Source organism: Eschrichtius robustus, chromosome 2 (genome assembly GCF_028021215.1).
Source record: "Eschrichtius robustus isolate mEscRob2 chromosome 2, mEscRob2.pri, whole genome shotgun sequence".
Lineage (NCBI taxonomy): Eukaryota > Metazoa > Chordata > Mammalia > Artiodactyla > Eschrichtiidae > Eschrichtius > Eschrichtius robustus.
The window spans coordinates 159,180,040-159,320,885 of NC_090825.1; the positions used below are offsets into that span (position 1 = coordinate 159,180,040).

Sequence of the window (140,846 nt, forward strand, 5' to 3'; positions counted from 1 at the left end):
CCGGGGCCGGCCCCGGGCCCAACGCCTCGCGTCCCGCAGGCCCCCGCCACCTTCCCAGCCGAGTCCGAGGCTGTCTGTGCGGGGCCTACGAGACTGCAAACTCGGGTACGGACTACAAATCCCAGGAGCCCCCGCGCGGACTCGCGTTGCGGAGGGGCCACGCGAGCTCCCACCGCACTAGTGAGGCGCTGTTCCGCGCTTTCCTTGCCCCACCTCGCTTAATGCGCGCAGAAACCCAAGGAGGCGGGTGCTCTTAGTCCCATCTTGCTGATGTGGTAACAGCCTCAGAGAGAAGAAGGAAGGGACTAGCCCTCTGAAACTTGCAGAGCGGCTGCCTGAGATGGGTGTTGAGAGTGTGGGCAGGTCCAGGCATGACCTGGACCTGAACCTCGAGGAGGTTAGAAGTGATGGTGAGACAGAATGAGAACTGCAGAGAAGCCCTGTGGGGTTCAGAGGCTGACGTAGTAGTTCAGGAAAGGAACGGAGAGATGTCCCTTTTATGGAAGGGGTAAGTTTGACTCAAGCTCTGAAGGATGGTTAAAATCTCCCTGAGCAGCGAGGGAGCAAGAACAATTTAGGTGGAGAGACCTAGAATTGCCTAACAGCAGCAGGCCAGTTAAGGGACTAGGGGAAGAAAGTTTATGGTCACATGGAGGGAGGAGGTAAGTTGGGCCGAATCACTGAGGGGGCAGGAGCTGCCAGGCCCACTTGCACAGGTGGGACTCTTCATCCAGTGGGACCAAAAGAAAAGACTGTGAGTGAGCCTGGCGGGTGAAAGAAGTCGGCAGGAATGCAACTGGAAAAGGAAAGGGAATACACAACTGAAAGGTGTGGGAGGGTGGGGCCAACATGACAAGACAGGGACCCAGGAATAGCAAATCTCAGGAATTCCGAAGCTCACGATGCTCTGAGTAGGGCAGTGTATACTCAAATGTCAATATAAAGCAGTAGCCCTCCCCAGGTGGTGGGATGAAGTCCTCCACCATCTAGTGCCTGATGATAATAGATGCTCATTGGTTTATTCAGTAATATAAAATGATGATGAAAATAACAATACTTTTTATTCTTCTGTGCCAGCCACTGTTCTAAGCACTTTTAAACGTACTAACTAAATTAATATTTTAAAAACTCTATAAGGTAGACTCTAATAGGATTCCAGTTTAACAGTTGGGGAAGCAGTGGCAAAGAGAGGTTGAGTAATAACTTGCCCAAGGTCATCCAGTGATAAGCGGCAGGCATTTGCTCACACAAACTCTGGGCAAGACTTTACGATACATGTTGGACATGAATATGAGTAAAACCTGTCTCCTGTCCTCTAAGAGCCCACTGAAAAGCAAAGGAGCAATGTCAATACAGTGTTTTAAGATTAATAATATGGGGGCTTCCCTGGTGGCGCAGTGGTTGAGAATCCACCTGCCAATGCAGGGGACACAGGTTCAAGCCCTGGTCTGGGAAGATCCCACATGCCACGGAGCAACTAGGCCCGTGAGCCACATTTACTGAGCCTGCGCGTCTGGAGCCTGTGCTCCACAACAAGAGAGGCCGCGATAGTGAGAGGCCCGCGCACCGCGACGAAGAGTGGCCCCCGCTTGCCACAACTAGAGAAAAAGCCCTCGCACAGAAACAAAGACCCAACACAGCCAAAAATAAAAAATAAATTAATTAATTAATTAAAAAAAAAGGTATCTCTAAAAAAAAAAAAATTTAAAAAGATTAATAATATGTTTTAGCTACCAGAAATTGTCCCCTCACTTTATCAGTGTGGCCCATTGATAATTCTAGGGGAACGTTTTTATTCCTTCCCTGGGAATGATCTTTAAACGAAAATGACAGATGCAGGTGTTAACAAAGGCAGACACTTTAGAAAGGTCAATTAAGACAACAGCTGAAAAGCATCTGTTGGATTTGGGAACTAGCTGTTCATCAAGGGCATTCACCAGGAGCTGGGAGCAGGGGTGATGACTCAGGGTTTGGGAGGCAGGATGAGGTGCTGTCCACGGTCCTGAATCGTGATTGCCAGTACCATCGCCTGAAGTAAGGGACTGGTTTTTGGTTTTGGTTTTTTTTTTGTTTTGTTTTTTGTTTTATGATAGCTATGATTATCCTTATCAATTAATTAATTAATTAATGGCTGTGTTGGGTCTTTGTTGCTGCGCACGGGCTTTCTCTAGTTGCGGCGAGCGGGGGCTACTCTTCATTGCGGTGCGCGGGGTTCTCATTGCGGTGGCTTCTCTTGTTGCGGAGCATGGGCTCTAGGCACGTGGGCTTCAGTAGTTGTGGCACGCGTGCTCAGTAGTTGTGGCTCACGGGCTCTAGAGCGCAGGCTCAGTAGTTGTGGCACACGGGCTTAGTTGCTCCATGGCATGTGGGATCTTCCCGGACCAGGGCTCGAACCCATGTGCCCTGCATTGGCAGGTGGATTCTTAACCACTGCGCCACCAGGGAAGTCCCAATTTGTTGTTGTTTTATATATACATTTTCCAATCCCTCATGAACCAATACTTCTGTTAAAAAAAAAAAAAAAAAGAAACTGATTATGTGCTTGAATGTCACATCAATGTTAAATTTCTATAAAAGTTTCTAAGCACTCAATTTCTGTGCTTATCTCATTGCAGACCTATAACAAACACTCATGGACCAGCACTGGCCCGCAGTGAGTAGCACTGTTTCATAGCCAGTGATCAGACTGCCCACAGAAATCCCCTAAAGGGACAAAAGTGGGAAATTATTAGGGCCTGCAGTGACATGCATGTAAGGAGATAGTGCACCAGTGACTTTACAGCAAGATTTCAAAGCCAAGAACCCAGATGTTGGGAAGGATGAGATGGTTCCCAAGTAGAAAAAGTACTGTGTTGATGATAACACCTGTTTCTGAGTGATGACAGGGCTGAGAATATAAGAGCAGAGAGCCCACCATTCTGGGATTCTCCCACTTGACAGTGATCTCATTCCACACTGTCTGCCAAAACCACTGAACCTGGGTGCCATTTGTGAGATTTAAAGGAGACATTGGGGAACTGCATCTACTTGCCCTATCTGTGGTTCCCCTAAGATCGAAGACCCTGGCAGGCCTCTACTACATGCTGTTCCCTTTTTAAGGGATGTCCTGAGCCCCCATTGCTGCCCTCTTTTCTGCTTGCCTAGTTCCTATTCACCCTTGCAAGACTCAAGTGCAGCATCACTCTTTTAGGTGTTTCCTGCCCTGGGCTCCTTGGGACCTTGCATTAACCATGTTGAATTATAATTGTCCATTCACATGCAATTCCCTTGGGGCTGATACCTGGAAGAGATTAAGACAGGTTTCTGCCGAATATTATCTCTTTGCTCCCCAAAGCCTAGCGAAAATCTAGGAATAGCATGATTGTGCAGTGGATGTTTGGTTAGAGAAAGGGAAGAGAGAGGAAGGAGAGAAAGTAGAAGGGAAGTATGGAGGGAAAGAGGGGGATAGAGAGAGGAAAAAGAGAAGTTGGAGGAAGAAAGAGAGAGAAAGAAGAAAGCAAGGATGAAGGAGGTTGGAGAGAAAGAAGGAAGAAGAGTAATGGTGAGTCATAAACCAAAATTTCCATACCTTATTCCTGGCCTTTCTTATGATGTCCCCTCCTCATTATTCCCATTAGGCATCTTGAGCTAGGGATGGTGGGGGTGGAGATACATCAGGGTTAGAATGTTCTTGCACATAAAATCAGAGCTTCCATGTGCAATTCTGCTCTGGTGCTGGGTGGATTCTGTTGGTTTGCTGGTGACCTCCACATCATCCCCAGGACACCACCATGCCACTGTTCCTTCCTCTGGTCCACTGGTCTCTGCATTCTTCTTTCTCCCTGGCATGTAGAAAAATATTCCTTTTGACCATCTCCACAAAAGAATTTCCTCTGAAAGTTCTTTTCCCTGTGCTTTCTTTCCCAGAACACCTGGGCACTGAAGGGTGTGTGTGTGCTGAATCCAGGGATATCAAGAACAGTTATCACACTGGACCTGGAACCAACCACTGTTCCTGCTTCATGCACCACCCCCACCCCCCACCCCCACACAGGCTCACACTTATCCCTCTGACAGAATTCTTCCACTCCTGGTGAGTTTTCTCAGAGTTTTCTCACTGTCTCCCTTTCCGGTCCATCTCTCTTCAGGGCTTCGGGCAGTCCATCCCACAGGTCTGTGCCTGGCTTGGTCCTCCAACCCTCCTGCACTGGAGGGGTTCCCATAAGGAGGGCAAATCAAAGGGAGTGGCTGGGCTGTTCCTCAGTCCTTGAGAATCAGGAAGCCATTGGTCCCAGGACGCAGAGGACTTCTAGGGATAATGTGGCCAAATGCAACATAGCAGTGCACTTAAGCCTCAGCTCTACTCCAGCCAAAATACCGTTATACTTTCCCACAGTAAAATGTTTGCAGCATCCTCAAAGGTCTCCACTGTCTTCCAAACATCTTTTCTGGATGAGTAAAGAAATGCACAGACTTGGTTGAGGCACCAGGACTCCTCTCTGGGCTCAGTTTTCACCAAAGGCGAATCCTCTCCCCTCATGCCTGAGGTTTTATAGATGAACCTGGACAAGGGATGCAGCTTTCTCAGACATCTTCTATTTATCATCACCCTTTCCATCAAGTTCCCGAACTGGTAACCACTTCTGCCCTTGAATGAAGACTTTCTCTCCAGTCTTCCATGCAAATGGGAAACCTTATTCTTTTGGTTCAAAGATCATTCATTGTCTAGAATGAAATAGAAACCAGGGAAAAAGGAGGGTAGGGGACATGATGGGGAGACCAAGGTGGAGGGAGGAGAGAAGAGGAAGATGGCAAATCCAGACAGTGACACTTCCTTACTTCCCCTTTCTTCCCCTTTCCTCTCCACTATTTCCTCCCTTCTTTTCCATAACACCTCCCTCCTCCCTCTTTTCTCTCTGTTTTTAAAAGGTAAGTTTTACTATTATTCAGGCATGGTGAGGCCAACAGATCAGGAGATGATTACTATTGAAAAGATAGTTTGGGGACTTCCCCGGTGGTCCAGTGGTTAATACTCTGCACTTCCACTGCAGGGGGTGCAGGTTTGATCCCTGGTTGGGGAACTAAGATCCCACATGCCACAGGGCATGGCCAAAAAAGAAAGAAAGAAAAGATAGTTTGTTACTCACGGTTCCCAAGCAGACTGGGTACACCAAGTCATGCAGGGCCACATGGGGAAACACCAGGGTTGGTCAGGAGGCAGAAGGAGTGAGGGGAAAGCGTGGATAAAAGCTTTTATTATGGTGTTCATGGGAAGGAGTGGGTGATTGGTTAGTTTGAATAATTTCAGCAGGCTCTGTGGTGTCGGGGCTGTCATGGGTTTTCTGGTACCTGACCCTGAGGTGATTAGGGCATGAGGAATATTGGCTTGGTGCGTGAGAGTTCAATAAAGATGGTGGTTGGGGGCCAGGGGGTATGGGCTTCGGATTGGTTGGTTTACATATGAAAGGTACCCCCTCAGGTGAGTCCTTTGCTATCTCTAAGAACTAACCCCAGGAGGGGTAGTGAGGCCCCAGATGCCAGAGCATCAGGAACACAGAATATAAGAAAATATAGTTAATACACTTCCCAACCAGAGTCTGCACCACTGGGTCTCCAAAAGATCATGGCAGCATTCTCATCCCACCTACGTTGAGGGCTTTACAGGTCAGGAGATGGGGAACAGGGTGGAGTGGGTGAAGAGAAAGGTGGGTCACAGCCCTGCCTTCTCTTGGACTGGGGCGGAGCAGACTGCGGCCAAGGTTAAGAGGAAAGTAAGACAATTGGGTTTCTACTGCTGCCACTGCCAGGATCCTGCTGCACCCAATCTGGCAAGTCCCAGCCATGTTTCTGGCTTTGAAGAACAGGTTCAAATGACCTAAGGTGTGTCCTGGTCTCCATCCTTCCCCATCCCCATCCCCAAAACTAAGATTCAGGATTCTGTACTGGCTCTGTCATTAGTTGACTGTATGACCTTTTACCTTACTTCCCTTCTCCGGTCTTCATGTTTTCCTGCCCCTACAGCTGCTCCAGACGAGGGCTCAGCCCCCTTGCTGCTGGTCCATGTTGCTGAACTCTCTGCCTGTCAGGGGGTTGTGTCAATCACTCCAGCTTACAGGTGCCAACTGTGTGAATACTTGTCTGTTGAACGGGCACTGCCACCACTGGAGAGGAGGAAGAGAACACCAGGACTGCTCCCTGAACGTGGGAGAGGTGGCGCTGGTGTTTGCTTCCTGAGATTGGAGTCTCTTCATGAGGGAGCTTCTGACTTAAGGATATGTGGATGGAATCAAAGTGAAGTAAGTTCTTCAGTTACCATCAACACTGTGATGTTATTTGATCTCCAATTTCCCTGTTCCCCTGAATGTATGTCAAGAATAAACTCCAGGGCTTCCCTGGTGGCACGGTGGTTGAGAATCTGCCTGCCAATGCAGGGGACACGGGTTCGAGCCCTGGTCTGGGAAGATCCCACATGCCACGGAGCAACTAGGCCCGTGAGCCACAACTACTGAGCCTGCGCGTCTGGAGCCTGTGCTCCCCAACTAGAGAGGCCGCGATAGTGAGAGACCCACGCACCGTGATGAAGAGTGGCCCCCACTTGCCGCAACTAGAGAAAGCCCTTGCACAGAAACGAAGACCCAACACAGCCAAAAATAAATATAAAAATAAATAAATAAATTTTAAAAAAAAAGAATAAACTCCATACCTGTGTCCCTAATTACACACACACACACACACACACACACATTGGGTATACATTCATATTCTCCTACTGCTGCCTTCTTTACTTTCCCTGTATTATTTAATCCCTCATGAACTTTTCCCCTGTTACTGTTCAGACTCCCATCTCTGAGTGTTCTCAAAGCTGTGGCCCTGGATTTAGGAAAACTGTTTGGGACATGGAACCCATCTTCTGCTTTGACTATGTCCAATGCTCAGTGGGGGAGATTTCCAACAAGACTGGTAAATGTCTGGATAGAAACGATTCTCTTTTTCTCCACTGCCACAGAAACAGAATGGGCCAAGAGTTGTCTACTTCTTACCAGTGCAGTTCTCAATGTGAAGATTCTGACTTAAAGAACTCAGAGGAAACCAATGGAACAGACAAGACAGTGTGTCAGACAAAAAGCACACAGCCTGGTGTCAGCATAGCTTGAGAAATATGACATGTGTGAGATGTAGAGATATCCCTTTCCTCATCTCACAAGATATAGGAAATCAAGGAACTTCCTGTAAAACTGCTTTAGCAAAACTCAAATTTTAAGGCAATGACACCATTTAAAAACATCTAACCATGGAAAAAGACTGAAAGCTTTCTTTCTAAAATCAGGAACGGGACTTCCCTGGTGGTCCAGTGGCTAAGACTCTGCTCCCAATGCAGGGGGCCCGGGTTTGATCCCTGGTCAGGGAACTAGATCCCACATGCCGCAAGTAAGAGTTCACATGCTGCAACTAAGAGTTCGCATGCCGCAACGAAAAGATCCCACACGCGGCAACAAAGATCCTGCATGCCGCAGCTAAGACCCAATGCAGCCAAATAAATAAATACTAAAAAAAAAAAACAAGAACAAGGCAAAACCTTGTTTTGTCTATTCTCACCACTCCTATTCAACAGCGTACCAGAAGATGTAACAACTGCAATAAGGCTGGAAGAAGAAATAAAAAGCATGCAATTGGAAAGGAAAAAAGTAAAACTGTCCCTATTTGTAGATGACATGATTGTCTATATAGAAAATTTCAAGGAATCTACAAAAACCTCCTAGAACTAATAAATGAGTTTAGCAATTTGCAGGATATATGAGCAACACATATAAATCAAGCACATTTCTATGTATTAATAATAAACATAAAGAAACCAAAATTTAAAATGTAATACCATTTACAGTCATGCCAAAGAAAATGAATTACTCAGGTAAGATCTAAACAAAGCATGTACAGAATCTGTTTGCCAAAAACTACAAATCCTGATGAAAGAAATCAAAGACGACCCAAATAAATGTAGGGACATACTGTGTTTATGTATTGGAACACTCAACATAGTAAAGATGGCAATTCTCTCCAAATTAATATTCAGGTTTAACACAATTCCTATAAATATCCAAGCAAGAATTTTTATAAATATAGGCAAGATTATTCTAAAACTTATATGGAGAGGCAAAGGAACTAGCATAACTAAAACACTTTTGAAGAAGAAGAATGAAGTGGCAGAAAACAGTCTACCCAATTTCAAGACATTATACATAGTAATCGAGTAATCAAGATTATAGTAATCAAGGCTGTGTGGTATTGGTAAAAGGATAGACAAATAGCTCAGTGGGGCAGAATAAAGAACCCAGAAATAGACCAACACAAGCCAATCTGATTTTCGACAAAGATGCAAAGCAATTCGATGGAAGAAAGATATCTTTTTTTTTAAAAAAGCACATTATTTTTAGAGCAGTTTTAGGTTCACAGCAAAATTGAACTGAAAGTACAGAGAGTTCCTGTATACCTCTTGCCCAGCACATGCACAGTCTCCCTACTACCAACATCCTGCACAAAAGTAGTACATTTGTTACAATCAACTAACCTACATTGATACACCATTATCACCTACAGTCCATAGTTTACATTATGCATCACTATTGGTGTTATACATTCTATAGTTTTGGACAAATGTATGATGACATGTATCCACCATTATAGTATCATGCAGAATAGTTTCAATGCCCCAAGAATCCTCTGTGCTTTGCCTATTTATCCCTCCCTCCCCCACTCCCCCAACCTCACTCCTAGCAACCATTGATCTTTTCATTGTCTCCACAGTTTTCCCTTTTCCAGAATGGCAAATAGTTGGCATCATACAGTGTGTGGCCTTTTCAGTTTGGCTTCTTTCACTTGGTAATATGCATTTAAGTTCCTTCATGTCTTTTCATGGCTTGATAGCTCATTTTCTTTTAGTGCTGAATAATATTCTATTGTCTGCATGTACCACACTTTATCCATTTATCTACTGAAGGACAACTTGGTTGCTTCCAAGTTTGGGCAATTATGAATAAAGCCACTATAAACATCTGTGTGCATGTTTTGTGTGGACATGAGTTTTCACCTCCTTTGGGTAAATACCAAGGAACATGATTGCTGGATCATATGGTAAGAGTATGTATAGTTTTGTAAGGCACTGCCAAGCTGTATTCCAAAGTGGCTGTACTACTTTGCATTCCTATCAGCAGTGAATGAGAGTTCCTGTTGCACAACATCCTCATCTGCATTTGGTGTTGTCGGTGTTCTAGATTTTGGCCATTCTAATAGGTGTGTGGTGGTATTTCATTGCTGTTTTAATTTGAAATTCCCTAATGACTTATGACAATGAGTATGTTTTCATGTGCTTATTTGCCATCTGTATATCTTCTTTGTCAAAGTGTCTGTCCAGGTCTTTTGCCCATTTTTAAATAGGGTGGTTCATTTTCTTATTGTTGGATTTCAAGAGTTTTGTGTTTATTTTGGATAACAGCCCTTTCTCAGATGTCTTTGGCAAAGATTTTCTCCCAATATGTGGCTTGATTTCTCATTCTCTTGAAGATAGCCTGTTCAACAAGTGATGCTACAGCAATTTGCCACCCATAGACAAAAAAGAAAAAAGAAAGAAAAGAAAAGAAAAAGGCCTTGACCTGTCTCACACCTTATACAAAAATTAACTTAAAATAGGACTTCCCTGTTGACGCAGTGGTTAGGAATCTGCCTGCCAATGCAAGGGACATGGGTTCGATCCCTGGCCCAGGAAGATCCCACATGCAGCAGAGCAACTGAGCCCGTGTGTTACAAATACTGAGCCTGCGCTCTAGAGCCCAAGAGCCACAACTACTGAAGCCCGCACACCTAGAGACCGTGCTCTGCAACAAGAGAAACCACCACAATGAGAAGCCCGTGCACCACAACGTGCTCGCTGCAACTAGAGGAAGCCCACACACAGCAACGAAGACCCAACACAGCCAAAAATAAAAACAAATAAATAAATAAATTTATTTTAAAAATTAACTTAAAATAGACCACAGATTTAAATATAAAATGTAAAACCATAGACTTTTTAGAAAAAAAAATAGAAAATCTTTGGGGTCTAGTGTTAGGGGTAAAGAGTTCTTAGACTTGACACCAAACCCATAAAAGAAAAAACTGATAACTTGAACTTCATCAAAATTTTGAAATTTTGCTCTGTAAAAAACCTTGTTAATAGAATGAAAAGACAAGCTACAAACTGGCAGAAAATATTTGCAAACCACATATTTGACAAAGGTCTACTATATAGAATATGTAAAGATCTTCCATCACTCAAAAGTAAAAATTCAAACAGAAAATAGGCAAAAGACATGAAGAGACATCTAATTAAAGAGGATATAAAGATGCAAATGAATGCATGGAAAGATTTTCAACATCAGCCATTAGGGAAATGCAAATTAAAACCACAATGAAGTTGAAACCACATTCCTCAGATGAGACTCGAACCCAGCTGCACCTCAGATTGGGACTTGAACCCACAATCACTGACTTAGGAGGGGACTCAAACCCACTGTCTTTAAATGAAACCACACATCTAGTCTCAGGACTTATTGAAGCTCAGGTTGTTTTGTCTCGGCACAGAAAGAATTCAGCAGGAGGCAAAGAAACAGGCAAAGAGTGAGTTTATTAGTATAGGACGCTTGTGAGAGCTACAAGCCGGCAGGCAAGGGAGCGCAGCCCTGAGAACAAAGAGGGCTACATTTTTATAATGAAAGAAAAAGTGGGGAGGGGAGAAGACCACTTTCTTCCTCATTTTTGGGTAGACGTCAAGGCTTACATCATTAGTTCCTCCTTTAACCCTGTATCGTCTAACTGGGACTGTCATGGTGCTATTTAAATCATATGTATATTAGCAAAAGGGTGGTGACGTACTAAAATATGGTAATTCATCTCAGGTTTCGGCATAACGTTCCCTTTCCCCTAGTTTTTTCACCTCTCACCTATACTGCTGTAGTAGCTATGTGCAGAAATGCTACTCTTCAAGGACCATTAACTCCCTGACTTCATGTAACAAGATTCAGACTCCATAACTATTGTCTTGTATTTTAACTATGAGTATCTGTGGCTTGAGTGGGTCTGGGGCTTGAATGCACCTGGTCTTCCTTCAAGGTAGAGTAGATTATTACTAGGTTACTTGATTCTTTTCTTGAGTGCTCATTAGCTTACAACAGTCTCCCAAACTCCCTTAAAATTCCTTTTCTGTCTTTAATCCCCCAGTGGAATTTCTAAACTATTTCATTATCCTACTCTATCCTTATCAAAGTGTCATTACAAACATATCAGAATGGCTAAAGTAAAAAATAGTGACAACAACAAATGCTGGTGACAATATGGAAAAACTGGATCACTTATACATTGCTGGTGGGAATGTAAAATAGTAGTCACTCTGGAAAAGAGTTTATCAGTTTCTTTAAAAACTTAGCATTCAACTACCATATGACCCAGCAATTGCTCGCCTAGGCGTTTGTTCCAGAGAAATGAAGCCTACGTTCATACAAAAACCTGTACATCAGATTTCCCTGGTGGTGCAGTGGTTAAGAATCCGCCTGCCAATGCAAGGGACACGGGTTTGAGCCCTGGTCCGGGAAGATCCCACATGCCGTGGAGCAACTAAGCCAGTGCGCCACAACTACTGAGCCTGCGTTCTGGAGCCCACGAGCCACAACTATTGAGGTCATGTGCTGCAACTACTGAAGCCCTCGAGGCCTAGAGCCTGTGCTCTGCAACAAGAGAAGCTGCTGCACTGAGTAGCCCGCTCACCGCAATGAAGAGTAGCCCCCGCTCGCCCAACTAGAGAAACCCGCCTGCAGCAACGAAGTCCTGACACAGCCAAAAATAAAACATAAACAAATAAATAAAGTTAGAAAAAAAAACTGTACATAAATGTTTATTGAATCTTTATTTGTAATGGAAATAAAAATAAGCTGGAAACAACCCAAATGTTCGTCAGTGGCTAAACTGTGGAGCATCATAGGATGGCTACTACTTAATGGTTACTTTCTCCTTCCCTTTTTTTTTTTTAAATTTATTATTTTTAATTAACAGTCAAATTGGGGTATAATTGACATATAACATGACATTATGCTATTTTTAAAATAATGAAATGAGAATACTTTTCATACATTCATGTAATAAATACTTATTGATCATCTATTAGATACTAGACATTGTTTTGTAGCAGGATACACAGCACTAAGAAGACAAACTCTGTTCCCATGGACTTATATTTTACCTCTACAGTGGGGGAAGATAACTGATAAACAAGTACATGAATAAAATAAGAAAATATCAGGGGTAATATTTGCTTTAGTAAAAATAAAACAGAATGTTGTGACTGAGAGTGACTGGCATGGGGGGTTATAGTACTCTGGGTTAGGAAAGCCTCTCTGAGATGGCATTTAAGCTGAGCTTTGAACATCAGGAAGAATTCACCACGTCAGGATCTGGGAAAAGGACATTCCAGAAGAAAGACAACCTACGTTGTGTATCAAAGTTAGGAAATTGGATGCAGCCAATTCAAAAATTGATAACTTTTAAATTTCCTCATTATTGAAGAAAGAATGAAAATAATTGCATTATTGATTCAATTCAAGAAGTTAGAATAAGGATAAAATATCCTTTTAAAAGGAGAAAGGAAAAATAAAGATAACAACCAAAATAATTAATGCAAAAACAAAAATAAAAAAAGCAGCATTGATTTGTTTTTTCATTCTTCTTTTTTTAAATTTTTGAATATTTTATTATTATTTTTATAGAGCAGGTTCTTATTACTCATCAATTTTATACACATCAGTGTATACATGTCAATCCCAATCACCCAATTCATCACACCACCACCCCAACCCCTCCACCGCTTTCCCCCCTTGGTGTCCATACGTTTGTTCTCTACATCTGTGTCTCAATTTCTGCCCTGCAAACCGGTTCATCTGTACCATTTTTCTAGGTTCCACATATATGTGCTAATATGCGATATTTGTTTTTCTCTTTCTGACTTACTTCATTCTGTATGACAGTCTCTAGATCCATCCACGTCTCAACAAATGACCCAATTTTGTTCCTTTTTATGGCTGAGTAATATTCCATTGTATATATGTACCACTTCTTCTTTATCCATTCATCTGTCGATGGGCATTTAGGTTGCTTCCATGACCTGGCTATTGTGAATAGTGCTGCAATGAACATTGGGGTGCATGTGTCTTTTTGAATTATGGGTTTCTCTGGGTATGTGCCCAGTAGTGGGATTGCTGGATCATATGGTAATTCTATTTTTAGTTTTTTAAGGAACCTCCATACTGTTCTCCATCGTGGCTGTATCAATTTACATTCCCACCAACAGTGCAAGAGGGTTCCCTTTTCTCCACACCCTCTCCAGCATTTGTTGTTTGTAGATTTTCTGATGATGCCCATTCTAACTGGTGTGAGGTGATACCTCATTGTAGTTTTGATTTGAATTTCTCTAATAATTAGTGATGTTGAGCATCTTTTCATGTGCTTTTTGGCCGTCTGTATGTCTTCTTTGGAGAAATGTCTATTTAGGTCTTCTGCCCATTTTTGGATTGGGTTGTTTGTTTTTTCAATATTGAGCTGCATGAGCTGTTTATATATTTTGGAGATTAATCCTTTGTCCGTTGATTCATTTGCAAATATTTTCTCCCATTCTGAGGGTTGTCTTTTCATCTTATTTATGGTTTCCTTTGCTGTGCAAAAGCTTTGAAGTTTCATTAGGTCCCAGTTGTTTATTTTTGTTTTTATTTCCATTACTCTAGGAGGTGGATCAAAAAAGATCTTGCTGTGATTTTTGTCAAAGAGTGTTCTTCCTATGTTTTCCTCTAAGAGTTTTATAGTGTCTGGTCTTACATTTAGGTCTCTAATTCATTTTGAGTTTATTTTTGTGTATGGTGTTAGGGGGTGTTCCAATTTCATTCTTTTACATGTAGCTGTCCAGTTTTCCCAGCACTACTTATTGAAGAGACTGTCTTCTCTCCATTATATATCCTTGCCTCCTTTGTCATAGATTAGTTGACCATAGGTGCGTGGGTTCATCTATGGGATTTCTGTCTTGTTCCATTGATCTATGTTTCTGTCTTTGTGCCAGTACCATATTGTCTTGATTACTGTAGCTTTGTAGTATAGTCTGAAGTCAGGAAGTCTGATTCCTCCAGCTCCGTTTTTTTCCATCAAGACTGTTTTTGCTATTCGGGGTCTTTTGTGTCTCCATACAAATTTTAAGATTTTTTGTTCTAGCCCGTAAAAAATGCCATTGGTAATTTGATAGGGATTGCATTGAATCTGTAGATTGCTTTGGGTAGTATAGTCATTTTCACAATATTGATTCTTCCAGTCCAAGAACATGGTATATCTCTCCATCTGTTGGTATCATCTTTAATTTCTCTCATCAGTGTCTTATAGTTTTCTGCATACAGGTCTTTTGTCTCCCTAGGTAGGTTTATTCCTAGGTATTTTATTCTTTTTGTTGCAATGGTAAATGGGAGTGTTTCCATAATTTCTCTTTCAGATTTTTCATCATTAGTGTATAGGAATGCAAGAGATTTCTGTGCATTAATTTTGTATCCTGCAACTTCACCAAATTCATTGATTACCTCTAGTCGTTTTCTGGTGGCACTTTTAGGATTCTCTATGTATAGTATCATATCATCTGCAAACAGTGACAGTTTTACTTCTTCTTTTCCAATTTGTATTCCTTTTATTTCTTTTTCTTCTCTGATTGCCGTGGCTAGGACTTCCAAAACTATGTTGAATAATAGTGGTGAGAGTGGACATCTTTGTCTCGTTCCTGATCTTAGAGGAAGTGCTTTCAGTTTTTCACCATTGAGAATGATGTTTGCTGTGGGTTTGTCGTATATGGCCTTTATTATGTTGAGGTAGGTTCCCTCTATGCACACTTTCTGGAGAGTTTTTATCATAAATGGGTGTTGAATTTTGTCACAAGCTTTTTCTGCATCTATTGAGATGATCATATGGTTTTTCTTCTTCAATTTGTTAATATGGTGTATCACATGGATTGATTTGCATATATTGAAGAATCCTTGCATTCCTGGGATAAATCCCACTTGATCATGGTGTATGATCCTTTTAATGTGTTGTTGGATTCTGTTTGCTAGTATTTTGTTGAGGATTTTTGCGTCTATATTCATCAATGATATTGGTCTGTAATTTTCTTTTTTTGTAGTATCTTTGTCTGCTTTTGGTATCAAGGTGATGGTGGCCTCATAGAATGAGTTTTGGAGTGTTCCTTCCTCCGCAAATTTTTGGAAGAGTTTGAGAGGGATGGGTGTTAGCTCTTCTCTAAATGTTTGATAGAATTCACCTGTGAAGCCATCTGGTCCTAGACTTTTGTTTGTTGGAAGATTTTTAATCACAGTTTCATTTTCATTACTTGTGCTTGGTCTGTTCATATTTTCTATTTCTTCCTGGTTCAGTCTTGGAAGGTTATACCTTTCTAAGAATTTGTCCATTTCTTCCAGGTTGTCCATTTTATTGGCATAGAGTTGCTTGTAGTAGTCTCTTAGGATGCTTTGTATTTCTGCAGTGTCTGCTGTAATTTCTCCTTTTTCATTCCTAATTTTATTGATTTGAGTCCTCTCCCTCTTTTTCTTGATGAGCCTGGCTAATGGTTTATCAATTTTGTTTATCTTCTTAGAGAACCAGCTTTTAGTTTTATTGATCTTTGCTATTTATTTTTGTTTCTATTTCATTTATTTCTGCTCTGATCTTTATGATTTCTTTCCTTCTGCTAACTTTGGGTTTTGTTTGTTCTTCTTCCTCTAATTCCTTTAGGTATAAGGTTAGATTGTTTATTTCAGCTTTTTCTTGTTTCTTGAGGTAGGCTTGTATAGCTATAAACTTCTTCTTAGAACTGCTTTTGCTGCATCCCATAGGTTTTGGATCGTCGTGTTTTCATTGTCATTTGTCTCTAGGTATTTTTTAATTTCCTCTTTGATTTCTTCAGTGATCTCTTGGTTATTTACTAACGTATTGTTTAGCCTCCACGTGTTTGTGTTTTTTACGTTTTTTTCCCTTTAATTCATTTCTAATCTCATAGCGTTGTGGTCTGAAAAGATGCTTGATATGATTTCAATTTTCTTAAATTTACTGAGGCTTGATTTGTGACCCAAGATGTGATCTGTCCTGGAGAATATTCCATGCGCACTTGAGAAGAAAGTGTAATCTGCAGTTTTTGGATGGAATGTCCTATAAATATCAAGTAAATCTATCTGGTCTATTGTGTCATTTAAAGCTTCTGTTTCCTTATTTTCATTTTGGATGATCTGTCCATTGGCGTAAGTGAGGTGTTAAAGTCCCCCAGTATTATTGTGTTACTGTTGATTTCCTGTTTTATAGCTGTTAGCAGTTGCCTTATGTATTGAGGTGCTCCTATGTTGGGTGCATATATATTTATAATTGTTATATCTTCTTCTTGGATTGATCCCTTGATCATTATGTAGTGTCCTTCCTTGTCTCTTGTAACATTCTTTATTTTAAAGTCTATTTTATCTGATATGAGTATAGCTACTCCAGCTTTCTTTTGATTTCCATTTGCATGGAATATCTTTTTCCACCCCCTCAGTTTCCGTCTATATGTGCCCCTAGGTCTGAAGTTGGTCTCTTGTAGACAGCATATATATGGGTCTTGTTTTTTTATCCATTCAGTGAGCCTGTGTCTTTTGGTTGGAGCATTTAATCCATTCACGTTTAAGGTAATTATTGATATGTATGTTCCTATGACCATTTTCTTAATTGTTTGGGGTTTGTTTTTGTAGGTCCTTTTCTTCTCCTGTGCTTCCCACTTAGAGACGTTCCTGTAGCATTTGTTGTAGAGCTGGTTTGGTGGCGCTGAATTCTCTTAGCTTTTGCTTGTCTGTAAAGCTTTTGATTTCTCCATTGAATCTGAATAAGATCCTTGCCAGGTAGAGTAATCTTGGTTGTAGGTTCTTCCCTTTCATCACTTTAAGTATATCATGCTTAAAGTGTATCACTCCCTTCTGGCTTGTAGAGTTTCTGCTGAGAAATCACCTGTTAACCTTATGGGCGTTCCCTTGTATGTTATTTGTCATTTTTCCCTTGCCCCTTTCAATAATTTTTCTTTGTCTTTAATTTTTGCCACGTTGATTACTATGTGTCTTGGTGCGTTTCTCCTTGGGTTTATCCTGTATGGGACTCTCTGAGCTTCCTGGATTTGGGTGGCTATTTCCTTTCCCATGTTAGGGAAGTTTTCTAGTGTAATCTCTTCAAATATTTTCTTGGGTTCTTTCTCTCTCTTCTCCTTCTGGGACCCCTATAACGTGAATGTTGTTGCGTTTAATGTTGTCCCAGAGGTCTCTTAGGCTGTCTTCATTTCTTTCCATTTTTTTTTCTTTATTCTGTTCCACAGCAGTGAATTCCACCATTCTGTCTTCCAGGTCACTTATCCATTCTTCTGCCTCAGTTATTCTGCTATTGATTCCTTCTAGTGTAGTTTTCATTTCAGTTATTGTATTGTTCATCTCTGTTTGTTTGTTCTTTAATTCTTCTAGGTCTTTGTTAAACATTTCTTGCATCTTCTCGATCTTTGCCTCCATTCTTTTTCCAAGGCCCTGGATCATCTTCACTATCATTATTCTGAATTCTTTTTCTGGAAGGTTGCCTATCTCCACTTCATTTACTTGTTTTTCTGTGGTTTTGTCTTGTTCCTTCATCTGGTACATAGCCGTCTGCCTTTTCATCTTGTCTATCTTTCTGTGAATGTGGTTTTTGTTCCACAGGCTGCAGGATTGTATTTGTTCTTGCTTCTGCTCAGCATTGATTTTAAAATCCAAAATTTATTTCTGCTAGTTTGGAGGGTCTCCTGCGGAGGCCAGGGGTGGCTGTGGCTCACTGTGAGGATAAGGACAGTGGCAGCCTCCTTTTTTTCCCCCAACATATTGTGGTAAAATACACATAACATAAAAGTTACTATCAACCATTTCAAAGTGTACAGTTTAGTAGTGTTTAAGTACATTCATATTGTTATGAAACTATAACCACTATCTCCAGAACTCTTTTCATCTTGCAAAACTGAAACCCCATACCCATTAAATAACAACTTTCCATTCCCCACCTTCCATAACCCTTCAGGGTTTCCATTCTACTTTCTGTCTCTATGAATTTGACTACTCTAAGAATCTTATGTAAATGATGTAATACAGTATTTGTCTTTTGTGATTGGCTTATTTCACTTAGCATAACATCCTCAAGGTCTGTCCATGTTGTAGCTTATATCAGAATTTCCTTCCTCTTAAAGGCTGAATATTTCGTTGTATGTATATACCATATTTTGCTTATCCATCCATCTATCAATGGATACTTGAATTTCCACATTATAGCTATTGCTGTTATGAACATGAGTGTAAAAATATCTTTTTAAGACCCTGCTTTCAATTCTTTTGAGTATATACCCAGAAGTGGAATTGCTGGATCATATGGTAGTTCTGGTTTTTAGTTTTTTGAGTAACCACCATACTGTTCTCCACAACAGCTGTACCATTTTACATTCCCATCAGCAGTGCACAAGGGTTCCAATTTCTCTACATCCTTTCAACACCCGTTTTCTGCTTTTTGGGTTTTTTGATACTAGCCATCCTAATGGATGTGAGGTACTATCTCACTGTAGTTTTGATTTGCATTTCCTTAATAATTAGTTATGCTGAGAATCTTTTCATATGCTTATTGACTGTTTGTATATCTTTTTGGAGAAATGTCTATTTAAGTCCTTTACTATTTTCGAATTGAGTTGTTTGTTTTTTGTTGTTGTTAAGTTTTAGGGGTTCTCTATATATTCTAGATATTAATCCCCTGTCTAATATATGATTTGCAAATATTTTCTCTCATTCTGTAGGTTGCCTTTTTACTTTGTTGATCGTTTCCTTTGATGCACATTTTAAAAATTTATTCATGAAGTCCAATTTGTCTATTTTTTCTTTTGTTTCTTGTGCCTTTGGTGTCATATCCAAAAAAACATTGCCAAATCCAATGTCATGAAGCTTTTGCCCTATGTTTTCTTCTAAGGGTTTTATAGTTTTAGGCCTTATATTTAGGTCATGAGTCCATTTTAAGCTAATTTTGTATATGGTGGTAAGGGTTAAACTTCATTCTTTTGTATGTGGATAACCTATTTTCCCACCATTTTTTGAAAAGACTGAATGGTCTTGGCACCCTTGTTGAAAATAATTTGACCATATATGTGAGGGTTTATTTCTGCACGCTCTATTCAGTTCCATTGACCTACATGTCTGTACTTTATGCCAGTACCACACTGTTTTGATTACTGTAGCTTTGTAGTAAGTTTTGAAATCAAGAACTTGATTCTTCTTTTTCAAGATTGTTTTGCCTATTTTGGGTCCCTTGACATTCCACATGAATTTTAGGATGGGTTTCTCCATTTGTGCAAAAATAAATCATTGGGATTTTGATAGGGATTGCATTAAATCTGTAACTTGCTTTGGGTAGTACCAACATCATAAAAATATTTATTCTTCCAATCCATGAACATGGTATGTCTTTCTATTTATTTATGTCTTCTACAATTTATTTCAGAAATTTTTTGCAGTTTTCATGGTACAAGTCTTTCACCTCCTTGGTTAAGTTAATTCCTAAGGCTTTATTTTTATACTATTGTAAATGGAATTTATTATTAATTAATTACTTAATTTAGTTTTGGCCTGCATTGGGTCTTCATTGCTGTGAATGGGCTTTCTCTAGTTGCAGCGAGCAGGGGCTACTCTTTGTTGCGGTGTGCGGGTTTCTCATTGTGCTGTCTTCTCTTGTTGCAGAGCACGGGCTCTAGGTGTGCGGGCTTCAATAGTTGCAGCACACTGGCTCAGTAGTTGTGGCGTGCGGGCTCAGTAGTTGTGACTCACGGGCTCTAGAGCGCAGGCTCAGTAGTTGTGGTGCAGGGGCTTAATTGCTCTGTGACATGTGGGATCTTCCTGGACCAGGGATCGAACCCGTGTCCCCTGCATTGGCAGGTGGATTCTTAACCACTGCGCCACCAGGGAAGTCCCCTCCCCTTTGCTTTTATCTCTTCTGTCTGCCAGGAAGTTTTCGAATCATTTAGTTCAAGTACCGAAATACTCAATAAGCAACTACTTGATTTTTAATGATGACTTCACAGGAATGGTCATCACTAGGTGCTTTGTTTCTTTTGTATTATACTTGCACTCATCTCTTGGATTGGATATAGCAATAACATTTTTTCATTGTTGAGAGCTCTTGAATTCAGTCATTATCCTCAAGAACTAAAGAGAGTTGGTTCTGAATTCAATTCAGATTAAAATTATTGAAATTTACCCCAAACAATACAAAATTTGGTTTTATTTTTGTCCTTCAGTTACCTAATGTGAAGTTTGGATGAATAAAGCATGCACAACTACAGGCTTTCTACTTAACTTCTGGGTTTGCTATTAAAAACGCTGTTTACCCTCATAGCCTTCTCCTTAGCCCTTCATATTTCTTTGCCTCTATTCTTCTATACTGTAGATTTTTCTCACCTATTGTACAAATAAATTGCGATGTATATTTTCATGTAATTTGATTGTGGAATTCTGTCACCTTAAGTAGTGAGTTCTTCCAAAATATAATATTTTTCCAATAAAATAAAAAAGTAAAATAAAATTAAGTAAAATGAGTCTCTTGCAGATAGCATATAGTTGGATTGTGTTTTTTACCCATTTTGCCAATCTTTGTCTTTTGATTGGAGAATTTAATCTATTTACATTTAGTAAATTACATTTAAAGTAATTACTTATAAAGAGGAACTTACTTCCTGTCATTTTGCTATTTTTTTCCATTTTCCTTATAGGTTTTTGTCCCTCATTTTCTGCGTTTATTTCTTTTGCATTAGTTTTTGTAGTGAAACATTTAAATTTCTTTCTCATTTCCTTTTGTGCATATTATTATTATTATTATTATTTTTAGCCATGCCTCATGGCATGCAGGATCTTAGTTCCCTGACCAGGGATCGAACCTGTGCCCCCTACAGTGGCAGCACAGGGTCTTAACCACTGGACCGCCAGGGTAGTCCCTTGTGTATATTCTTTAGCTATTTTTTTTTGTGGTTACCATGGAGACTACATTTAACATCCTAAAGTTAAAACACTCTAATTTGAATTTATACCAGTTTACCTTCAATAACACATAAAAACTCTGCTCCTTTAACAGATCTGTTCTCACCCCTTTCAATTGTTGATGTTACAAAATTATATCTTTATACATTGTGTGTAATGGTTATTTTTTTACTATAAAAAGAAACTAACAGTTGGAACATGCAATAAAATGAATAAATCTCCAGAGAATTATGCTGAGTGAAAAAAGCCAATTGCAGAAGGTTACATACTGTATGATTCCATTTATATAACATTCTTGAAATGACAAAGTTATAGAAATGGAAAACACAGATTAGTGGTTGTCTGGGGTTACAGAGTGGGTAAGGGAGTAGGGAAGTGGGTGTGGCTATAATAGGACAACATGAAGTATCCTTGTGGTGATGGAAGTGTTCTGTGTCTTAACTGTATCAATGTCAATATTCTGGTTGTGATATTGTATTATACTTGGGCAAGATGGTACCATTGGGGGAAACAGAGTAATGGGCACTGTGGATCTCCTTTAGTTATTTCTTACAGCTTCAAGTTAATCTATAATTATTGTGGTGCTCCAAGGACAATGGTGCTTCAAGGACAAAGGTGCTTTCAGGACCCTGCCTGAAAAAGTTGCAGGGTTACACCCCCTACCAGACTCTTAATCGCCCTCCCCACTATGTTGCGATGGTTACGAAATTCCTGAGCCCACCTGGGTGACGCCCACCTGGGCAATGGGACCTGTCCCAAATAAGGAAAGGCATATGCCCTGTCCCACTCCCACTCTAGAGAAGGAAGGTATATGTGCCTCGACCAATCAGTAAATGAAATTTTCACCTCGGACCATTCCTTTGTTTTCTGTCTATAAAAACTGACCAATAGCACATGTTCGGGCTCGACTCTCCCAGACTACTAGGAAGTCGGCCTGCTCTTCTGGCAGTGACCCTTCCCTCTAATAAATTCTATCTTCTTTACATTCTGCCTTGTGTCTGGAAATTCTTTTCCAACCCGCGTTTGGATCACGACAATTATCTCAGTATAAAAAGTTTAATTTTAAAAATACCTGAAAGTATTATCATAAAATGTTATCATTTATTAATTCTGTAATTATTTGTTAATTCTGAGTGGTGGTTACAACAGCAGTAATATAGTATGTAGTTATAATAGCACAAAGAAAAACACAACCAGCAATTCATAGAAGAAAACAAATGACCAATAAAAAAATGTTCAGTCCTCAAGGAAATAGAAATTAAAGGATAGTGAAATACTATTTTTCATCCACTGATATTGCAAATATTTAAAAGGTTAAGAACATTTGACCAGGGTATGAGGAAGTAAGCACTCCAACACACTGTTGGTGAGGTTGTAATATGGTACAAACTTTTTGGGAGGATAATTTTGTGATCTCTTATCAACAAAACTATGTCCTACAGCAATGGTTTTTAGAAAATGAACAAGAATTTTTACTGCAGCATTATTTGTAAGAGCAAATAATTAGTGGGATAGAAATCTTAACCACTTTCATCAGTTATGGTTAAAAAAAATAAGGTACATTCATTTTATGGAATTTTATTACTGTTAAGAAAAATAAGGTAAAGACTTTCCAATGAGGGAGAAAGCTAAACGCATTCCCACTAAACCCCCCTCCCTAGGGACAAATGAAACAACAAAGAGAACTCAAAATAAAGAGAAAACTGAAGCTTCTATGAAGTCTTGAGGTAGCACAATCATAAACTGCAACTCCTTAGAAGAGCTGCCAAAATACACTGAAATTCGGATACAATTCACGAAAGGCAGATCTCTGCTGATCTGACCCTGAGCTCTCCAAAACGCGCAGTTCCGCCCCAAGACCCCCACCAATACTCCTTTACCAGCCTGCCACTGGGGCACTGAACCCCGGTTCAGAGACGAGTCATCAAGGCTGGTATCTGGCAGCAAAGCCGGCGTGGATGAGTAGCGGGGGGGAGTGGGGGTGGGGCGGGGTGGGGCGGGGGGGGTGTGGTAGGATGCCTGGAAGCACACAGACTAGTGGACGGCGTTTGGGGGACAAAGACATGGCAAAGGGGTACCGTGGCGGCGGCTGCGGCTGCTACCGCTGCTGTTTCTTGTTTTTTCTTCTTCTTCACTATTTGAAACATTTTCGAAGATAAATTCATGGATTGTTTGTGCCATTTTTTTCAAAATTCTATTTTTAAAAACAGAAGCAAACCGAGTGGCAGATGCTATGCCGAGGGAAATCAAGGTTCCTAGGTTCGAATCCTGTCCCTGATCATAATTCGCTTCGCGACGCAAACTGCGTTAGCTTCATAATCTGTAAAAAACTGGTAATCAACACCAGTCACTGGGCCGCGACGAGGGTCAACGGAAAGAATTTCTCAATTCTGCGGCCCCAATTCGCTCCTAGGTAGAAGCGGCGCCCCAATCAGGTACCGCCGCGCCGCGGTCTCGGGGCATCTGGGATTTGTAGTCCGCCCGGCGGAACTCGCTGTCCCGGCAGGCTGCGCGGCGGCGGCAGGGCTACGTGGCGGGGCCGGCTGCTGCTGCGCGGGCAAGTGGGGTAAGATGGCTGCGCAGCGGGGCGTGCGGGTTGTTGGGCTCTGCCCCGGAGCCCGGTTGGGTAGGGTCGTTCGGGCCCTCCTGCTACTGCTGTGGTTTGCGGCCCGCGGAGGCGCGCTTTACTTCCACATCGGGGAGACGGAAAAGAAGTGCTTTATTGAGGAGATTCCGGACGAGACCATGGTTATAGGTACGAGGGAAGGGAGAGAGTTTTCAACAAGACCGCGGTCTTGGGGCGGGGGGGTGCGGGAGGGTCATCTCCTCAGAGCTGGGAGCAGGCGTGCTCGGCGTGCCCTGCCGACCGCGGACTCAGCGCCACCTCGCGTTCCTCTGACTGGGCTCGCCCTGCTTGCTTCCAGGAAACTACCGGACGCAGTTGTATGACAAGCAGCGAGAGGAGTACCAACCGGCCACCCCCGGGCTTGGCATGTTCGTGGAGGTTAAGGACCCAGAGGACAAGGTGAGTCGGCTCCTTAGCCCCGCTGAGCCCTCCGCTCTGAACTTGAGCGCCAGACCAAGCAGTCGCCGGTACTTCTTCCCCTCCTAGTTTCCGCATCTGCTAAACAGTTGGTGTTGTGGGAAGATCCTGGGTTTTCACTCCGGGCTAACCTTGGGCTTTTTCAGTGCTGGCTGCTTCTCTCAACTTGTTACTGACCGCTGCATGAACCCGCCAAGTCAGTTGCCTTCTCTGAGCCATTTCCTTGGTCTGTGAAATAGAAATTCATCTGTCTTATAGATGTGATGAGTGGATTAATTGTGGTGCTAGAAACCAAAGAGTTTTGTCGACTCTAAAGCTATAACATAAGACTTTAGGATTTCACGGAACAGGGTACTTTCCAAAAAGAATGAGCAGCTTTTAATTTAACAAATACGGATATTAAACAAACCAAAAAACAAAACTTCAAAACCGTTCAACTGTCACCTTTCATTTGAAAGAATGACAGCAAAAGAGTTGAAAGGGCATGAGCTATGAATAAAGTAAAGCCCTTTCCAAGAGTGGTCACATGCCAACCTAATGTCAGACTCTTCGCCCCTTCTCCAGATAGTTCGAAGGCAAGTTTTTGGCAACTGCTGCTAAGCAGCATTGGAGCTTTTAGTTTTGTAGGATGCCTAGGGCTCTGCTTGTCAACTTTTGAGGCACTTAGAGCCTTACGCACCATTCAGTCCTATTCCTACCATAATACTCACTGAAGTCCCTTCTCTCCAGGTCATCCTGGCCCGGCAGTATGGCTCTGAAGGCAGGTTCACCTTTACCTCCCATACCCCTGGTGAGCACCAGATCTGTCTTCACTCCAATTCCACCAAGTTCTCCCTTTTTGCTGGAGGCATGCTGGTAAGTGGACCCATGTTGGACTCTTTCAGCCTCTAGCCCCTGGTCAAGACTGGGGACTGGTGCTACTGTAGGTGTGAGATGACTATGTCAGATTTTGTGTCTCTTAATACAGCTGGGTTTCCAGTGAACATTCAGGGTGTGGTTGCGGAGCTCTTTGTATATGCTTTGGTCAGAGTATCAGCCAAGGCTTATTCTTGCCCTTGGGCCTAGAGCCCCATAGGGCCAGACACTGACGAGGCCTCAGTCAGTGTTGCCTAAATGAACAAATAAAGACAGGTGGGAGGACCAGCTGTTAGGCCCTGGCAGGAAGACAGAGCAGGACTACCTGATTCTCCTATCTTCCTTGTCTGTCTGTCTCCAGAGAGTTCATCTGGACATCCAGGTAGGTGAACATGCCAACGACTATGCAGAAATTGCTGCCAAAGACAAGTTGAGTGAGTTGCAGCTACGAGTGCGACAGCTAGTGGAGCAAGTAGAGCAGATCCAGAAAGAGCAGAACTACCAGCGGGTAAGTGGCTGAGCCAGGAGCAGTGGGCTTCTTCCCAGAAGCTGCACACTGACTTAGCCAGGAGTCACATGTCAGATTTATTATGAACCCAAGGGATTTACATGTCTGTGCTGCATTGCAAGTCTAAAAGGTGGGTTGGGTATTACTAACTACTTTGTAATTGAGGAGGCAGTCTCTTAAGGGGCTGTCATTGTCTTATTAGGAGACACACAAAATGACAGAGCAGGAATTGATACCAACACCTTGGGTGTTATTTCCATGGTTCTCAGTGCTCCCAGGATCAGGGGTTTCAATCTCACCTGTGTCCAGGAGGCAGGCAGGTATCATGAATGGATCTGTGACCATAATGACGGGTAGAATAGTGACCTATCTAAATGGAAACAACTACTGTGGTCAGCTGAGGGCAGCATTGCAGAATTGCTATCCCAGGGTTTTAAGAGGCATTTAGAGGTCCCGGTTTTTTATGTAAAAAAATCTGGGTTTTAAATGTTGTCAAAACACTGTGTGAGCCAACAAGAACACGTATGGGCTCGATCCAGCCCCTGGACCACCAATTTGCAACCTGTGCACACAATATTCAAGGAGCAGTTTGGTAGACCCAGGCAGAGGGTTCAGAGCAAGTCCACTTCTGAGCGTTCCAGGACAGCTCTGTCTGATAGGGTGATACCACAGCCACTTTACCACTCCCACAGGCATCAGGGTAGGACCAGGTAAGGGCTGTACCTTACAGATGAGCAAATAGACCTAGGAGAAATGAGTGGGTTGCCTCAGGTCATCTGGCTGGTGAGGGTGAAGACAGTTCCCAGGTGGGGTGGCTTTTTTCGGGCACTTGACTGGAACCTGGGCAAAGTTAGTTGGCCCTGGGACATCCTCCGGGGAGGGAACCCAGCAGTCCTAGTGGCCCCAGGTGGGGCCCAGCCAACTCAGGCTCGTCTTCCTTTCTCCCCTCCCACAGTGGCGAGAGGAGCGCTTCCGGCAGACCAGCGAGAGCACCAACCAGAGGGTGCTGTGGTGGTCTATCCTGCAGACCCTCATTCTCGTAGCCATCGGCGTCTGGCAGATGCGACACCTCAAGAGCTTCTTTGAAGCCAAGAAGCTGGTGTAGCCGTCCCAGGCTTCCCAAGCCATCCTGTCTCCCTGGCTGGGGAAGCAAGGGCCTCCTGGACTGACTTCTCTCTGGCAGGAGGCCTGGTCCCCAGCCATGGGTGTCTGCAGGGGAGAGGGGCCACAGCACAAGCTGAGGGTAGCAGCTTGGCTGGCTAATACTGAGCAGGTGGTAGCGTAAATGCCTGCCCCCTCCCCTGGGCCCTTTGCAGTAATCTGAAGCCACTGGGAGCCCTACTGACACCTCAGAATCACAGTGTTACTGATCAGGGATGTGAGCCTATTGTCTGGGATGACTGGGGGGAGGGGAGTGGGTGGGCAAGCCAAGTCTTCCTTCTGTCTTCCTTTCCTAACTTGGAATTTTGACCAGGTTGGGGCATGATTCCCTGCCACCCAGGAAACCTCACTATTCCCTCCTTGGGCCTAGACCCAGCCTGCTGATCCGGGGTGTGTGTGTCAATTGAGGGTGGGGTAGAGGGAGTTGCAGTGTGGGAAGGTAGCCCTGAGGTGGACCCCGGGTTCTTCACATGGTTGTTCTTTTGGGGACTAGAGAAACTGGGGTTAGGCCAAATAGAGGCCTTGGTGCTGGTTGGGGATGGGGCCTGCAGAGTCTTAGTTACTGATTTCATTTTCAATAAGTTTAGGTTTGTTACATTGGTTTCCCAATTAAAAAAAAAATTAACTTCTTGTCCAGTGTAAAGTTACTCTACTGTCAGTGGGCATAGCACTGCAAGGTGCTTGAGGGAGTGGCAGTTTTTCCAATGGGCAAAGCACTTCACATTCTAAGATGAGTACCCACCTGTGAACTTCATACTTTTCATCCTCTCCATACCCTCCAGTGACAGTGGGTAGTGGTTTTGCCCAAGACCATTCAACGAGTGAAACGTAGGTGGACAGGATTGTTGTGGTGCTTCAAGGAAGTGCCTAGTTAGTGAAGGTACTGTACATTGAACAGAGGAATGCTGCAGGTGTGGAAAGGACAGGAATCCCTGAGTTGGGGGCAGGAGGGGGATACTGATGGACTTAACCAATAGCATGGGATCTCAGCAGTGACCTTGAAGGAGAGGAAGGATTCTGATGAAAGAAGGCAGGACAGGGGTGGTTGAGGAAAACAGGCAAACAGCTGGTATGCAGATAGATGGGCATTGTTTCAGCTGAAGTTGAGGGGGCGGGGTTGTGAGAAAGCTGGAAAGAAAAGTTGGTTAGAGTTAGAAGAGCCTTGAACGCCAGGTAAGAAATTTGGATATTACCCAGTGTTCAACAAAGTTTTGAGTATTAGAACACCCTGAATAAAACTTGAGGAAGGGTAATCCAACAGTGTGTGAGAAGGAGACTGGGGGTGGGGAGGCAAGTTTGGGGACTACTTGAACTGTCAGGAGAATGTAGTCTGAGCTCATATTGCCACTTAGGCCTCCACATTTAGGGAAAAAAAAACTTTTTTAAGAACAGCTTTAGAATTGCAGAAAAATTGTGAAGATAGTTTACATCATGCAGTAGTATGGTACATTTGTTAATGTTAAAATGAATGAACCAATAGTGATAGTCTATGCTTTATGCAGATTTCCTTAGTTGTTACATAGTGTCTTTTTTCTTCCAGGAACCCATCTAGGAGATAACTATTGTTACATTTAGTTGTCTCCTTGGGCTCCTCTTGGCTGTGACAGTTTCTCAGACTTCTTTATTACCTTGACAGTTTTCAGGGATACTGGTCAGGCATTTTGTAGATTTCCCTCAATTGCAATTGGTCTGATGTTTTTCCTCATGATTAGACTGGGGTCCTGGGTTTTTGAAAGACCACAAAAGGAAAGTGCCATTCTCATCCTGTCATATTAAGGGTACTAATTATCAACATGATTGTGGATGTCACAGTTTAAAATAAGTTAATTTGGGTTTTTACATGAAACCTGACTTAGATCTGATACTAGGGGGGGCTTCATCCTGATGCGACAACAATCAGCTGGAGTGAATGGTAGCTATCTCCCTAAGATGGGCTTGTGCTTTCCAGGTCAGGCCCTTCTCCCAGTTTCCATCTTCGGCCTTACCTGACTGTCTCTGCAGGGGTCAGCCTTGCCTTTGTCATCAGCCAAATCTAGGCTGGATTTGTCGAGGTTCTGGTATAAGGTACGCTGCCCTGGGAGAGCTCAGCAGGAAGGGGACTGGTGGGTTGTATGCTGGGTGAAAGGGGGCTCCTGGGAATGATTAATTTCCTACCTACTATAGTGAAGTCCCCTCAGAAGCAGAGTGGTTGAGACCATAGATTGTGCAACCAAACTACCTGGGCTTACATTCTGAATTACCTCTCTGTGCTTCAGTTCCCTCATCTTTAAAGTGGGCATAATAAGTACAATACTCATAAGGACAGATTGAGATAACAGTAGTAAAGAATTTAGAAAAATGACTGGCACATAGTAAGAACTCAATGGATGTTAGCTATTAATATTTATTAGGAAACTTAAAATTTGCCTGGAAGAACAGAGGAGATCAAGTCTAATAACTTTGCCACTTTCTTTTCCCAGGTGGGAAGCTGGCCCAGCTGGGGCCTAAGTTCTCAGGGTGACAGGGCAGATATGGGAAATCAATCTTATTCCCTTCTTCAGTTCTCAGCTCCACCAAAGTACTCCTCTCCTGGCTGATAGCTGCCATTTATATAGCGTTGACTATTGTGTCCTTCACTGTACCAAGTTTTTGCATTTTCTCCTTTAATCCTCACAGCAACCATATAAATCAGGAACCATTTATATACTCAGATGAGGAAACAGAAGCAGGCTGTGCCCCAAAACACAGCCGAACTGGCAGAGTCAGGTTTCAAATCCAGCCAGTTTGCCTTTAGTGCCTGTCTCCTAACTACTACTTGGGGTGTCACTTGAGGTATCAGGCTGAACGCAAGACTGAGCCCTGAGCTTGGCTCTGCCCCCCCCTCCAAGCTTGCTGCGGAGAAAGAATGCACTTGGGTTGACGGCAGGACTACTTGGACGCCTTCCCTTGGGAAGAGGAGGAAGATGCAGATTATCCCAGAGCGCTGGTTTGGAAGTCTGGAGTCTAAGTCCAGTCCAAGCCCATTGACTTGAGCCCTCTCCGGGGCCTCAATTTCTCGGGATGTCCAGCGGCCCCCGGAAAGCAGTTAGCAGTTCAGGCGGTTGGAGCGTTCACGTGTTCCTCTGGATGCGGAACCTTTGACGCCGCAGCTCCGGGGAGCAGACGGCGCGGCCGGAGCGGCGGACCCTGTGGACCGAGGGGCGGGGCGGACGGGCTTGGGCGGGGCGGGAGGCGGAGGCGCCGCGTAGGCCGGGGAGGCCGGGCCGGCCCGGCTGGGAACTCGAGCCCCATGAGCCGCCGCCTCCCCCAACGATGTTCCCCTCCCGGAGGAAAACGGCACAGCTGCCCTGGGAGGACGGCAGGTGAGCGGCGGCGGCCGGCCCGGGCCCCGTCCTCCCGGGTGCCGATCCTTTCCGGGCCGCCCCGCGGAATCTAGGAGCCCGAGGCCGTCGCGTCTCCGTCTCTGCGGGGTTCTCTGAGGGTCTGTGCTTCTCCTTGTGGGTCTCTCTCTGTATTTGGGTCTCTGTTTCTCTCTATGTGGGTCTCCGTGTCTACCAGTCTCCGTCACTCAGCAGGTCTGTATTTCTCCGTTGACTTCCCTTTGTGAGTTTCTGTCCCTCTATGCGAGTCTGTCTCATTATGGGTCTCTGTTTTTCCACTGGCCTCTATTTTCATGCGGGTCTCTGACTCCGTTGACCTCTCTCAGTGGATCTCTGTCTTTCTGTCTGTCCCTGGTTTCAGAGGGTCTGTATTCCGTCTCTCTGATCTCTGCCTCCCCCATCACATCCCTGTAGCCTCAGACGCTACCCTCCTCCCTCCCTCGTGCTTCCCCCTTCTCTGCTGATCGCCTAGAAGAATACACCAGACAGAAGCTCTATGCTCTGCCTGGCTGGCTACTGCCTCGCCGGGACTAAGTACTCCCGGCGTAACGTTAGTTCATTTCCGGTGCAGCTGTACTTGAATGCGGCCTGCCCCATGTGTTAGGTGTGAGGTTGACCCAGACCTTAGCTAGTGATTACCACTAGAGCAGAATGGAGGTGGGGGGTGGGGGAGAGCTATTTGGCCGTTTAGATTGGGAAGGACTCCCACACTTCAGTCTTGAGATGTACCCCCAAAACTCTTCTCACCCAGAACACATGATAGTGGGTCTACACCTAGTGAATGACACCTCTTTCCCTTTCCTCTGTTAAGCTTGCCAGGTGCCAAAAGACTTTGGAATATAGTGAGCACAACTCTTTATCGTTGGGAATTTTTCAGACTTGGTGCTGAAGTAAGAAGACAGGAATATAGTAGAAAGCCTGGACTGTGGATTTAGGCCTGGACAGAAATCCTCTTTAATAGCCATGTGACCAGAAGCATACTTAATCTTTCTCCTCAGCTTTTCCATCTCTGAAACAGGGATCATAATATCTACTCTGCAGGTCTATATGAGGATTAAAGGAGATCACATATATAAAACTGTTGCCACTGTGCTTGGCACAGAGAAGGTGCCAGTTTTCTTCCAATTACTTTTGCAGTTTGGAGGTGCTGTAACCAGCGCAGCTGAGTATTCAAACCTGTATCACTAAGGTTTGTGTGAGGGAAGAAAGGGAAGGTTATGGAGGAGAATTTCCATTTCCTAATTCCTTTCCATAAACTTCTGGAACACAACCATGATCCCACAAAACTTGTATCATTTCATGCTTTTGACACAGGGATACAAAGATCCATGCAACAGATGCAGATAATGTAACAATTAAAGAGTGCTGGCTCTGGAAACAGCCTGTCTGGGTTTGAATCTTACTAGCCTTGGACACAGATTGATGAATGAGAGAAAACCTCATCTGGTCTGCCTCCCCACCCCAGAAACAACGATGGCCTGGGCCTGGTAGCAGCTGAGACTGCAGATCTGGAGTTTGCCAGCAGGTGGCACCAGAAGCAACAGTTCTCAGTGTCCACTGTCCTGAGGAATTGGGATTTCAGCTCTGAATTCAGTTGTTCAGTGATTTGGGCCCTTGCAGCACGGGAAGAGAGTGCCCATGGGGACGTGATCCTGGTAGGAAGGGAAAGCTGGACCGAGGGAACAGCACTTGAAAGTGCATGGAGTGCCCAATCCATGCCATACCCCTGGATAATGGTCACTGCTTCTTCCCCTGAAGGTGGGATGTTTCCCCATGTCCATCTCCCCGGTCTCTACCCTACCCCAAGAAAGAGCCCAGAGGGAGAATCTGTAGAGGTTCCAGCCTTCCCAGGCCACTAGGAGGATTGGCCTCTGCTCCTCCCCTGCGGAAACCCCCACCACAGGACAATGGGGGGTAAGTCAGAAGCCCTGCAAGGGTGTCCTATCAGTCTCCCTCTCTGCTGTGTGTGGGGCCTGAGCCTGGCTTCAGGGCTGCTGGTTACCAGATTGGCAGTTGTGCCTCTAGAGAGAGGCAGGAGTTGGTCTGGCTTTAGTGTGTGACAAGCATGCCCTGAATGCTTGAACCCTTCCTTTAACTCACTTAGCAAGCCCTCTGCTGTATGACTTGTGCTAGATCCACAGCTGTGAGTCTGATTACCTGTGAAGAAGACAAGCATGGACACAGGTGATTACAAAACTCTTAAGTGCTTCAAAAAGGGCAGTACCAGATACCATAGGAACACAAAGGAGGGAGGGAGTATGTATCTCCGTTTGTGTGCACGTGGGCGTGGGGGGTGGCAGTGCTAGCCATGACATTGGCGTTTGGCCTTGAAGGATCAGTGGGGTGCTTCCAGGCAGATAAAATAAGGAAAGGCATTTTAGGCAGAAGCAGTGGACTGTGTGAGGGCTAGAGCAGGAAGGAATATGGTGAGTGGAGAAACTCTTGAGTTGCCCAACGTGTAGCACTGGGTGAGTAGCAGGGAGCAACTGGAGATGGGACCAGGTCACAGAGGGGTTTGACTGTCAGGCCAAGATATTTGGCCATTATCTTATAAACAGGAGGATCATCCATGAGATTGAAGGGGTCTGAGCAGGGCAAGGACCAGATGAGACTTGGGCTAAAAGACAGGCAGTGGGTAAGGAATGATCAAAGGGCACTTAGGAGGTAGAATCTATATGACCTGGTAGCTAATTAGTGACTCTCAGAGGTTATAAAGTAGATTGCTTTGCTGATTATTCTAGAATAGAGGAAGCTTCCCTTTTCTTGGATTCCTTAGTTCCTCCTTCACTGCCCTCAGGAACTTCCAGAGAGACGGGCAAAGAAACCAGGTGAATTCCACCCATTTCTTTGTATTTCATAACCTGAAAGGCAGTCTCTCCCAGCACTACCCCAAAGTCTAAGATATTCCGCTGTTTTTCCAGCTTCTGAAATAAGCCTGGGTGCTGTTCCCAGCCCTCATCTTTCCTTCCCTCTCTGTCTCTCATCCCTTGTCACATGGGCTGCCCTGGACTGAAGCTTTGACATGCATTCAGTGAACTGCCTTTGTTGGTTTGGGCCTCACATTGGTTTGGGGGCAGACCTGATCTTCTCAGAGTAAAGAGTGGTCTTTTCACTGGGGCTGAAACAGGCACATGCCCCTGTTTGGGGAGCTTTCTGGTCTGAGAAACAGGATGAAGCCAAGCTTTCTGATGAGAGTGAACCTGCAGGGGAGCAGGTGGAAGGCAGTGGGTGGGGTCTCTAAGGCGGGCTTCTGCCATCAGCTCTGGACATGAGCCATTGTCTTGAGGAGGGGCAAGTGCAAAAGACAAGGAGTCTTGTCTCTGCCCTCCAGCAGCTCTTGGTCTGGCTGGGACTCAGGCACAGAAGGTAAGACAGCATCGAGGAAGTAGGGCAGCTCCGAGACCTGGGAGTGTTTGGAGGGCCTCCTGGAGGTCGGGGGGCTCAGGCTGAGCCTAGAGCTCTAAGCAGGATTCTGATGCATGGTGGCAGCACGAACAAAAGCACTAAAGTTGCTTCTGCACTAATTCCCGGGCGCTTGGGGCAGACCAGCCACGTGCACCTTACTTGTGGGAAGCCAGAGAAGGGGTCTGTCGCAGGACCTCGGCTCAGCCTTGCCCTTCTGACCTGCTCCCTGTTCTTGTCCCAGGTCCAGGTTGATCCCCAGCGGCCTCCCCCGGAAATGCTCCGTCTTCCACCTCTTTGTTGCCTGTCTCTTACTGGGCTTCCTCTCCCTGCTCTGGCTGCAGCTCAGCTGCTCTGGGGACATGGCCCGGGCAGCCAGGGGACAAGGACAGGAGACCCCGGGCCCATCCCGGGCCTGCCCACCAGAACCACCCCCTGAGCACTGGGAAGAAGATGAATCATGGGGCCCCCACCGCCTGGCAGTGCTGGTGCCCTTTCGAGAACGCTTCGAGGAGCTCCTGGTCTTTGTGCCCCACATGCACCGCTTCCTGAGCAGGAAGAAGATCCAGCACCACATCTATGTGCTCAACCAGGTGGATCATTTCAGGTAAGGACCACCTCCTGAGCCAGCACCCGCTCACCTGGGCCTGCCCTGGTCTCTTGGGGCCTACTCCCTTTCCTGACAGCAATCCAGTACCAGGTGGCCCAGGCCCATGAAAGGCCACCCAGGGCAGCAGTGAGAGGGTGGGAGGTGCTAGACCCCTCTCACTGGGTGTGACAGGAATTTGGGGGGAGGGTTTGGGGCTGGGGAGGCCCCTGATCTGGTTTCCATTTCACAAAGGTCCCTGTGGCTGCTGTATGTGTCGGGGCCATACCAGGACAAGAGGGGAAGCAGGGAGACCTGTTGGGCAGTCATTGCAGTCACCTGAGCTGATGGGGGCTCAGGCAGTGTGGCAGAAGGGGTGGAGAGAAGTGATGTGGAGGAAGCGCAGACAGGGCTTGCTGGTGGATTGGCTGCGGGGATTAAGGAAAGGGAGGGTCAAAGCCACGGCTTAACTTGTTCACAGTCTGGCATTATCCTAAAATCCTTGCCTTCACCAAAAACTGCTCCCCTCCATGATCACAATCCAAGCATCTCACACTCCACCCCCACCTCCTTTCCCTCCAACTCGCTCCCACTGGGAGACGTGGACCCAACAATTCTTGGACCCTGACAGGCCCTTTAGTCCACGATCCTCCCAGTGCTCTCCATCCTCCTTGTCCGTCTTTTCTCCTGACCTAAGTTGGATACCATGGTCCTTGGTGAAAGTCACTCCCTCACATGCACCTCAACTCCCTTCCACTTTCTCCCTGGCACAACTCCCACCAGATGAAACTCGACTCTGCCTGCTACACACCTGCACCTGGCAGCTGGATGTAGCTGGAGACACTGCTCATCTCCCTGACAATGAGCCCTGGCCCAGGAGGGCTCTCATTCCTCTGGTCTGCTGCCTCTCCCCTCCCCGGCAGCCTTGCATACCCGCTCCTCTCCTCACTCCTCCCTATCTTCACCTTCAGCCAATTACTTTGCTTCCTATTTGAGAAAACAGAATCAATTGGAAGAGAACTAACCCAGGTCCCCACGCCTGGACTCCTTTTACAGCTTCTGTGCAGGTGTCCTCAGCTTCCCACTGCCTTTCCCGAGGATGCCCCTCCAGGGCCAGCTCTCCTACTTGGGCACTGGGTCCCTTTTCTGCTCTTCTACTCAAGGACATCACTCCAGCCATTGGCTCTCTCTTCACCTGCATGATCAATTTTCCCCCCTCCTGGAGTATTCAGATCAACAAACATACTGAAATAGCCCCCATCTAAAAAGAAAAAAGAGACCCCCGCTTGATCCCGTATCACCCACATCTATTGCCTCTTTTCTTTGCTCCCCTTTCTAGCAAAACGCCTTCCCTTTCTCCCCCGTCGCTCTCTCTTGAACCTATTCCACTCAGACATTTACCCTCATCATGACATTGAAACAGCTCTTGTTGACATCACCAACGAGCCCACCTTGATAATCCAAAGCCCAGTTCCCAACCTTCATCCTATCGACTTCCCGGCAGCATTTGCCAAGTGGATTACTTCTTCCTTCTTTTTTTTTTTTTAAAGAAATTCACGTTCTTTTATTTATTTATTTATTTATTTATGACTGTGTTGAGTCTTCGTTTCTGTGCGAGGGCTTTCTCTAGTTGCGGCAAGTGGGGACCACTCTTCATCGTGGTGCGTGGGCCTCTCACTGTCGCGGCCTCTCTTGTTGCGGAGCACAGGCTCCAGACGCGCAGGCTCAGCAATTGTGGCTCACGGGCCCAGTTGCTCCGTGGCATGTGGGATCTTCCCAGACCAGGGCTCGAACCCGTGTCCCCTGCATTAGCAGGCAGATTCTCAACCACTGCGCCACCAGGGAAGCCCACTTCTTCCTTCTTAAAACACCTCAGTTTGACCTTTGGGACAGTGCTCTGCTTCTCTTTCCTCTCTGGCCACCTCTCCCCACCTCCTTTGCTGGTTCTGCCTCATCCCCCTGATCTCTCAGCCTTGGTGTTCCTTGGGGGTCAGTGCTTGGGCACCGTCTTTTCTGGCTCCAGTTGCTCCCCAGGGGATCTCATCTAGTCTCAAGACATCAAATCTCATTTCTACCCTGATGACTCCCAAGTCTGTATTCCCAGCCCAGACCTCTCTCCTGAACTCCAGACCCATATATCCAGCCAGCTGCCTGTGCAGCCCTCTGTTTGGTGGTCTCAAGAGGCATCTCAAGCTTAACATGATTAAAACTGAATTCCTGATTTCCCACCTGTCCCTGACCTTCTCCTGCCCCCTTCCTCATTTCAGGAAATGGAAACTCCACACTCCCAGCTGCTCAGGCCAGAAAGCCTTCGGGTCATCCTCAACTCCTGCTCCCTCACACAACACTCAGCAGAATGCATCTAGAATCTGCCCTCTTCTCACCATCTCCACTGCCACCTCCGAGTTAAGGCATCATCATCTCATGCCTAAATTATTGTAACAGCCTCCCAACCTGTCTCCCTGCTTCCACCCCTCACCTTCCAGTCTCTTCTCAACACCCCAACTAGAGTGATCCTGTTAAACGCTGAGTCACAGCACATGATGCCTCTGTTCTAAGCCCTTCAGTGGCTCCCCATCTCATCCAGGGTCAAAGCGCAAGTACTTCAGGGGCCTGTCACCCTCTGACCTCATTCCCTGAGACCTCTCACTCACTCTGCTTCACCACATTGCTATCTGCTCCTGCCTCGGGCCCTGGGAGTTGCTCTTCCCTCTGCTCAGAGCCCTATTCCCCTGATTTCCATAGGGCTCATTCCCTCAGGCCTTCAGGTTCTGCTCACGTGTCACCCTGTTACGCCGGCCCTCCCTGACCACCTCATCTAAAAGGACAACCCCCACCCCCCAGCATGCTTTATCCTCGTCACCCTGCTTTACTATTCTTCTCAGCACTTAACCACTCCCTGGCTTGTTACATATTTACTTATTTGTTTATTTTTGTCTCTTCTTATTAGAATGTCAGCTCCTTGAGGGCTTTGATTTCTCACTGCTGTATCTCCAGTGCTCTGAATAGTTTCTGGCACATAATAGGAGCTCAGTAAACATTTGTGAGATAAGTGGAGGGGCAGATGTGCAGCTGGGCAGCCCCACAATGAAGTCGGTGTCAGGCTGGAGGGCAGCATGGGTACTGGGGGTGGGTGCTGTGGAGGACGGGCTCTCATGCAGGGATTGGGGGAGAGCAAGCTCACTGCCCCTGGCCCAGCCTCGGTGCCCTGCACAGGTTCAACCGGGCAGCACTCATCAATGCGGGCTTTCTGGAGAGCAGCAACAGCACAGACTACATCGCCATGCACGACGTGGACCTGCTCCCTCTCAATGAGGAGCTGGACTATGGCTTCCCAGAGACTGGGCCCTTCCACGTGGCCTCCCCGGAGCTCCACCCGCTCTACCACTACAAGACCTACGTCGGTGGCATCCTGCTGCTTTCCAAGCAGCACTACCAGCTGGTGAGGCCTGGCGCACCTGCTCTGCTGAGAGCCAGGGAGCACCCACCTGGATGCGGGCAGTGGCAAGAGGAGCAGCATTTCTAGGGCCCAGCAGATGGAGGATCCTGCCTGGGGAGCCCAGGAGCAGCCAGAGGCATGAGAGAGGAGCAGGACCAAGCAAGCCAGTTAGGGAGGATTCTGCCACAGTAACAGAACCCCTGTGCTAGCTGGCTTCAGAAGCCCTGGGGTTCGTTGCCTCTCAAAATGGAAAAGTCTGGGTGGGGCTGTCTTGCCCAGCCTCTCAGATGATGTCATCAGGACACCATTTCACCTTCCATCTCTCAGCTCTGCCTTCTCTAGACTGGCTTTATTTTCAGACGTTCAGGATGCAAGGTGGTGGTTGTAGCTGCAACCTGCATCCGTCTAGGCCCAAGTCCAGTGGAAAATGGAGCCGCCCATTTCCAACAGCCCAGACAGGAGACCCACAGCTGCCCCATGCTGGTTCTTGATTGGCCTGGCTTGAATCACAGGTCTATCCCTGAATCAGTCACTGTGGTAGGGGGTGGGAGTGGGTGGCGGGGTAGGAAGAACTGAGTGGCTTAGACCACCGTCTCTTGCTCCTCTCTTCAAGCTGTGGCTGAAGCCAGCTTAATGTAAATAAAGCCTGAAGTTGGATGGCAAAAATTGATGTCTGCCATAGAGCCCACCGTCCCTCTCCCGCACAGAGGAAGAGAGCAGGGCAGAGCCCCCTCAGGAGAAATGGGAGTATGGGGCCAGGCAGAAATAGAGCAGCAATTGGCACTTGTTCCCATCATTAGCTCTCCAGAGATCTCCTCCCGCCAGTCAGACATTTTTGAGAAACTAATCATCTTGCACAAATCCAAGGCCCCATTAAAACAGGCAAAGGGACTGGGATGCGCTGACTATTCCCCCAGTACCTCAGAGGTTGTGGGAACTGAAAGCATCTGAGTGTACATTCAGAACTGCTGGGGAGGAGGAGGAAAGGGGGCCTGGCCTGGCCCAGCTTGGGCTAGGGACTCCCAAGTGGTAGGAGACCAAAGAGCACCCTGGGAGGATGGGGCAAGTGACATTGCTTGTCTTTGTGTCAGTGCAACGGGATGTCCAACCGCTTCTGGGGCTGGGGCCGTGAGGACGACGAGTTCTACCGGCGCATCAAAGGAGCCGGGCTCCAGGTAATGCTCCCCAGCCGCCCCACCTCTTCAGCCATCATGGCTGCCTTGAGGTTCCTCTCTGCCCTCAGATGAAGTTCCTGTGGCTGGGAGATGGCACCCCTGGTTCTGATCCCAGCCCTGCCCCCGACTAGCACACCTCTCCTGAAGAATGGGAATGCAGGCCCCTGCCTGTGGGCTATGGCAGGCAGTGGGACCCCAGAGGACTAGTGGTGAGGGCCAGGGCTCCAGGAGAGGCAGCCTGATCCAACTTCCTTTGGTCTCCTTAGCTTTTCCGCCCCTCGGGAATCACAACTGGGTACAAGACATTTCGCCACCTGCATGACCCAGCCTGGAGGAAGAGGGACCAGAAGCGCATCGCGGCTCAAAAACAGGTACTGGCTGGTCCCTTGATCGGGGATGGATAGGTCGTACATGGGGAACCAGCAGGCCCAAGCATTTCACCAAGTTCTCCTTGAGCCCAAGTGGTCCCATCCTCCCCTGCTTGGCCCAGGTCAGTCGTTGGCATTCTGCTTGGGCACCATGCCCTCCTCTGGTGGCTGCCATGGCTCCTGGGCTCTGTGGGTCAGCCGAGACCTCAGGATCCACACGGGCTGTGTGTTGGGGTGGGGAGCGGGGATGGGACTCAGCTGAAGATGCCAGAATCCTAGGCAGACCTGGGATACAGGAGTCCCCATCCCTCAAATAGCCTCTTCTCTAGGAGCCAGATTAGTTCAACTGGAAAACCCCTGCTGTCCTGCGGACGAGGATGTGTAGCCATGGGCGAGAGACTTCCCATCTCTGAGCTTCCCTTTTCCCTCTCTTCTGTGGGGATCACAGGACCTCTGATGACAAGGTCGTGGGGGATCAGTGGACAGCTGGCACCCACAAACCCCTGAGTACATGCTCTCCCCCTTTCCTTCCCAGGAGCAGTTCAGGGTGGACCGGGAGGGAGGCCTGAGCACCGTGAAGTACCGCGTGGATTCCCGTACAGCCCTGTCTGTGGGTGGGGCCCCCTGCACTGTTCTTAACATCATGTTGGACTGTGACAAGGCTGCCACCCCCTGGTGCACATTCAGCTGAGTTGGCTGGACAGCAAGGAAGCCTGTGCCTACAGGGCATACTGCTACTCAAGCCCAGGACAAAGCCTCAGGCCCTGGGCCCAGCTCCAATAGGACGTGGAGTGGCCTGAATCAGTGGATAGCAAGCCACGTGTTTGCAGCAGCCCGGCCCCCAGAGGCAGGCTTGAGCCAGGAGAGGACACACGCAGGGTGCCTGGGACGCTGCCAGCAATAAACAGTGATGGAGAGAGGCTGGGACATGGCTTCCAACTGAGACTCTCCACCCTGCCTTCCTGCTTGCCCTACCCTACCCTCCTTTGTGTGCTGAGATCTGCAAGATCTTGTTCTTTCTCCTGGACTGCCAGGCCACTGATGTGGGTGGCCAGGGCCATCAGGAGGGTTAAAACTGCAGAGACCAGTGTGCAAGCCCCACTTAAAGGGAGCAGCTGAGACCAGCTCTAGCTGGTTGTCACCCTGAAGGAGTGTGGGCCTGGTGTTGCCAGATCTTCTGATTTCTCAAAAGAAAGTAGAATTCTGGATTCTTGAGTGAAATTGGTTAATTTTTAAATGATAGCAACTAATTCAAACTTTTAACAAGTATGGCAAGCCAAACCAAATGTGTTTTGAACCACCAGTTTGTCACCTGTGGCTGAGGAGAAGGGGATGGGGCAAAAGATGACGCTTCTCTTAGTTACAAGCTGGCAAGGAGTTGGGGCAGGGCTAGGGAAGACGAGGCCAGGGGAAGCTCAGGTGGGAGAGAACCCCAAGGCACAAGGTCCCTACTCCCTCCCTCAGCACTCCAGGCTTTGCTGCCCTTCTGGACAGTCTGACCACTGCCAGGCTCTGGTGGGCTCCGACTGGAAGGGGTGCTTCATCCTGCCTCACTGAGATGGACAGAAATAGATCACAGGACTGAACTGAGGGTAGGCAGGCTGCATCTGCAAAGACTCACTGGGTCATGGCTCAGGGAGGGAATACCACGTTTCTGAGGTGGGAGGAAGATGAGAAGTAGGAGAACCCCTCGAGTATTCCCAAAGCACGAGGGGAGATTACCAGTGGTCACCAAATGCCACAGAGAGGTGAGGGAGGGGAGCCGAGGGAGCTGGTGGAACTGGGGAGTCATCTTGGAGGAACCATCTGGAGGTAAGTCCAGGGCCAGTGAGAGAGGGAAGTGATGGGCCCTGAAAGGTAAATCACTCCTTCAGGGCCTCTGACTGCCAAAGATTTGGGGCAGAAGTCAGAGGAGACTGGGACCAGTTAAGGTTAGTTTGTTTAACAATAAATAGGACACCTGAAGTGCAAGAGGAAGGACTGAGGTCCCCGATTTCAGGAGGGTAGAATTCAGCAGCTCTGCTCCAAAAAGACTCCTCCAAGGATGATCTTAGGGCTGCTGTGTGCAGTTGTGTGGGTTGTGCACTATACAACCTGAGCATAAACCAAGAGGTTTAAGCAAAGATGAGTGGAGGGAGTGAAGAGCTTCAGGTTCCATGTAACTATTCAAACTTATAAGAGAGGGTCCTTGGGATCCTAAATTGACCTCGCCCAGCAGTTCAGTTTTACTCTCTATGGTGAAGGGCAAACAGACCTTGATTACAGTGCAAGGGTATTCAAGGGACTTTCTCAACTTGAGGCCCAGGAGAGGGGAAAGGGGAATGGTGCACCTTCTGTATGCTCGTCTCCTGGACAACCCTGACTATCATCTTGGACTTAGAAAACACGAAGCCTCTTGGAGTTGGTGGGAGTAGATGTGACAACGCCTCCAGCTCTGTACTCACCTGGTAGGTATGAAGACCAAAAAGATGGGGGATTCCTTCCTTTCCATCTGCACTGGGAATTGGGATGAGCAGGAGAAAAGCAGGATCAGCCGACTCAGCCTGGGCTGGGGTGCATTTCTAACCCTACGGTCCCACACTCCCCCACGGCCACTGCCACCACTTCCGTCATCCAAACACCAGACGGCACCCCAGGCCAGGCCTGATGCAGCTTGAATCTTCAGCCCCCATCACTCCCCAGCGCGGGCCTCCCCCGAGCCACTCTGGGAGAGTGGGAGAAGGCTGAGAGGTGGTCAGTAATGGGAAGAAGCAGACAGCTCTTCTGCCTCTTCAGCACCTTGGCTGCTTCTCTGTGGCATGGAACAAACGTCCGTGCCTTGCTGGTCAGCGCGTGGATGACATGAACCCAGGGTATAGGAGCACCTGGCACACGCTTGGCCAATGTGGTTGTAATGATAACAACCAGCACTTGTTGATCATTCACATATACAAAATTTAATACATTGCTTTATTTCATGTAGGCCTTCACCTAAGAGCTAGGCCTTATTTATTGACCTGTTTTTTAAATTTATTTATTATTTTTGGCTGTGTTGGGTCTTTGTTGCTGCACACGGGCTTTCTCTAGCTGCGGTGAACGGGGGCTATTCCTCGTTGTGGTGCGCATGCTTCTCACTGCAGTGGCTTCTCTTGTTGCGGAGCACGGGCTCTAGACACGTGGGCTCAGTAGTTGTGGCTCGCGGGCTCTAGAGCACAGACTCAGTAGTTGTGGCGCACGGGCTTAGTTGCTCCATGGCATGTGGGATCTTTCCGGACCAAGGCTCGCACCCGTGTCCCCTTGCATTGGCAGGCAGATTCTTAACCACTGTGCCACCAGGGAAGTCCTATTAACCTGTTTTATAGATGAAGACGGTGAAGCACAGAGAGGTAAGAAACTTGCCCAAGGACACAAAGCTGGTAAGTAGTGGAGCTTGGGATTTGGACCCCCAGAATCTGCCTTTTGAGCAGAAGAAAACATAGGAGAAAATCTAGGTGATGTTTGGTTTGGCAGTAAGTTTTTAGATACAATACCAAAAATATGATCCATGAAAGAAATAATTGATGTTAGACTTTATTAAAACTTAAAACTTCTACTCTGTGAAAGCAACTGTTAAGAGAATGAAAAGACAAGCCACAGACTAGAAAAAAAACTTTGTAAAACATATATCTGATAAAGGACTTGTACCCAAAATATACAAAGAATCTTAAAATTCAACAAGACAACAAAAATCCAAGTGAAAAAATGTGCAAAAGATCTGAACAGACACTTCAACGACGAAGATATACAGATGGCAAATAAGCATATGAAAAGATGCTCAACATGATTTGTCACTAGGGAATTGCAAATTAAAACAACAATGACACACCACTACATACCTGCTAGAATGGCTAAAATCTGAAAAACTGACAATACCAAATGCTGGTGAGGATATGGAGCAAAGGGAAACATTCTCACCATTGGTGAGAATGCAAAATGATACATCCACTTTGGAAGATAGTATGGTAGTTTCATACAAAGCTGAACATAATCATGCCATATGATTCAGCCATCTCACTCCTAGGTATTTACCCAATCAATTTGAAAATTTGTCCTCACAAAAACCTGCATGTGAATGTTTATAGCAGATTTATTCATAATCACTAAGTACAAGAAGTGACCAAGATTACCTTCAATAGGTGAATGGATAAACAAACTAGTGGTACATTTATACAATGGAACATTATTCAGCACTAAGAAGAAATGAGCTACCAAGTCATAAAAAGACCCTTAAATACATGTTGCTGAGTGAAAGAAGCCAGTCTATAAAAGCTATATAGGGAATTCCCTGGTGGTCCAGTGGTTAGGACTCCGCTCTCACTGCCAAGGGCCCAGGTTCGATCCCTGGTCAGGGAACTTAAATCCCATAAGATGTGTGACATAGCCAAGAAAATTTAAAACAAATTTTAAAAACTGTATAGTATATGATTCCAATTATAGGACATTCTGGAAAAGGCAAAACTATAGAGATAGTAAAACTATAGAGACAGTGGTTGCCAAAGGTTTGGGGAGAGGGAAGGAATGTTGAATAGATGAAGCACAAGAGATATTTAGGGTGGTGAAACTACTCTGTGTGTAATGGTGCACACAGAGTAGTTGATGTGCATGACATTATGCATTTGTCAAAACCCACCGAACTTTTAGCATAAAGAATCAGCCTTGGGAATTTGCTGGCGGTCCAGTGGTTAGGACTCTGCACTTTCACTGCAGAGGGCATGGGTTTGACCCCTGGTGGCGGAACTAAGATCCCGCAAGCCACACGGCACAGCCAAAAAAAAGAAAAAAAGAAAAAAAAAGTGAGTCAATGTATGCAAATTTTAAAAAGACATTTAGTAGGTAAAGGGATCCCAGGAAGGAATGCAGACTATGACAAGAAAATCTAACTACATTACAATGTACAGAACTGCCTCATTGGGCTTCCCTGGTGGCGCAGTGGTTGGGAATCTGCCTGCCAATGCAGGGGACACGGGTTCGAGCCCTGGTCTGGGAAGATCCCACATGCCGCGGAGCAACTGGGCCCGTGAGCCACAACTACTGAGCCTGCGCATCTGGAGCCTGTGCTCCGCAACAAGAGAGGCCGCGATAGTGAGAGGCCCGCGCACTGCGATGAAGAGTGGCCCCCACTTGCCACAACTAGAGAAAGCCCTCGCGCAGAAACGAAGACCCAACACAGCCATAAATAAATAAATAAATAAAATAAAATAAATCTTCTAAAAAAACTGCCTCACTGAAGGGGATGGGGGATTAGGTGCTAACCTAAATAACGCTAGAAACGAGTGGAATCTGTAAGACTAAAGTCAAAAGGAAGTGCACATATGCACTATCCTCTAGTTGTTTCCCATGGGGATATGGGGTGTGGTATAACAATTCTGTATATTAGGATTGAGCAATTAGGTGAATGGATGGTGGGAGCCAGGTTTCTTACTGTTGGAGTGGGAATTCATGAATAAGCAAAGGGCAGAAGGCTAGAATGAGGCATGTGATGATGGATTAGAGCTGGATAAACCAGTATGAGTTTACATTAAGCTTAATTGCACAGAGAAATATTTAGGTATGTGTATCACACACACATATATTTCCTTGTTCTGTCAGCTGAGAGGACCTAGAAGCAATGACACTCCAGGGGCAATGAGCACAACTAGTGCCCAGATCTTGGTTTCAAATACCATTCTCCAATGAAAGGAACCACGGCTCCTTAGACAAATGGTTGAGTCAAGGACTGGGGTGGAAAATATACAAGATGAGTCTGGAGCATCTTTTAGTTCCAGAAAGTAAGGAAATGTTTTTAAAAAATTGATGGGGATATTGTCAAAGGAACACAGGAGCCAACTTAAAGAGCTCTCAATGGCCAAAACTGGAACAATTTGAGCAAAAAAAAAAAAAAAAAGAAAGAGAAAGTAATATTGGGTTATAACCCAATGCATAAAATAAATATACATGCATCCATACTGATAAATATCAATAAATAAGTGGGGGAGAAGGGACAAATGTCTTATGCAGAATTATTCCAGATAATTTATGTCAATACTCTGCCCTCGAGGAAGGGGAGCATAAGTCCCCACTCCTTACCTGTCAACTGCGTATAGTGACTTCCTTCCAAAGAGGACAGTGTGGAAAGGGGGTGAGGTGGGGAGAGTAACTGTACAATGGAAAAACGTGACAAACACTACCCTAGCCAGGTGATCAAGGACAACATCAACAGTGATAAATCATCTTGATAGTATGTACCCTTGATATGTTGTGATGAAAATGATACTTTATGTCTGTGGTCTTCTTCCCCCAAATCCATAACCCCAGTCTAATCATATGAAAAACAGCAGCCAAATTCCTATAGAGGGCATCTTACAAAACATCTGACCAGTGCTTCTCAAAACTGTTGAGGTCATCACATACAAGGGAAGTCAGAGAAACTGTCACAGCCAAGGGGAGCCTTAGAGACATGACAATAAATATAATATGGTATCTTCAATGAGATCTGGGAGCAGAAAAAGGACATTAGCTATAAACAAAGGAAATCTGAATAAAATATAGTTTTATTTTAGTTAAAAATACTGTGTTAGTATTGGTTCATTAATTGTAGTAAATGTACCTTACTAATTGAAGTTGTTGATGATAGGTGCAGGTAGATGGGCACTCTGATTAATATCTGTGCAATTTTTCTGTAAATCTAAAAATGTTCTTAAAAAGTCAATTCTTAAAAAAATATTTATTTATTTGGCTGCACTGGGTCTTAGTTGCAGCACATGGGATCTTCGCTACTGCATGAAATACCTTCCTTGCAGCATGCAGGATCTTTAGTTGCAGCATGTGGGATCTTCCTTGCAGCATGCGGGATCTTTTTTAGTTGCGGCATGCGGGATCTAGTTCCCTGACCAGGGATCAAACCCGGTGCCCCTGCATTGGGAGCATGGAGTCTTAACCACTGGACCACCAGGGAAGTCCCCAAAATAGTCTATTTTTTTAAAAGGGGGAAACAAAACTGTGTGGTGGGAACCAAGAGGAGGCAGCTTTTGAAAAGCCTAAGTAGCCCTGTTTCATGGAGGTTGGGGTAGGGGTGGTCTCAAAGGCACTCACTTTCCTCCCACTGGTTTCCTCTACGTGTCTGCCCAGTCCCCAGCCCCAGCCCAGGTTTTACTGTGGCTCTAGAGTTCAAGCAGAGACTTTAGTGCAGGGGGTGTTTGGCAGTGTCTGAAGACCTCTTTTGTCATCACAACTGAGGTTACAACTGGAATCTAGTTGGTAAGAGGCTAGCAATGTTGTCATAGGACAACTCCCCACAACAAATAATTATCCAACCTTAAGTTCAATAATGCCACTGTTGAAAACCCTGGGTTGAGGAAAGGGCTTCTGAGGATGCTGGGATGCAGGCAAGGCAGTGGAGGGACGAGTGTGAGGAGGCCTTTACTTAGCAGGTGCCTGGGGATGCTGGGCTCCCTCAGTGCAGGTACTTCTGAATCAGAGAGGTCCTCCCTGGGTTGAGGGTGGAAGGGAAGGTGGCTAAGTCAAGAACCATCTAATTGGATTACTCATGTGGGTGAATGTTTGGTTGCAGAATTTCAGGACCAAGCACAGGAGGCTTCTAGAAAGAAGCTGCATGACAGCCCAGAAGCTTCAGACAAGATACAAAGCAAGGAGTACTGGGGGCCAGCAGGAATGGCTGCCCTGCGGACACTGACAGGTTATCCAAGGGCTCCCAAGCTACAGGACAGGCCTACTCCACTTTGGGAAGAAATCTTGTTACTGGGTCTGGAGCAGGGCCAGTACCAGTCCTCCCAGAGGTTAAGGAATCTTTAGGAAGAGCAGCCAGGCAAGTTTGAGATGGCAGAATCCCCCAGAACCCACAAACCATACAGAGATGAGATGGTGGGTCTATTCTTCAGTGTTGGTTGGGCTTGTTAGTTTCACTAGAGAGCCAGCTGCCAGTTGGAGGGACTCCCTGATGCCACGTCACAGGTCCCATCACCTCATGCCGTGGCTGTGTGAGAGCAGTTCTTCTACACACCCAGAGGTAAGTTGGAGGCTTAGCTCTGGACTGAACTGGTTCTTCTGGACCTTCCCATGCTCTTCTGGGTACATTTCTCCATCCAGCCTACAGTTCAAGTGTGTAGTGGAGTTTGATGGCAGAAGAGGAAAAGGAACCCTATGAGATACTGTGGTCAGCCTTGAGAGTGAGTAAATCAGGTGTAATAACCAGGTGTAATGTCTGGGTTAATCCAGAGAAACAGAATCAATAGGAGATATATATATGTGGAATTGACTCATGGAATTATGGAAGCAGGCAAGTCCCAAGATCTGAAGGGTGAGTCAGCAAGTTGGAGACTCAGGAGAGTCAATTCTTTTGTTTCATTCTGAGTTTGAAGGCCTGAGAACCAGCAAAGCCAATGTTGGAGTTCCAGTCCAAAGGCTGGCAGGCTCAAGACCCAGGAAGAGCCAATGTTTCAGTTCTAGTCTGCAGGCAGGAAAAAGCAGGTGTCCCAATTCAAAAGCAACCAAGCAGGAGGAATTCTCTCTTACTAGGGGGAGAATTTTTGTTAGATTCAGGCCTTCAACTGATTGGATGCGGCCCACCCATATTAGGGAGGGCAATCTGCTTGACTCAGTCTACCAATACAACTGTTAATCTCATCTAAAAACACTCTCACAGACACACCCAGAAAAATGTTTGACCAGAATGTCTAGGGTCCCTGTGGCCTAGATCAGGTTGACACATAAAATTAACCATCATTTTGGGATTTCTGAGCTACCAGCTCTGCCAGGGAGCTGGTGGATCCAGTAGGGCAAGGATTCTTCACTTGCTCACCTCCTTGGACCTCACCCTTCTGATCAGCAATCTCCTCCATGAGCAGACCTGAAAGGAAATACAAAATTTCTCTGCATTTCTGACTGTGGCAGCTATGAAACTGTACTTTGCTCAAACTCCTACTACCAGAATCCTTAACTGGCTGAGGGCTCCAGCTGCCACACTTAAAATCCATCACATGGTTTACGGAGAGCCCACCTCCCACAGGTTGCTCTAGTCATCCACTCAGAAAGGACTCCTTTGTTGGCACCCAAACATCTTTCTCCCTCTCACTCAGGGTCAGACTCGCATGGAAATCTGACAACTCTCCCTACCTCTTCTGGCTCCCTCCCTATTTCAGGCATTTCCCCCAGTAAACTAATTGCATGGTTAATCACGTGGTTAATCATGTCTTGGCGTCCACTTCTCCAAGGACCTAGACTAACACACTGACCTCCTCCTTCAAAGAGACAGCATCATCTAGAAAGAGCACACATTTCAGAGTCAGACAGACCTGGACTGCAACCTGAATTTCCCCCACTTACCTGCTGTATCATCTCATTCAAGTCACAATGTCTCGGAACTTCAGTTTGGCCAGAGTGGTTGGATGATTAAATAACATATTAAAAGATAAGTAACATGAAATCCAAATTTCTTTCAGGAATTTAGTATCTTAGTCTGTTTGGGCTGCTTTAACAAAAGCATCATAAGCTTAACCAACAAACATTTATTTCTCACAGTTCTAGAAGCTGGGAAGATCAAGATCAAGGTGCCAGCAGATCTGGTGTCTGGTGAGGGCCCTCTTCCTGGTTCATGGATGGCTATCTTGTTGCTGTGTCCACACATGTCAGAAGGGGCAAGGGAGCTCTCTGGGGCCTCTTTTATAAGGTCACTAATCCCATTATTCAGGGTTCCACCCTCATGACCTATTCACCTCCCAAAAGCCCTCATCTCCTAATACCATCACATTGGGGGTTAGGATTTCAATATATGAATTCGGGGGGAGAGGGGCACAAACATTCAGTCTATAGCATTTAGTTATGAGTATTGTACTACTGTCAACTTCTTAGTTTTGATCAACGCACCATGGTTATGTAAGATGTTAACCTTTGGGGAAGGTGGGTGAGGGGTATACAGGAACTTTCTGTAACATCTTTATAATTTTCCTGTAAATCTAAAATATTTCCAAAGGGAAAAAAAAATTAAAGATAAGTTACAAATGAGCAATGTAGTAGTTGCTCAATAAGTGATAGAATCCTCCCCTGCCCTTCAGGCTGACAGAATTGAGAACTGCCTCTGCTATTGCATCGGTATGAGCCATGCCCCCTCACCCACAAATAAGGTTTAGTTGTGGACTCCCCAGGCTGTGATACTGGATTAGAAAGAAGTATTGTTTTATTTACTAGAAAGGTATTTTGTTGTCTGAAAGTGCAGCACTGAGTATTTCCTCACCTAGGAAGGGAGGAAGAAGTTTGTCCTTGATGACCATCCCCAGTGTCCCCCACTTCATAGGGGCCTCCCTGACTACCCATTCCAGAGTTCACACGTGTGCACACGTATACACATCACCCTGTTTTACTGCTCTCACAGCTATTACCATTAACTGAAATCATATTTATTGTCTCTCCCCCCCTCCCCCATCCCTCTAGAACATTGGATACCCCAGGCTCAGAGCTGGGGTATCACTGCTATAGCCTCAGTGCCTAGGACACTGCCTGCTGCCTTGTAGGCACTCAGTTTTTATGGAATTGAAGTTCTCTGGTGCAGGTTCCAGCCCCCAGCTTCAGCCATTGTTGTTCAGGCCTCCTCTGCCCTAAAGGCTGATGTCCTGCTCTTCTGTCCTGCCCTGAAGACTGGCACCACCTCTTCCCCACACCTGGGCTCCATCTTTGTTCACTGGCCCTTTCCACCCTGTTTACCTGTCTGCCAGCAGCTGCCATGCTCCCTGCCAGCCTTAATTCTGCTTAATTTAAGCTCATTTGTACCAATTTCCTTTTTAAGAACAACCATCACAGTCCCCTGAAGAGCAGCACCTGTTCTGGGCAGCCCGTTTCCCTTTTCCTAATTAGCCCAGAGCCTCAAAGAGAAGGTTCTGAAATGACGGTTCCCTCCCATCTGGGAGATCGCTGGAGCAGAGCCCAGTTCACAGGCCCAACAGCAGGTATTTCCTGGGAAGCCCCTCTGCCAGGACAGGAGGAAGCCTAGAGAGACTCAGAGATGCTCAATTCCTACGAGGCTTGCAGTCGGTGGAACATGCTGTGAAAATTCTGAATGTAAGGAGACGGGAAGTCCAAAGTGCTTTGCGGGCTGACCTGCCTCCTGAGGTGACTTTTCCTCCCTCACAGTTATGACCCACCCTATGTCCTCACTGCAGGGGCTTTAGACCTCAGACAGTCCTGGGGGCTACAACACAGGAGGAGGGTCAGTTCTACTCTCGGGAAATTGGAGAAGGAGGTTCGGGAACCGTGTCCCTGTCCCAGGGAATATTTTCTTTTCACCCTGACAGCTGGCAAAACCACAAGGCCTAATTGACATAAATTTTTGCCCAACCAGAACTACCCTTTCTGTGTAGTGTTCTAGAATCTCACCTCAGCATGGGATGAGGCAGCAGATGGGTGGGCCCCAAGCTAGACATTTACAACTGGCCTCCTGTTCACACTTTCTGGGGTGAGACGAAGATGGGCTCCAGGCCGGACATTCATTACCAGGCCCGTTTACATTTCCTGAGGCAAGAGACACATGGGCTCCAGAGTACATATTTATGACCAGACTCCTATATTTCGGGATCTGCACTTCGATATAAGAAACAACAGGAATAGGGTAGATAACTGGACATGGGACACTTTTATGGCAGGAACAGAGAGGGGCTAAACCCTTGTTTGAGTAAAGGATCAAGAGGTCACATATTTCCCATCCTTGGGGAAAGGGAGACACTGCACATGCGCAGAAAGGCTCCTTGGGGGTCAAAAAGAGGGGGCACCACCCCATAATATGTGATGCTAAGGCCGTCCCATAGGCCTCTGGGCTGGAATCCATCTTGGAAAAAAGTTGCGCACGCATGTTGGGGAGGGCCCTAGGGCAGGTCAGGTGTGGAAAAGGAAACGAGATAATTGGCCAAAGGTAAACAAAGACCCGGAAGAACTGCCCTACGGAAATGACTTCACCACCTCTTAACTGCACTCCTCCTCACTAGTGAGGATGCCCACACCCTTTCTCTGCAGGTGCGTATCTCTGCCTTGCCTCTATCTTCACTAAACAAACTGTTTCTCTATGTGCTCTCCCACTTGTTGTGCTATGTCTCTAACAATAAAGTTTGTACCTGTTTTTACAGTTTTTGCCTCCGTGAGAAATGTATTTTTCAATGCGGGCAAGAGCCAGGGGGTCTGGTGGCTAGGATTCCTGGTTTTCATCCAGGCTGCCCAGGTTCAATTCCTGGGCAGGGAATTAAGATCTCGCTTCACGCCACTGCTCACTGCTGCCTCTCCAAGATCAGGGAGACGAGACTGTCCTAGCACATTGTCACATCCCCCTCTCACTTTCTGCTGCAGAAGACTCATTAGCATATAATTAATGCATCTTGCATTTCATGGAAATGAAGCCAAGGTGGGAAGTGGGGGAGGCAGAAACAAAAGGGCCCAGGAGAGGGCCCTTTTTCTCCACCCAGAAGAGGAGAAATTGCTGGGGCTAGGTGGGCCAGGGTCACAGGACTGGAACTTCGGCCTCAGCCACATGAGGTGTGAGTCCCACCTCCACCATTAATTCACTGCGACCACTGGCAAGTCACTGAACCTCTCTGAGCCCTGGTTTGCACATCTCTAAAGTAGAACTTTTAATACCTGCCTACCTTACATGGCTGCTGAGAATAAACAAGATAATGTCAGTATCTGGTATAGTATATGGTATTGATATTTGATACATAAGGAGTACCCAATAAATAGTAGCTTTTATTACCACTGGAAGGCTTCAAAACAATGAATGAGGCCACCTTTATCTCATTTCAGAGAGTGTCACATTACCTCATCATGTCAACAATTCTAACCTAAAAGTCCACTGGAGCTTGCTGAGGATTTGGAGGGCCTCACAGGTATGCCTCGCAGAGAGATGCAGGCCATTTCCACAACTACACATGAGGGACTTGGCCTCAGACCTTGAACTCACTGACTTTTAAAACTAATTGCTATTAGCTAGATTGTGTTCCCTATAACATTTGTAGTGGTCTAGATTAAAAAGCAAAACAAAAGCAAACCACCCACAACAACAAAAAAAGAAATGGGTATTTTCTGGTCTCTGCAAGTGTGGCACAGAGAATGGGGGCTGTCCTCCAACCATACAGATTCCAGGGTCTGTCTCCTTCTAGGTAGTCTATATGGGGGTGGATATGGGGGTGGCTTTCTGGTGCAAAGGGAAGTTGATGGCAAGATTTGAACAAAAAGTGGATTCTTAACCACTGGACCACCAGGGAAGTCCCGGGATGCTTTCTTTTAAAATTGAAGTATAGTTGACTTACAATATTATATTAATTTCATGTGTACAACATAGCAATTTGATATTTTTGTAGATTATACACCATACAATGTTTATAAAATATTGACTATATTCCTTGTGCTGTACATCACAGCCCTGTAACTTATCTATTTTATAATTGGCAGTTTGTACCTCTTAATCCCCTTCACCTATTTTGCCCCTCCCCCCTTCCCCTCTGGTAACCACTAGTTTGTTCTCTGTATCTGTGAGTCTGTTTCTATTTTGTTGTATTTGTTTTGTTTTTTAGATTCCACAAATAAGCAAAAAGATACAGTATTTGTCTTTCTCTGTCTGACTTATTTCACTTAGTATAATACACTCCAGGCCCATCCATGTTGCTGCGAATGGCAAGATTTTACTCTTTTATATGGCTGAGTAATATTGCATTGTATATATATGCTACCACATCTTCTTTATCCATTCACCAGTTGTCGATGGGCATGTAGGTTGCTATGTTGGGATGCTTTTGAAATCTCTGCTGTGGTGAACTCAAATCCCCTGTGCATAAAGCCCAGACCCTCCCATAATTGATAAGCTGCTCACTTTGACCTTGACTTGGGTAAAATTTTTCATAAACTTTATGATTATCACAAGATGTATATTAGCTTAAGCATGGTAAAAAACAATGAGGAAGATGAAATCCTCCCTTAGTGTTTTCTGATAGGATTATTAGCCACTCTTTAAGTAAAATAATTATTTACCTGTGGTACAGCAGAAAGAAAATAGGGTTTGGAAGTCAGAAAGACCTGGGTTTGAATCTGGCTCCACCCACTGACTAGAGCACAACCTTGGGCAAGTTACTTAACCCCTCTGAGCCTGAGTTTCTCATATCTAAAACTGGGATGATAACCATCTCACAGTGTTGTTATGAGGCTCTCAGGACATCTTAATAGTTTTTGTTCCCTACAGATATTCTCAAGCTTGTCTTTTATTCTTTTAAACATATTTGTGTTGGGACTTCCCTGGTGGCGCAGTGGTTAAGAATCCACCTGCCAATGCAGGGGACACGGGTTCGATCCCTGGTCCGGGAAGATCCCACATGCCGTTACTTAACCCCTCTGAGCCTGAGTTTCTCATATCTAAAACTGGGATGATAACCATCTCACAGTGTTGTTATGAGGCTCTCAGGACATCTTAATAGTTTTTGTTCCCTACAGATATTCTCAAGCTTGTCTTTTATTCTTTTAAACATATTTGTGTTGGGACTTCCCTGGTGGCGCAGTGGTTAAGAATCCACCTGCCAATGCAGGGGACACGGGTTCGATCCCTGGTCCGGGAAGATCCCACATGCCGTGGAGCAACTAAGCCCATGCACCGCAACTACTGAGCACATGAGCCACAACTAGACAGCCCACGTGCTGCAACTACAGAGCCCACATGCTCTGGAGCCCACACACTGCAATAAAAGATCCTGCATGCCGCTACAAAGAGCCCACGTGCCGCAGCTAAGACCCAATGCAGCCAAAAAAAAAAAAAAACACACAAAAACAAAACAACAACAACAACAACAAAAACCCAAAAAGACACAGGAAATCCCACTAGAAAACACAGCACAATTTAAGCATCCAAAAAAAAAAAAATGCACAGCATAAAACATATCAAGTAGATAATCCCTGACACTTAGGATGGTTCAACTTATGATTTTTCAACTTCATGATGGTATGAAAGTGATACACGTTCAGTAGAAACTGTACTTCAGATTTTGAATTTTGATCTTCTGTTTTTCACATTCAGTACAGTGTTCAATAAGTTACATGAGCTATTCAACACTTCATTATAAAATAGGCTTTGTGCTAGCTGATTGTAGGCTAATGTACGTGTTCTGAGCACATTTAAGGTAGGCTAAGCTATTATGTTCAGTAGGTTAGGTGTTTTAAATGCATTTTCAACTTAAGATATTTTCAACTTGTGATGGGTTTATCAGAACATAACTCCATTGTAAGTCAAAGATCTGTATACATAACATGTAAACTCATACTCCAATGCAGGGGGTGGGGAGGAGTGGGCAGGAGAGAGAGAGGGAGAGGTTCATCATTGGTTACCATTAGAGATAACCAGAGAAGGCACTGAATCTTTAACAAATTGGCAAGTAAAGGAAAATATTTAAGCATTTATTCTGTGTGTCTTGTATGAGCAGTCTTACACAGTAATCAAATAATGCCAATTGATGAGGGAGAGGTGATCTTTACAAAGAATGACAGAATGACAGAATATCATTTTGCAACTCTTCATGAAGTAGTTCATTAAGGTAAATCCATCAGTGGATGAAACCATTGGACAAAAGTTTGTTACGGAACTTTTCTTTTTTAAAAAAAACTGGGCTTCCCTGGAGCAACTAAGCCCGTTCGCCACAACTACGGAGCCTGCGCACCTAGAGCCCATGCTCTGCAACAAGAGAAGCCACCGCAATGAGAAGCCGGTGCACCGCAACAAAGAGTAGCCCCCACTCACCGCAACTAGAGAAAGCCCGCGCACAGCAACGAAGACCCAACTCAGCCAAAAATAAATAAATAAAATAAATGTTTAAAAAAAGAAATAAATCTAACAAGCAAAAATTACATAACTTCATTGTAAACATTACAAAAACCTAAATCAATGGAGAGATAAACTATGTTAATGACTCAAATAATACCGTGTTAACAACTCAGCAGGATAATGAATTAGGTTCTCCCCAAACTCATCTATAAATTCAGTGCAATTCCAGGCAAATTTCCAAAAGGGCTTTTCACAGAACTTGATAAGCTAATTCTAAAATTTACATGGTAAAACAAAGGCAAAAAATATTCAAGGCACTCCTGAGAAAGTACAGAGTGGGGAGTTTGCTTACCAGATATCAAGACTTATTATAAGCCATGGTATTACAGTGTAGTATTGGCACAGGGATAGACAAACAGACTGATGGAACCAAAGAGAAAACCCAGAAACAGACTCATAAATGGAAATATGATATATGACAGAAAGGGCACTGCAGTTCAATGAAGAAAGAAAATTCAATAAAAAGTATTGGAACAACTGGTTTTCATATGGAATAAATGAAAGTGGATCTGTATCTCACATACTATATAAAAAATAAATTACAGATAGCTTAAAGATTTAAAGTGAAAGGCAAAACTTTAAAAGCCAATATGGAGAAATATCTTTAAGATCTTAGGGTAGGAAATAATTCACTAAACAAGATACAAAAAGTAAAAACTGCAAATGAAAAGTTTGATAAATTTGGCTATATTAAAATTAGAAATATCTAATTCATCAAAAGATGCCTTTGTGAGGGATGGCATTCTCTGGGATTAGACTCCTCTTCGTTTTATTCCTTTTCTCCTTCTTTCCACTTCCTTCCTTTGCCTCCCCTTCCCTTCCTGAAACATTCAGTACTAAAAAGTTAGGTGAGGACAAGTCAGGTAGTTTATCACATTGGAGGGTGAAGGGAGAACAACGGTGGCACAGAGGGGGCATCAGAGTTCAAGCAGCATGGAGGCATCTGCACAGGAGATGTATCAGAGCCTGAACAGCGTAAGCAGGGGACCTGTACAAGGGCAGCAGCCTGGAATGGGCAAGCACAAGGCAAGTTAGAGTACAAAGCAAGTGGGGAAGGCATCCAGACAGGGGGATGGCAAGGCAAGTGGGGAAGGCATCCAGACAGGGGGTGCATCCTTTCAAATATACAAATATACATATGAAAATATATGATGTCTGTGATTTGTTTCAAAATAACACAGGAAGTGAAGGATGTGTGTGGAAGAGGCAGGATCAGCCAAGGGTTAACGTTTGGTAAGTCTGGATGATGGGTGCACTGGGCTGTATTCGTCTATGTTTTCCTATGTCCAAAATTCTCCATAATAAGCATTTTTCAGTGTAAACACACACACACCATAATGAAAATGAAAATATAAGCTACAAACCAGTATAAGAATTGTGCTATGCATATAACTGATGCAGGATTAGAATCCATAATATATATTTAAAGAAAAAAAAAATCCCTCTATGTCAACAATAGACAAATAATCTGCTTCCCGGAGAAGGAAATATAAAGGCCAAAAAACCTGAAAAAATCCCTAACTTCATAGTAATCAGAAAAATTAGATACTAGTTTATCTTCATCAGGTTGACACAAATTAAAAGCCAATGAGGGGCTTCCCTGGTGGCGCAGTGGTTAAGAATCTGCCTGCCAATGCAGGGAACACGGGTTCGAGCCCTGGTCTGGGAAGATCCCACACGCCACGGAGCAACTAAGCCCGTGAGCCACAAGTACTGAGCCTGCGCATCTGGAGCCTGTGCTCCGCAATGGGAGAGGCCGCGACAGTGAGAGACCCGCGCATGGCGATGAAGAGTGGCCCCCGCTCGCCACAACTGGAGAAAGCCCTCGCACAGAAATGAAGACCCAAATCAGCCAAAAATAAATAAATAAATAAATAAATTTAAAAAAAAAAAGCCAATGATATGCTGTGTTGCTAAGTCTCATGCACTGCTTGTAGGAGTGTAAATTCATCAACTGTGTTTTGGCATCATTTAGCCAAGTATAAACTCTTATACGTGTGCACCAGGTCATGGGAGTAAGAAGACTCAAGGTAAACTTGCTTGTAATTTAGAAAACAAAAGCAAAAACTGGAAACAAGCCAAATGTCCAATGAAGCAATCGATTAGTAAACTGTGATACACAATGAAATGCCATAAGCAGTGCAAATGTACTGCATACATCAACATGAATGAATCCTGCAAACATAAGGTTGAGTGAAAAAGGCAAATCACAGAAGAATACAGAAAATATAATACCTTTTTATAAAGTTCAAAAACAAGCAAAACTAAACAATGTATTCTTCAACAGCACACATACATACATATGTGGTAAGATATAAAGGAAAGCAAGGAACAATAAAAATTCAGGGCAGGTTTATCGTGGAGGGTGAGGATGGAGGAGGGAGAGGCTTCAAAGATATTCTTAGAGTTCCATTTCTTAAGACTGGATGTTGGGCACATAAGGGCTCATTTTATTATTTTTATATACTTTTATTTTATTATATATTTTATTTTATATATCTATATATAAATTTTATTTATATATTTTTATATTTTATCCTAATATATTTTTATTAGGAATTCAAAATCAATTGAATTCAAATACTTGAAGAGTGAATATTAAAACACAGATTAATTGTAAACAAAATAAATCTTTACTCACCTTCTCTCCAGATGGACAGGAAATACTTACATAAAGATGATCAAGAAAATTTGCACTCTGACCTGAACCAAGTATCTTGCATGGTAGTTGGAGTGCTAAATGTGCCAGCTGGCTGAGTTGTCCAGCTAAATTTATTTTTTAAAAAAGAAGAACACATCTTTGGAAACATTGTTCTCATCAAACATTAAAATACTAAAATGTTTTTTAAAAAAGAGAGAGAGAGACCTAAGAGACATATCCACCAAATGTAAAGTGTGGATTTTAGGTGGATCCTGATTTGAGCCAATCAACTATAAAAATATACTCTTGAGAAAATGAGGAAAACATGAATAAGGATTGGGTATTAAAAGATGCCAAGGTGTGATAATGGTATTGTGACTGGATTAAAAAAATTCTTATCCTTTAGAGATGAAGCCTAAAATGTATGGATAAATGTTATAACAGCTACAATTTGCTTTAAAATAACCCAGTGGTGGGAGAGGAGGGGAGGGATAAAGATGGAACAAGAGCGGTCCTGAGATGCTCACTGTAGCTGACTGGGAGGTACAAGCGTGCATTGTTCTCTTTGCTCTACTCTTATTCTGTGCGAAATTTTCCATGGGAGAAGGGAAAGATGGGAGAGGAGGATGGAGGGAGGGAAGCAGGAAGGAAGGAAGATCCTTGGAACAATGCCTCGTATCTCTCAGAGCAAGGGTCCAGCTCTGTGAGTGGTTTCTGCTGCCCTCCTGCAGGAGATAACGTCACTGGCCAACGAGAACTTCAGAGGAGGGTGGTTTCACACACTATGCCCATTTCACCATTCTGTTGGAGCCAAAACCTACCCAAAGGGCTGCTGTATCAGAATGCAGGGTCTGAGCAGGACCAGGCATCCATCCCTCGTGGGTTTCACAGCCCTGGCCTTTCTCAGTCCCAGGAAACCATGCGCCAGAAGTGGGGCCACTTTCCTTTTTCAACCTCCTGAAAGACCAAAGCAGTTCTGATCTTGGGTAGCCTCGACCTGCAGCGGCTTGAAGCAGGATTTTGGTTCCCTGGCCAGACCACCAGGGCCAGTGGCCAGAGACAAGGCCCTGGCCCGTCGGCTCTGTAGAAATGAATTCCCACAAAGAGATGGAAAGTAGTGAAACAAGTAAAGTGTTTATTAGGAGGAAAAATGGTACGTGTGGATAGACACACGTGCAGGCTCAGAGAAACAGTCGCACCCTCGTGGTAGTTTGAATCACTATTTATACGGGGGCATTTCTTCTAGGTTTCCTCTGGCCAATCACCTTGCTTTGCCTGGCTCTGAGTCCATATTTGGTTTATCTCAGGGTCCTCCCTTGTGTGCGTGCGCATCCCTTAGCCAAGATGGATTCGAGCGAAGAGGGCTATGGGTAGGTTGACATCACCTACTATGGGGTGGCGCCCCCTCCCTTTTGGCCCCCCCGAGGAGCCTTTCTGCATGTGTGTAGTCGGGAAGGTCTCCTTAACCACGGGAAGGTCTCCTTAACCTCGAGAATGAGAAATATGTGGTCTCTCTCTCTTTTTTCTGGGCAGGGCTCAGCTCCTCTTTCGCTCCTGCTATTATCTTCATCTTGGAGTATTTGTCCACAGGGGACAAACTCCAGCTGCTCAGCCTGGGGCCATCTATCTCCTGCCTCAGTTCCTCTTGAAAAACACCAAACATTTTCATTCCACTCCTTCTGGCACAGCCTGACAGCCCTTGAGAAGGAGTTCGGAGCTAAGAACAAGAGCCTGGCCGCCCCAAACCCAACCCCAGGCCTCTGCCTCCTCCTGGGAAGGGGAAAGACATGGTGTGGACTCTGGGTGGGGATAATCTTTCCTGATAATTCCTGTTCCTCCCCTCTTCTACTTCCCCCAACCAATACAGACAAGGAGACGTCTCACTATAGACGTGCCAGGATAAAAGTTAGGTGCCCTTGGGTCCCTGTGTTATAAGTAAAGGGAAACTTTCAGGGAGACTCCAGGTGCTGAATGGGGGCTGTTCATTCCCCCCTCCCAGCAAGAGCTCCTCACTCATCCACTGGCTTTTACTGCCCCCTTGTGGTCATTCGCTTCCTATAGACAATCCTGCATTACAGATTTCCCACCCACAAAGCCAAGTCGGTTGGTCCCCTGCAAACCTTGCATTGGGCCAGTCTTCATTAAAGGTCAGACATTTCGCTCAGTAGTGAGAAAACTTTCTTCCAAAGCAAGTAAGTACATGAGTATCTTCCAGACAATTTCTTTGCTTTTTTTTTGGGGGGGGGGGGCTATGCCCTGCGGCTTCTGGGATCTTAGCTCCCTGACCAGGGATCGAACCTGGGCCCACGGCAATGAAGGCGCCGAGTCTTAACCACTGGACCGCCAGGGAATTCCCTCTTTGCTTTTTAAAAAGCTTAACGGTCGAAATTTTTTTAATTAATTAATTAATTTTTATTTTTGGCTGTGTTGGGTCTTCGTTTCTGTGCGAGGGCTTTCTCTAGTTGTGGCGAGCGGGGGCCACTCTTCATTATGGTGCGCGGGCCTCTCACTGTCGTGGCCTCTCTTGTTGCGGAGCACAGGCTCCAGAAACGCAGGCTCAGTAGTTGTGGCTCACGGGCCCAGCTGCTCCGCGGCATGTGGGATCTTCCCAGACCAGGGCTCGAACCCATGTCCCCGGCATTGGCAGGCAGATTCTCAACCACTGAGCACCAGGGAGGCCCTACATGGAATTCTTAAAAATCTAGTATGTACTAGTAAAATGTTATCAGTCAAAATTCTAGCTATTTTAAAATGTTGCATGTCACAGCAGTAAGTTTCTTTTGTCAATTACATTGTGATCAGATGTTTAATAACCATGACTTTTTAAGTCTTTCTGTCATTTATAGACAGTTATTGTACTTTGATAAATCTCAGGTTGTACTGGGGAACTGGGTAAGATTTTTTTTTTTTTTTTTTTATTTAGGTCTCTGCTGCTGCGCACGGGCTTTCCCTAGTTGCTGCGAGCGGAGGCTACTCTTCCTTGCGGTGCGTGGGCTTCTCATTGCTGTGGCTTCTCTTGTTGCGGAGCACGGGCTCTAGGCACATGGGCTTCAGTAGTTGTGGCACGTGGGCTTCGGTAGTTGTGGCACGTGGGCTCAGTAGTTGTGGCTCACGGGCTCTAGAGCGCAGGCTCAGTAGTTGTGGCGCATGGGCTTAGTTGCTCCGCAGCATGTGGGATCCTCCTGGACCAGGGCTCGAACCTGTGTACCCTGCATTGGCAGGCAGATTCCCAACCACTGTGCCACCAGGGAAGCCCTGCGTAAGATATTAAAGAATCCTAAGGAAAAACCTGACGGCTTCATAAAACTGTTAACGAAAGGATTAGTTATATAGGACTGAGTGAACTGGTGAATACTGATATAATTTTTATGGTTTCTATCTGAAAAATTACTGGTTTAAATCTGTGTTTTCCAGTTGTAAGGAAAACCCTTCCCTTCAAACTAATTATGACTTACAGTAATTTGGTAAATTATACCTCTGTAAGCAGAACTGAAATATTTATCTTTGTTCTCTATCTGCTCCCTCCAGAAACTGGAAACTTCTAGGTTCCCAGCAGCTTTATCAGATAAATTAGGAAGGCCACCTCCTAACAGGTGTAGGAATCTTGATATTTTGGGGACCTCTAAAAGCGAGAAATTCACCAAGGCAAAATGTGAAGACGCACTTTCAGCATGGATTTCCTGGCCCAGAGAGGCCTTTTGGGGAATTCAGTCTGAGACTCCTGAGAAATTACACCAGAGTCAGTGTGGAAGAGCCTATGTGGTTGATGGACCAGTTTTACTTTAGAAACAAATTAATCTTGATTTGGCTATATTTGACAAAAATGAGGGTAATTTTAGAGAGAAAGAGATATTTCAATGGATATCAAATTCTAATTCTGTTTATTGAGGTCTATATTCACTAAGACCCACTTCTCAGATAATTCCTTGCTATTATGTTATATTGTTGCAAAGTTTAATTGAATTATTAATAGGACACTCTAAGTTTGTTTTTGAAACTGAACTCAGTAATCTGTCTTTGGCTGAAGATCAAATGGTCCATGATCTGCAACCAGGAAGTTAATATCAGGCTATGGTCATTTAAATTTAAAGGCTCCCTTAGGTTGGGGACAATTAAACCATACTAGGGATAACCAGCCTGGTAACACTAGGAAATAGGGCTGGGTGCCTCATGGACAATACCAATATAAAACTTCCCTTAAAGATAAGGATTGGTACAGAACAGACTAAGTCAGACGACCTGGGATATACTGGGCTGTACCTAATGGAAGTTCTTGACTTATATTCTTGCTTATGACCCTACTAACACTGCTAACAGTACTATATTTATATTGCCTGTTTTACAAAATTGCTGTTTCTTGCATTACCAAATGTGTGACAGAGCCTCTGATAAAATGATGATATCTAGTTCCATATGAGATCAATGATTTTAACAGTGTAACTCTAGATATGGAAAGAAGCAACAAGAGGGAATATTTTCCTGGACCATAAGAGACTAGTAAGACAGGTGGTCCAGAGACTTTTGGCTACTGTTAATAAGGCCTAGTCCAGTAATAGCACATTGAGTGGCCTATCAGCAAAATCTTTGCCAGACCTAGGAATGAACATTCCTAGCACCATGAGATGAAATGGTCATGAAATGCCCCCTAAACCATGGTCAAATTTATGACCCTGAAGGGGCCCTGCCAACTGAAAATTGGCACTTGCCATCTGCCTCTGCAAGGATTAGGTCAATGGCCACTGCAGCCACTGACCTTCAACACACCCTGAAAGGAGTTCAGGGTGGAGATCAGGAATGAGGCACTCTGTGCTCTGGAAAAACTGGCAGAACAGGCCTTCAGATAGTTAGATACTTTCAGGAGAAGACTTTATGAGTCCAAATTCTTGCATCTTCTCATATCTAGAAAATCACTAAAATCATTAATGGTGACATCTGCTTTGGCCATTAAGGAGAGAAATGCAACTGAAAGTCAAAATGCAGTAGCTGTGGTTCAGACAGCCAAGGTAATACTAGGTGGCATTATGGACATGATTTCAGACAAGTCCTTGTACTGCTAAGAACTTGAGTTTTCTGAGCTGTGTCAGACTTGGGATGCCACCAGCCATTCTCAAAACAATGTCTGCTGGCAGCTGATACCTGCAACCTTATGGTTTCAAGATATCCTCTTGTAACTGTTAAATTTTCAGAAAATGAAATTGCTTTAGATCAGATAGTAGAAAAAGGAGACGTGGAGTGGCCAATAGCTCCTGTTATGTATATATTAATACCACATTGGAAGTTAAACCTACTTAGATAAAAGCAAACAACTGGCTACCTGGCTACAAGTCTCCTCAGGGTGTGAGGTCCAGACTGGGTTTCAGACTTATTCTTCTGAATTCCTCAGGGAATGAGATTTATTTTCTCTATTAAAATTCTAGTTGTCACTCCTCCAACTACTTTTAATAGGGTCTGTTACACCAAAATGGCAGGCCAAGGGATTGAGATTTTGATCATACAAGACTCAGATCCAAGACTCAGATCCAGGACTCTATTCTCCAAATTGAGGCAGGACTATGCCCCATTTTAGCAGAAAGTGGCCAGAGCAGTTGTCACCTAGTTCCCTGAAATGAAACTGAGTGGGACTCTGTGGGGCTCCGGAGTACAAATCCTTTCTGCGTCCCCTGTTTCTTGTTTGTAGGATATAGGCTTCATTCAGCCTCCTTGACCTTCCCTGAGTTCCAAAGGGCAGATTCAAACAGTTGCTAATCATGGAAGAGAGGGGATGCAGAAGCAGGGGAGGAGCAATCAAATGGTGGTGCACCCCTGTGGCAGGGTCCTGGTTCCTCCTCAAGGAGTATGCATAAGAATATCTTTGAGCTCTTCCACAGAGCTGGGGCCCCCACCCAGGTGGAGGATGGTAACTTAAGGCTGAATTCAAGGTTCCTGGAGCACCGCTCTGTTACTTCACCACCAACCAATCAGAAGAAAGTCACATACCCTGCAGCCCTCACCCCAAATTTTGCCTTCCTTTTCTGGGCCCAGCAATGACCATCCTGTTAGGCCTCCTGTTTGGCCCCTGTCTATTTCAACTGCTTACAAGGTTCATGTCCAACAGGGTCCAACAAGTTTCAGGCTAAATTGCTGTTATTACAAGGGTGAATGCCAGTTTGGGGCACAGAATACCTTGATTTAGATCAGGTGGAGAGAGATTTCTACTCTACTAGGCAGGACTATGTCCACTCTCAGCAGGAAGTAGTCACAGAAGAAAGAGACCTCCGCCCCAATTCCCAAGAAGTATCCTGAGTACGAAGTCTCTTAGCAGGGAGTCAGGGGGACCACTAACCGAAACTGCCCGCCCTGGCCAGGCCGATAGTAACCACCTGCATGAGTTATCTTACAACAGGAGGTCCTGGTAAGGAACACAGAACTAACAAGCTACCACCAACTGGAAGAATTTGGGAAAGGTCAAAAGGAGAGAGGAGATGCCAGTAAATGTGTCCTACCAATCTCCCAGAATCCTTCTCGCTGGAATCCATCTTGGCTGAGTGATGCACGTTCCACCAGAAAGGACCCTGAGTCAGAATGACTGGCCAGAGAGAACCCGGAAACTAACCCCATTACCATAAAACCTGAGACTGCGAGCAACGTGGCAGAGCAATTCTCCTGGGTTCTCTTACCCTGCTGCTCTCTACTCTGGTCCTCTTTCCAATAAAGTCTCTTGCTTTGCCAGCACATGTGTCTCCTCAGACAATTCATTTCCAAGTGCTAGACAAGAGCCCACTCTAGGGCCCTGGAAGGGGTCCCCCTTCCTGCAACAAAAAGATGAACTCAGGGAAGTATATGCTCCTCCAATTCTGCACCCCAGTTCCAATGTGTGGGTTTTTCTCCCACATCACCAAGCAATTGATAAGAGAAATGTTTACATATTGAGGTATGGGGAAGTCATTCTGGCTTATACATGAGTTAACTTGAATTTTATGCTAACTAGAATAACCTGTTTGTGGCCTATCAAACATATATTGTACATCTGCTTTAATTATTAAAGAAAAGGGCACATTGACCAGAAGTAAAGAATGTTCATGTTAAAAATAAAGATTAAATGCCTCCCTTCCTGGGACGCCAATGCTGGTACTCCTTCAATGATAAGACTCCCCTCCCAGGTGCTAAGGCCATACTGACTTGCTGTGTACTTGCTGGTCTGGTTTTTCTGAAACCTTCAAGAAATGTAGCCCTGACTTGTTTAATGTTCTTTGTTCTGACAAGATGTAAAGCTGTGCTGAAAACCATGCTTCTCTGGAGCAGTTGCTCAGAGTTATCTGGGAGGCTGGCTTCTGGGCTATAGTCCTCAGTTGGGCTCAAATAAATCTCTTTTTTTTTTTTCCCCGCCACAGCTTGTGGGATCTTAGTTCCCTGACCAGAGATTGCACCCAGGCCCATGGCAGTGACAGTCCCAACCACTGGACAGCTAGGGAATGCCCCAGGGAAGGGTTTTTAAAGGCAGTATTTGGGGTGAGGGTGGCAGCTCATGGACTTTCTTCTGACTGGTTCATGGTAAGGTAATAGGGTGAAGTTTCTGTAATCTTAATCATCAACCTTCTGGTTCTAACCAGTCTGGGGTGTAGTGCTTGTGGTCAGCATGCGGTCACCATCCTCCACCTGGGTGGTGGGGGTGGGTCTTAGTTTCTGCAGAAGAGCTCAAAGATATGTGTCAGATTGTTATGTGAATCCCTTGAGGAGGAGCTAGGACTCTGCTTTATGGCTGAACTATTGTTTTAGCTATCTTTACTTCCCTTGTTTGACAGCTTTTCCTTTGTTTCTGCATTCCCTCACTTCCCTAATTAGTAACTGTTTGAGTCTCCTCTTTGGAACTCAGGGAAGGTCTAGGAGACTAAAGCCTTTTTCCATAAATAAGAAACAGGAGACAAAGAGGGGCTTTTGTATCCAGGAGGGCCCTGCAGGGTCCTGCTTGGTTTTGATCCCCCCATTTCTTTGATCCTCCTCAATCATGAGGGAAACAAGGGTGAGACAAGAATGGGAATAAAGTTTTGGATAGAGAAGTTAATCATAAACTCAGCAGGGGAACTTGGTTTGGGGTGCGTTTGGTTTCACTTCTGACCAACTGGCTATATCAAGAGATTCCCAAGAACCTCTCCTTGGATTTAATTAATTTGCTAGAGTGGCTCACAGAACTCAGAAAAACATTTACTAGATCACCAGTTTATTAGAAAAGGATATAACGGACTTCCCTGGTGGCGCAGTGGTTAAGAATCTGCCTGCCAATGCAGGGGACACGGGTTCGAGCCCTGGTCCGGGAAGATCCCACATGCCTCGGAGCCACTCAGCCTGTGCGCCACAACTGCTGCGCCTGCGCTCTAGAGCCCACGAGCCACAACTACTGAAGCCTGTGCGCCTAGAGCCCGTGCTCTGCAACAAGAGAAGCCACCACAATGAGAAGACCGCGCACCGCAACAAAGAGTAGCCCCCCCCCCGCCCGCTCGCTGCAAAGAGAGAAAGCCTGCGTGCAGCAACGAAGACCCAACACAGCCAAAAATAAATTTAAAAATAAAAAATAAAATAAAAATTAAAAAGAAAGAAAGAAAGAAAAGAATATAACTCAGGAACAGCCAGATGGAAGAGATGCACAGGGCAAAGTATGGGGAAAGAGCTCGGAGCTTCCACACCCTCTCCGAGCACGCCACTCTTCCCAATCTCCAGGTGTTGACCAACCCAGGAGCTCTCCAAACCCCATCCTTTTGGATTTTTATGGAGGCTTCACTACCAGGGAATGATGGATTAAATCATTGACCAGTGCAACTGACCAAACCTCCAGCCCCTCTCCCCTCTCCAGAGGTCAGGGGGTGGGATTGAAAGTTCCAACCCTCTAATCACATGGTTGATTCTCCAGGCAAACAGTCCTCATCCTTAGGTGCGGCCAAAAGTCACCTCATTAGCATAACAAAAGACACTTTAAATCTCTCTTATCGCTTAGGAAATTCCAAGGGTTTTAGGAGCTCTGTGCCAGAAACAAGAAGACCAAATATATATTTATCATTTTAAATCACAATATCACAGCTCCCTTTCCCATTTAGGAAGTACGTTTACAGCAGCTGCCTTCAGGAGCCCCCAACACCCACTACTCTGACTCCTACCCTGTCCCTCTTGGACAGAGGGCCTAGCCATCCAGACTCCTATCAGGGCATCGGGTGGCCTAAGCAGGCAGGGTCCCTGGAGGTCATCCAACATGCTTCTCCTCTTACAGACCCAACTGGTCTGACCCAAAGCTTTTCATGCTGCACCACAGAAAACATACTATCCTGCCCCTCCTGCCACTCAGCTGCAGCCTAAACTCCCCGCTTCTCCCAGCAGCAGCAGCCACATTCAGGCTTCCAGGACAGCCACACAGGAGCCAGTTTAGCTATTCCCTCTCCCTCACCCTGGCATCCAGTCTACGGGCACAGAATCCAGCCCTGAAGGGCTGAAGAAACTGTGAAGGGCATGCAGTTCAGCTACACAGGCAACACTTGGATTCCCTCTGAATGGCTGAGGCGAAACTGTCGTCCAGGCTCAGCCTGAACATTGCTCCCACCTCCACGCCAGGGAGTTGGCCACTTCCTGACATTACCTGTTACATCTTGAAACAGTTAGGATGTTGAAAAATGGCCTTAGGTTGAGCTGAAAATTGCTTCCCCCACACACATTTTCACTGGTCCTAAGTTTTTTCTGGGGTTTCACAGAACAGACCTGCCTCCTCCGCCTGCATCTTAGCCCTTTAAACATGAAGGCTACGATCACACCTCCAGAGGGTAAATATCCCCCATTGTTCTGGCTGGTCTTGTATAACATGTTTCAAGTCACTAACTTATCTGTCCCCTCCTCCAGACATGCTCCAGTTTATCCAAATCAGGTGTTGCAAACTCAGTGTCTACGGGGGCCAAGCCAGTGACATCAGCGTGTGAGGTGGGTGGAGTACAATGGAGAGTGGCAGCGACTGCAGCAAAGAGAGTATGTACCTCAGTTACTGGAAACAACAATTGGTACCTTGGTTATTGGAAACAAGCCAGCTGTTACCATGCAGAAGTGGGGCCCCAGTATTGCCAGTTCTCTCACTTTCCAGTAGAAACAGGAAATCTGGATTTGTATTTGAAATGTCCTGATTTTTTAAGTTGGTAATTAATTAAAACAAAACACTATATGAGTCAATACTGTGCAGGCAAAACAAAAACCTACGAACACCAGTATGTAATCTCTGGTCTACAGGCATCTATTGATAAAAATGTGCCACCTAAAACTGAATGTGACACTCAGAGGTGGTTGCTGACTTATCCCATCCATCCTTCCTTGGGAAAGCCTCTTCCCTCCCTCTTGATGTCTGCTGTTTCAGGTCTTCACCATCTCTCACCTGGACTAGGCCTGCAGTATGCTGACCAGCAGCCATCTCTCCCTCTCCTGCCTCCTCCTCACCACTGCCCAGTGCACGCCCATCACCCCAGTCCCCGCCCTAGGACCTACTGTGGCCAGACTTCAATCAGCCAGGTCTGGTTCCTTCCAGAGAGCCGACAGGCCAGGGCCTTGGTTAACATGGCCCCTTAGCCTCTCCCCCTCTTCTGACGGACGCCCCCCACTTTTCTGCCCAATCCTCCACACCTTTACTCAAGCCAGGCCTCCCTCCAGGAATGCCTTCCTCCTCCCCCACCCACAGGCTTACCTCCACCCAAGGCCTTCCCTGGCAGTGTCAGCCCTTCCCCACCCCTTATACTTTGCCACATCTGTAATATGGGGAGAGTGACAGACCAAACTCAGAGGGTGTTTGAGGAATAAATGAGGTGACTCGTGTCACCTTGTTACTGAGTCCAAGCTCACTCTGCTGGCCGCATGACAGGCCAATAAGTTGGAAGATGAAGTGTTGAGACAAGGAATAGCGACTTTATTCAGAAAGCCAGGTGTCCAAGAAGATGGCAGACTAGCGTCCTAGAGTACCATCTTATCGGGGTCTGGATGCTAATTTCTTTTATAGAGCAGAGGGGGGAGGAGGTGAGGAAGTAAAGTAAAAAGGCCATAAGTCTTGCAAAATATCTCCTGGTTTTGGCCAGCCTCGGGGGAGGGGATGTGTTAAGTTCTTCTTTTCTGCAGCCATTCACAGGTGGGCAGGGTCAGGGTGTTTCCCTGTGAGCTGAACAAAGGCACTTTAGTTTAACATTCAGGCAGAGGGGCAGGGTTCCCCAAGGCAGGCCATTATGTATGCCTATAGCTATAGACAGAACAACAGTAACAGAAAGCAAAGGTCAAAGTAAAAGAAACAGATCCAACATGGAGTCAGATTTTGTTCTTCCCTGTTACAACCTGCTTGGAGCAGTACCGGGCATACAGGAAGTGTTCAATGAACATGAGCTGTGACCATTAATACCTGCTCAGCACTGAATCCACAGGCCATCGTGTGCCTTTTCACATTTGCTACTCACATCTTTCCAGCTAAATGATGAAAGAAGCCTGGATGTGGACACTGGCAGACCTGGGTCTGAATTCCATCTCTCCCACGTTTTACCCTGGTGAAGTCATACAACCTCTCTTGGCCTCTGTCTCTGTATCTGTGAAATGGAGCTAATGGTTCCCACTTCTCAGGGCTGTGATAAGGATCAAATGAAGCAATGTCTGCAAAAGCTCTAAGTAAACTGGGAAGAAATGTTGTAAGAACGACCAGTTTCTGGAGGAGGAAATTCCAGACCAGCCACCATACTGCTGGAGACAAGAGCACGTGGTTCTGTCTTTGAGTAGACCTAGGACATTCTTTTGTTGAAAGTTCAACAAATAGTTCTTGAGCAGCTACTCTGGGCCAGACACCATGCAGAGTTGCTGCAAAGATGAAGGCCAAACCCTCAGACTAAAGGCAGTTAAGTCACCTTAGAGGTGTCCCCACCGTCCCCCTGCTCATTCCCCCTGTCCATGCATACCCTCACCTGGGACCTGGTATTCCCCACACCTCCTGACTTCCCTTCCCAGGCTCTTCCCACTCCTGTCAGTCCTCTCACTGCTGCCAGAATGACCTTCGCGCAACACATTCATTCACTCATTCACACATTACATAAATATTTATTTAGTTACCAGCCTTCTGAAAATAAATCAGACCAGAATCCCTGCGCCTCATGGGTTTTACATTCTAGTAACTCTAGTAACTCATTACCTAATTTCTTTGCTTTAAAAGTTCCACTGGTCTTCAATTACTTATGCTAGAGTCAAGTCTTGAGCTTGGCTTTTGGGACTGCTCACATCTGGCTCCACTGCTTCCAGCACCTTCCCCCTTTCCCAGGAAGTCGCTCCCACTGGCTCCAGGTGGGCCACACCCCTTCAGGCTCAGTTTCCTGAGTTTCCTGGTTGTTTCCTCAGTCTGGGAAATTCCTCTTCCAAGTTAGAGGCAGCTGAGTGTTTTCTCTGTAGGGGAACCTGTTCTCAGCCCTGCCCATGAGCTCTGCCACACTTACCTGGGAGCTCGCAAAGGTCATTTTCCTTTTGTTTCCCCAGCATCTACAGAGTGGATGCTCAGCCATGGGGATCTATTTGTGTGTATGTGTGTTGAGAAAGAAGCTGGCAATGAACATAAATGGTTTTGTGGATGGCCAGAGAAGAGACGCAGAGAGCACCTTTCAGTGGGGAGAGGACAGAGGGCGTCTCAGGGAGGCTGTCCTTGTCGCCTGGGCCAGGATGTGACCACAGGAAGGAGGATCACCTGTTAGGCAGACGGGTCAGTAGGTGCAGGAACAGTGTGGCCAGGATGGGACAGGCTAAGAAGCCATCCAGCGTTCCATGGGCCAGGAGAAGAAGGTAAGAAAAGGAATGGAGGGAGAAGGAAGGTGGGAGAGAGGAGATGTCTTCTGAGTTGGAAAGGCCTTGAATGTCAAGCTTGGTAATCTGACTTTAGCAGATCAGGGGTCAAAAGCTCAGATGGAACAAGGGCAGGTTAAGGAAATGAATGTGGCCCATGAGACCCAGGGGAAGTGCAGACTAGGGCCTTTCTGAAAGGGAGAGGCATTCTTGGCTCCCTGTGATAGAGGCAAAGGTGGGAATGTGGGCTCAGGGCTGCCATAGCTTCACATTTTAAAAAAAGAGAAGCCAGAAATCCAGTCTTTATAGTGAAATGTTCTGATGGAAAACATCACCACCACCACCAAACATGTTTATGGGTCTTGAGTTTGCAGCCTCTGGGCAGGGTTTTAGGTGGCAAGATCAGAGATGTTTGTTGGCCCAGTAAACTGGTGACTGGTGTGGAAAATGGCCCAGGGAGGGCCAGAGTAGAAGCAGCTGCAGAGGATTCGAGGGGGCTGCAGTAGTTCAGGTGGGCCTGAGTCAGGGGTGGGGATGGAAAGGAGGGGAGAACTGCGGGAGGAGTGTAAGGTTGCCAGACAAAACAGTGAAATTCCCAGTTAAATTTCAATTTCAGACAGATTATTTTTTTAGTATTAAAAAGTGGTATAAAAAATAACTCATTGTTTACCTGAATTTCCAATTTGCCTAGGAGTTCTGTGTTTTCATTTGCTAAACCTGGCCGCCTTACAGACAGGTCCCAGGGCTGTGGAACTGAGAGCACTTGATAAAGAACTGACCATGTGGGGAGTGGGGGAGGTTTCTGTGCGGTGTCCCAGGTGGCTCAGGGCAGGGCAGCAGCACCCGGCTGGGGGGCCTGGTGAGGGTGGCTCGGCGCTATGAACCCAGACCCGAGCCACCATTCTGGATCAAAGAGCCGGCAGAATCCCAGACACCTGCACCCCTGCTTCCTTGCTCCAGTCCAGTCTCTGCAGGGTGACCCCCAGGCTGGGCTCATGAACATTGAGGAGATCCGGGGCCCCTGGAGTTGAGGAAGAACAGCAGGACTCCGTCCTTGCAGGGGCCTCTCCCTTCAGCACAGCAAAGCACTCCCACCACGCGTCTTCCCATCAGGTCAGCTGAGCGGGGCTCCCTGTCACTCTACCTTCCCGACCGACTGCATGACGGCCAGGGCAGCGCGTGCACACCTGGGCCCAGCCAGACCCGGAGGGTAGGCGGGGGTCCGAGCCAGGTTTCCTCCTCCCTCTCTGAGGGTCTCGCTGGCTCCTCATCCTCCTTGACTTGCCTTCACATCTGGTAGTCCCACCAGCCTTGACCTTGAACCCCGTTCTCTCTCCAGAGGATCTGAACCTCAGGGCTTCAGTGTTATACAGAGGGCGACAGCAGGGCAATTTTTTACCCTGCTTGTTTAAACCCCAAGGTATTCTGTCCTGCTGTACCCTGTATGCTCTCCTGTCTCCCCAAATCCTCCATTTCTCCCTCCCCCTCTCTTTCTGCCCCCCTCTGCCCTTTCCCCTCTCTTCCTTCCCTCTATCCCCATGTCCTGGTATTCCTCAGCTATTCTATTCTCTCATTCTCCATTTCTGTCTTGATCACAAAACTCCTCAAAAATTTCTCCTGGATTCCCTAAGAAACAGAGACAAACTATCACTCTTCCACCGAACACCACCAAATAAAACTGACAACAGCTGAAACTGCACTGGCAAAACGTATGATTGGCTTTAAAATGTTGGAAAAATTCAAATCTTCTTGACGTAGCTTAGATCTGCAAAACCTGATCCAGGAGATTGGACTTGATAGAAATAACAGTCGCAAAAGGAAATGCAAACTGACTGGAGAAGAAATTGATTTTATTTTAAAATTAGATTGAATAAAAAATTGAAAAGCAGTGATAACCATGAAAATAATTTTTTGCAAAATAAACTTTAAATGCAAAAAATAAGTAGTCGTTTGACTGTTCTGTATTTAAATTTTTTTCATCAAAATAATTTGCTTTAATGCAACTTATTCAAAAAATGCTTCATTGACCCAAGAAAAAATCATCAGTGTTGGAAAAAATTCTAATTAAAATATTTCCATTCAAGAAAACCACAGGGTCAAAGTGCCCCCTTCCTACTGAAGACTCACAATGTTATATATCACTGCCTGAACTCCAGACCCAAATATGCAACTGCCCATGGAACATTCTCTCTTGGACATCCCAAAGCCTCATCAAATATACATACCCAAAGCCAAACTGTTGATCTTCCCTTCCCAAATTGTTCTTCCTCTCAGACACCTGTCTCTGAGACTGGGACTATTACATTCAGTTACTCATGCTAAACACAACAAAAAACCAAGCCCATCATCTCAATATCCAGAGTAGCTCTCAAAATCTGTCCTCTTTCCAGTTCTGCCTCCAATGCCCTCATCCAAGCTTACAGCATCTTCCACATGGATTAACATAACTTATCTCCCCAAAACCACTCTTGTACTTTCTGATCCGCTCTCCACACTGATAGTTTAATAGTTTAAAAGGCAAACCAGGCGGTCCAGTGGTTAGGACTCGGTGCTTTCACTGCCGGGACCGGGTTCGATCCCTGGTCGGGGAACTAAGATCCTGCAAGCCCTGCAGCGCGGCCAAAAAAAAAAAAGGCAAACCAGGACCTTTCTTCCAGTAAAGGCAGTCTAGATATTTTGGACAAAACCTCCTGCTGAAGACAGCTAAAGGAGCTGGGCAAATGCTCATACAATTCTCACACACACACACTTTTTTTTTTTTTTGGGCCCCGCATCACGGCTTGCAGGATCTTAGTTCCCTGACCAGGGATCGAACCTGGGCTCTGGGCAGTGAAAGCCTGGAATCCTAACCACTGGACAACCAGGGAATTCACACACACACACACACACACACACACACACACACACACACACACACACACACACACAAACTCACTTACTCTTAAAAGCATCAAAGAGCTAACAAGATATTGAGGAACTGCTGTGCCGAGGTCCCAGGGAGGACAGGATTCCAAAGAGGTGACCCTGATACTTGATGCTGTGGTTGCCCCCAGAAACTTTTGCCAATTGGAAAGAAGTGGCTGAGAGGTCAAGCTCACCTCTAGTGGCCTTGCATGGCTAGAGACAAAAATCAGATTCAAGGGCCTGCCAAGGCCGGGGTGGGGGTGGGGGGGGGGACTGACAAACCAGCCTGACACTGGATTCAGCCCCAAAGGACTGTACCCCAGAAGTAAGGGTTAACTGAAAGCAAACCAGCCCGGCCCTGAATGGCAGTGAAGCTCTGACTCATCCAGGTGCCCCAGAAAACATCATGCCCTAAGTATGAACTAACATGATCTCAGTTTGCTAATCCCTCCAGGCACCTGGCAAAAGCAATAGAAAATTCTCCTTGGTGAATGACAAAATCACCCTATTTCAAATTATCTCTACAAATAATTTCACAAACACAATATTCAACATACAAAAATAACCAGACACAGGAGGAAGCAAGATTCCTTGAGCAAAAACCTTTGGAAATAATAATCAACAGAAATAGAGCTGGAGGAACTCCAGACTATAAAACAAATTATACTTACTATGTTTAAGAAATTAAATACTAAAATTGAAAACTTCAGCAAGGAACTGGGAACTCCATAAAACTATATATCATATGCAAAAACAGAATAAATAGAAACTCAAAACTCGAAACTCAAATTATAAACTGAACGGATGGGTTTAACAGCAGATTTGACATGGCTGCAGAATGAATTAGAGAACAGGAAAGCTGCTCAGAAGAAACGAACCAGAAAGAAGTATGGGAAGGCAAAAAGGTGGAAAATACAGAAGCTACGGAAATTACAAGATCTGACATATTTCTAACTGCAGTTCCAGAAGGAAAGAAGAAAGAGAGACCAGAACAGAGGCAACATTCAAAAGATGGGTTGAGGGGACTTCCCTGGTCTGCCAATGCAGGGGACACGGGTTTGATCCCTGGTCCGGGAGGATCCCACATGCTGCGGAGCAACCCAGCCCATATGCCACAACTACTGAGCCTGCACTCTAGAGCCTGCGAGCCACAGCTACTGAAGCCCATGTGCCTAGAGCCCGTGCTCCACCACAAGAGAAGCCACCTCAATGAGAAGCCCCCACACCGCAACGAAGAATAGCCCTCACTCACCACAACTAGAGAAAGCCCGTGCACGGCAATGAAGACCCAACGCAGCCAAAAATAAAATAAATAAATTTTTTTAAAAAGATGGGTTGAGAATATTCCAGAAAGGATGGAAGATATTAATCTACAGATTTGAGAACTCAAATGGATCCCAACCAGAATAAATAAAAAGAAATCCATGTCTTGACCCAACATAGTGAAAATGTAGAAAATCAAAGACAAATAGAAAAATGGTAAAAGCATCCAGAGAAAAACAGGTACTAATGCTGGTTATTTACCTCTTGTCTCTCAGGTCTCAGCCCACCCTTCCGTAACCTTCTCTGTGATGTTGGGGCGAGAGTCTGAAAACCATATTTCCCAGGCCCCCTTGCCAGCTGACTTTCTGTTCCGTTAGGCCAATGGGAGGCACTAAAGGGAGATTAACAGGTGGGAGAAGGGGATTCCTTCCTGTAGCTTCGCTTCAGCAGCCCCAGCTCCCTTCAACGCTCCCAGCACCAGCCACACCAAACCCCCTCCCAGGTAATAGCCCAAGCCAGCAGGGCCCTTCTTATGGTCAGAGTCCCAGCTGCAGGTCCTCCTCCAAGCCCCTAGGTCCTGCTAACCCTGCCTCTTCCCTTTTATCCTCCCAGGCCAAGGGGTGGCAGCTGCTTCCTGTAATTACTAATATCTGGGTAAACTCAGCATCCTCTTTTGCTCTTGCAGCCCTCAAAAATCTGTGTAAACAATCCATCTTGTGTATTATATCTCCTTTGTTTGAAAAAACAAACATAGTTTATATTTTCCTGGGTGTACCCTAAGTGCTACAGAACTCTTCAAAGAAGCCACAGTGTGGTAGATAGCATTACTGTCTCCAATTACAGTCATCCCTCAGTATCCACAGGGGATTGGTTCTAAGATGCTCAAGTCCCTTATATAAAATGGTGTAGAATTTGCATATAACCTACACACATCCTCCCATATACTTTAAATCATCTTTAGATTACTTATAGTCTTAATACAATGTAAATGCTAAGTAAATAGTAGGCAGGCACAGAGCAAATTCAAGTTTTGCTTGTGGAAGTTCCTGGAGTTTTTCCCAAATATTTTTGATCTATGGTTGGTTGAATCCACAGATGCAAAACCCTTGGATATGGAAGGTCAACTGTATTTGTTACCAATCCCCATGGGAGGCTAGTATTTTTCCACCCTGCTGAAGTCAGGCATTGGCCAATAACGTGTGGATAAACGACATCTGCCACCACTTCTCAGCAAAAGCTTTACAAACCATCACATGATTTTGCCATGGTTCTTTTTCCTCTGCTAGGAGACTAGCATGTCCCAGGTAGAAGCTGCAGCCAACATTTGCAGGACATGGAAATGAAGCTAGAAACAAACCTCTGTTGTTGCAAACCAAGGAGATTCAGGGGCTGTTTGTTACTGCATCATACTCTAGCAAAACCTGACTGATTCACAATATTCGACTACATCTGGCTCCTCAACAGCAAAAATGGAAGCCAGCAAATTGTTGAACAATAGCTTCAATGTACTAAAAAGAAAACTAGTGCCAACTTAGAATTCTATACACCAAGACACTATCCTTTAAGAAGAAACATTAAATAAACACATTGTCATAAAAAACTGAGAGAGTATGCCACCAGGAGACTATTATACATTGAAGGAATTCTAAAGGCTGTTCTGCAGAGAGAAGGAAAATTATCTGAGATGGCAGATCATGGATGCAGGAAGGAATGAAGGACAAAAACCATGGTAAATACGTGGGTCAATCGAACTGAAGACTGGCTGAGTGAAAGAACAATAATAAAGTCTGTGGAGGGACTTCCCTGGTGGTCCAGTGGGTAAGACTCCATGCTCCCAATGCAGGGGGCCCGGGTTTGATCCCTGATCAGGGAACTAGATCCCGCATGCATGCCACAACTAAGAGTCCACAGGCTGCAACTAAGAAGTCTGCATGCCACAACTAAGACCCGGCGCAGCCAAAATAAATAAATATTTAAAAAAAAAAAAAAAGCCTGCGGAGTTATACAGAGAACAGTAGCTCGGAAATCAAAGGGTAGTAACCGGAATTTAAGTGTTCTAAGGTCTTCGCAGTCACCAGTAAGGAGATACACTGATATCTTATAGCCCCTGATACGCACTGAGAAGGCACATATCTCTGTGGTACCCTTCCCCATGCTGCTCAGCCTCAGATAAACACAAGCTGAGGATATTCTACAACACACCTGGCCAGTGCTCTTCAAAAAGTGAGGTCACAAAAGATGAGTAAGGACTAAGGAAACGTCAGAGCCTGGAGGAGACTAAGAAGACATGACAACTAAACGTCTTGTGGGGTGCTGGGCTGGATCCTGAACCAGAAAGGGGGCATTAGTAGAAAAACTGGTTGAATGCAAATGAAGTCCACAATTTACAGTACCGAACCGCTGTTAACTTCTCAGTTGTCAACACTGTACTTGGTTATGTTTGACATTAACATGAGTGGAGGCTGAGTCAAGGGTATAAGCAAACTTCACTATTTTTGTAACTTTTCTCTAAGACCAAAACTATTCCAAAATTAAATCTAAAAACAAATCACCAAGAAACACTGACTGTTAACATTTCTGGTGTATTTTCTGCCTATCCCTTATCTTGCACGGGGTGATGTTCTACGCTCCACATAAGTAAGATCATGTCAGACACGTGGTTTTATTCTAAACCAGGCTTTCGGAGATGTTACCATGTTTAAATCTTACAACAGGCATCATCACCCTCATTTTACAAATAAGGAAATTAAGGGCTAGAGCAGGTTAAAGGTCATACAGTTAATAAAGGCCCAGACTCAAGGTGAGTGCAGGTCCCCTGATGCTAAATTCCAGAATCGCACTAACTCAATTTTTGAAGAGTAAGTTCATCCACTTGTTCACGTATGCATTCGACCATACCCCGCACCTGCTGGGGGGAGACAGTCTAGGAGACCATGATCCCACCATTAACCTGCTTCCATGCTAAAGGTTTTATACTGCAGCCCAGGGCCCCCAGCCACACAGCCTGCCTGGTGTGACTGGGTAGGACAAGGTGATGTGCCCCTGCAAGGAAGGACTCATTGTCCAGCTGCAAGGAGTGTGGCTGGATGACAGTGCCCAGCTAACTGCATATTCTGGGTCCATCTCAGCTTTCAGATGGAGGTCACACTCTTCTCTGGAAGCCAGCAAGGCGGTAGTATAAGGACCTTATACCTATTCGATGAGGGATCCTCCAACAGGCAGTTAGATCTGGAGCCCCTCGCTGGGCACAGTTGTTGGGGTCTGTATCGGCTGGTGGTGCCCTCTGCCCAACCCTGCTCCCTTCCCTTTTCTTTCATAGATGTTCCCCCAATAAACTCTCCCTTTCCTAACTCCATCTCAGCATCTGCTGCCCAGGGGATGGACCTGCAACAAACTGTTCAGTAGATTTGCGGACCTTCCCACTGGCTCCTGTGGGTAAACTAACCCAGGGACAACGGGTGGGGTGGTCTTTGTCCCTGTCAGCCTCGTAAGCCCCCTGAGGCTAAAAGCTGTGTGCAGAGTAAGAGACTGGTCCAGGGCCTGACCTCCCTGATGTCCACACCACACGCACAATCCTGTGCCCATCCTGCCATCAAACCTACCAGGGGCATGGACCAACTCCTGCTTCGAGGACCTTGAGGACCAGATGAGGACCTGTGTGTGGCCGGGATGTCAGAGGAGGTGGAGCAGTGGGAGGGGGAACGGCTGCCCGAAGAGGTTTGGTCAGAGGGTGGGGTGGGGGCGTGCCAGGCAGGTGAGGGTGTATGCCAGCCTGTCTGGCTCTCCTGGGTAGGGCCAAATGAATGTTTGCATACAGGCCGCAGCCGTCACCAGTCTCTTAGTCTGAGTCGAGCCTCTGTGGGTTGGGGATGGAAGCCAGATAGGCAGGCTGTGTCAGGCATATCTACTCAGTGGGCTGAGGAAGGGGAACAAAGCAGGGGCCTGGGGAAACCTCTGCCTGGGCAGAAGACACAGGTGAGAGGGCTGATTTGCAGACTTCCAAGGTCTGTGGTGTTTCATGTGTTAGGGCCCAGGGCAGGGCATGGATAAATGGAAGGGCAGATAAGGTGCCTGCTGGGTGGACATGTGAGTAAGGGGGTGCGTGGGTGGCAAAGTAGCTGAGATCCCCAAGACCACAACCTAACTGGTCAGGCCTGTGGCTCCCACCCACCGTGGGAAGCATTCCTGTCTTGGCACTGAAGCCTGCACTTCAGCACATCAGCAATCTTTTCCACACATGCAGGAGTCCTACAGGTGACCCCAAGGTCTTTCCTCCTGGCCCTCCCTTGAGGGCAAGAGAGAGGAATGAGCTTCCTTGTTCTCTCTCAGGAGAGCAGTGACCCTGGTGCTGGTGGAGGGCAAAGCAGAGACCACCAGGTGGCCCTATCTGGCAGACCCTGAGGAGTCTGAACCCTTCATACCTATGAAATCACCCGGCCTAAAATAAATGCATATTACAATTTAAAATGCTTGTCTACACTGAAATATTGATGGATGAAATATCATAATGTCTGGTTTTTGCTTTAAAATAACCTGGAGTGGACTTCCCTGGCGGTCCAATGGTTACGACTCCGTGCTTCCAATGTGGGGGGCGCAGGTTCAATCCCTGGTCAGAGAACTAAGATCCCACATGCTGAGCAGTGTCCCCAAAAATAAATAAAATAAAATAACCCAGAGTGGGGGAGGGGCTGGGGGCGTGGGGGAGGGTTTATATGGAGATGAATAAAATCAGATGATGGGGTGATGGATACCTGGAGGTCTTTTATTCTCTTCTCTTTACCTTTGTGCATGTTTGGAAATGTCCATAATTAAGCTTTAAGAGTAATCTAGGTAAACTCTTTGTTAAAAAAAATTCTCTACTAATAGCACCTTTCAGTGAACACTGGAATATGAAAATCTAAGTTCACTTCAGTGTAGTTTTTTTCTTTTAAAAAAATTCTAATTGTGGTAAAATACACGTCACACAATTTACCATCTTAACTATCTTCAAGTGTGCAGTTCAGTATTAGGTACATTTATATTGGGCCACCGATCTCCATAACCCTTTCATCTTGCCATGGACTTCCCCAGACTTCTCTCAATCCTTCCCCCTCCCTCCCATACTTCCCCACTGCCTGCCACCCATAAATCACTATAACCAAGGGACTGGAGCCCAGGTCTCACAAGTTCCAGGGCAAGGTTCCCTGCTACCACCCTGGGTGGCAGCTGGGCCTGGGCCTGGCTGTGGGGCCAGTGGGCTGGCCAGGCAGCCTGGACTTCCGGGCAGCTTTCACACTGCAGTCCTGCTGGCTCCTGCAGATCTGAGCTCTCTGCCCCAGGGCAGGCACCTGAGCAAGTCCAGGCAGCTCTCAGCTTCCACCTCCACCTGTTGGCCTGAGGCCGCCCCAGGTCACCAGGGGAGGGTGGGCAGGGAGGGCAAGAGAGGTGAACTCAGGCTCCTCCCCAGCACGAGTGACTCAAGGAGGGGAGTCCAGGTCCCAGGAGTCCACTTTCAGCCCAGGGCGTGGGGTGCAGGCAGGTGAGCAGGGTCCTACTCCCTCCACCCCGACAGCCACAATGCCCCGGTTGTGACACAGCTCTTGGGTTTAGAACAATCTTGGACCTGGCAGAAGCTACAGCGGGCACCAGGAGTTACCTGTTAGCCTGCTCTTGCCGTGGTCTGAAATCCTCAGTTGCTGCCTCTCCAGGAACGGCCAGCTCTCCTCCCTCCTCCCTTCACCCTCGGGCTAGGGCCTGGCCCCAGGGGACAAGAGAGGACAAAGGAGGGCAAGGAGTGAAGAGTGGGTGGACGGGGGACACACAGCTGTGAAGCCCCTGTAAGTGCCAGTTCTTTCCCATGGGTTAAGCCATTTCATTTATGACCTGGTTCTGCCTGTTTACAAGTGAAGAAACTGAGGCTCAGAGAGGTCACCAGGAAGTTACAGACTCAGGATTAGAGCCAGGGCCGCCTTTCTTCATCCTCCTCCTCCTGGTTAGAAAGCAGTCATGAAGTGGCTTTTTTGCAGATGGTGGGTAGGAGCTGAGCATGGTCAACCGTCAGGTTTGGGGAGGCACTGGGGGACGTGGACTGGGGGCTCAGAACTCACTGTCTCCTGGGGGTGACAGCCAGATGACCCACAAGTGCCGATGCACTGCATCAAGCGCTGCCCCAGTGACAGAGGATGGGGGAGTGGTTTTGCCTTGGCGGTGGGAGGAGGGGCCTTGGGCACAGTGGATGCCCTTAATGGATTTTCCCAACAACAAGCACTTACAAAGGAGGACACTGAGGCAGTCCCCAGCACAGAGGTCCGTGAGGCAGGGGCCAGAGCTGGGCCTGAAGGAGCTGTGGGACCAGTCCTGAAGATGGGACGCCACCTCTCAAGCAGAGGAGAGTGGAGATATAATGCATAGGCTGGAAAGTGCCCTCCAGGGCAGAGTGGGGAAAGGCCAAGAGCAGGCAGTAGGGAGCCCAGGCAGGCTGCTGCAAAAATCAAGGAGAAAGGTGATGAGGCCAGAGGTGGTAGCCAGAGAGAAGGGGAAAATTCCAAGCCTCCATGGGTGGCTCCAGGGTTCTACAGTCTTGGCCACTCACAAGTAGCATGGATGCACATACTACCCAGCCCAGGGAAACAGACCCAAGATAACGTGAGTGCGTGCTGGGTGGGGGTTAACAGCCTTCCCAGCCACTTTAAGTCAGGCTCTGTGGCAAGCATTCTGACCTTCTGATCTACCTTCCCCATAAGGAGGAGAACGACAAACTGACATTTACAGACGCCTACTATCTGCCAGATACCGTGCCGCGCATGTGCTTCACAGATGATACTTCATTTAATCCTCCCAGCCAAATTATGATCTCCTTTTTGAGATGAGAAAACCAAGCTGCAGAGAAAGCAACGAAGTTGTCCAAGGCCAGCTGATTCAGGAAGTGGGCGCACCCAGGGAGCTTCTTTCCCTTCCCCGGCCCCAGGCCTTAAGTGCCTTGCCCCTTGACATGTGGGCAGTGTGGCTCCTGAGCCAGCTCCGCAGGGTTGCCGAGTCTGGGGGCAGGTGGCCCAGGCAGAGGTACCTGCCCTGTGAGCCCAGGAAGGTGAGCAAAGTTCACTGCATACAACCCCCACCCCCACCCACTCTGGCCTCTCCCATGCTGTCCAGGCAAGCATATAGAGGGGGACAGAGACCTAGTTCCTGCCCAGCCCACCTTCTTTTTTTGTTTTGTTTTGTTTTGTGTTTCACTGAGGCTGCTGGCATTTATTATTTATTACTGTAACCACATCAACTCTGTGATACACGAATTTGACTAAATGCACTTGGTTGTTGTGTCTAAAAATGTGATAATTCAAGGAATGTACAGGAGAAAGAAGGTGGAAAAGCAAACACAATGAGTAGAATATTTTACAAAACTGAAAATGACACCAGTTAGGTTAAAATAAAGGAGAACAGCCAATTAACATATATAATTTCACTTTTGTGCTATATTTAAAGGATATTTTCAACGTTCAAATTTAACTTGTTTTTGAAAAATAGCTTTACTGAAATATAACTCACATACCATTTAATTAATTCATTTAAAGTGTATAATTCAGTGATTTCTAGTTGAGAAATCACCTCAATCAATTTTAGAATATTTTCATCACCAAAAAAGAAATCTCATAACTATTAGCAGTAACTCCTCATTTCTCCCAAATCCCCAGTCCTAGGAAACCATTAATTGACTTTCTGTCTCTATAGATTTGTCTATTCTAGACATTTTATATAAATGGAATCATATAATATGTGGTCTTTTGAGACCGGCCTCTTTCACTTAGCATAGTAGTTTCAAGGTTTATCCATGTTGTAATAGGTATCAGTACTTCACGCATTTTTACAGCCAAATAATATTTAGAGCTATAAATTTCCCCCTAAGTACTGCTTTAGCTGCATCCAATAAACTTTTGGCATGTTGGATTGTCATTTTCATTCATCTCAATGTATTTTCTGATTCCCTTTGTGATTCTTCTTTGACTCGTTGATTATATAGAAGTGCATTGTTTAATCTTCACATATTTGTGAATTTCCCAAATTAATTTTGTTATTGATATCTAATTTAATTCCTTTGCCAGAGAACATAATTTATATGATTTCAATCCTTTTAAACTTACTGAGGTTTGTTGTATGGCCTAGCACATGGCCTATCCTGTAGAATATTCCATGTGCACTTGAGGAGAAGGTGCATTCTGCTGCTGTTGGATGGAGTGTTAGGTCTGCTTGGGTTATAGTGTTGTTCAAGTCTTATATTTCCTTGTTGATCTTCTAACTAGTTGTTCTATCCACTATGGAAAGTGGGGTATTGAAATCTCCAACTATTGTGCAATTTTCTATTTCTTGGTTCAATTATATGCATTTTTGCTTCATGTAATTTGGGGCTATGTTATCATTTTCTCTAATTAAATCAGTATCCTCAGATTTGCTAATATATCCTTGTCTAAATTTTTATGAGGTAATTTTCAGGAAGCTTTATATTATAAGAGACACTGAGATAGCTCTTTTTGAGAATCCATCCCTGCTGTTAAACAATAGTCAAAATTAGGTTGATTTGTCTTTTTTATAATACAAATATAACAGAAGCTTAGTTTATTACTTTGCAGAATGGATATACTATTACTAATATTAATTCTAATACATTTATAAGGAAAATATTTTAACTATTTTGCAGTTTCCAAAAACCATTAGACATTATAGAAATGAAGTATATTTGTCTATGAGCAACTGATATCTTAATTATTATTATTATTTTTTAAATTATTTTATTTTATTTTTGGCTGCATTGGGTCTTCATTGCTGTGCGCGGGCTTTCTCTAGTTGCAGAGAGCAGGGGGCTACTTTTCGTTGCGGTGCATGGGCTTCTCATTGCAGTGGCTTCTCTTGTTGTGGAGCACGGGCTCAGAAGTTGCGGCGCACGGGCTTAGTTACTCCGCAGCATGTGGGATCTTCCCGGACCAGGGCTCAAACCCATGTCCCCTGCACTGGCAGGTGGATTCTTAACCACTGCGCCACCAGGGAGCCCAGCCCACCTTCTTAAAGGCCTCAGAAAGGCAGATCAGAAGCTAAGGGCCAAGGGGACAGAGGTGAGAACAACAGGCAGCCAGCGTGGAGGGAAGGAATATAGTTGAACTCCTAGGTGGCAAGAGTTTTAGCTTCCACACCCAGCTCTGCAGGAACTAGCTCTGAAATGTGTTTTGAATGAGCAAGTCATGTGTCTTCTCTAGACCCTAGTTTCTCCATCAGAGGCAGTTGAACTGAGGGCAACCAAGGGTTCACTGTCATGCTCTGTGGTTAACGCCCTAAGGTATTAAGCTTCTGAATATGCATAGGAAGACATGAGGATGCATGGCCGTGGAGGGGGAGGAGGAGGCACTTTCTGGATTAGAACTGAAGGCAGCTGGTCCCCTCAGCCTTGCACCTGGATGGTGACCATCCAGGTGACTGGGACAACCTCAAAGGGCTCCGAGAAGCCAGGCAGGAAGGAACTCTGCCAGGCCAGCTCCTCAACTTCTGGGAAGTGGTGGTGGGGTCCTCTTAGCAGTACAGAGCCCAGAGCCTGTGCAGGAGGTTGGGGACAGGTAGCCCAGTCCAGGCTGGAGGGGGCCACAGACCTGAGCTGTTTCTGTGAATGACAGCTCTGCTAGAGGGATGGAGCCAGGCTTCTCTCTACCCCTTACCCAGCCCACTGCGCTCTGCACCTTGACGCCCAGCAGCCAAGGGTCCACCAGCCTTCCACCTGCAGCTGCTGTCTCTGGTTGAAGCCAGTTTCTTGGTATTCCATTCAGCGGAGACACTCTTGCCCCTCTCCCCTCCCCACCCTGTCTTTTATATCTCTGGGCTCCAGAGTACTTTCTGATTTCCTTCCCTCCTGCTGGGATGTTCTAAGACATTGAACACGCTTCTCCTCCCACCTCCCTCTGGCAGCTTAGTGCTGGGAAAGAACATTGGGCTGGGGGTTGGGGGTGGGGGGTCAGAAGACCTTGGATAAGTCATTTATCATTGATCCCTTCCCTCTCCTCCTCACGGAATTTCTTGCCAAGACAAGTCAATTCTTCCAGACCATCTCATGAACGTCCTTCATCTCTTCCTCTCCTTACTGCCCCTGCCCTCCATGGCCCTGTTTCTGTTCCCTGACACTCCTCTAATCGGGCCTCCCTGCCTCAACCACTTCACAGGGCCTGTGTACACGCCCCAAGGTCCGGCTTGGTCCTCACACTCCCCTCTCTTAACACCTCAGAGGCTCCCACTGTCTAGTTCAAGAGGTCTTCCTGGGTCTGCTCAAATGTGCCACCTGTGCTCCATCTCTCCCACTGACCTTTCCCATGCCAGGGCTCCAGGCTCACTAGCAAGCTTGCCTTTACCCAGCCATGTGCTGCTTTCTCCAGCCGTAGGCTCTTGCTCCATCATGAGCACCCTCCTCCATGGAAACGGCTTTCATCCTTCAAGTGCCATCTCAAAAGCCACTTCCCCAGTGAGGCCTTCCCTCAGGTGCCCATAAAGGTGAAGCGCGTCCTTGCGCTGAAACTTCATCTGTAACCCTACCGGACTGGGGGCTCTCCAAGGGCTGACACCCAAAGTAGTTATTAATGAGTTTTCTTAATTAGACAAGTCCTCTGAAGTTTGGCACTTCTATTGTTAGGACATTGGTCAGCGCAGCATAGAAGACACGGGCTGCAAACTGGTGGCCTGTGGGGCAAGTCTGATTAATCGGTAATGATGTCTTTTTTTTTAATTGAGGTAAAACCCACATAACATAAAATTAAACTTTTTTTTTTGGCTGCGCCAGGTCTTAGTTGCGGCACATGGGATCTTCGTTGCAGTCTGCAGAATTTTTAGTTGCGGGCACGGGGGATCTAGTTCCCTGACCAGGGATCGAACCTGGGCCCCCTGCATTGGGAGCGGTGAGTCTTAACCAATGGACCACCAGGGAAGTCCCCAAATTAACCATTTTTAAAGTGTAGAATTCAATGGCATTTAGTGCATTCACACTGTTGTGCAACCACCACCTCTATCTGGTTCCAAAACATTTTCCTCATCCCAAAAGGAAACCCCATACCCATTAAGCAGTCACTCCTCATTCCTCCCTCCCCACAGCCTCTGGCCCTAATCTGCCTTCTGCTGGATTTACCTGCTTCATGTAAGTGAAATCATACCACATGTACTCTTTAGTGTCTGGTTTCTTTCACTTAGCAAAATTGGCAGATCATCCATGTTGTAGCATGTATTAGGACTCCATTCCTTTTTATGGTTGAATAATATTCCATCTGTGGATACACCACATTTTGTGTATCCATTCATCTGTTGGTGAACACTTGGGTTGTTTTCACCTTTGGGCTATTGTGAATAGTCCTGCTATGAACATTCGTGCACAAGTGTCTGTTTGAGTACCTGTTTTCAATTCTCTGGGGTATACCTAGGAGTGGAACTGCTGGGTCATACCTCACTATATGTTTATAACCTTTTGTGGGAAACGCGGTGTTTTGTTATTTGAATCTGAACGCCGTTAGGTGTCCATTTCTGTCTCGGTTTCCATCTTCTATTGCCCGTTTGACTCACATTATTTGCCTGGCCCCTGAAGGCATCTGAATTTGCTCCCCCTACAAGGCTTTGGCAGCAAAAAAAAAAAAAACCTTAGCGCCCAATTCAGTCGCTAACGAGCCCGAAACCTTGGGTAAATGTCTCCACACCTCTCGGACTACTGTTTTGCTCAGCCTCAAAAGGGAATAATACTGCTTACCTAAGAGGAGGCGGCGAGAATCAAGGAGGTGATGGACGGAACGCGCCTCTTCCGAAGCTGTCGGGTTCTGGAAACCGAGACGGGCGGGCGAGGCAGGAGGAGAAGAGACGGCGGCGGAGGAGCGGGACGGGCTGGGCGCCCTCTGGGAGCATCGGCCACGCTTCGGGCTGCGGACTGGCCCGGGTCCGAGCTGGCGCACACCGGGCGCCCGCGACGCAGAGCGCAACCAGCAGGGAGCTCAGGCGCCACCGCCGCGCGACATCTCGGCGGGCAGGCTTAAGCTGGAGCCGAGACCCCGGGCGGGGCTCAGGTTGGCACGCAGTGGGCGGGGGTGGCCCCTTTCCCCGCCCCCCACATCCGGGGGCCTGGGCCCGGCTGTGGGCCGGCCGCGCGCCAGTGAGTCAGGCCGGGTTTTCCCTCCGCCCCTGGGGCAGGCTAGGGAGCGCTGGCGAACGAATTGGCGTTCCTCCCTCGCCAATCCGGCTTCGGCGCCCGCCCGCCCGCGTTTTTCCGGCGCCTGCCGCCTGGCCGCTCCAGCCTGGTTCGCAGTCTCGGCTGGAGACGGCGCCCTGGAGAGAGGGTTCAAATCCGCGCAAGGGAGCTGCAGCGCGCGAGGGGTGCGGAGCGGAGCCGGCATGGTGAGTGGGGCGCGCAGCGGCCTGGGGCCGGACTCGGGGGGTGGGGCCGGCCGCCGAGGTCTAGCTAACCCGGCGACCTTGGCTAAGCCGGAGCCCTACGCCGGCCGAGGTTCACGTCTGAGAAGTGAGCGAGGGTGGCAAGGTGCGGTGTGCGCCCAGGTACCCCTTGCTTCCAGATACCGAAGCACCGAGGTGCGGGATCGGGGACCGTCCGCGAGCAGGGACGCTCTGCTGGGAGGGCGGGCGGCAGGTTACGCTGCAAACGCGCTTTTCTTGGAGCAGCTCCTGGGACCCCCTGCACCACCGCTGGGGTGGGGCAGGTGCCCTTGGCGCTGGAGTCTGACCTCGGCTTCCGCGCCCCCAGCCTATCCGCTCGGGGCAAGCCTTAGAGAGGAGCCTGGAAGAGACATCCCCTTCCGCCCCTCAGGTAGCTGGAGGACCTCCCGCAGTTCTGGGGGAGCCCTGGCCTCGGCCACAGCCTTCCCTGGGGAAATTCCATGGAGATGCCAGCCTCGTCTGCCCCTCCACCTTACCCACGAGACCCCTCTCCTGCCCTCTCCCGCCCCCTCCGGGATACCCCCTTCCTCCACTAACCCCCTACCCTGCACGAGCGGCAGCTGCCAGCCTGCTGCCAGGGGTCCCATGAATAGGGGACGCTCCCAGGTCTTGAGCACCATCCCAGTCTGGCCACAACCTTTGGCCAAAGTGAGGGCCCGCCTGGGGCCGGGCGGAAATCGGGGCCCTGACTGCGTCCAGAAAAAGGACTGGGACCTGTCATCTCCTACCCGGCAATCTCCCCGCCTCCACGAGCAGATCGGGGCTCTCCTTGCTTGCACCAGGGGCTCAGCCTGTCCCTCGGCCTCGGTGCTCCCTGCCCGGCCTAGGCAGGGAGAGAGGCCAGAGGCTATCCTGGGCCCGGTGATCGGCCTCCTCCCAGAGCCCTCCTAGGCAGGGCTTCTCTCTCTACCGGCTGGCTGTGTGTGGGTGTGTATGTGCGAGACTGAATGAATGCAGCCAGCCTGCTCCCGCCACCGCCTCTATAGAGCTAGCAGCTTCCAGGGCTCAGAGTCCAAATGCAGCCGTGCTTCCACTATTTCTTCCTGACCCACGGGCAAGCAGGGGGGGATTGCAGGCTGAGGGGACTGGGATCCAAACCAACTTGGTTGCAGGTGCCCTTGCAAGTGTGGGGAGCCGAGCAGATATAATACACAGCAGTGTGTGCCCATGGAGGGCAGCTGGTAACCCCTGGCTGGGACAGCCTGGAGCAGAAGAGAGGTCCTTGCCTGGGGAGTTGGGATGCTCGTCTTGTGGGATCTTAGGCCGCTCACCTCTTTCTGGGCCTCAGTTTCCCTAGCTGTAAGATGGGGTAAGGGTAACTACTGTCTTTCCCGCCTCCATGAGGCTGTCGTGGAGATGAGATGATGAAACAAAAGGGCTGATAAAAACTGTAGAGTGCTGTGCAACTGTAAGTGACCATATAGTGATACTAAGAATCACTCCTGCAGCATTTAGATGCTGGACTCTGCCTTTTCACAGGTCGAAGTGGGACTAGGGAATGCCAGCCTCTCCCATTCCCTCCTTGGGCCCCTCTTACTGACTGCCCCCTCTTTTGGAGCTGGGACATTCCAGTCCCATTCCTCAGGGGCAGCTGCAGTCATGCCCCTCAGCAAAGCTGATCCCACAGCAGGTGGTGGGACCCTCCCCTGGGGCCAGGGCTCAAGAGGGGCTAAAGGCATCCAAGGCCAGACTGGGAGCTTCCTACCCGAGTACTCTGGGTACACCCCGGAGGAGATGCACAGTGGGGTCAGGGCAGGCTTCTAAACGTGGGGAGCCTGTGTACTTTTTCCAATGCAGCTGAACATGACCTTAGGCACATTATTTTACCTTCTGGGCCTCAGTTTTCTCTTCTGAAGTGGGGGATGACACTATTCCCTTCCCATGTGTGTTGTGAGCATGTGATAGGCCCAGCATCAGGCTGACTCAACAAGGCACCCACTAAGGGACACTGGGATGCCTCCCTGAGTGTCCTCTCTTTTTCTGCTTCATGGCCAGGGTGGTCCCCCAGCCCTGTTCTCCTGTCTCCACCAAGGGTTGGTCCAAAGGAGATGCTCCCAGTGTCCAGGCTCTCCGTGTTTCTGACTAATCTTGGAGCTGGTGGAGGGGGAGGTGGAAGCAGGAATAAAGGGGCCCTGTTGGGGCCAACCAGGACCTGTGCAGAATAGGACCTATGTGGCCCAGCCGAAACCTTGCTGGCAGGGCAGTGGGGTGGTGGTGGTGAGGTTCAGCTCTGTGCAGAGCTCTGGGCCCCAGGCACGTAATGAGTTCTGGGCGGGGAAGCCCAGGCACTTGGAGGAGGAGGCCCTGTTTTTCGCTCTGGCGGTCCCAGTGGGGCTGCAAGGCACTTGCTGTCTCTCCCTCCCTCCTCCCCCGCCACATCCTCTCCTGCACAGCTGCCCTGGCCTGAGTGGACCAGTCCCTGGGCTTCCAAGCAGTGGGAAGGAATGTGTGTATTGGGAGTGTGGGGGAGGCAGGGGAGGTGGATGGTCTCCTTTAGGAAAAAGGACTGTCCCCAGACTGAAACCTGGGCAGGGTGGAGCCTCCCAAAAGCCAGGGGCCTTAGCCCCACTGGGGGAGCTAATAATATAGCCAGAGAAGTTATCTAGGAGGGGTGGAGGGTGGAGGGGAGAGGGTGGGGGCCTTTGGGAAAGACAAAGGGAAGGGCTGTTTTTGCCCCTCCATCTAGCTCCATAGTTATTTCAAATTGCTCAACTCACTTGTGGAGAAAAGCCGGTCCCGTGTGTGCGCACACGCACACACACACACACATACACAGTCCCCTACATCTAGCAGCCTTGGGGCTAGGGAAGACAGTATGTATTCGTGTGTTATGTGTGTGTCTGGAAGGTGATCAGTGCTGTGTGGATGACCTTGCGCGTGACTGTGTCTGCTGTTGGATCCTCTCTGTGTCCTCTAACGGAGGAACTTCTGTGCCGCTGGTGGCACTGACTGGACTGCCGTATGTGTGTTGTGTATGTGCTGTTTTGGCCCATGGCTGCCTCTTCCCTGGACCTGAGACCCTTCGTGGGGATTATGGAGTGTCAGTTATTGCTCCCTGAGATAGGAAATGAGGCTCTGGCCAGGGGAACGTGAGGCACTGTGTGTTTGGGATAAAGTGGGCATATTTGGCACCACTGCCACCATCCCAGCCCCCATGCTGTCACCAGGCTTGCAGTTCACAAGCCCTTTCACCTCCCCATCTCTGTGACTGTCACAGCAACCCTATAAGGATGGCAGGGCAGGTAGAGTCTTTCCCACTTTGGGGAAAGGTGGGGAAACTGAGGCATGGCGAAGGGAGGTGCCCCGTGGAGAGATGGTGTGAGAGTGGGCTGGAGACCAGATTCTCTGCTGTCTACCTCCCCAAGAAGCAGTGACAGGAGTTCAGTGGGCTCTCCGACACAGCGGTGTCTGTTGCTGGGTGGGCTTGTCATGGTGAGGGGGTGTCAGATTGGGGGGCAAGATGCTTCAAGTCCAACTCTTGGGCCGTGGGTGCATCCTGGGTCCCCACTAGACATTTGGCAGTCGTGGTACTAGAATCACAGACATGCTCACTCTGACCAGCTCTGTGACCTTTGGCAAGCCACTTCACCTTTCGGAGCCCCCAGTGCCCTTATCTAAAAAACCAGATAGTTAACCATGTGCCAGGACTCCGTGAGACCCCTACGCAGGGCCATGTCACTGTAGGTGCCCAGCACGTGTCATTCCTTATCTGGATGACTCCCTTAACCCTGTGTAGCTTGTGACACCCCCAGAGGGGTTGAGCTGTCTGGGGGCTGGTAGGGGATGGTTGGGAAGGTTGCTTTTGCCCGGCGTGAGATTGAGGGCCACAGGGTGTGAGGGCAGGGCCGTGCCCTTCCACCCCCCTCCCTCCTTCCCACTCCCTGTGAGCTTTGTGTTCTACAAACACAAAACCTGGAAATGGTTGAGGAAGATGGAACCTCCTAACCATTGTTTGGAGCGGGAGTCAGTGTCCCGGAAGCATGTTGGGTTGCGGGGCAGGGGTGCGGGGGTGGATGGGCAGCTGCACTGTGCCTGCTGGTGTCTGTCCGTGAATGGGAACAGCCGGCTGGGAGGCAGAGAAGGTGGCATTCGTTCATTTGGCAAGTCCTTTCTGAGCACCTACTGTGTGCCAGGTGCTGGGCTGGACACAGGGGATCCAGCCGGGCACTAGGGACAGGCGCTGCCCTCCACAGTGTGGTCCCAGCACAGGTGGGAGACCTGGTCGCTCGGGAACTTGCTGGCGGCGTTCACGTGTCTACCAGCTAAGCTCAGCTTCAGCCAGCCTGTGTTGATCCTGGCTGTAGGCCAGGCCCTGGACTGGGTGTTTTGTCCTCTAATCTTAGCCAGTCCTCCTAGCATCCCTGAGTGATAAGAGTTGTCATGGCCATTGTCCAGATGAGGAAGCCAGGGCCCACACACTGATTGGTTCCACACATTGGGTCAGGATTTGGGCCCCGCTGCCTGGTGGTGGGCTTTGGAGGAGCAGCATATACAGGGGCTGGCAGGGGCTCTGGCTGCCCCTTCCCCCTGCCTCGCACCACTGCCCCAACATGGACACCTGTTCCGGAACTTGTGGCCATTGTTCCCACCATCCTTCTTCCCCTCGGGCCCTTCCTGTTTGTATCCCTCCTGCGGTAGCCCCCAACCCCACCCGTGCCAGGTGCTTCCCTTGGGAAAACTCTGACCCTCTACAGGAAGAGGGGTTGAATGGGGTTTTCCCCCTCCCAAGGGAAGAAGGAATGGAAATTCTGAGGCCACCGGCCCTGGTTCCCTGGTGCCCTCTGCCCACCCACCACATTGGGTGCCTGGCAGGAGAATGAACAAAGTTAGAGTCAGACAGCGATGGAGTCCTCAGCTGGCCCAGTCCTGGGAGGGGCCCCTATCCTGCTGCTTCAGGTCCTGGTCCCCCGTGACCTCAGTCACACACTGGCCCCTAGTTGGAGCTGGAGCACTAGACAGGTGGCCTTGGGACCTTTACTCCTTTCTCTAGGAATCCTGTCCTGGATTCTCTCTAGAACCCACATCTGCCACTCCTGGGTGGGCCAGGTGGGGAGCTGACACAGAGAGCAAGCACTGGTTTTAGGGCATCAGGGGAGTTGGGCAGAAAGCACCTACCTGCTCTGATGGAGCCTCCCGACCCCCAGAAGCAGCCGCCTCTGCCCTGGTGAAACTTCATGGCCACAGCCCCAGGCGCTGCTGGCATTGCCATGGGCAACGTGGGCAGCCTGTTGGAACGGCAGGACTTTTCCCCTGAAGAGCTACGGGCAGCACTCGCAGGGTCTCGGGGCTCCCGCCAGCCTGATGGGCTCTTCCGGAAAGGCGTGGGCCAGCGCGAGCTCTTCAGCTACCTGCACCTCCCCAAGAAGGACAGCAAGACCACCAAGAAGGCCCCTCGGAACGAGCCTGCCGACTATGCCACCCTCTACTACCAGGAACATCCTCGGGCTGGTGACTTCAGCAAGACTTCGCTGCCTGAGCGGGGTCGTTTTGACAAGGTGTGCCTCTGCTGTGCCCCTCCCTACTGTGGTAGTGTGGGGATGGGGGCTTCCTTGGAGACCCTGATGCTGGGATGGGATGTGAAAGCCTTTTTTTTTTTTTTTTTTTAATAACATGCGGAAATTTTTTTTTTAATATTTAATTTATTTATTTGGTTGTGCTGGGTCTTAGTCGCGGCAAGCAGGCTCCTTAGTTGCGGCACATGGGCTCCTTAGTTATGGCAGGTGGCCTCCTTAGTTGCAGCATGTGAACTCTTAGTTGCAGCATGCATGTGGGACCTAGTTCCCTGACCAGGGATTGAACTGGGGCCCCTTGCATCGGAGCGCGGAGTCTAACCACCGCGCCACCAGGGAAGTCCCGTGAAAGTGTTGCTATGGGCTGGCTTGAGACTTGGTCACTGCCTCCTGGCGACATGTCCCCCATGTTCTCAAAGAGGATTCCTAGAGGCTGCGGGAGGGAGCATCGGAGGGAGAGCAGAGCAGTCAGCCCAGGGTCTCATTCCTGCCCTCTCTTCCTGGCAGTGCCACATTCGCCCATCAGTATTCAAGCCGGCAGTGGGCACCGGGAAAGGCTTTCTGTCCATGCAGAGCCTGGCGGCCCACAAGGGTCAGAAGCTGTGGCGCAGCAATGGCAGCCTGCACACGCTGGCCTGCCACCCGCCCCTGAGCCCGGGGCCCCGGGCCAGCCAGGCCCAGGCCCGTGCCCAGCTGCTGCAAGCCCTCAGCCTGGATGAGGGTGGCCCCGAGCCCGAGCCAAGTCTATCCGACTCCTCCAGCGGAGGCAGCTTTGGCCGCGGTCCCAGCACCGGCCCCGGCCCCTTCTGCTCCTCCCTGGGCCACATTAACCACCTCGGGGGCTCCCTGGACCGGGCCTCACGGGGTCCCAAGGAGGCTGTGCTGAGCTGCCTGCCCGAACCACCCCCCCCCTACGAGTTCTCCTGCCCCACTGCCGAGGACACGGTGGCCGTGCTGCCCGACTCCTGTGAGGAGCTCAAGAGGGGCCTCAGTGATGAGGACGGCACCAACCCCTTCACACAGGTGAGAGCAGCCCCTGCCTTGCTGTGCTGGTCTGTCCCTTGGCATTAGGGTACAGGGCAGACAGAGGGTCACCAGCCAGCTCTCCCACATGGCTCTGGGCACAAGAGAATAAGGAAGAGAGAGGTGATTTGGCTCCTCTCCCCAAGCCCCACGTGGTGGGGATGTCATGGCATTGGTGGTCCTTGCTGGGAGTTGGGTAGGAGGGAGACTCCCTGGGAGGGCCATGTGTTGAGGACACTTCACCTCTGGAGGACATCCTGGGTTAGGGCACATGTGTGGCCAGAGCATTGGACCCTGGACCCTGTGGTGTTGAGGCACAGGACGTTAGAAGCAGCTGGAGTGTTGGATCTGTGGGCCAGCCATGGGAGTGCAGGCAGTCGGTGTCCGGGGGGCAGGGCCGTGTGTGGATATCAGGGCATGGCAGGTGCCTCTTCCCCTTGGCAGGTGCTGGAGGAGCGCCAGCGGCTGTGGCTGTCTGAGCTGAAGCGCCTATACGTGGAGCAGTTGCACGAGGTGACCCAGAAGGCCGAGCGTAGTGAGCGCAACCTCCAGCTACAGCTGTTCATGGCCCAGCAGGAGCAGAGGCGCCTACGCAAGGAGCTGCGGGCACAGCAGGGCCTGGGCCCAGAGGCCGATCCCAGTGCCCGACCAGAGGAAGAAGCCCGATGGGAGGTGAGAGACTAGGCATTCAGAAACTCCTGCCTTCATTACTGTCGTCCCATCCTCTGCCTGCCTTCCAACTGGTCCCCCCTTACCCTGCTTTGCTTGGCTCTTGCCCATCCCTGTCCCCCTTCAGGTGTGCCAGAAGACAGCAGAGATTAGCCTCCTGAAGCAGCAGCTGCGGGAGGCCCAGGCTGAGCTGGCACAGAAGCTTGCTGAGATCTTCAGCCTGAAGACGCAACTTAGGGGCAGCCGGGTGCAAGCCCAGGCCCAGGACGCAGAGCTGGCCCAGCTGCGAGAGGCTGTGCGGAGCCTGCAGGAGCAGGCCCCTCGGGAGGAGGCCCCAGGCAGCTGTGAGACAGATGACTGCAAGAGCAGGGGGCTGCTGGGGGAGGCAGGAGGCAGTGAGGCCGGAGATGGTGCCGAGCAGCTGCGGGCTGAGCTGCTGAAGGAGCGGCTCCGGGGCCAGGAGCAGGCACTGCGCTTTGAGCAGGAGCGGCGGATATGGCAGGAGGAGAAGGAGCGGGTGCTGCGCTACCAGCGGGAGATCCAGGGGGGCTACATGGACATGTACCGCCGCAACCAGGCTCTGGAACAGGAGCTGCAGGCACTGCGTGAGCCCCTCGCGCCCTGGAGCCCTCGGCTTGAGTCCTCCAAGATCTGAGGCCAGCGGAGTGAGCTGACAGCAGAAGCACTGTCAGAAGATGGCTTGGACAAGCCCACTCTGAGACGGCCAGCTCCTTCCTTACATTGGTCTGGGGCAGAATCTGCTGAGACCAGCCAAAGATGGAGAGGCTCGCTGACAGAAGGGATCCAGTGGGGCTGTGGGCTGGATGGGGTGCCAGCAGCAGGAGCCAGGGCAAGGCTCTACTGGCTGAGGAATACCCAGGCAGAGCCCAGCCCTGCTCTCTGAAGTAGGTGTGGCCCAGGAAAGGAGGTTTGGGAATGAAGAGCCCTGTGATGCAAAAGGGCCAGTGTGAGGGAGGGAGGCTGGGGTGGGAACACTGGCCTCCCCAGAATAAAATCACATTTTCTACAAGGAGGCACCAGGTGATGATGTTGGGCCTGTCCCTGACCTGAGTCCAGAGGATCGTGGATGGTCAGGGTTAGGGCTGTTGTACCGGGCTGTAGCTCCACCATGTTCATGGTCAGTGGGGAGGGTATGCCTTGTGCCTCTGTGTGCAGCTGCTGGACATGCACGGTGGGGAGTGGAGGAATCCTTGCCCTGGAACCACAGAGTTCCTTAGCTGCCATGTGGGATGAGATTCCTTTCTTTAGCATCAGTGGGACTTTTCAGAAGGCAAGTCAGCCAAGGTATTGCTATAACGTGAAACGACGTCCTCTTTTTGGAAAGTCTGGGCCCCAGGTTCCCAGGCCCAGCTGGATGTGGGGCCGGCCTAAGACAGCTTCTGCTGGAGAACCTTAAGCCTCCAGGAGGGGCCCTGCTCCTCCCAGAACATACCTCCCACCTTTTTCTCTGGCTTGTGCACCCCTCCCTCCTTTGGGATGAGGGCCCTGGGAAGGTACAGGAGATGAGGCAGAGAAAGCTTGGTAAAGGGCCAGAACCACAGCAGGGAATGTGGACATTTCCCTGTAGGCATGGGGGGCCATGGGGTATTCTTGAGCAGGAGTGAGATATAATCTGATTTGTATTCTGCCAAGTTCTTTCCTGGGAGGAAGCACCCCCATCCCTGGCCCTGCGTTAGGCTCCCTGACCCTTGCTCTTAGCCAGGGCTGGTCTTTGGCCCCTAAAACCCACTCCCATCCTTGCCCTCTCAGACATCTGGCTTCCCCTCTGGCCCCTTGCTCCCTCCTGGGTGGGTGATCTGGAGCACAGAACCAGCCTGGCTGTGCAAGAGGCATCTCCCTAGCCCTTGCTCTGAAGTCTGGTGTCCTTACAGATGCATCCGTGTAACTGCTGCCATGCATGGAGTGCTTCCTGCCTGCCTGGTGCTGCGTTAGGCTGTCAGGGCATGGGGGGTCAGGGTTGAACTAGATGTGCTTCCTGCCACAAGGGAGCCAGGACACAGACGTCTCCCTCCCAGGCCCTGTCATGGTGGGGTAGTGGCCACCTCTGGTAATCTCTGCAGAGACCCCCAGTTTGTTCCCTATGGCTGTGATCAGCTCCTTCCCTGGCCACGCCTGGCGGCCCCCTCAGGCCCCAGCAGGTGGGTCCTGGTGGTGGAGTGGAGTCACTGTGCAGGGGTTTGGATGCAGCTGTGGAGTGTGAGCCAGTGTGCCCCACCTTTTTAGGGCAGAGAGCAGGGTGTGTGTTGTCTGCTGTCGGGGTGGTGTGTTTATGTCTGTGTGAGTGTCAGGTGTGTATAGTAGAGATGTGCTGTGGGTGGTGGGTGTGTCTAAGGGGGTGTGTTTGGGGTTCCTGGGGCTGGAGGCCTGGAGGGCTGCTTCCTGGTCCCTCCCTCTGTTGCATTCTTTCCCACCAGTCTCAGCCCCTTTTAGCACTGGCCAGGCTTGGCTGGAGCCTGTGGCCAGGGCAGACCCCTGGGCCTAGCTGAGACCCATCTGGGCTCACCCCTGAGCCCAGGTCCTCTGCCTGGGGAGGGAAAGCAGGGACACTTGGGTTAGGCTGGCCTGTCCATGACAGGCCTTCATACCCATTTCACACACCCCTTCTAATCGAGGTTTCCGGGTCAATGGTTCCTCCAAAGGGCCCTCCAGAGCTCAGTGCTAGCCTGAAGCCTGGGTCACCCCCAGGGCCTGGAGCTGGTCAGGCTGGGTGCCCACGTGCCCCGCAGTGGCTGGGGTCCACCTTTTGGTGTCCCAGCTCTGCAGAACAGCTCCCCACCCAGCAATTAGGGAGCTGGGCTGGCCAGTATAGCCAGCGGGGAGTGGGCGGGCGGTACCAAAACTTGGCAACTGTGCCAGAAACCAAGGCCAGGCTCAGATGTACGGGGAGGGCACGAGAGAGCCGAAGCTGGGGTGGCTCAGAGGGAACCAGATCCCTGTGAGCTCATCCCTGCTGGGAAAACCAGTTCCCTGTCCCCAAGCCGGCTGGGCGGCTCTGGGGCCAGCCGATCACAGGTGCCACTGTAGTGGCTACTGCTTGGGGCAGCCCCTCTGTCCTGCCCCTGGTGGACCCCTCAGCTCCCCAGCTGTCCTCAGACCCCCTCCCCCAGCAGACTAGGCCCAAGAGCTAATTCTCTCCAGACTGAGACTAGCTCCCTACACTGGGCTCCCTGCCCTCGGTCCCTTTGTTCTCAGCTCAGACAGCTTCACACCCTCCAGTGGCTCCCTGGGCCCCTTAACCTGTCACTTGAGGCCTCTGACAGTCTCCCTCCAGGGTCACTGATAGTGGTGCCCCTCCTGATGCCAGCAGCCCTCTGGGCCCTCATTCTCCAGATGCCCCTTCACGGTGCTCAGATCTTGCCTCCTTAGGAAAGCCTTCCCTGCACTGACACCCTGCCTAGGCAATTCCTCACTCCCTATGCCCGCAGCCCCTCCGTCTCTCCACCAGCTTTTTCTGTGCTGTTGGAATTGTCAGTTTGCCTCTGTTTCCACTGGGCTGTGGGCATGGTTGGGGCAGGGCCGGCTCTTCTGTTTTCATCCCCAGAGCCTGTCTGGTTCCAGCCCAGCAGGCACTGGGGGGCTTTGGAGTCAAGAGAGACCACACCCCTCCCCTGACTAGCATATGGATTCAAGCTGGTGGGGCGGGGGAAAGATGGCAAAGGCTCCAGCTGCGAGCATTCATTCACCTTTCGTGCCACCTGGTCTGAACCAGGTCTGTGCCAAGCACTGCCATTCACTGCACAGTGATGTACTGAGTGCCTCCCTTGGGGAGGAAGCCAAGGTGGTCAAAGCCTCTGCCCCCGTGGCCCTTCCTGGAGGGTGGGGGAGAGAGACAACACACACACAAGTCACAGTAGTGACTGGGCCAGAAGAGTGCAAACATACAGAGGTGGGGACAACAGAGGCACCTCCACAGTGGTGAGCAAGTCAGCAGATCACGGAGAAGGCAGAGGGAGCCCGTCTGGGGGATTGAGAGTAAATTTCTTTGAGACTTGGGGAGCTGCAGGTATTAGGGAAACTTTTTCCAAAGAGCATGCAGGTGACAATTCAGATTGCATAACCCACCACCCTAGTAGGTGGGGCCTTTAGCCCTCTGTATTGGATTCAGGAAAGAAAAAGAATGTGCTGTTTCTTGAAACAAAAACAAAAGCGAAATAGGTCATGAGAGGTGAAGTTTGAGTGCCATGGGAGTTCAGAGGAGAGCTGGCTCACTTATCACTCCAGGTCATAGGGGGGCGGGGGGATGGATGTTGACCAAACTTTGGTCGGCCACTTCCGAGCTTTCTTTTTGAGTGTGCCTTCCTGTGTCCTTCCTTGTGCAGTCCAGTTCTAGCGAGAATCCTGCTAAGTTAGGTTAGACAGAGTTCTCCCATCCTCCATATCTGATCACCTTCCATATCTAATCTGGTTCCTCAGCCTCCACCATCTCCCAGGTTATGTCTGGTCACTCTGGCCTGCCTTCATTGAGAATCCTCTGAGGTTGTTTAGCCAGTTCCCCCTGCACCTTGAGGTTTCCTCTTAGTAATTTTCCATCTGCTGACCTCCACCCTGCTCCTTGGCTATGAATTCAATGTTTCCTGGTTACATTTGGAGTTGAGGCCACTCTCTGGCCCCTACCACAAAACCCCATTCCAGTAGCCCCCCTTGAATAAAGTCTTCCTTACCATTCTTTAACACGTGTCATGAGTAATTTTTTTCTTTAAAGGGGTAATCTTCTCAGAGGAGGGGAAGTTGGGGGTATTTCCTCTGGAGTAGGGTGAGATGAGGGCATTCCAGGATAGGCCTGGATTTGGCCACAGGGAAGCGTGGGGCATGTCTATGGGAGGGTCTTGTCTGGAAAGGGGTGAAAGGAGGCAAGCTGGACAGCCTGGCAAGCTGGCACAGAAGGACTTCACCTCCTGTGACTGTGGGTGGGTCCCTCAGGCAGCCAAGGAGAAGGGCCAGAACCAGGACCAGCTTTGTGTGTGTGTGACCTGTGTAGTCACCAAGGGCCCCACACTCAGAAGGGCCTTAGACTTGGTGCAATGCTCTGCTGTCATCATCCGGAAGTTAATGATGTTTGAACAAGGGGCTCGCATTTTCATTTTGCTCTGGGGCCTGCAAATGACGTAGCTGCTCCTGGCCTGAACCAAAGCTTTGCAAGGAGTGGCAGGGGTAGGGAGAAACAGGAGACTGGCTGGGAGCCACCTGGAGGGTGGAAGGAAGAGCAGGGCCTGAGTGGGCAACTTGAACCGATGTTGAGCCCTGATGCTCCCAGGTTCTGCAGAAGGCAGGTGGTGGCTGCACTACCTGCCGTTGCCCCCCATCCCCCCAGCTATCAGGGGAGGTTCATCTTTTCCTAGCCTGGCCTTCCTGGACACACTCTGGGAGGCAAGGAAGGCTGTTTTTCAGGAGAGCACTCCAGGGCTTGTCCTCTCTATCAAGAACCTGTCTTTCTTTCCTTCCTTCCTTCCTTCCTTCTTTGTTATCTAGTATGCTCTTTGTGTACTGGCCTCCCTGCCCCCTGCCATTTTTAAGGTATAATTTACATACAGGAAAATTCACTGCTTTGATAGTACAGAGAATTGTACAACCAGCCCTACAGAATAGCCAGGATACAGGATAGTTCCATCATCCCCCCCAAATCCCCGTGTACCTCTGTAGTCAGCCATTCTACCCCAACCTCAGGCAACCAGTGATCTGCTTTCTCAATAACCTTGTGTTTGTTTTTCTTTTTTGCCCTTTTTGTGAGCAGTGTTTAATCCCACCACATATTAGAACATATTACAAAGTAGTGAGTAAAACAATATGACATTCGTATAAAAATAAAATTATACCTCAGTGGGAAGAATGAAGAGCAAGAAATAGATTTCATTTTGTAGAAAAATCTTAATATTATGGTAACGGGCTTCCAAATGAGAGGGTAAGGAAGATTATTTTTTAAGCAGTTCTGGGATAACTGGACAAAAATATGGGAAAAAATAAGTCATACTTTGCACCACCCCCTGCAAAATAAAACGGACATGCATTGGGAATTAAATTTTAAAAATCAAATCCTAGGAAACTAGCAAAAGGTAAAAAGACTGTACTGAGTTAGTGGAGAACAGCTAAGTTTTTCTGCTTTGAAGCAGCCACCCTCCAACAAAACAAAACAAAACAAAACCACACAATCCCAACAAGGAAAGATTGACAAAATCAGCCATGTAAGAAAACATGGTGCAACCTGAAAAGTAACAAAACCATGATGTAAGAAGAGCCACATACTGGGGAAAACAATGACAGACAGAGGTGAAGGAGCCTGACGTATGAGCTGGGCATTCTAAGTTCTGGCAGAAGCTAGGCTTTGCTCACACCCAGTATAGGTGAGAGGCAGGCTTCCCCAGAGGAAGCGGGGAAGCCTGGGGCGTTCGCGAAACCCTGTGAGGTCCTGCTGGCTTGGATGCAGCCTCAGCCTCGGACTGTGGCCCCAGGCAAGGTTCACTCAACCCTCCGACCCCCACAACTCCCGCCTGGGCCAGGACCACCCAGGCTCACAGCGCAGGGACAGGCCTCTTCGCCCCCGCGGGCTGCTGCTGGACAGGCTGTGGACTATCCTCTTCCTTGCGTGTTTCATCAGGTTTGAAACCGGGGTTTCCCCATTCATAAACGGAGGATATCGGCTACTTCAGACTATTTCTGCGGAGCTACTGTGTTCCAAGCACATAGTGTTGGGGATACAGCAGCGATGAGTACAATCTCCTGGCCCCAATGGAGCTTTTATCCTAAAAGGTGGGGGGGAGGGGGGGAGGTTAGGGGCAGGAAGACAGAATAAACACATAAACGCTCAAGATAATTTAAAGTCAAATATTATAAGGAAAACAGGGTTGGATTGTGCAAGGGTGTTTTGTGGGGGTGGGGAGGAGGTATGGAGGGTTGGAGGGTAAGATGCCCTGGAATGAGACTGGCCCTAAAAGGAAGCTAAAGTCAGGGGAAAAGAGACCGAGTCTTTTTTCTTGGGCTGTTTCTAGTCCAAGTCCCTGAAGCCTGAGGAGGGGGCGGGAGGCTTCTCTGCCCCTTCCCTGCAGAGCAAGGGGGCCTTGGAGGGTCGTGAACTCAGCCCTGGCCTGGGCTTTGGGTCACCATCTCCTCTCACCTCCTTCCTAACTCTTACCCTTCCTCCTTAGGGCGGTTGCGCAACCCCTGTCTCCCCTCCATTCTGGAAGGGGAGAGACCAATTTAGGGCAGCAGGGCAGAGCTGAGTCCCTCACAGCAGAATTTAATTGCCCAGTGTGTTAAGTACGGGCTTAGGGGAGCAGCAGGGCTGGGGCAGAAAAAAGGGGACTTCTCTTTTAAACATCATTTGATGTTTCAAAAAGAGCATCAAGGAGCCATCGCGGGAAAGCCTAACTGTTGGACCTTACATGCATTGTGCTGTTCGGTATTGTCTTTACTTTGAATGAGGGTGGGAGGGCGCGGACCGGGGGAGGCACAGTTATTTCTGGTCTAGGGCTTCTGAACGCGGAGCCGCCGCGCGCACCCCCGCTGGCCAGCGAGTGGGTCGCTCCGATTCCTTCCATCAGACATGCAGAGTCGAGGCCGGGCCGGCGGCCTCGGGCTCCCGGGGGAGCCCCGGCGCAGCCCCCCGACGGTCGGAGGTGCAGTTTCCAACTGCCGCCCTGACCCTGCGGGCGACTCCACTCGTGCGCGGGAGGGGGAGGCTCGGCCACCCCTCCGCTGAGCCGCGAGTGGGCGAATCCGGAGCCTCGGAGGAACTGCCGCAGCTTCCGGTTCCGTTGACAGCGACGCCGGAAACCAGGGCCCGGGCTGCGGGACCAGGTGAGAGCCGGCTGGCTTCCCTGCCTGGAGGTGCGGTCCGAGGGTGGAGCGCGGTGGGCGGCTGCTCGGCTACGCAGGCTCCCAGGCCCCGGGTCTTCTGCAAAGCCTCGGGACTAAGCCCCCTCACCAGTCCGCCCTTGGGTTTGTTTTCTCCTCAGACGTCGGCCAGGACCGGGAGTTGGACCCCCACATTCTCAGAGGCCCTTCGGGGAGCCGCCCCTACCTGGGGAGTAGCTCGAACTCACACGTCCCATCCTATTGCGACCCTGCCGAGCCGGAGGTAACCCGTTGCGGACGTGGGAGCCAGGCAGGGCATTCGACTAAGGTCTTTTGAAGGATGAGTAGGAGTTTGCCAGTAATTTGCATGCTAATGCAGGTGAATCTCCCAGGAGGGGCTGTAGTCCAAGAAGACTGGTGGGCTGTTTCCTCTTTCCAGGTTTGGTTAATGACAGAAGAAAGATTTGAAACTTGAAATAAAGATGTGCAATGAAGAAAAGGAACAGGGTGATATGATAGACTAATAGGTATGGGGTGGGGCAGAGGGGGCAGCATTAGATACTGTGGTCTAGGAGAGCATCTCTGAAGAAATGCGTTTGAAACCCTAATAAGGACCCAGTCATAGGGAGATCTGAAAGAGTGTTCCAGGCAGAGGGAAAAAGCCCTGAGGTAGAAATAAACTGATGTTCAAGATATAGAAAGAAGACTCGTGTGGTTGGAATATGGCCATTGAGGAAGAGAGTGGTAGGAGATGAAGTTGGAGAGGTGGTTGGGAGTTGACTCACATAGAACCTTGTAGACCCATCTCCCATACTTATTCTGAGTATGTGGAAATCTTTTGGGTTTTAAGCAGAGGAGTGATGTGTAAGGTGAAGACTGGATAGAGATGGGGGGTGAAAAGATTAAGTGTTGGGTCAGTGGAGGTTGTCCAGTTCTGTGTCAGGCAAAGGGGACCTTTCTGTGATTTGCGCAAACTTCCCTTCTTCTCCCCTGGCCCCAGAAGGGGCTGTCTTGTGTTAGGATGCTGAAGACTGGGGACAAAACCCTTATGCATGCCTTGGTGGGGATTTCAGTATTACACTCACGTCTCTTCCTGCCCAACTGTGACAAGTTTGAGCTCAGGCCCCCTAGTTAGGAAATGGATGTACCCCCTGTGGACCAGGCCCTGGGCTGGGCACTGAGGGGACAGAGGATGAGATTGGACTCCAGCCCTGAGCAGCTCAGTCTAGTGCGGGGAGACAGACGTGTGAATAGGCGGTTTACTGTGCCGCAGTGCTGAGAACTCAGATGTGTAGGGTATAGGCGCCCTTGAGAGAGGTTTGGTTTGTGAAGCAGAGGAGGAGGCAGGGAGATTTCATTGAGAGCTTCACGGGCTTCATGATTAAACGGCATCTTGTGTTCTCCGTGCAGAGAAGCATGGAGGGCACTCTAGACACAGGAATAGCTTGTGCAAAGGAAGTGAATGTACAATTGCAGAGGGCATGCATGTCAAACCATGGCAGTGATGTGTAAAGGGGTGACAGGATCTGATGTGTTGTTTCGGGGTGATCACCCTGGTAGATAATTTCTGTCCATGTGAGACCTTGGGGAGGAGGGCTTAGGATAATGGAAATGAAATTCCCTGGATTAATCCTGAAGACAAACTCACACTCATCCATCCTTGTGCCTGGTGAAGATGACCGGCTGTGATTAAGGCAGAGTGGCTAACCCTGTACAGGCTGAATTGGCCTCTTGGGCTTTTCGGATGGAATACCTGCAAGCAGTTCTGTTTTCCCATCTCGTTTATTTTATTAAAAAAATTTTATTGAGGTAATCACATTTATCAGTTCAGTGTACATTTAACTGGTCCATACAGGCCCTTTTTCTCCTTTGCATTTGTTTGCATATTCCCTTTTATCCCCATTCCCCCCATTCCCTCCCCCCCCCCCACCCAACTGCAGCAAACCACTCTGATGTATTTGGTACATATCCTTTTATTTGCGTGTGTCCTTGGTTGTATGCATATATTTTTTAAAAACATAAGTGGTATTCTGCCTGGACTTCACTTTGTTTCTTTTTTTTCCCTTCAGTACCATGTTTTGGGATCTTACGATGTTGCTGTGGGTATATCTGGAACATGGTTTCTCAGTGCTACCCAGGTTTCCATAGATGCATCTCCCACATTTTACTTGACTTATCACTTCCTGTAGACCCCTGGGTTGTCTCAAACTCCCTGCCACAACACAGCACTGGGATGATAATTCTTGTACCCATCTCCTCCCTCAGCTTTTTAATACAATTTCAAGATGCTGACTTGGGCTTCCCTTTGATAATCCTGGTATTAGTTGATGTCTGACAGGGCCATACTGTTTGACCTTGGTGAGGTTGTAACCTTTCTTGAGCTGTGTTTATTTTCAGTAAATTGTGATTCTGGTTCCCACTCTTGGCAAACATTCTTTTGTACTGCCATCTTTCCTGGTTGATCATCTCACAGGCTCTGTGGTTACTTTCCTGTTTCTTGTCATCATTGATCATTGCTGTACACTCATTCCAACCACAAATATTGGCTGCTTTCCTTTCCTGGTGAGATGGTGGCCTGTTAAGCTGGTCCAGAGAGGACTGTGCTTCAGAGAAGGGCTCTGGAGCCTGGAGCCAGACTGCCCAGCTTCGGTTCCAGGTCCTCTACTTCCCAGCTACGTGACCTTGAGCAATTTATTTAATCTGAGTTTCATTTTCTCATCCGTAAAGTAGGTCTAATAATTGTACCTACCTCATAGTGCTTTTTTAAGAATTAAGTGAATTGGTTAATGCATGCCAAGTCATTAGAACAGCGCCTGTCACATAATAAGCCCCTATGAAATATTAACTATTCATAGCAATAATTATTATTATATTATTTCCAACAGGTGTCCCTGTTATATTTTGCCTGTAATGGTTCATATTCCAGTTATAGGGTATTTCCTCAGGGAGCATGAAGAGGGGGGCATGTCTTCTAGACACCCTGGTTAACAAATTCTAGTGTGATAGTGTCAACCATAAGGAGGGAGGGCGTAAATACATCTCAAGGCCCTGGGTACCATTTGTCCATCACTCATCCCCTGTCTGATAAGGAGATAGTGGCTACAGGTTGGGCCAAGATGATGGAGCCAGGGCTAACAGTACTGGTGGGAATGGGAAGAGAGTCTGGTGAGACTGGGAGAATCCCGATGGTCACTTTGGACACAGAATTCTCTTTGTGATGTTACTCTGTACCCTTCTTTGAGAGAATGAACAACTGGCTAGATTTGAACGTTTGAGAGGTGCATTTGACAGAGCCCTCTCACTTCAAATCCCATAGATGGAAAGATGGGGAGCGAAGTCAACTCTATCACCAACATTTTAAGGATCGTCCATGTGTTCAGTGTCAAAGGCTGCTCTGAAATGGAGGGGAGCAGTGGCCCAGTGTTGAAGAGACTTAGGAGTGGGACCTTAGTGGTAGGAAAGGTGGGACAAGAAAAGTCAACTTTCATCAATGGTATCATGAGGAGGAAGAGTTTTACAACAAGAGATGTTCTAGTCTAGTGGGGGAGGCAAGCCCTCAAACAGATCGTTACCCAGTGATCAAAACTGAAATAGAAGGGTGCCAAGTGAGAGTGGAGGGAGCCAGGTGAGAGCAGGCTATGGACAGCTGCAGAAGGAGATGACCTCTGAGCTGCCTTGGAAAGGATGGGCCAGCTTCTCAAGTATTCGAGGAAGTGAGGGGTGGTGGAGAGCATACCAAGGCACAGAGCTGTGAGGGAGCAAGGGAATATGAGCTGCCTGTCTGTGGGCAAGCGGCAGGGAGGCTGAGGTAGGAGTGGTGGGCAAGGCCTCTCAGGTCGTTGTGGTCAGCATTTGTTCCATAGGCTGTGCTTTCAAGCATTAGCCATTCAAGGACTGCCTTCATGGCTTCTGTCACTATAGTACATGGAAAACCAAGTCCACTAAGTGAAGAGGTGGCCATAATGAACGTATGAAAATACATGAAACATTAGAATATGCGATGTATGTATGGATTTCTACTTAGATAGCATAGGTGGTATTCCCTGCTCAGGGCTCTGCAAGGCCTGCTCTCTTTTCTGATTAAAAAAGAGATGAGGGGAATTTCCTGGTGGTCCAGTGGTTAAGACTCCGCGATTCCACTGCAGGGGTCACAGGTTCGATCCCTGGTCGGGGAACTAAGATCCCCGCATGCTGCGGCGCAGCCAAAAAAAATAAAAAAGAGATGAACAAGGATTCTAATGAAAAGAGTTGAAAACAGAGTAATTTTCTCACCATGATTCAGAAAACCCGTCCTCACGCCTACCTGCACCTCCACTGGGCACCCTGGCTGGGGGTGATGGAAGCTCTGTACAGATATGGTAAGCTGGGAATCTCTAAGCATTGATACATGATATGGGAATGGTGAGGTGGGATCTGGGAGCCCTCCTCACTGTGCCCCTCTGGCCCAGGTGGGGCCTGACACAGTGGCTGCCATGGAGCAGTGTGCAAGTGTGGAGAGAGAGGTGGACAAGGTCCTGCAGAAGTTCCTGACCTATGGGCAGCACTGTGAGCAGAGCCTGGAGGAGCTGCTGCACTACGTGGGCCAGCTGCGGGCTGAGCTGGCCAGCGCAGGTGGGTGTCCCCCCACTAGAGCCCCACACCTGCCTCCCTTGGGGCCTAGGAGACCCCCAAGGCTGCTTGATAGTAGGGTTCTGGAAGGATGATGGTTAGGGCATTGATACGTGGATCCCTAGGCCTCTTCGAAGGGGAATAAGTCTCTGAGCTATTTCAAAAAGCCCAACAGAAGTTATTAATTTGCCTGAGATTATTTTCATTTACGTTTTGTTTTCAATTTGCTTTTCTATTTTGAATGTCTAAGACACTTTAAGATAATTTCAAGTTTACAGAATAGTCCTAAGAACAGTATAAAGAGCTCATATATACCCTTCACCAAGATTCACCAACTGCTAGTATGTTGCCATATTTGCTTTATCAGTTTTCTTGCATATTCGTAGTACTTTTAAAACCATTAGAAAGTAAGCTGCAGATATCATACACCTAAGCCTTCGGTGTATATGTCCTAAGATCAAGGGCATTCTCTTACGTAAGTACAGTATAATTATTAAAATCAAGAAGTTAGACATTAATAATATGACCTAATGAATATAGCTCATATTTCAATTTGCCACTACCCAATAATTTTCGTAAAACATTTAAATTTTATTTTCCAGTCCAGGATCCGATCCAAGATCAAGCATTGCACTTAGTTTCTTGTGTCTAATCTTTAGTTTTTTAAATCTGGGACATTTCCTCCACCTGCCTTTGCCTTTCATGACATTGACATTTTGGAAACATTAAAGCCAGTGATTTTGCAGAACGTCTCTCGATTTGGATTTGTTTGCTGTTTCCTCATTATTTTTTTGCATTTTGGGCAAGAGTACTTCAGAACTGATGTGTTTCTCAGTGCATCACATCAGGAGGTACAAGGTATCAGCTTGTTCCATTATGGGTGATGTTAACTTTGATCAAGATCTTTGGTTAAGATGGTGTCTGCCAGGTTCCTACACCCTAAGGTTAATATTTCTTTCTTTAGAGTTAATCAATGAGTAATTTGTGGGGAGGTACTTTGAGACTATATAAATTTCCTGTGCTTTCTCAGACTCTGCCCACTGGTTTTAGCATTCATTGATGATTCTTGCGTGAACCAATCATTACAAAGTTAGTTGCAACATGGGTGATTTTTCCTGGTCTATCATTCCCTATACACTTATTAGTTGGCATTTAGCTATAAGAAAGGAGCTTTCCCTTCCTTCTTTCTTCCTTCCTTCCTCCCTTCCTTCCTTCCTTCCTTCCTTCCTTCCTTCCTTCCAAGTTCATACTCATAAATTCTTATATTATTCAATGGGTTATAATCCATTACTGTTATTATTTATTTTGATGATCAAATTGTCTTAGATTTGACCAGAGGTAACCCCTAGTTCCTATGTCCTTTTTTTTTTTGATTGAGCTATAATTCACATTAAAATTCACCCTTTTAAAGTATACAATTTAGTGGGTTTTTAGTATATTTCCAGAATTGTACAGTCTTTACCACTATCTAATTACAGAACATTTTCATCTCTCTAAAAAGAATCCCCCACCCATTAATAATCACTCCATTTCTCCTTCTCCCCCAGCCCCTGGCAACCACTAATATACTTTCTCTCTATGGACTTACCTATTCTGGACAGTTCATATAAATGGAATCATATAATATGTGGCCTTTTATATTCTTTCACTTAGCGTGTTTTCAAGGTTCATCCCTATTGTACCATGTACTTCATTCTTTTTTTATGTGCTGGGTCATATGGTAACTCTCTGTTCAACTTTTTGAAGAAAATGTTGGCACACTGTTTTGTGTGCACACTGTTTGGCACACTGTTTTCCAAAGTAGCTGCAACATTTTATATTCCCACCAGCAATGTATGAGGGTTCCAGTTTCCCCACATCCTCACCAACACTTGTTATCACCTGTCTTTTTGGTTATAGCCATCCTAGTAGGAGTAGGCCCAGCCACCACCTCCTGTTTGTATTTGTCAGGACTCATTCAGTTACAGGTGACAGAAACCTAGTTCAGACTAGCTTAAACAAACAAAGGGGGTATGGTTGCTGGATTTATAGATTCAGGTAACTGAAAGGTCCAGCCCAGTTGGATCTAAGTGCTCATGTGATACCTTCAATCTACACTGGCTTCATTCTCAGAGCAGTGCTCCCCTGAGGTGGTCATGGTGCTCCAGCAACTCCAGTTCACTTTTGTTTGTTTAGCAACCTGGCAGAATGCTTCTGTCTTCCAGGGCTTCTGGTCTCGGAGCTTGAGACGCTCCCTGGCCCTCTTGGGTCACGTTCCCTTCCCTGGGTCGTGTTTTCTTCCCTGAACCGAGGTGCTTCCATCTAAAGAAGGGGTGTAGATGCCGGGCTGGAAGAAGGGACCCGTGCCCTGTCTGCCCTTCTCTATTCCAAGCCCCACGTGCTCTTGGTAGTTCGTGTGGCTCATCCAGCCATGGGGGGTGGAAACCACTGTAAACCTGGCATCCTGAGCCAGAAATGTCCTTGTGCTTCCCTGGAGGACCCTGGCCTGCCTGGTGTCCTCTGGGTTAATTAGAGGCATTAACATGGGGACAATACTTTATGGTTCAAAGCCTTCCCACGGGGTATCTCCTTCAAGATAATAAGGAGCCATCTGGTGTGGTGGTGAGGAGCCTGGGCTTCAGATCACTGCTGTGACATCTGGCAAGTTACGGCCTCAGCTTCCTCAGCTGTAGTACAAGATACTAACAGTGCCCACTGCATAGAATGGTGATGAGGATTAAATGAGCTAAAACCAAGTACTTGCCCACAGTAAGTGCCAAATCATCTTCATTTCACAGCAACCTACAAGGCCAGTGCTATCACCCCCATTTTGCAGATGAGGGAACGAAGACTCTTGAGAGATGAACCGGCATGTCCCACTTGACCAATTCCAAGTCATGTAGTTAAAAAGTGGCAGGACCTGTAGTAGAAGCTTTCACTTTGGAGTTCAGGGCTGCTTCCCGGCCTCCATGCTGGCATTTAGAATAAGGAGGCAGGGACAAGGTCTGCTCCTCTGTGTCCTGACTCATTGCCAGTGTTTCTCTGCAGCCCTCCAGGGGACCCCTCTCTCAGCCACCCTCTCCCTGGTGATGTCTCAGTGCTGCCGGAAGATAAAAGACACCGTGCAGAAACTGGCTTCAGACCACAAGGACATTCACAGCAGTGTCTCCCGAGTGGGCAAAGCCATTGACAGGGTGAGCATGTGGGTGGCCCCGGACTGGGGGCGGGAACACCTGCTGCTAGTGTGTAGCAGGGCTTCTCAGGAAGCCAGTGTGAGAAGTGAGACCCTGAGTCACAGGGCCCTGTCTCTCATCCTCGTCAGAACTTTGACTCTGAGATTTGCGGTGTAGTCTCCGACGCAGTGTGGGACTCTCGGGAGAAGCAGCAGCAGATCCTGCAGATGGCCATCCTGGAGCACCTGTACCAGCAGGGCATGCTCAGTGTTGCTGAGGAGCTGTGCCAGGTAACGAGCCCGCTGGGAAGGCACTGGTACCTGCCTGTTCTGCTTTCTACTTGGTAGTTTTCTTTATATTAGGACCCCGTTATTATTTTTTTCTTGTATCCAGACAGGTCAGTTTATTTACATGACTCAAATATGTATGTCATCAGCTCTGATAGGGATACCTGTTCCCAGAGACCTGTTTCCAGTGGACAGTTGGCCTGGCAGGGCATCCTCCCCTCTGGACTGCACATGGGAAGTCCGACGTTTCCTCCAAGATCACCCCTTAACTTTGCTTCCAGTGTAGACCAGCTCCTTTCCGTTGATGCATTCTTTCCTTTAACGGGTTAATAGCTATTTTAAAAATTGTATTTAATTTATTAAAACTAAAAAAAAACAAGAACAGTTCACCCATTTCTCCCACACCCTACCCTGCACCTCTGGTAACCACCAGTCTGTTCTCTGTATTTATGAGCTTGGTTTTCTTAAAAAAAACTTTTTTAGATTCCACATATGAGTTCACATGGTATTTGTCTTTCTCTGTCTGACATATTTCATTTAGCATAATGGTCCATCCATGTTACCACAAATGACAGGATTTTCCTACTTTTTTAATGGCTGAATAATATTTCATTTTACACACACACACACACACCATCTTCTTTATCCATTCATCCATTGATGGACACTTACGTTGTTTCCTTATCTTGGCTATTGTAAATAATGCTGCGATGAATATGGGGGTGCAGATATCTTTTCAAGTTAGTGTTTTCATTTTCTTTAGTTAAGTACCCAGAAGTGGAATTGCTGGATCATAGGTAGCTCTATTTTTAATCTTTTGAGGAACTTCCATACTGTTATCCATAGCGGCTGCACCAATCTACATTCCCACCAGAGGTGCACGAGGGTTCCTTTTTCTCCACATCCTCACCAACACTTGTTACTTCTTATCTTTTTGATAATAACCATTCTAACAAGTACAAGGTGATGGCTCACTGTGGTGTTGATTTGCATTGCCCTGCCCTGATGATTGAGGTAGAGAATCTTTTCATGTGCCTGTTGGCCATTTTGATGTCTCCTTTGGAAAAATGTCTATTCAAATCTTCTCTCCATTTTTTAAGTTTTTTTTTTTTTTGCTATTGAGTTATATGAGTTTTTGTATATTTTGGATATTAGCCCCTTATCAGATACACAATTTGCACATATTTTCTCCCGTTTGGTAGGTTGCCTTTTCATTTTGTTGATGGTTTCCTTTGCTGTGCAGAAGCTTTAAATTTAGTTTGATGTAGTCCTACTTTTTATTTTTTATTTTTTGCTTTTGTTGCTTCTTTAAATAAATTTTAGAAATCAGTGCCCCTGATGTAAAAAGAGAGTAGCTATAAAAATATATACAATGGGGGCTTCCCTGGTGGCGCAGTGGTTAAGAATCCACCTGCCAATGCAGGGGACACGGGTTCAAGCCCTGGTCCGGGAAGATCCCACATGCTGCGGAGCATCTAAGCCCGTGCGCCACAACTGCTGAGCCTGTGCTCTAGAGTCCGTGAGCCACAACTACTGAGCCCGCATGCCACAACTACTGAAGCCTGCGCACCTAGAGCCTGTGCTCCGCAACAAGAGAAGCTGCAATGAGAAGCCCGCGCACCACAACCAAGAGTAGCCCCTGCTCGCCTCAACTAGAGAAAAGCCCGCGCGCAGCAACAGACCCAACGCAGACACAAATAAATAAAATAAATTTTTAAATGTAAAATATATATATATACAATGAAAAGTGAAGTTATTAATTTCTAGCTAGAGTTGGTTGCCAGCCAGAGGTCTGAGTGCCTGGTAGTCCCTTTCTTAAAAAGGAAGATTAGTAAAATGATGAAGTAGCACTTGTTAGGTGTTAAAGACACACTAGAAGTGAAAGTAAAGGATACTTTCCCTGAACGTAATTAGGGGGACTGAAAAGGAATAATTTTCGCTCCATGCTACTCAGTGTGGGTCTCCAGTACCCCAGCAGGTGGGGTGGGGTTTGCAGTCTGCTCTCTAGGAGGCCAGCATGTAGCACTCAGCCTCCCAGAACTGAACTGGGAATAAGAGGGGTCCAGGTGGCTGGCAAGAGACCATGGCTCCTCATGCAAAACCTGGCCCTCTCTAGCTTGGCTTTGGTGGATGAGGTTTTATTAGGTGTAGAGCAGAGAATTTTGGAAACACTGTCCTCCAGTGGTGAATTGTTCTCTCTCCCTCTAGGAATCAACACTGAATGTGGATTTGGATTTCAAGCAGCCTTTCCTGGAGTTGAATCGAATCCTGGAAGCTCTGCATGAACAAGACCTGGGGCCAGCATTGGAGTACGTTGGCCCTTGGGTGGGCCCGCGGGGGACAGGGCTTGTCTGTGCTCTTCACCTCACTCAGCGTACTTGACACGTCTCCAGCTGTGTCTCACGGGCCTCACGTAGGCTCTTGGAGGCTCCGCCAGGGCCCCTTCTCTCGCCCCACCAGCTCCACACTCAGCTGGCCCCTTTCTTCCCAGATGGGCCGTCTCCCACAGGCAGCGCCTGCTCGAGCTCAACAGCTCCCTGGAGTTCAAGCTGCACCGACTGCACTTCATCCGCCTCCTGGCAGGTGGCCCTGAGAAGCAGCTGGAGGCCCTCAGCTACGCCCGGCACTTCCAGCCCTTTGCTCGGCTTCACCAGCGGGGTACGTGCCCCGAGTGCCAGGGTGGGCACTGCTGGGCTCTGGCGGACATCAGCACGTCTGGGATTGACCGTCCCTGCCCCACGTGGGGCTGTGTGTTACCGGAACCCCTCCCCCACTGTCGCCCAGGTGAACTCCAAACTCAAGGCCCTTCCTCACCGCCTCTGCCATACCCTCCTAGCTTCATCTCACACCACCTCTGGTCCCCAGCCACGTGCCACACCCCCACCCAGAGCTCACCAGGCCTGCCCACGACACGCGTGCCCTCATGCTGCTCTGCCTCACAGTAGGAATTCCAAACCTGTTGTTTGAGCCTCACCTTCCACATGTTCACAATTAGTAACCATCCGACTACTAGTAACTTTTTTCTTTAGCTCCACTCACATTTATTACTTCACATTTTATTTAGAGATAAACAGCATGAAAACCCAGCAATGTTATGAAATCTTAGCTAGATACTGCTGCCTCCTGAAAGCTTTTTGAAAAGGGAGATTAGGGAATTCCCTTGGAGTCCAGTGGTTAGGACTTCACACTTTCAATTGCGTGGGGCATGGGTTTGATCGCTGGTCAGGGAACTAAGATCCTGCATGCCACAAGGTGTGGCCAAAAAAAAAAAGAGCAAGGGGGGGATTAGCTGGTGTTGGAGAATAGAGACATGAGCGCTGGCCTGAGCTCTCTCCTTGATGCAGCTGAAAGCATGGGAAGGAAACTGAAACCCCTCCCTACCTCATGCTGTGGGGTCATGATTGCCACAGAAGCAGGCCTGAGACCCCACTTCCTCATTGGATTGTAGGGAAAACTGGTTTTGCCAGAGGGCGTTTTAACCCCCATTTGGTCAGGTCTCCGGCCTGGGAGCCATGGGGCTCAGCCTGCTCCTCATACTGCCTCTGCAGCCCTGCCACCGCAGGGCTGGACGCGGAGCCCTGGGAAAAGGCTGCCTCCTTGTACCCTGATTCCCCCTTGCCTTGTAGAGATCCAGGTGATGATGGGCAGTCTGGTATACCTGCGGCTGGGCTTGGAGAAGTCACCCTACTGCCACCTCCTGGACAACAGCCATTGGGCCGAGATCTGTGAGACCTTTACGCGCGATGCTTGTTCCCTGTTGGGCCTTTCTGTGGAGTCACCCCTCAGCGTCAGGTACAGCCAGCCCTATGGGGGCAGCACAAATGGGAGGGTTGAGGGAAACCCAATTTTCCAAGGCCCTGCCACGTCCAGGGATGGTGCTTGGTGCCTTCACAGACCTAAACTGCCTGTCTTAGTCATTCTTCCAGATAGGAATTACCTTTCTTTCTACAGTTGGAGAAACAGATTTAGAAAGAGTTGTGGCCTGGGATCACCACAAGGTCAATGGCAGGGTCAAGGTTCCCATTTTGTAAGGTCTCGTGAGTGAGGTCTGTGTCTCCTGCACCTCACCCCTGGATTATCACAGGACCCTCTGACAGCCTGGCCTTCTTGCCACCTCATCTCTCAAACACGACTTCCCTTCAGGGAGACTTGAGTTGCTGAGTCACACGTGCTGAGAGCTTTCACTCAGAAGACTCCTTTATAGTTAATATTCTTCTCATGGCTTCACAACAAACCAAGGAGTTAGAGGTACTGTTACCCTTATTTTACATGAGAAAACAGGCTCCTAGGGCCTCACAGGGAATAAAGGTCACCTGGACCTGACCCCGCCACATACCGCACCACAGTGGTGTATTTTATTTAGGCTGGCTGTGGAATCTCACGCCTTGCCCCATTGTGATAGGCTCCACCCTCCAATTCGTTACCACAGACTCTGGTTATAGAACAGTCTTTCCCAGTGGGAACACCGGTGCCTTAGGACGGTTCTTTTGCGCACAACTGCCCTGTGTGTTGTAGGCGTTTGGTACCCAAGGCTCCAGCCAGCCGGCTCCCCACCCCCCGCCCAGTCCTTCTGAGAACTGAATCTGCTTTTTCCCATTTCTAAGTGCCCTGGTTGATTGCAGTTACAGAGGCGCACTGTGACAACGGAATGGGGTAGACAGGCAGGATGGGGCCCTTCCAGACATCACTGTCCCTGTCACACCAAGGACTTATCAGTGCTTGGGATGAACAGATTATCTGTCCCCTGGATGTTCCTTTTGTGTTTATTATAGGTTCTCAAATTTGGGGGTGCATTAGAATGACTCTTTAGAGTTGGACGCATAAGTACATATGTGGCTTTATGCGTGACCTGAGAGATTTTTAAGGACCGGTTTGATCAAGTGCCACTTTGAAACCTTGTCCCAAGTCACATTCCAACAATGTGCTGGTCCTTCTGTCTGTCTGCTGGGTTCTTGGTCAGGGTCACTCCAGCCCCTGCTCTTTGTTCTGCAGCTTTGCCTCTGGCTGTGTGGCGCTGCCAGTGCTGATGAACATTAAAGCTGTGATCGAGCAGAGGCAGTGCACTGGGGTCTGGAGTCACAAGGATGAGTTACCGGTGAGGCCTGGCAGGGGGAGGTACAGCAGGAGGCGCTGGGGAGGACAGCCGCCATGGGAAGTGGGACTCACCCCTCTGCTGGCCTCCCCAGATTGAGATCGAACTAGGTATGAAGTGCTGGTACCACTCAGTGTTCGCGTGCCCCATCCTCCGCCAGCAGACGTCGGATTCCAACCCTCCCATCAAGCTCATTTGTGGCCACGTCATCTCCCGAGATGCACTCAACAAGCTCATTAACGGAGGAAAGTAAGTTCCATGTGCTCTGCTCCACCTGGGCGTGATCCTTCTGCTGGCTGGCCCCTTGAGACATTCTTGGTTCTTCTCCCTTTGTAGGCTGAAGTGTCCCTACTGTCCCATGGAGCAGAACCCAGCAGATGGGAAACGCATCATATTCTGATTCCTGCCTGGGAGGAACTTTGCTGAAAGAGGTTTTTCACCCATGAGCCTTGGTCTGTCTCCGTGGGGGTGGTTGGCTTCTGTGGACTGTGGTTCATTTCACAGCAACTGTCTGAGGAGTGCCACCACAGGCAGGGGCTGGAGTGGCCCTCTGGCAGAGGCCAAGGAGGGAGATGAAGCAGCCTACATCCGGCAGCTGGCTCCTTGGCTCTAAGGGCAGGGAGACTCTGGCCTCTGTACTCCTGCCCTGTCTCCCCTTCATTGTATTTGCTATTGACTTAGTAGCAACTGACAGAGAAGCAAAGGACTTGGCGGGCACAGCAGATGTCTTCCATCCTGCCCTCAGCCAGGTCTCTTACTGCCACACCAAGGCTTGTGTCCACTCCTCCCACTGTACAGCCTCACAACTGTATGCATCAATTTCCCACTGTAAATAGTCTGGGATAGAACTGAATGCCGTTGTTTTATAACTTTGAGCAAATATAGTCACAGACCTTCTCCTTACTTTGCCCACCTTTAGCTTCACTGGCAAAGAATTACCATGTGCCCACTGTGCACAGGTACTGGGCATGGCCTAACCATTGCTGCTGGTTGGGAGCATGGCAGCCACAGAGCCCAGTCGAAAGAACCCAACCTGCATCTGATTGGGAGAAAAAGCTAGGAGATGGCAGACCCTGGGCAAGGTGCTTTTACATATACACATATAAAATCGTATTACCTCCTTATTAGAAATGAGTGTGAAGGGATGTAGGAAGATGAAATGACTTGCCCAGAAAGGCTCACAGCTTGTCAAGAAGAGCTTGGAGTTTAAACCAGATCCAACCCTCAAGCCCAAGGTCCTTCCAGTTTATGCCAGGGTGCCTGAAGCTTGGCTGCTGTGTGTACTGAGTCCTGTGCTGGGCCTTTGAGAACAGGAAGGCACCATAAGTCTAAAATGTTTGAAGGGATTAGGTTATGGGGCCATTATGCCAAGCAGGAGAGATGGCCTGGGGTTCTGCAATTAACTTCATATACCTATTTAAAATTTACTGTGTGGGTGGGTACATTGCTTCTGTCAGCTTCCCAGTGGCATTTAAGGCTCTTGGGGAAAAAGAAAAGAGGAATGGTGGTGTCCCCGACATAGGAGCTACAGGCTTAGATGAAGTGGGGCCTGGGCTCAGCTGGCTCGCCCTGCAGCTCCCAGCTACTCTGGAAGCGGGAGTGGAAAGCTCAGGGTGGGCAGTAGGGTCCATTCTCAGCTTGAGTCTAGCACTGGCTCTGGTGGCCAAGCATTAGCACTGAACATTCTTCAAGTCCTCGGGTCCTCTGAGGAGAAAGGCTGCTTCTGCTCTTTCTTCCCCACCAACTCCTCAGCCCCACCAGCAGCTGCTGCTTAAAAAAACACCCACAGACTCAGCACATTTTAGTTTCAGCATTTACTTCTCCCACGTCATCTTCATTGAAGCTCAACAGAAAATAGCACTGATAGAGAAGATGCTGGCTTGGCTGCCGTGAAGTAGCTGTTGGAGCCATCTGGGAAGAACACGTGCCTCAGGGTACCACAGAGATGCCGTGAATGTGGGCAGCAGGAGGCCAGCCAGCTGGTGCGCCACCAATCCAACAGCTTCTGGAGCAGGTGCCCAGGTTGCTGCCTAAGTCCTTCACATGGGCGGGGGCAGGGCCTGTACCTCCTCCAGGCACTCGTCATAGGCCTCCTGGTATTCCTCGTGGGGCTTGACCATTATCACACAGGTGGGGCGCTTAGAGCCGGCGGCTGCACCCAGGTCCTGCAGAGAAGGCAAAAGAAGGGCTGTTTGGAAAGAAGGCTGCACAACCTGTGTACCAGGGAGTCACAAACTGATGATCCACCAGCCTAATCCAGCCCACAGACTACTGCTAGTGTCAACGTTGACACATGTGCTAGTCAGTCAACGTTAACATTTTGAATTGGTTGCCACCATTTAAACTCAGCAAACTTTCGAGTTGTGGTCCAGCAACGCTGGGCCTACAGTTCCACGTGGCAACTGTGAAAGGGCTCCAGCCCAGCAGGGGCTGTCCCCTTGGGCAGCGCCTGTGCTTTCCAGGTCCCTGCCATCCCCCACTCCCTGGACTCCAGACCTGGCCTCTGCTGTGTAAGGGTAAGGACAGCTTCAGGTCCCTAGAACATCCCCTCTGAAACTGCACCCGCCTAGTAGGACTTAAATATCCAAGTTCACCTTCTGTTTCATTCCCATAGTCCATGGAGAAGGGGATTCCCATTTTACAAGAAGGAAATGGAAGTGCAGAGAGGTAACTTATCTGCAGTCCCTCATCTAGGAAGCAGCAGAGCCAAGAATCCATCCAGGCCTGTCTTAACTCCAAAGCTCACGCTCCTTCCCACTATGGCCTGCTGCCACATACCTGATCCCAGACACCTTCCCTCCTGTGCTGACCAAGATCAGGGGCACATGTGCTCCTTACCGTCTTCGAGGGGATATAGACGTACGGCAAATTCCGGTCTTCACACATAACTGGGAGATGGCAGTATACCTCAATGGGTAATGTGTCTCCTGCCAAAACCATGATCCTGAAATAAGAGAAACCACTGTCATTTCCAGCTTGCTTGTTCCCTCTTTCAGTCATAAGTGTTGCCTCTGAGCTGGGCCTTGGGGGTACAGAGATGGGTAAGCTGCCCCTGACCTCAAAGAGCCCAATTATTAATGTGTGTCTCCCAACCTTTAGAAATTCATGCAGGTTTGTTTGGTGAGTGCATTCCTCTGGGGAGGTGATCTCTATTGCTTGGCAACAAGTAAATGCCACCAAGTGTGACAAAGCATAACGTGCTGGGACAGATGAGGTATGAGAGAGATGCCAAGGAGTAAGAGCTCAGCTCTCCTTGGAAGATCAGAAAATGAATCAGGAAGTGACACTTGAGAGGAAAGCTGAATGATGAACATCTGTCAGGCAGCACGTGGAGGAGCTGGAGGCAGGGAAAGCATTTAAGGTCGAGAGAATCAGAAGGATACCAGATACACAGGGGCTGGCTATTGCTGGGGAGCCAGGGATGGCTCTGGAGTCCAGGATGGGGATGGGGCAGACAGAAGGCTAGAAAAACTAGTCACATTTAAGGGCCTTGAGTGCTTCCAGGATCATTCCCAAGAGTGACAGGGAACCAATGAAAGCTTGCCAGAGAATCCTCAGCTAGGGCTCTTAGCTGGCAAGGTGTTGGGGTTCTGGGACAAGGGCCTCAGCAGCCCTGATGACACAGAGGGAAGAGTCTGTTCCCTAGGGGAGTGAGAGGAAAACACAAGGAAAGAGCTCTTGGTTCAAAGCACTGCATCCACACTCCTAGTTTTCCTTTTGCCTCATATACTCTCCTCCTCTGCAGGCTCCTCTTCCTTTGAGTAGCCTTTATTTTATTTTATTGGCTTTGCCGCACGGCTTGCGGGATCTTAGTTCCCCAACCAGGGATCGAGCCCTGGGCCCCCTGCAGTGGAAGCACGGAGTCCTAACTGTTGGACCGCCAGGGAATTCCTCAGTAGCCTTTAAATGCTGGTGTTCCCACAGCCTGGTCCTTGGCTGCCCTGTCAGTACTTTCTCCCCAGCTGACCCCATCCATAACCAAGGCTTCAAGCGCCAACTATGTGTTGACAACTCCCAAATCTATTCTCTCCAGCCTGACCCTCTCCCAAACTGCAAATCCTTATAGCCACTTTCCTGTTTGACATTTCTGCTAGGGAGAGGGTTCATATGTCTAAAAGGCACCTCAAAAACTTGTCTAAAACCAAACTCATGACCTTCCCATACAAACCTGGCTCCCTCCACTATTCACTATTTCAGTGAGTGCGCCCTCTGTCCATTCGCCTGGAACCCACACCTCTTCACTCCATATCGGAAAGTCCTCTCATCCATCCACTTTAATTCTTTCCATCTCGCCATCACTAACCCCATCAAAAATTGCCCTTGCCTCTTCTATACCACAGTAGCCTTCTATCTCAATTTCCCCATCTATTCTTCCACCTCTGATCCTTTCCAAAGTTGCCAGAAAAATCTTCTTAAGGTGTAAACATAATTATGTCACTCCCTGGCTTTAACCCTCGGTGGCCTCCAAAGCTCTGAGTACAAAAACTAAACTTACCATGGCTTACAAAAACCCCATGCAAAGGTAGCACTTCTGCCCACTACTACCCTCTCCTGCCCTGAAATCCACTTTCTTCTGGCAGAATGCCTCCCCTCCCCCCCAGCCCACAAACTAATTCCTGTATCTTCAGACCTCAGCTACCCCACCTGGGTCAGACTCCATAGAGCATCAAATCCCCCCAAGCATTATTTATCTCTGGAGCACCTACAATGTACCAGACACTTCTGAAAATAAAGCAGTGAGAGGCTTTTTCCTGTTCTCAAAGGGCTTACTTTCTGACCCTAGTGGAAGATACAGGGAATAAAAATGCAAGTAAGTTTCAGGTTCTGATAAATGCCAGAAAGAAAAGATGTAGGGTAATGAAGTCATTCTCACTGCACCCTGTACTTTTCCTTCACGGTTACCTATGACACTTGTAATTTTGTGTGTATTTGATTATTCATTGTCTCCCCATAGTATAGTGCCTGAAAAAGAGTAGACAGTAAATAGTCGCTGAATGAATGAAGCTGGGATCTACCCTAAGTGAGCTGGCTTATACAATTCGCTTCCCCTGGAATTCACTTTCCCCATGGTGTCCCTTTGCGCTCGTGTAAGTGATGTATCAGCATCCGTACGGAAGGGAATTTACCTTCTGCACATGAGGAGGAGTCATAGCTCTTTTACCGACTACCTACTAAGTAGCAGGGATACCTTCGTCATCGTTTAGAAATGCAAAATCCGGCGGGAGGGGGTTCTTACCCTTTCTCGCCTTTGTTGATAAATTTCTGAACTTCCTTAACCCCGCGCCGAATCTGCTTCTGCTTCACGGCTGCAACGACAGAAGAATCAGTCGAGGGGACCTCCGACCGCCACCCGCGTCCTGTCCCGGCTCACCCCGGCGTCCACCGCACCTTTTTTTTTTTTTCTTGGCGACGCCACGCGGCCTGCGGAACTTCCCCACCTAGGGGTCGAACCCATGCCCCCTCCACTGGAAACGCAGAGTCTTAACCATTGGACCACCAGGAAAGTCACGCCGCACCTTTCTTGATGCATTTGTAGAGCTTCCGCGTGAGGCGGCGAGAAGCCAGAGGCTGCGCGATGGGGTTCAGATTCACCAGCAGCTCATGGTAAGTGCGCTCTCCGCAGCACGCGTCCGCCTGAGCCTCCGGCCCGTCTGGATCTGCCTTTATTTTGGTCATGGCAGCGACCGCGGCAACCGAGTGCCCAAGATGCTAATCCACGCGGCCGGCGCTTCAGGAATCACTTCCGGGTCATGCCGCTCTGCGGGAAGCAGGCAGCACACCGTAACCAATTAGGAACTCAGGTCTCCGACTCTGACCAATCCTTGACGCCCAGCTCCTTAAATATAGAGCACTGAGGGGCGGGGTCTCGGCCGTAGGGGCGGGGCCACTCCCATAACTGAGGCGGGGCGGGGCGGAGCGGATTAGGGCCGGAGTCGGAGGGTTCAGGAGGCGAAGGGCGGAGCCCTGAGGGATTGGGGCCCTGGAGTAGGTGAGAAGGCGCTAGGACCCAGGCTTGGGCCCTTCTGAGAGTTCGGCGTCACAGAATAGGCGGTGGGAGGAAGAGGAGGAGGAGGAGGCTGTACCTGTAGGGTCGTGACCACATCTAAGGCGACAGGATCCTTGCCGAAAGCGCGGGGTCTGCGACCGGACTGGAAGAATGGGAAGTCTGCTCGGTGTGATTCCAAACCTCCTTAGAATCTGATCCCTTAGTTAGGCAGTGCCTAGCCTGGTCAGTTCCCGGGTCCTGAACTGGTCCTGGCTGGTGTACCCTAGGTGCCAAGGTTAAGGTAAAGCCTGACAGTGCTAACGATTCCTTCGTTCCAGCACGATTTTTCACACTCTGCTTTCTCTTTCCTGGCAAGGGATGGACCCACTCACTCACTGATTGCCTCGGTCTAGACCGCTGTTCCCCAGGGAGCCGGTGGCTCGCTCCCACCCTTCCCGCAGGAATCTGCTCAGATGTTTACCACGGGAGAGGTTCTCCTGACCAAACTATCTAAAATTGCAGTTCCCGCCGACCTCCCACCGGCATCCCCTAACTCTCTGTTTTCATGGCGGAGACAGTTGGCGAGAGCTGAGAGGGAAGACAGCATGAACACTGGGGTTGAGACTTCGGGGTGTGGTGGGGGAGAGCTCTGAGTAGGCGCCCGGTTTGCAGTTAACTCTAGAGGATTAATGGACTGTAACGCTGGGGAGGCGAGCAGGCCTAGACTGGGGTGGATCTTGTACCTCTGACTTACTTCATGTACCCTGTCTTGGAACACTGGATGAATATTAATTAGATCATTGTTACAAATTAGTTGCCTTTGCTTATAGGATTGACAAAGGCAACTAATTTGTCAATAAGGCCCGTCATTTTTGTGGTGGCCAAACAGGCCAGAAAGTGGAACTTTAGAAGTCTGCACGTGGCCTTGCCAGCACAAGGCAGTTAAGCCAGCTGAAAACTGACCTTTTAACCCTGTAACCAAGTGCAGTCGTTACATAAAAAACAAGTAGCTTTTTAAAATTTAGTATTTTAATAAGAGAAAGTAGGATGCAATCCATACTAACCGTAGACCCCAAGTAATTTCACAAAGAGAAAAATATATCAGTTGAACAATGAGAATAGTTATATAAGCAACAAAATATAATTTGAAAATAAGCAAAGTTTGTATGCACAATGTAACCAAAAATTGGCCTTTTAAATGTTTGCGCTTTGGAATTTCTTGGGAAAAGATAGTCCCTCCTGAGCTTTAGGACTGGTGGCTACTGTCAGCTTTGCCTTACTGTCCACCACTTGCTGTACCATTTCTCACCCCAAACCCTCCCCCACCTTCTCCCTCCCGCTAGGTCCTGCAGTAGAAGTTCTGGCCCTCCCTGGGGAGCCCTCCCCAAGTGGCACGTGAGGCTGTGAGAGCAGAGCTCCTCTGAGCACACAGCTGGCAGGGCTCTGCAGGGTGGTTTTCTTTTCTTTTTCAATCTTAGTATTTTTTTTGTTTTATTGGAGTATAATTGCTTTACAGTGTTGTGTTAGTTTCTGCTGTACAATGTATACATATATCCCCTCCCTCTTGGACCTCCCTCCCACCCCCCCATCCCACCCATCTAGGTCGTCACAGAGCTGAGCTCCCTGTGCTATACAGCAGGTTCCCACTAGCTATCTCTTTTACACACGGTAGTGTATATATGTCAATCCTGATGTCCCAATTCATCCCACCCTCCCCTTCCCTCACTGTGTCCACATGTCCATTCTCTACGCCTGCGTCTCTATTCCTGCCCTGGAAATAGGTTCATCTGTACCATTTTTCTAGATTCCACATATATGTGTTAATATACAATATTTGTTTTTCTCTTTCTGACTTACTTCCCTCTGTATGACAGACTCTAGGTACATCCACATCTCTACAAATGACCCAATTTCGTTCCTTTTTATGGCTGAGTAATATTCCATTGTATATATTTACCACATCTTTATCCATTCATCTGTCGTTGGACATTTAGATTGTTCCATGTCCTGGCTATTGTAAATAGTGCTGCAATGAACTTTGGGGTACATGTGTCATTTTGAATTATGGTTTTCTCAGGGTGTATGTCCAGTAGTGGGATTGCTGGGTCATATGGTAGTTCTATTTTTAGTTTTTTAAGGAACCTCCATACTGTTCTCCACAGTGGCTGTATCAATTTACATTCCTACCAACAGTGCAAGAGGGTGCAGGGTGGTTTTCTATTCCTCTTTTAGCCTTGTTGGTTGGGTGACAATGTGTCAGGGTTGCAAAGGGGAAAGGTGCTCCTAGATGTGTGCACTGGGCATGATGAACTCCACAAAGAATTATCATCCCCAGGAAACCCAGTTCAAGCAAATGTGCTTGACTGACCTCACCAAGGTCTCAGTTATGAAGACCTCTCAGTTCTCAAATGGAAGGAGGAAGGAATTAACATTTATATGCCAAGCACATTACATGTGATATCTCATCTAGTGCTCACAAAGAATACCTTTATTATTCACAGTTTCCTGAGGCTCATAAAGGTAATAGCTTCACGCAGCTCACACAAAGCTGAATTTGAATCCTGGTCTGCTAGTGTCCAAGCTCACGCTCTGCTCATCTCCTGTGACTTGGTATTCAACTTCAGCTTAAAGTTTATGAAATGTGGCTGGATAGTGAAAGTGTGGGAATCTTGGCTTGGCCAGGTCACAAGTGTCAGTTTTTTGAGCCATAAGACAATGAAGTGCCAAGAACAAATCTGTCCTCAGTAAACCACACCATGTATTTCTAACACCAGTCTCAGAGATCTGTGCCAGATCCAAGGTGGTTTGTGTGACTTCACTGATTTTGTGTGAATGGCCACTCCCGCTCACTTGAAGCAGGGTAAAATGGGTGAGAATGTAATGGCTAATGGGTAGTCGATCAGGGTTCTAAATGACAAATGACTTTGGGCAAGTCATTTAACCTCTCTGGGCTTCAGTGCCTCATCTGTAAAATAAGAAAGACCTAGATGGACTAAGGTCCCTTCTTTTAGAAAACTGAGGTAGATGATTTTTTAAAATTGAGATATAATTCCCATATCATACAATTTGCCCGTTTAAAGTATACGATTCATTGGTTTTCGTGTATTCACCGAGTTGTGCAGCCATCACCACAGTCAATTTTAGGACATTTTCATCACTTCAAAGAGAGCCCCTGCACCCTTTAGCTATCACCTCTGACCCCCTCATCCTCCCTAGACCTAAGTAACCACTAATCTTCTTGTCTCTATAGATGTCCCTGTACTGGACATTTCACAGAAATGGAATCATATAGTACGTGGCCTCTTGTGTCTGACTCCTTTCGCTTAACATGTTTTCAAGGTTTGTCCATGTTGTAGCATGTGTCAGTGCTCCATTACTACATAACATTCCATTGTATGGGTATACTGTATTTTATCCTGATACTATATCGTAAATGATACTATATCATTTATCAGTTGATGGACTGGGTTGTTTCCACCTTTTGGCTATTGTGAATAGTGCTGCTGTGAACATTCATGTACAAGTTTTCATGTGGGCATATGTGGGGTTTTAAAATTAATTAATTAATTAATTTTGGGGGGCAGCATTGGGTCTTCTAAAAAAAAGTCCCTGTCTTTTTTTTATAAGTAAAGTTGTATTAGAAACTCCACACCCATTTGTTTGCATACTGCCCATGGCTGCTTTCATACTGTAACAGCAGAGTTGAATAGTTGCAACAGAGATTGTGTAGCCCACAGAGCCTAGAACATTGACTCTCTGGTCCTTAACATAAAACGTTTGCTGACTCCTCATCTAAATCAAATGGACTCTGACACCCAAGTTCTCCCTATCAAGCCCCAAACGCTCTCAACCCAGTTTCCTCCCCAGTCTGCTCCACTCCAGCTTGTCTGCCCTCCTCCCTGTCCCTCTTGAAGAAAGAGAAAAATAGATTCCTCCTTCCATGTGTAGAAAAGGAAGGCCCAGACGAAACCGAGTATGGTCAGGTTTCTGTTCCTCCTCAGCAGTAGTGGGGGCTGTGGAGGAGGAGCACAGGACTAGGAAGGGGACCACCAGCTGCTCCCTGAATCCCACCTCTCTCCATCCCCAGCTAAAGACTGACTGAGGGAGAGGGGAGCCTGGTCCCTGGTTTGCTCTGTGGTCTGGGAGAAGTCCCTGCCTCTCCAGGCCTCATCATTCCCCTGCTGTTACCAGAGGAGAGGGAATAGACAGGCCCCAAAGATGCTTCCAGTTCTCACATTCTAGGAGTAGGACCATGACCTCCATGCCCCTCTCCAAAGGCAAAGCAAGAAACCAGCTGTCAACAGAGCACGGTAATAAAAAGTTCATAAGCCAGAGCTGGCCACAATCAATCCTGGTAATTCCTCACTTCTCCAGAGGGTAGGCATACACTCAAAGCAGAGGAGATGTGAGCCTGGTCAGAGAGGGCTGGGACCAGCCCACTTGACAGACCCCAGGCCCAGGGGGTACAGCAGAGCTTGGGCAGTGGCAGTGTCACCTGCTTTCTCCATCCTATCACATCCCATGGAATCAACAACTATGGGATAGGCTCAGTGTCTGGAGGCAGCGGCCCTTCTGCAATGACTCCCAGATCTCCACCTACATCTGGGCCCCAGGTCTCCCCGCAGTTCCAGCCACACCCACAGTGGCCAGCGTTTATCCAGCACTTACTTTCGAAGCATTTGATCCTCTCCACAACCTGATGAGGTGGGGATGCTTATCATCATCTCCAATTCCTCCTGGGTGTCTTTTCTCAGCTAGCCTGTCCTGACCTGCCCCTCTACCTGTGTTTTCAATTCAGTGAATGATTCCAGCAATTGGTGTGTTCATTTTCTATTGTTGTTGTAATATTTGACCACTTAGTGCCTTAAAACAATATCCTTTTATTCTCCCCCAGGTTTGCAGGTTAGAAGTCCAGGATGGCATGGCTGGGTTCCTTGATCAGTGCTTACAGGGGTAAAAATCAAAGTTTCCAACTGCTGTGATCTCATCTGGCACTTGGGATCCTCTTCCATGCTCATTCCTGCTGTTGGCATATTTCAGTTCTTTGTGGTTGTAGGATTGGGATCCTAGCTTCCTATTGGCCAGGGATCCTCCTAGCTTCTTACAGCTGCTCTTTGGTCCTTGTAGGTGGCCTCCTCCATCTTCAGGTGCTAGGTTCAAATCTGATTCCCCTTCAGCGAACAGCAGAGGAAGCTCCTCAGGCATACTGTCCATTCCCATTTTCCCACAGTTGCCTGAATGATCTTCCAAAAGCATAAAACTAACTAGGTTAACCTGAACTTAAACTCCTGCTCCCCAGTAGCCTCAAGATCTAAACAAAACTCTGTGAAGTTCATTCATTCAGATGTTTTCTGAGCACTGACTCCCTGCCAGGTACCAGTTCCACAGATAGTCTCTGCCCTCCTGGAGCTTTCTGTGTTGTGAGACGGAGGGACCCCAACAATGAACATGGCTGCGGTAAGTGCTGAGAGTGGCCATTCTATTGGGCCCTGCCACCAGGCCGTCTTCAGCCCTGCCCTCCCCCTTCCTCACCTCCAGGCTTTCCCAGCACCCCCTCCCCCCAACCATTCCACAAATCTCAGTAGGAAGCAGCTTTTTCCCAGATCTCTGCCTAGGTTCCAGTTCTTAGAGTTCCTGATGCTTGCCAGTCATGGAGCACAGCAGCAGAGTTCATATGGAACCCCTGGGGAGGCAAGGACTTTCTCTAGCTCCCTCTGATGCCTGGCACGGTGTTTGACACATATAGATGCTCAGTACAATTTTTGGAATGACTGGAGAGTCCGATAGGCAATGGTGGAGACGCAAACCTCCTCAGCATCTTCTCTACTCCTGATGGTCTGCTAACTCCACAGAAAATGCTGGCAGCAAAAACTCCAGCCGCTCAGAGTTCTAGCCCATGGGTGCCTACGCTGGCATCCTCTGTCCTGGCCTTAGCTGTAAATTGCAGCTGGAGCCCCAGGATGTTGCTGCTTGGGGATCAGCTATTTAAGGACCAGAGCTCACTCCATGGCACGAAGTCTGGCAGGCATGCCAGTGTCAAGTCCAAGGAGAGCAAGGGAGAAGGATGAGATTTTCTGGGCACAAGAACAGAAAATGTGCCCATCAAGCACTATGCTCAAGAATCCCGTTAAGCAGTGGGAGGCAGCTGGCACTGTGGAGACAGGATAGGTTTTGCATGCATGTGCATGCACACAGAAACACACACACATACACACACACTCACATCAACACATCACCAACTTCTACCAAAACAGCAAAGAAAACAGGAGAGTCTCCAACAGAGGAGAGATTTCCCTGATTTTTGAGAGCATGCAAAGCCAATGCAAGAGGGTAACAGATGAAATGGGTTGGCAGAGCTGCAGCCCAGGAGAGGCTTCGGGGGTGGCAGGGGCATTGCAGAGGGAACTCACCTTGCGTGGCACCCACAGGCCCTGGGACTGTGTGAGTGGGAGTCAGAAGTGAAACAGTGGCAGCACCAGCCCGCACAGCCTCCTCCCTCCAGGCAGCCCCAGACAAAAAACCCATCTGGGAAAATCACGGGCTTTCAGTAGGTGTTGGTGGCCCAAAGTAGAGTCTGCGTCAGGCTGCGATTGGGAATCCAGGGCTGACAACGGACTCAGTGGCCACCCTCCCCCTCTCCCCACCACCAACTGGAGCCACAGTCCATGGCCCACGGCAGCTGCCTCAGCACAAAGTGTCCAACCATAACACAAAGTGTCTCGTGGAACTGTCTCAGCTTCCCATCTGTTAAATGTCTGGATTAGGTGGTCCCTAGGGTCCCTTGGACTTCTAAAAATATCATCCTCCCCACTAATTTTATCCCTGCCAGAAATCAAATCCACATGCCGGGCTTCCCTGGTGGCGCAGTGGTTGAGAATCTGCCTGCCAATGCAGGGAACACGGGTTCGAGCCCTGGTCTGGGAAGATCCCACATGCCGCGGAGCAACTAGGCCCGTGAGCCACAACTACTGAGCCTGCGCGTCTGGAGCTTATGCTCCGCGACAAGAGAGGCCGCGATAGTGAGAGGCCCACGCGCTGCAATGAAGAGTGGCCCCCGCTCGCCGCAACTAGAGAAAGCCCTCGCACAGAAACGAAGACCCAACACAGCCAAAAATAAATAAATAAATAAATAATAAAAATAAAGGAATTCCTTTAAAAAAACAAACAAACAAACAAAAAAACAAAAAACAACAACAACAACAAAAAAAAATCCACATGCCACTGGCTGCCCCAGGTCACTGGCTGGGAAAGTGGGAAGGAGGGAGAGTCAGTGCTGATGCCCTGCATTAACCCTAACCCTAACCCTCCTAAGAGCCAGCATTCCCAGTGTCAAATTGTGTCCCCCAAAACGATCTGTTCAAGTGCTAATCCTGGTACCTGTGCACGTGACCTTATTTGGAAATAGGGTTTTGTAGATGTAATCAAGTAAAGATGAGCTCATTAGGATCGACCCTGATACAATATGACTGGTGTCCTTATAAGAAGAGGAAAAATGCCGTGTAACAACGGAGGCAGAGATTAGAGAGATGTGTCTACAAGCCAAGGAACACCAGGGATAGCAGCGACACCAGAAGCTAAGAGAAAGGCACAGAACAGATTCTCCCCTAGAACCTGCAGAGAAAGCACAGCCCTGCGGATACTTTGATTTTGGACTTCTAGCCTCCAGAATTATGAGACAATACATTTGTATTGTTTTAAGCCGACCAATTTGTGGTACTTTATTAGTGCAGCTCTAGGAAACTAACACACCGAGCCAGTCCCCAGGATCTGCTTATTGAACAAATGAATACCTCTCCTCCCCACCCCAATCTATCATCCTGAGGGAACAGAAAAGGAAGCAGGCCCACCCCTCAGGTTTCAAGGGTTCAGGGCAAGAGCATAGATGGAGTCCTGTTCCCTCTTCTATTTCCACCTATCCGTCCCACCCTGTTCTGTATACTGAGGGACCCACACTCTGTCCACGACCCCCCCAACACACACACCTTGGCCTCCCTTCAGGGACAGCTCTCTCTCTGAATAGCAGATCGAGGGAGAGGGCTGGGCAGGCAGTAGTAATGGACTCAGAGCTGACTGGGCAGGGAATTCCTGCACCTGGAGGATTGGGGGTGGGGGAACACACCCCCTTGGTCTTGCAAATGCCTCACCCTGGCCCACTAAAGCTCAGGCCCTGGCGGTGCCTGGTGGCCCAGAAGTGAACAGCCACACATCCAGCATGTGCCTAACAGCAGCAGGGAGCGCTTTCCTGGCAGCATCTCACTCAAACCTCATTCTATTTTAAAGGCGAAAAAACTGAAGCACAGTAAAGTTGAAGAATCTGTTCAGGGCTAAAAAGTTGATAAACTATATATCTGGGATCAAATCCTGATCTGTTTGACTCCCAGACACTTCCTTTCTCCTTATAACATGCTTTTCCCTAGACCTGGTTTAATTGGTAAACTGCCAAAACCTTATAAAATAGTTTAAAAACAAACAAACAATTTTTTAAAAAAACAAGCCATCAAAGTAACTTAGTACTAGAGAAAGAAAAGAGAGGCTGGAAATAGACCCAAACACATATTAGAATCTAGTATATCACAAAGGCATTTTAAATGAATGGATGGAAAGGGAAAGAATTCAATGAATGGCATCAGGACAATGGCAAGCCATCTGGAAGAAAGCAAAGCTGGAGCCCTGCCTTGTTCCTCGCACTCGCCAGTAAAACTGATGATCAAAATTTTTCATATAAACAATCAAACCACAAAAGCACTACAAAATTTTCCTTAAAATACAAAAAGCTTTTCTAAAGCACTAAGAGACAACTCTATAGAAAAACTGGACAATAACAGAACAGAAAGTTCACAGAAAAAGAAACATAAATGACCTATAAAAATATGAAATGTCGGCCTCCTTCTGAACTAAAGAAATGTAAATGAAAACAGACACAACCACCGCTCTTCCCCCTGAAAAAAGGTTGCTAAAACCCAGTCTTCAAAAGCGATGGAGAGACACTGTTAGAACAACTGTAAACTGCACCTTTTTAGAGGACAATTGAACCATACTGCATCCATCAAAACATAAATGTTAGGGATTTATCCCCGGAGAGACTCACAAAAGTACCAAAGATACCGCACAAGATTCACTGCAGACTTGCTCAAAATAGCAAAAACACTAAAACTAAAGTCCTTCAGTAGGGGCTGGTTAAATACATTATAGAAATCCATAGAACATGATATGGCAACACATTAAAAGAATAAGATTTATCTCTATCTATGGTGAAAGTAGAAGAATTTCCCAGCTATATTGATAAGTGGAAACAAGTTGCCAGAACAATATATTATGTTATTTAATGTACATAAGCAAACAAATATATATGTATATATATTTGCATATATACATGAAAACTTAATAGTGAATATCTCCGGAGAGCTTAAATCAGGGAATAGGTGTTAGGGAGGAAGGACGTTTAACTTTTGCTTTATACTCTTGTGTACTATCTGAAAATGTTTTTAACATAAATATTATCACCTTTAAAATAATACATTTTAAATTCCAAAGCCAAAATCCTGATGCTATAGAAACCCAACTTTCTGAAGAGCCAAGCTGACTTTTCTAAGCTCTCAGGTTTACACAGTACGGTTTCTCCCAAGCAGTTGTGTTTGGGGAAGCTTCCATCCTCTGGAATCCCACTTGATGATCCCTCTCTCCTTAGCCTCTGTTCTGAAATCTCAGGCTTCACTTCTGGGGAGATACCAACTGCCGCCAAGGCAACTGAACTTCTATTTGAACTTCAGCTCCTAGAGTAAGCATCTAGCTTGATAAATAAAAAGTCAATTAAAAATTCATCCTTAATTTAAAAATGGGCAAGTAAACATTTCTCCTAAGGTATGCAAACAGCCATTAAGCACATGAAAAGTTGCTCAGCATCATTAACCATCAGGCAAATGCAAATCAAAACCACAGTGAGATACTACTTCACACCCACTAGGATAACTATAATGAAAAAGTCAGATAACAGCCAGTATTGATGAGAATGAGGAGAAATTGGAACACTTGTACGCTGCTGGTAGGGATGTGAAATGGTGCAGCCATTTTGGAAAACAGCCTGGCAGTTCCCCCAAAAGCTTAAGAGTTACCACGGCCCCAGCAATTCTATTCTAGGTACATACCCAGAGATGAATCAAAAACATATGCCCAGGGCTTCCCTGGTGGCACAGTGGTTGAGAATCTGCCTGCCAATGCAGGGGACACGGGTTCGAGCCCTGGTCTGGGAAGATTCCACATGCTGTGGAGCAACTAGACCCGTGAGCCACAACTACTGAGCCTGCGCGTCTGGAGCCTGTGCTCCGCAACAGGAGAGGCCGCGACAGTGAGAGGCCCACACACCGCGATGAAGAGTGGCCCCCGCTCGCCGCAACTAGAGAAAGCCCTCACACAGAAACGAAGACCCAACACAGCCAAAAATAAATAGATAAATAAATAAATAAAATAAAATAAAATTAAAACAAAAAAACCCAAAAAAAAGCATATGCCCATATACCCCGAGAAAACCATAATTCAAAAAGAGTCATGTACCACAATGTTCATTGCAGCACTATTTACAATAGCCAGGACATGGAAGCAACCTAAGTGTCCATCAACAGATGAATGGATAAAGAAGATGTGGCACATATATACAATGGAATATTACTCAGCCATAAAAAGAAACGAAATTGAGTTATTTGTAGTGAGGTGGATGGACCTAGAGACTGTCATAGGAGTGAAGTAAGTCAGAAAGAGAAAAACAAATACCGTATGCTAACACATATATATGGAATCTAAAAAAAAAAAAAAAAAAGATTCTGAGGAACCTAGGGGCAGGACACGAATAAAGACACAGACATAGAGAATGGACTTGAGGACACAGGGAGGGGGAAGGGTAAGCTGGGATGAAGTGAGAGAGTGGCATGGACATATATACACTATCAAATGTAAAATAGATAGCTAGTGGGAAGCAGCCGCATAACACAGGGAGATCAGCTCGGTGCTTTGTGACCACCTAGAGGGGTGGGATAAGGAGGGTGGGAGGGAGACTCAAGAGGGAAGGGATATGGGGATATATGTATACGTATAGCTGATTCACTTTGTGATACAGCAGAAACTAACACACCATTGTAAAGCAATTATACTCCAATAAAGATGTTAAACAAAAACAAAAACAAAAACAAAAACAAAAACATATGCCCTGGAACTTCCCTGGTGGCACAGTGGTTAAGAATCTGCCTGCCAATGCATGGGACATGGGTTCGACCCCTGGCGTGGGAAGATCCCACATGCCGCGGAGCAACTAAGCCCGTGCTCCACAACTACTGAGCCTGTGCTCTAGAGCCTGTGAGCCACAACTACTGAAGCCCGCGCGCCTAGAGCCCGTGCTCCACAACAAGAGGAGCCACCTCAATGAGAAGCCTGCACATCGCAACGAAGAGCAGCCCCCGCTCACTACAACTAGAGAAAGCCCACGCGCAGCAACGAAGACCCAACGCAGCCAAAAATAAATAAATAAATAAAGTTATTAAAAAAAAAAAAAAAAAAAAGACAGCGGGCTAGATTTGGTGCATGGGCTGTAGCTCACTGTAGTTCCTTGATTGGATGGTGGTGGTGGTGCTGGTGGTGGCGGCAGCGGCTTCCCCTATCCTCACCTCCCTTTTATCATCAATACCATTATTTGGAGCCCAGTTATGTAAGGTTTTAGATACCTAAATCACTTGCTGGCAACACAGAGCCATTAAAATATTTTTAAAAAATAGAAATATGATTGTTTTCAGTTTAAAAAAAATTGAATAAGTAATATATTCACATGGTTCAAAATTATACCAAAAAGTTATACAGTGAGAAGTGTCCCTCCCACCCCTATTTCAGTTACGCATTTTACTAACCAGAAGCAACCAATGAGACCCATTTCCTACTTCGCCTTCTATAGATAGTCCATATCTTGTCTATATACAAATGCTTTTCCCATTTTTATAGAAAAAGTAGCATGCTATGCATAATATTCTGCACCTTGCTTTTTTCAGTAGGAGAGTGTTCCTATTAAATTTTTGGTGTTTCTATTAAGATAGCATTAACAAATTATTTTATCACTGTTTACGAGAGGTTTGACATCTTCCTAATGTTGAATCTTCCTATTTGCTCAGATCTTCTATGTGCTCAATATTTCAAATTTTCTTCATCTTTGTCTTGATAAGTATATTCCTAGGTGTTTTAGGTCCTTCTTTTATATCTTTTGATTGTCGTTGGCATATACAAAAGCCACCATACTGACTTCTTTTATAGTTTAGAATAGTGTTTTGGGCTTTGGGTTTTCCATGTTTATAATCATATTATCTGCAAATGATGATGGTTTTATCTACTCTTTTCCTGTTTTTGTACCTCTAGTTTCTTTCTCTTGTCCAATTGTATTGGTTGTACCTCCAGAAAAGGTTAAATAATGATGGAAGAAGACACCTTTGTGTTGTTTCTTACTTTAATGAAAGTGCTTCTGGAAGATGATGTTTGGATTGTTTTTATAAATGTTTACCTCATTCTATTTTATCAAGAATGTTTACTAAAAATATGTGTTGGGTTTTATCAATTGCCCTGTTAATATATATTGATAAGACTTTTTTCCTCATTTTCTCTATTAATATGGTGCTTTATATTAGCAGAGTTCCTAATGTTAAACCATCCTTGTCTTTTTGGAATAAGCCTTCCTTGTTGATTTACGATTATTATTAATGTGCTGTTAGATTGTGTTTGCTTACACTTACTAGCATTCTTCCATCACTACCCATAACTGAACTCAGACTGGTTCTCTTGTATTGGTTGTGTCAAGCCTGATGCCTGAGATGGCCAAGTGGAGGGAGATGTGGAAGACGTTGTGGGACCTGTGTGTCTGGAGCTCATGGGAATTGGCTGGACAGAGAGATAGATTTGTGAGTCATTGCATATAGGCGGTATTTTGTGTCAAGAGACTGGATGAGATCACCCAGGAACTGAGTAGATAGAGACGAAGAGGGGAGGAGGACTGAGCCTTTGGGTGCTTCAACGTTTTGAGATTCAGCCTCTGACAGGGAACCAGCAAAAGAAGTGGAAAATTATTTGGCAATAAAGAGAAATGAGGTACTGATACACACTATAATATGGATGAACATTGAAAAGATTATGCTAAGTGAAAGAGGCCAGACACAAAAAGCCACATTTTATATGATTCCATTTATATAAAATGTCCAGGCAAATCTATAGAGACAAAAGCAGGTTAGTGGTTGTGGGAGCTGGAGGGAGGGTTGGGATAGGAATGGCCAGGTTAGGAGTTTCATTTTACATGATGAAAGTGTTCCAAACTGAGATTATGGTGACCAACTCTGTGAATATGCTAAAACCATTGAATTGTACACTGTAAGTGGGTAGGTTTTATGATATGCCAGTTATAGCTCCACAGAAAATATGGGGGAAAAAAAGAAACTGAGAAGTGGCTAGAGTGTAGAAGGAAAATCTGGTGACTGGCATGAGGAAGCTGATCCCACCATGGGTCAGGGCTCAAAGCACCACCAGTGGGAGGCTAGTTCTCACCTTTTTGGCAAAATGCAGGAACATTAATTGGGGACAAGAGTACTTGTTGGCAACATGTTCAATTCCAGGACATCGTTCTTCATTGCTGGAAGTAGTTGTGACCTAACAGCCAAAGGGAGGGTCAATTTTAGAAGAAACACTTCCCCAGGAGGAAAAGATTTACTGGCAGGATGTGACAAGGGAAAATAGGTGGGCCCTGGGCTAGAGACTAGACTAGCCTAACATAAGCCGGTGACCAGACCGACCTTGGCTGGTGAGAGAGCATGAATGGAGTTGGTTCTAGAAAAGCAGAGCCGTTAGGACTGGGCCAGATGGGTAGGGGTGTCCCTGGGAGGAGGCACCGCTGAAACAGGGAGACGTCAGGATTAAGACGTCGGATGTCAGAATTGATGAGATTTGAGAATTGATGGAACTCGAGGGGTAAGGAAGGACATGGTCCTGGAAAGCTGGCCCAAGCCTCACTAGGCCAATCTGACGTATTTGTTGAGCCCTTGCGTGTGCAAAGGACTACTGGGGTTGGGCCCGTAACAGGTCCTCACCTGAAGGGACCAGAGCTGTGCGCATGCCCAGATCACCTCTCGGGCATGCCGGAAGTGCTACTGTCAGGCCCGCGGAGGGGCAGAGCTGTGAGCCAAAGGGCACTGCTGACCATTCGGGGGTGTCATCTTGGAGGAGACAGAATTTGGTGAGGAAGAAGGGAGGCTATTCCAGGCAGAAGGAGGTTTGTGCTGCCAAAGTGATTCAGAAGTCACCGATATGGGGCTCCTGCCAGTGGAGGTAGAGATTGCTGAGGATGCTGGGAGAAGGCGACTGGTGCAGGCGTCACCTGGACGAGGTACTGAGTGAGGTGAGGGGGACTCGGTGGACAGACGTTGCAGCCGGAGATGTGAAGACTGGAAACTGGAATGAGACTGGAGGACTGGAAGCGAGTGAATGAGTGACCAGCTCTATGGTTGGCGCTGGGTTTTCACCCTCTTTACACCCACTTGAGTGCTGACCCGACTTTCAAATGAAGAAAAATGAGGCTCAAAAAGGGGAAGTGACTTGTTCTAAACCCCAGAATTGGGACACAGGGGAGCTGGGATTTGAGCCGGCCTTTTGATTCCAAAGCCAAATCTGGAGCTCCTGTATTGGAGTCTAGGGGGCAGGTGAATGGTCTAGAATAGAGCTGGGCAAACTTTCCCTGTACAGGATCAGATAGTAAATATTTCCCGCTATGTGGGCCAAGAGGCAAAATTTAGAGGGTATTAGGAGATAAGTAAAAATACAAGGAGAGGGCTTCCCTGGTGGCGCAGTGGTTGAGAATCCGCCTGCCGATGCAGGGGACACGGGTTTGAGCCCTGGTGTGGGAAGATCCCACATGCCACGGAGCAACAACTACTGAGCCTGCACTCTAGAGCCGGCGAGCCACAACTACTGAGCCTGCATGCTGCAACTACTGAAACTCACGCGCCTAGAGCCCGTGCTCCGCAACAAGAGAAGCCACCGCAATGAGAAGCCTGCGCACTGCAATGAAGAGTAGCCCCCACTCACTGCAACTAGAGAAAGCCTGCGCGCAGCAATGAACACAGCCAAAAATAAAAATAAATAAAATAAATAAATTAAAAAGAAAAAATACAAGGAGAGATGAAACATATTTCCATACACCTTTATTGACAGAATTTAAAACATTACTTATGGACACTAACTTCCGGGTTTCACAGAATTTGTCATGAAATACTATTCTTTTGATTTTTTTCAATCGTTAAAAATATTAAAAAATCACTCTTGGGAATTCCCCGGTGGTCCAGTGGTTAGGACTCGGAGCTTCCACTGCAGGGGACTAAGATTCCTCAAGACTCGCGGTGTGGTGCCCCCCACCCCCCCAAAAAAGTCACTCTTTGTTCAGGAGATATACAAAATCAGACAGTAGGTCAGCCGGATCTGGGCTGTGGGCCACGGTTTGCCAACCCCTGGTCTAGATCTGTGCTGCGCAGTATAGTGGCCACTGGCTCCATGTGGCTACTGAACACTCGAAAAGTATGTAGTCTGGACTGAGATGCACTGTAAGTGTAAAATACACACTGGATTTAAGGCAATCTAAAAAAACAAGCAAAATATCTCAATAATTTTTAATGTTGGTTACATGTTGAAATTATAATATTTTGGATAGATTGGTCTAGATTAAATATTATTAACATTAATTTCACCTGTTTCTTTTTGCCATTTTACTAATTATCTAATAGTCTTTTAACGTGGCTATTAGAAAATGTTAAATTATCCATGTGTTTGCATTTGTGGCTTGCATCATATTTCTGTTGTACAGTTCTGCTCAAGGAGTGAGACTGGGGACATGGGGTGAGATGGCCCCTGCACTTGTGTTGAGGGAGGTGAGAGGAAGTGCAGCCTGGCATTCGGGAGTGGAGTGTGGGGCCACGTTGGGGACATTGGATTTCATTAAGGAGAGGTGGAAGGGCAGGGTGAGGTGGATATGAAGACCAAGGAGGCTTCTGCAGGATTAGGTTGGAGGTGGTGAGGGGGCTTCAGGGAATAGTGGGGTTGAGCTGTTTGCGGGGGGCAGCTGTGAGAAGCTGGGGGGCAAGGCAGCTGGTGAGAAGCAAGAGGTTCCCGAGCAGTCAGCCAGGTGAGTGTGGGATGAGGACCCTGCCCTGAGGAGCTTCCAGCTCTCAACCCCCCTGGATCAGGAGACAGTATGAACTTATCTTCCATACTGAGCCTACTTGGAGGAGTGGTTTGGCTAGTTCACTGGCAGAATGTGGAGATAGAATGTTAAGATGCAGCATTCACCCCCAAAATCCTTGCTTTTCACAGCAGGAGAGGGCTCGTGGGTAGAGATCATTCCTCTCTCCTCAGCTATGTGGGCCCCCTCTGCCCAGCCTTGGGAGTCCTGCCTACTCTGGCCTTGTGCTGGGAACAAACGTGACTGTCAGAGCCTTGGCTCCTTGCACTTGGTGTTCATGCCCAGGAGCTGGCTTTGCCTTGCCCTCTGGAAGGAGAAAGGGGTGGGAGGTGCTAAGGAGATGGTACCTGCCTGTGGATTCCTGTTTCTTGGCTCGTAGGAGAAAGGCGGAGTTTCTGTGTTCATATCTGTGGTCTCTCATACTCAGCACTTGAGGTGGCAGGATGAAACCCTCAGCATGCCTGTTGTCTCTTGTTTCCCAAGTGCCCGGGGCTTGGGGGAGCGCTAGAGGTGCTGAGAGGACATGGCACATGGAGGCCTGGCTTCTAGGCCTGGTGCCACTGGACATGTTACTCCTTGCCATAGACTGAATGTTTGTGCTCCCCCTGCAAATTCGTATGTTGAAATCCTACCCCTGCCACAAGGTGATGGTATTAAGAGGTGGGGCCTTTGGGAGGTGATTAGGTCATGAGGGTAGAACCCTCTTGAATAGGATTAGTGCCCTCATAAAAGAGGCCCCACAGAGCTCCCTTACCCCTTTTGCCAGGTGAGAAGAAGTAAGAGGGAGAAGACAGCCATCTGTGAACCAGGAAGTGGGTTTCTCCAGACACCCAGTCTGCTGATGCCTTCATCTCGTACTTCCCAGCCTCCAGAGCCGTGAGAAATAAATTTCTGTTATTTATAAGCCATGTAGTCTATAGTAATTTGTTATAGCAGCTCGAACAGACTAAGGCACTCTCCCTTCTCTGACCTTTGGTTTTCTTCCCTGGTAATGAGGGGTTTGGACTTCATCTTTGAAATGGATCACCTCTTGATCCTTTTCTAGCCATTAGGGACTAAAGTACTAGAAGAAATGGACAAAATAAACTGTGCTGCTAGAGGCAGGCATAGGCAGGAAGCGAGGAGGCCATCACCTGTGAGGGGCTGGTTTTCTCCTTGAGAGAGGCAGACAGTGCTTCCCTCTGCCTTCCTTGTCAGGCCTGGCATTCAAGGCCCTCCACCTGGTGGTTCTGGTCCAACTTTCCAGCCTTACTGCCCATCCCGCCCCTATGCCTGGAGTCAGGGTTGTAACCACACACGTTCCTTAATGTCTCTCATCACCCCCTCCTTTCATGGACCATTGCCATTGCAGTACTCACTGACTTCCTGTTTCCTGTGGATGAACGGAACCCTTTGTCATGGCATGTAAAGCCCCTGCCCAGCGACACAATCTCAGCTCCTCTCTGTCATGTGGGGCTACTTGCAGTTCTCCAAACAGTCTGTGCTTTCTCAAACGCTGAGCCTTTGCTCAGTCGGTCTCCTCTGCCCGCACCCACTTCTCCCCCATCCCTGCCTGGAGAACCCCCATTCAGTCTCCATGGCACAGCCCAAGCGTCTGCTCCTGTGGGAAGCCTTGTCCTTCCTGCCCACTTCCCTAGCTTACTTCGTGTCTCTCCCATGTGTCCCTGTCCTCCTGTGCTTCCCTGATGCAGCGTTCATCTCACCACGTGGAAAAGTAGACTCCACTCCTGGGGCAGGGGCAGGGGCAGGGGTGGCCTCTGATAGTGGTGGCACTTGGTGACGGTCCCTGAAAGGCAGGTTGACCAAAGGAAAGCTATCCTCTAGAGTCTCCCTTCGCTGTCATTAACATGCAGTTGTTGAAGCCTATTGGGCTTCAACTGGGCACCCAGTCTGTCCTTGCCTTCCCTGTGCAAGCAGCTCAGCTCGCTTCTCAGCGTCCACTGCAGTAAGGCAAGGCCACCAGAGTTCCAGCCAATGGAAAGTGAGTGAGAGTGACATGTGCCACTTCCAGGCCTGGGCCATCAAGACTCACACCAGCTCCTCCCTGTATGTTTCCTTCTGCCAGCTGCTTGCGATGACAAGGCCTGAGGGGCTGGTGGAGCCACAAGATGGAAGGGGCCTGGGTCCCTAAATGACCCCATGGAGGAGAGCCGCTTCTCTAGCCTGAACACCACCCAGGACTGTTATCTGTAAGAAACAATCTTCCGTGGCTTTTAGATATATTTGGTACACAGTGTAGCCTTCCCTGACTGATATTCCTGTAGTGCAAACCTGAGTGCAGGTGACAGTAATAAAGGCAAGTTCAGGCCTAGGTGATGGATTGGATAGGGGAGGAGTGAGGAGAGGGGTGTCAAGGCTGACCCAGTCAGGTTCCTGGCCTGCACAGGTAGGGTGGTAGAGGCATTCTCTGTGGCCAAGAACACCTGCAGAGGCTCTGGGCTCAGGGGAATGTAATGTGTTCTCTTTTAGACATTATGAGATTGAGGTGCCTTGGGGACAGTTCAGGAGAGATGTTGAGGGATAGTGACTCGTGTGGGTTTAGAGTTCAAAAAACAGGTCTGTCCTGAGGGTCGTGTTGATGGCAGGCAAAGCCCAAGCTGTTAGTAAATGAGTGAATATATGAATTGTCGTGTAATCAGAAACTGAGGCTCAAAGGGAGACTCTCCCAGGCCCACCCTGACTTAGTGGCAGTGATAAACCACACACACAGCCCCTCCAGGGCTGCTCTGATGAGGAGGTGCTGCTGCCTTTCAGCAGGGAGATGGGCCTTTCCTAGTTTCATAGGCTCGTCCCCGACCTGGTCAGCAGCAGTGCATCCTGAATCTGTCCCTATCCCAATGCCCCGTGCCCGGAATGCTGTATAAAAGTGAGAATCCAGCCACAGGGACCTGGGAATCTGAAGTTTTAAAAACTACGCAGGAGATTGTGATGTGAAGCCAGGCTGGGCCCCTCTGTATGCCGTGTCCACTGAATGCAGCCCTGCGAGCTCCGAGGGGATTGGGAGGTTTAGGTCCGTATGTGAACCACATATTCCGTTAAGGTCTGATTCCAGAAGGGTGTCCTAGGCAATTCTGATTGGCCTCTGCTGGGCAGAGGCTGCCTCTGAGACTCAAACTAGGCATGGGTGGCTGTCGCAAGAATGTGACCTTAGTGGGTGTGGGCGGGGCGTTGGCTAGTAGAGCTTCTCCAGATCTTCCACTTCTGTTTTGAGGATTCGATTTGAGACACGATGGGGAGCTCATCAGGTGAAGGAGTGTTCCCTGAGATCTTCTATTGTTACTGTTGTTAGCAGTCCTAGCAGCTGGCATTTATATCTACTACCCGCCCGGCACTGTGCTAAACTCTTGGCAGACAGTCTCTGATCCCTGCAGGAGTGCTGAGAGGCAGGTGTTGTCATCCCTGTTTTCAAGATGAAGAAGCTGAGTTTCATGGAGGCCTAGTTAGGGACTGGCATCCCTAATGCTTTCAGTTGAAGATGATGAGTTTAGAGGGCCCAGGAACAAGACATTAGGACCTCGTGGGGGCTGGAGTGAGCTGGACAGCACCTGCCCCACCTGCTGCGGGGGACTG

General features: G+C 47.7%; 5 protein-coding genes and 1 long non-coding RNA gene across 10 annotated transcripts; 4 read left to right on the forward strand and 2 right to left on the reverse strand.

Moving 5' to 3' along the window:
• Positions 1-23,642: 23,642 nt before the first annotated feature.
• Positions 23,643-27,310, forward strand: TMED9 (transmembrane p24 trafficking protein 9). Its single transcript, XM_068536467.1, has 5 exons — positions 23,643-23,868; positions 24,038-24,138; positions 24,886-25,011; positions 25,373-25,519; positions 26,475-27,310. Exons 1-5 carry the CDS (start codon positions 23,685-23,687, stop codon positions 26,622-26,624), a joined length of 708 nt encoding a protein of 235 aa, XP_068392568.1. The 5' UTR covers positions 23,643-23,684; the 3' UTR covers positions 26,625-27,310.
• A 2,566-nt stretch (positions 27,311-29,876) lies between these two features.
• Positions 29,877-40,295, forward strand: B4GALT7 (beta-1,4-galactosyltransferase 7). Of its 3 annotated transcripts, XM_068536468.1 has the most exons (7): positions 29,877-30,021; positions 31,798-31,953; positions 33,686-34,048; positions 37,244-37,469; positions 38,558-38,641; positions 38,908-39,012; positions 39,545-40,295. In XM_068536468.1, exons 1-7 carry the CDS (start codon positions 29,972-29,974, stop codon positions 39,698-39,700), a joined length of 1,140 nt encoding a protein of 379 aa, XP_068392569.1. In that variant the 5' UTR covers positions 29,877-29,971; the 3' UTR covers positions 39,701-40,295. The 3 variants fall into 3 exon arrangements, with proteins under 3 accessions (XP_068392569.1, XP_068392570.1, XP_068392571.1); XM_068536469.1 differs by lacking the exon at positions 31,798-31,953; XM_068536470.1 differs by lacking the exons at positions 29,877-30,021; positions 31,798-31,953 and adding an exon at positions 30,043-30,140.
• A 1,642-nt stretch (positions 40,296-41,937) lies between these two features.
• LOC137758660 (uncharacterized) lies at positions 41,938-86,589 on the reverse strand. Its single transcript, XR_011073026.1, has 2 exons — positions 86,203-86,589; positions 41,938-42,339 (listed from the first exon to the last, which is right to left on the reverse strand). It is a non-coding gene; the product is annotated as an uncharacterized lncRNA (long non-coding RNA).
• Positions 86,590-86,724: 135 nt separating this feature from the next.
• On the forward strand, positions 86,725-95,270 carry N4BP3 (NEDD4 binding protein 3). 2 transcript variants are annotated; one of them, XM_068534660.1, is made up of 5 exons: positions 86,725-86,840; positions 92,042-92,392; positions 92,915-93,430; positions 93,875-94,102; positions 94,227-95,270. In XM_068534660.1, the coding sequence occupies exons 2-5, from the start codon at positions 92,072-92,074 to the stop codon at positions 94,752-94,754; spliced, it is 1,593 nt and encodes a 530-aa protein (XP_068390761.1). In that variant the 5' UTR covers positions 86,725-86,840; positions 92,042-92,071; the 3' UTR covers positions 94,755-95,270. The 2 variants fall into 2 exon arrangements, with proteins under 2 accessions (XP_068390761.1, XP_068390762.1); XM_068534661.1 differs by having other exon boundaries at positions 92,045-92,392.
• A 6,575-nt stretch (positions 95,271-101,845) lies between these two features.
• Positions 101,846-115,950, forward strand: RMND5B (required for meiotic nuclear division 5 homolog B). Of its 2 annotated transcripts, XM_068536471.1 has the most exons (12): positions 101,846-101,911; positions 102,070-102,191; positions 106,191-106,266; positions 106,357-106,519; positions 109,544-109,689; positions 109,818-109,958; positions 112,164-112,264; positions 112,447-112,613; positions 113,582-113,747; positions 114,948-115,050; positions 115,142-115,296; positions 115,384-115,950. In XM_068536471.1, the coding sequence occupies exons 3-12, from the start codon at positions 106,264-106,266 to the stop codon at positions 115,445-115,447; spliced, it is 1,209 nt and encodes a 402-aa protein (XP_068392572.1). In that variant the 5' UTR covers positions 101,846-101,911; positions 102,070-102,191; positions 106,191-106,263; the 3' UTR covers positions 115,448-115,950. The 2 variants fall into 2 exon arrangements, with proteins under 2 accessions (XP_068392572.1, XP_068392573.1); XM_068536472.1 differs by lacking the exons at positions 106,191-106,266; positions 106,357-106,519.
• Positions 115,951-116,846: 896 nt separating this feature from the next.
• NHP2 (NHP2 ribonucleoprotein) lies at positions 116,847-120,816 on the reverse strand. Its single transcript, XM_068536473.1, has 4 exons — positions 120,564-120,816; positions 120,284-120,353; positions 117,886-117,991; positions 116,847-117,212 (listed from the first exon to the last, which is right to left on the reverse strand). Exons 1-4 carry the CDS (start codon positions 120,721-120,723, stop codon positions 117,087-117,089), a joined length of 462 nt encoding a protein of 153 aa, XP_068392574.1. The 5' UTR covers positions 120,724-120,816; the 3' UTR covers positions 116,847-117,086.
• Between the last annotated feature and the right edge of the window lie 20,030 nt (positions 120,817-140,846).

What these genes read in the sequence shown, in the direction of transcription:
- TMED9 (XM_068536467.1), top strand. Translation starts at nt 23,685, where the DNA reads ATGGCTGCGCAGCGGGGCGTGCGGGTTGTTGGGCTCTGCCCCGGAGCC. An exon ending in GGACGAGACCATGGTTATAG is followed by an intron (nt 23,869 to 24,037) that starts GTACGAGGGAAG and finishes GCTTGCTTCCAG; the next exon opens with GAAACTACCGGACGCAGTTG. An exon ending in TTTTTGCTGGAGGCATGCTG is followed by an intron (nt 25,012 to 25,372) that starts GTAAGTGGACCC and finishes GTCTGTCTCCAG; the next exon opens with AGAGTTCATCTGGACATCCA.
- B4GALT7 (XM_068536468.1), top strand. Translation starts at nt 29,972, where the DNA reads ATGTTCCCCTCCCGGAGGAAAACGGCACAGCTGCCCTGGGAGGACGGC. An exon ending in CCAAGCAGCACTACCAGCTG is followed by an intron (nt 37,470 to 38,557) that starts GTGAGGCCTGGC and finishes TCTTTGTGTCAG; the next exon opens with TGCAACGGGATGTCCAACCG. An exon ending in GCATCGCGGCTCAAAAACAG is followed by an intron (nt 39,013 to 39,544) that starts GTACTGGCTGGT and finishes TTTCCTTCCCAG; the next exon opens with GAGCAGTTCAGGGTGGACCG.
- N4BP3 (XM_068534660.1), top strand. Translation starts at nt 92,072, where the DNA reads ATGGCCACAGCCCCAGGCGCTGCTGGCATTGCCATGGGCAACGTGGGC. An exon ending in AGCGGGGTCGTTTTGACAAG is followed by an intron (nt 92,393 to 92,914) that starts GTGTGCCTCTGC and finishes TCTTCCTGGCAG; the next exon opens with TGCCACATTCGCCCATCAGT. An exon ending in AGGAAGAAGCCCGATGGGAG is followed by an intron (nt 94,103 to 94,226) that starts GTGAGAGACTAG and finishes GTCCCCCTTCAG; the next exon opens with GTGTGCCAGAAGACAGCAGA.
- RMND5B (XM_068536471.1), top strand. An exon ending in TGGGCAAAGCCATTGACAGG is followed by an intron (nt 109,690 to 109,817) that starts GTGAGCATGTGG and finishes CATCCTCGTCAG; the next exon opens with AACTTTGACTCTGAGATTTG. An exon ending in GACCTGGGGCCAGCATTGGA is followed by an intron (nt 112,265 to 112,446) that starts GTACGTTGGCCC and finishes CTTTCTTCCCAG; the next exon opens with ATGGGCCGTCTCCCACAGGC.
- NHP2 (XM_068536473.1), bottom strand. Translation starts at nt 120,723, where the DNA reads ATGACCAAAATAAAGGCAGATCCAGACGGGCCGGAGGCTCAGGCGGAC. An exon ending in ATCAACAAAGGCGAGAAAGG is followed by an intron (nt 117,992 to 120,283) that starts GTAAGAACCCCC and finishes CTCTTATTTCAG; the next exon opens with GATCATGGTTTTGGCAGGAG. An exon ending in TCTATATCCCCTCGAAGACG is followed by an intron (nt 117,213 to 117,885) that starts GTAAGGAGCACA and finishes CCTTCTCTGCAG; the next exon opens with GACCTGGGTGCAGCCGCCGG.